Source organism: Diceros bicornis, chromosome 37 (assembly GCF_020826845.1).
Source record: "Diceros bicornis minor isolate mBicDic1 chromosome 37, mDicBic1.mat.cur, whole genome shotgun sequence".
Lineage (NCBI taxonomy): Eukaryota > Metazoa > Chordata > Mammalia > Perissodactyla > Rhinocerotidae > Diceros > Diceros bicornis.
Window position 1 is genome coordinate 6946873 of NC_080776.1, and position 144179 is coordinate 7091051.

General features: G+C 45.2%; 1 protein-coding gene across 1 annotated transcript; it reads right to left on the reverse strand.

Annotated features, from left to right (window-relative positions):
• Positions 1 to 5062: 5062 nt before the first annotated feature.
• Positions 5063 to 110534, reverse strand: MARCHF4 (membrane associated ring-CH-type finger 4). Its single transcript, XM_058533463.1, has 4 exons — positions 110016 to 110534; positions 29556 to 29711; positions 23880 to 24072; positions 5063 to 5430 (listed from the first exon to the last, which is right to left on the reverse strand). The coding sequence occupies exons 1-4, from the start codon at positions 110532 to 110534 to the stop codon at positions 5063 to 5065; spliced, it is 1236 nt and encodes a 411-aa protein (XP_058389446.1).
• Between the last annotated feature and the right edge of the window lie 33645 nt (positions 110535 to 144179).

The window sequence follows — 144179 nt, forward strand, 5'->3', positions numbered from 1 at the left end:
ACCAGACTGATGCGGTATAGATTCTTGTGCTGCCGTGTTTGACTCCATGACCTTGGGCAACGTGCTTACCTCTCCATGCTTTGGTTTCCTCACCTGAAAAATGGGAATAATAGCAGTTCCCAACCTTGTGGGGTTGTTTTTGGGAATTAAATGAGTTAATATACATAAAAAGTTGGAGATGAGTTTTCGCATCTGGAAAGTGCTCCATGTTTAGCTATTTTTATTATTTCCCCAAAGTGGTTGGGGAAAGGACAGTGTCATTAGGGGCAGAGCTTGAGTATCCACTTTCTTATTTAACAGATGCAGAGCAGACTATCCCCTCTCCATCAGAGAGGGCTCCTCGGGAATGTGGACGCCCTGGGGGTGCTCTGGGCCGTGCTGACCACTGTCCCAGCTACTGCGCCTCTCCTGTTCGCGGGGCCTTAGATGGATGGCAGAGCACCAGACTTCAGCCAGCACCAGAAGCACTGAGGCTGCTCTGTTTCCAGGACTTTTCCCTCTCAAACGTTAAAAGGGTACAGGCACAGGATGAGCCTGCTTCTCTTTTCTTCCCAAAATCCCCCTGACCATGGCTCTTCCTCTTCCTTAAACATCTACTGAGCCATTGGGTCAGAATTGAGTGTGATGGTGAGGTGTCTTGGTACATGGTATGGGTCACTCACTTAAAGAGGAGGGACTCACCTCAGCGACCAGTGGCCGGGGGTCAGGAGGACACTGAGGGCTGTAGTTCTTACCGGATTGGGGCTTGGGCATGAAGAAAGCCTTCACCCAGTACATTCCTGTTTCCGTGATGGCCTGGGTGAGAAGTAGATGGGATATGCCAGAGGGAGGAAGAGGCAGCATGAGGAAGGACCAATGGTCCCCTGTGGTGGGACAAGTGGGGACTTAGCTAACCAGCTGTCCTCCGACACAATGCAGGCTAGACCCTGGGCTCAAATCTGGGGTGAGGCCAGTCCTAGATCTTCACCACTTAGAGTCATCTTGGAGTGTCACCCCATTTTCCAGGGCACTCCAAACTCTTCCCAGTCCCAGTGCCATTCTGCCGTAAGGGTGGGTCCAGATGTGTGGGGAGAAGATTTAGGACCTTGCATCGTTGCTGTAGGGTCAGATCCTTATAGGTGAAGATCATCCTTGATTGCTTATTACTAATGAATAAATTGGATAATTTCAGAAAAGGTGATAAGGAATAATGCAAAATGTGTTTCCCCTTTCTCCCCGCCACCTCCACAATATAATGAATTCTGCTTACAAAGCACATTAGAAATTGGTTACTGTTGTATCCAAACCCACCTTCTGCTATATGTTTTGAATCTCATGGACAAAACCATGAAATAGCAATAAATTATCTTATAGAGGCTAAACAATTCCATGATTTTGGTGGTTCTGTGCTCTAAGATAGTGACAGATTTGATTCTCCTGATAGGTGGGGATAAGGCCTCACCTTCTAATTTTGGGATCCTTCTAAATTTTGTGGGCTGTGATTAGAGTCCTCAATGTGCCACTCTGCACCCCTCACTTGGAACTGGGGCCAAAATTCTCGTCCCCAAATAGGATAATTTTTTAATTTTTTTTCTAGAAGGAGAGGACCCTGTGATCCCTTATGGATTCTGGCCCTTTGTCCATAAAAATGTGGTTGAATTATGTCCATTGTCCTTTCAGAATTCTCTAGTGTCCGGGTATAGCCAACTTCCTATTATACAGGCTTCCATTCAGCCAGGTTATTACCTACACAACGTCAAAAATTCATTGTTAGGTACACTCAGGTTTTTTTGAAGAGGATAGAAATAGTTCATAGTTATTTAGTCCAAATTTCCCCAACCTTCAACATTTTTCTAGGGCGCTAGCATGATGACCACCCTGCATTGAGTGACCCAGATTTCCCTTAAATTGGTGCCAGTTGTCCTGCAGCAGTGGAGTGGATAGGTTAGGATCAAAGCCTATTGCCTGGGATGGAATCCTGGCTGGTGGTTATGTGCTAGTATTTAATCTCTTTGCCTCAGTGTCTACATCTGTAAAATGAAAATAATAATGGTAGCTACTTCATCAATTGTTGGGATACTAAGTGATACACGTAAAGTATTTAATTTGGTGCCTGGCACATAGTAAGAGCTTTAGGTGTTAGCTAGTGTCTTGTCTCGTGCGTGGGCCAAACTTGTGGATGACGTACAAGTGAATTCTCTGGCTTCCTTCTCATCGCTCAGCATTAGATAACGCCACAGGAAATCTGGACATTTGCCTGGTGGTACGAAGGCTGCTTTGCACATTTGGAAGAGGACAGTGGTCTCCGGTTGTTAGGGTGCGCTTCTACCCTGCTCCCCAGAGATACACATAAAATATAAAAACCCAATTCATTCCTTTTTGCACCCATAGGCTCCGTTCCCTAAGGCACAGGGAATTGACCATCCTGTTGGGTGGAGAAGTCAAAAGTTGACCTTTCTTTTCTACTCTATGATTAATCTTGAGAGCTGGAGGGTAAATTGAAGGAGAAGGAGGCATGTCTTCTGCATGCTGAAGGTATGCCCATCCTCTTCCAGGAGCATCTTATTCATTCAAAAATATTTGCTGAGCACCTGTGGTGTGCCAGGCACCACTGTAGGTCCTGGGTATACAGCAGTAAACAAGACAGATGAGGTCCTTGCTCTCTTGGAGCTTCCATCATCGAGATCCAACAAATCGCAGTGTTCTGTTAGAATTATTCATTAATCACCTCTTCTTCAGTACAGCCTATTCTGAATGATGACCCTGAATGACCACGAGATTCTGAAGTGCCCTGTGATTCACCAAAGACGACATGATAGCCATATAGTTTTGATGATATGCATATTTTGTTGCATTCTAATACTTTTTTGAAAAAATATAGTCCATGTATTGCATCTATATTTTCCATAAATATTTGATTAAACTGAGTGGCCCATTCGTAGACCACACGGAAAAACAGACACGTTTACTCCACATGAATCACTTGTACAGTTTTGTTGGTTTTCACCTGTTTTCCTTGCATGTGTCCTCCGGTCTCACCAATTATTATGTCTTTTCTGACCCACTGGATCGTGAGCTTCATCAGGGGAGGAACCTTGCTAAGCCTGTGAACATCCCACTGGTGACATTGCCTGACCGACTGCTGGCCTGAGGAAGGGGGCCCAGGTCCAGGTGAAGAGAATAAAGGTCGTGTCTGCTGCCTAGTGATATGCCCAAGCCCTCTCTCAAGGCCCTGCCCTGGGGACTGTTTTCTGATATTAAAGGAAAACCATCAAGGGAACAAGGTCCTAACATGCCCCTCTCCCGTGGTTCTCATCTTCTCTGAAATGACCTCATGGGGTGGAGCTCTGCAAATTTCCTCCTAGCACTAAAGTCTCTGCTTCTAGATTCCTGGGCAGAAACCTGGGGAGAGTTTGGGAGTTGTTCCTCTTTTTGCCTTGAAGGAATCCATCTGCTTGGAAGCCAAGAAGAGACCAGGAGTCCCAGCACTTCACCGCAGGTTCACGCACACGCACACGCACACACACACACATACACACACACCTGCCCTGCCCCATCTGTACCCTCAAAGGAGAAATGACTTCCTGCTGGGGAGGCGACTCTAGCGGTGAGCAGACACAAGGGAGAGGGAGAACAGGACAGAGGAAGGAAAAACGTATGGAAAAGGACACTCGTGGTAGGGAAAGAAATTTTATTTTCAAGCTTTTAAGAGAATAATACAAACAACAGAGAGTTTTAAAAAAACCCTAAAAACTAGTTTAAAAAAGTACTTGACAGTGTCCCTTTAATACCCACGGATGATGCGGCCTTTGTGCAATGACGAGAAACTCTGCAGGTGACCACCAAGTGGCCTTTCCTGGCAGGGTCCCCGGAACCAGCAGGTGGGCTCGAGGGACACTGCTCCCAGCCAGGGTCCCTGGGCTCATCTAGCTGCACGAGAGGAGCACTGAGGGATAGCCAAACTGCCCTCAGGGGGGGTCCCGAGTAGCCAGGAATACTGAGACTGATCTTCACTCCACTCCTTGGGGCACATCCCCCCAACTTCCTCCTGGGAGACCCTGGCGGGAGGTGGCGGTGGGGGGTCCTGGGTCTCGGCCTGCGCCAAGGCAGGAGGGAGCATGGCGCTGAGCTGTCCTGACCATGGGTAGGGTTGAGTAGTTGGGAAAGTCGCTCCTGTATTGACAGCTTTGGAGGCTGAAGCCACAGCAGCAGGACTGTGCTCGAGACACTCATGGAAACCTGCAGTTTTCTCTAGTTGTGTGTGTGTGTGTTTCCTGTAAACATCTTGGAGCCAAATCACCATAAAATAAAGTAATAAGGGCACAGAAAGACACCTACCTCCAAATCTCAGCCCTCTTTGAGCCCACCTGAAATTGGGAGTTTCAGTTTGGAAGGTTTGGAAGGGAGGAGAAATTCCCCCTCCCTCTGGCCACTCACACCAACACCTCCCTCCCACACCACCTGCCCCGGGTCCCTAAAGCATGGGAGTCAGGAATCCTGTCCATCCAGGTGAGCCCAGGGGCGCAAGAACTGTGTGTCATCCCGCCAGCCCACACCCGCCCTCTCCCTCCCCGCCACTGCCCGAGGCTCACGGCCCAGGGAGAAACAGAAGCAAACTCAAGTTTAGAACAGAGCAGGCAACAGGTGCTTTTCCTTGGGACTGTTTACTCCCTCCACAGGTGCACACGTGGGCACCACAAACAGATGCGCCGGCTTCGCCCTCCCAGGTGTTTAGGGCATGGGTACATCCGGGTGTTTTTGTCGTTGTGTTTGGTTAATTTGTATTACACTTCGTTGTTAAGTTTGTGTTGGTTTTCCTTGCTCTCGTTGGAGAATGGTATTGACTGGAAATGGTATTGATTGGAAATCACAGAACCACCCATGGCACCAGCCTCACTCACTCCAGCTCCGATCCCGTCCCCAGACCCCTCAAGGCCCACCACCCTCTGCCTGCCCTCTGCTCTGGCACCTGGGTGCCACCTTGCCTCCCCGCACCTGCTCCCCAGACCTCGCCCCGTTGGCCCCGGCCCAGCCTCCCCTCCCTGTCCTGTGTGGTCACGGCCTCCCCTCCAGGTCTCTCCTCTCACACTGTCGTGACCCTCATGACGAGCTCTCGGCTGCCGCCCTGGGGGCTCCGCTGTTCATGAGGTCTTAAGTGACTCAAGATGTGCAGGATGGTGTAAGCACAGTGGTGATCGGACAGAGGGCCTGAGGGGTGGCTGGCTGCCCGGGCAGGGCCTTCCTCAGGGGCAGGGGTGCCTGCGGCCTCCTCTTCTGAGGCAGGGGCATTGGCCTGGGTGGATGAGGAGGTCCGGGGGTTTGTCCTGCCTCCTGACTTTTGATCCTCCAGGTCTTTCGACTTGTCATAGTTCAGCACTTTCCACTGCTGGTTGACAGCCTGCCACCGTTTAAAGATGCGGTACACGGAGGGTCCCTCGTGGATGATGAGACCTGAGGCAGCAGGGAGAAGAGAAGAGCAAAGGCCAAGTAAGAGAAAGCCAGAAGAAACCAGTCTCCCTCTATCTATAAACGAATATAGGCGTTGGGTAAGCTGGATTTATATCAGGTTGATTTGATCTTTTCAAACCTACCTCTCAGCTCTGAGCTGCATGGTTACCATCCCTACATTCCTAGATTCAACCAGCCTTCAGGAGGGAGAAGGTGGAAGCCGCCACACCGAGTTCAAGACATAGTTGAGCACCTACATGCAATGCCTGTGCCTACCTCTACTCCATCCTGCCCACTTCTTGGCTTGACAAAATCCAAATTCGTCGTCCGTTGAGGCATAATATAAATATCTTCTTCTCACTCTGTCATGTATCCGTGGTACCTGGTACTTAGCAGATGTTGAATGAATTGTGTGCTTTCAAATGCACCGCAAAAGAAACCCTGTGGTCTTTCCATACCTGCTGAATGGTGTCTGAAATTCCACTGGTTAACTCTTTGCACGCATAGCCCAGTGCCGCTGAAATACACACACCCTGGGAGAGAGAACTTTGACGCAGTTATATTGGCCAGAGGCGGTGTAGAGTCAGAGATAAGCCACATCAGACAACCAAGCAAATACTATTAATTGCGTGCCTACACTAGGGATAGTGCAGTGAGCAGGAGAGGCAGAGTCCTGCCCTCAGAGAGCTTACATTCTAGTGCAGAGACACACAGGAGACATGTAAACAAGCCAAGAAGACTATTTCGGGAGCTGACAAATGCTAGATGGAAGATAAAATAGGATTAAATAGCCATTGGCTGCAGGTGTTGAGGGTCCTGTTTTAACGAGCGGGTGATGGAAAAGGCCTTTTAGTGGGAAGCGATATTTGAGTTGAGACTTAAATGATGAGGTGGGGTCCGTGCCAAGATCTAGAAAGAGAGGTAGGAACAGCAAGTGCAAAGGCCAGGAGGTGGGAACGGAATGCACGAGGGCCAGAAAGAAGTTCAGTGCTGCCAGAGTGCAGTGAATGAGCGGGGCAGTGCAGGGAGATAAGGTGGGCAGAGGCCCATCTGTGATAGGGCCTTGAGGGCCGTGATGAGGGGTTTATATTTTATCCTGAGTATAATGGGAAACCAATGAAGGGTTTAACAGAGGGAATGGTGTGATCTGATTTACCCTTCAGAAAGTTCATTCTGGCTCCTGTGAAACAATAAACTGAAGATTGACAAGAGTAGGAGCAGACGTGATGTGGTGATTCAAGTTGGAGAGGACGGTGGCCCCCACTAGGGTGATAGCAGAGGTGACAGTGAGAAATCGTTGGCATCAGGATGCAAGTTGGAGGTAGAGTCGACACACTTGCTCACAGGTGAGGTGTGAGTCAAGAGAAAAGTCTGGACTACTCTGAGGCTTTTGGCCTCGGCAGTTAGAAGAGTAGTGGTGCCGTTGACCGAGATGTGGAGGGCACGCCTCCACATCATGTGTAGGGGGTGTGGATTTGTGTGGTTGGGGCTGTAACAAGTGACACACATGTAGTGGCTTAAAACACCACAAATGTATTCTCTAAGATCAGTCTCCCTGGGCTAAAGTGAAGGTGTCAGCAGGGCTGGTTCTTTCTGCTGGCTTTGAGGGGGGGATCCATTTCCTTGCCTTTTTCAGCTTCTAGAAGTGATCTGCATTCCTTGCTTCTTCCTTGCATCACTCCACCCCTTTCTTCCAATGTCATATCTCCTACTATCATCAAATCTTCTGTCATCAAATCTCCCTCCGCCTCCCTCCCATAAGAACATTTGTGACGACATTGGGCCCACCTGAATAATCCGGGATAATCTCCCCATTTCAAGATCCTCAAATTAGTCACATCTGCAAAGTCCCTTTTGCCATATAAGGTAACATTAACAGTCTCCAAAGATTAGGACCTGGATGTCTTTGGGGCTGTTTTTCAGCCTACCACAGAGATTAATAGTTATATTTTGGTCATGGTAAACTGAAGATGTCTGATAGAAATCTCACTGGCAGGGCCAGGTAGGCAGTCAGACATAGGGGTCGTAAGTTTAGGAAGTGATCTGACCTGGAGATAGAAGTCATCAGTGTAGAGGTGGAATGTGAAGCCTTAGGAATGGCCCCACCAGGCTGGTGGCACAAGCGGTTAAGTGCGTGGGCTCTGCTGTGGCAGCCCGGGGTTCATCAGTTCGGATCCCGGGCATTCACCGACACATTGCTTGTTAAGCCATGCTGTGGTGGCATCCCATATAAAGTAGAGGAAGATGGGCATGGATGTTAGCCCAGGGTCAGTCTTCCTCAGCAAAAAAAGAGGAGGATTGGCATTGGATGTTAGCTCAGGGCTGGTCCTCCTCACAAAAAAAGAAAAAGAAAAAGAAAAGGAATGCCCCCAGATATCCTGGGGAGGGAGGGTAGACAGGTGAGAGAAGAGGGCCAATGAGAGGGCCATGGAGCTTCTGATGTATAAAGGTTTGGTGGCGTTTTGGTGGAGGCAGAACCGGCAAACGAGGCTCTGAAGGAGCAATAAATGGTATAGAAGCAAGACCAGCAAGTGTGGAGACCCAGAAGTCCAGAGAAGGGCATGTTTCAAGAAGGAGACCCTGTAAGGTTTTTTGTGGGTTTTTTTTGGTGAGGAAAATCGGCCCTGAGCTAACACTGTTGCCATTCTTCCTCTTTTCGCTCGAGGAAGATTGTCCCTGAGCTAACATCCGTTCCCATCTTTTTCTATTTTGTATGTGGGACGCTGCCACAGCATGGCTTGATGAGTGCTGTAGGTCTGCCGCTGGGATCCAAACCTGCAAACCTGGGCCACCAAAGCAGAGCACGCCAAACTTAACCACTGCGCCAGTGGGCCGGCCCTGCGTGTAACTTTTTAAAATGCTGTTGAGAGGTCAGCTCAATGAAATGAGGAGTGACCATTGGCTTGGTGGGCACAGGTGGAGTAGGATGGCAGAAGTGACAGTGGGAAAATGAGGTAGTTCTCATCCCAGAGCATCTTTTTCTTCCATGAAATCATCAGCTAAGGTGGAAGGGAGAGGCAGGTAGTGTTGAAGATTCGTGGAGAGAAGAGAAGGTGGGAAATAATTATCTTGGAAATTAGGAGAGGGAATTTACAAGGGAGATGTGGTAGCATTGTCTTTTGTGTTGAGTGCCCATTTGAGATTTGTGGCCATACATTTGAATTGAGTCTAGGCACTGGTTATGTGATTTTTCTCCACACCTTCAACTGCTTGCTAGGGACATCTGTGGAGTAAGAAGGAAGTTGGGTTTAATTAGTGTAGAATGTTTTTACAGGCAAGTTAGACAGGAGAGAGAGTGGGACACAAGAATTATGGATGTTTGAAAGGGAGCGGTTATCACGCTGACCAAAGGAGTCTAGGCTGGTGAGGAGGGAAGTGAGGGAACAAAAGGGACAAGGGAGAATGAAGAATGGAAAATGGAAAGCTATAGGGTCACTGCCAAGGGGTTTCTATGAAGTTGGAGAATTGCGAGGGTCAGTGAGCTATAAGGATGGGGGTGATGGTCAGAGAGTGGGATGGTTAAATCCACATTTTGGAAGTGGTGTGGTTCTGAGTGATGATGAAGTCTGAGGGTGACCACTTAAATGGGGCTGAGGTGGCCAGGGAGTTGGATAGATTATCTGCAGCAGCCATCCTCAATAGTATTAGACCAAATGCCCCATTTTTATAACAGATATATTTTAATATCCATTTTCCTATCCTGAAATGAAATTCATAGGACAATATAAGTCACTATGGCTTCTTTTTGAAAAAAAATTAATATAATGTCCTAACAAATAATGTAAAGAAAAACAAAGGGGAAATCATTTATAACAAGACAATATAAATGCTAGAGCATAACTACATTAGAAAACAAATAAAAAGTCTCATACATTTCCAAAATGCCCCCTAGGGGATGATACCATCTCTGCTGAGAACCACTGATCTATAGAGATGCTGAAGCCAGGAATGGTGAGAGGGAGTGTATAGTGAGAGGCAGGTGCATCAAGGAATGTGAGGAGTGAGTAGGCAGTCAGCAGCCAACAGCATCAAGAAGAGGAAAGGGTGGTAATATCTGATGACATGCGCTTCAAAGGGGCTGGAGCTTCCGAAGGATAAAGGAAGAGAGGCAGTTTGGAAGTGGTAATGGGGAGCAAGGAAGACACTGACCCCACTTCCAGGCCCCACAGAATACAGTGTAATGGGAGAAAAAGCAGACACCACTTGAGACAGCCATGCAAGAAACAATGTCCTCAGGAGACAGCTGTGTTGCAATTAAAGGAAGATGAAAAGAACACTCAGAGAAGAGGTTGCCAGTGATGGGCCGTGAGGTCCAGAGGGCATAGTGGAAGGGCTGGGAAGATGTGGCCAATTAAGGGATGAGAGAAACAGAAAGGGGATGATTGTCCATATGGTGAGGGTGGTCTGGGAGGCTGGCACCTGTGATGACTGGGAATTCACCCCGCAGCAATTGTAAATCTAGGGGTGGCTGGTCTGACCTTTCTGGGGAAGAGCTGACTCACAGGAGCAAACAGTGATGAGTCACTCCAGCCTCCTCGATGTCAAGCAAAGAGACTGGATGGGAACACTTCAAAGCCCCTCCAACCTCCAACACGCTGTGATTCTAGGAGACAAGACAGCCGCCCACTGACACCCTTTCCTCCAGTATTCCAACAGCTCCTGAAATTGCGCTTTGTGCAACAAATCTTCAAGGATTCATCAAAGGAGAGACAGTCTCCTTGCAGCCCAGTAGTCTCTAATCCTTTGGGTCACCTACCCCTTTGAGGATCTGATGAAAGCTGAGGACCATTTCCCTGGGAAAAAACCAAACATGTGGATTGTCCTTATAATTTTAGGGGGTCCATAAATCTCCTGAAGACTGCCTGTGTGCCTCTTGATCTGGCCTGCCTGATTCTGGACAAGGAGACTTCCTCTCTGCCTGCTCTCTCACCCTCTTCCCATGTGACAATGCTCATCCCTTCCTTCAACTTTTTGAACACGTGCCTGTGCACCCTTGGCACTGCACTGTTCACTTGTTCATTCATCCCACAAACCTTGTTTGGACATTGCTATGCTCTTTTCTCTAGATTGTAAGCCCCGCGACGAGGGGTCAGGTATGGTTGAGGTTTGGACAGCTAACGCAGTACCAGGAGCTAAATGAAGCCTTGATGATGATGGAGGAGATAGGGACCTTGGAGGGAGATAAGTGGGATCTTTTGAAGCCCCAAACTAACTCTTTCCAATAAGAGCCACTACACTTGATTCTTAATTAGCTTCTTGATCAGACAATTTTACCCTGATTGAAGAGAGTGGCTTAAATTTTTGGTCTGAATGCCATCTTCTAATTATCTGTCTAGTGTTCAGGAAGTAATTAAACCATTTTAACGGATAGGTGGCTGAAGGGGAGGAAGGTGCACCTGTTTTTGTAGATAATGCTTGTTTGGCAAAAGTTGGAAAAGCACAAACTACCTCATTCACATCCTCTCCCTTAGCACTCCCTCTGTTTCCTACTCTATAAATTACTTATTGATTCCTCGATGGCAGAGTAAAAAAACTGGGGGAAGATGGGTGGGGGTCATGTGGTAAGGACTGGTGAAGTGAGCAAAGTTGAAGAGATAGGAGAGAAAGAAGATGGGTGGAAATGGCAGTGGAGAGTTAGAGAGACTGAAATTAGAATAGGAGGAAAGAAGGCTCTCGGTGAAGGGAGGCAGAGAAGTAGCAGAAGAAAATGCAAAATTAGAATGCATGCTAATGTCAGAAACTCAGTAAGTTTTGATTGAGTCCTTTCCTGGAGTTTTCTATTTAATTAAACAGTAATCTAGTAACCACCTACAAGGTGCCCAACCCTGGCTGTATCTGTGGGAAATCCAGTTCCAGTAGAATTGCCGCCTTCATCTTTCTAACATCTCTTCATCTTTTGGGGTTCCTCTTCCTCACATGGCGGTAGGTTCCATCAGTGGTCAGAACCCTTCCTTTGTCATCATAACTCTCCCCCTGGCCTCCGCTGAAGTGGCCCTTTGCTCAGCCCACGAGGATGGGAGGGAAGGTGGCCATGGTGAGCAGGTGGTGCTGCCTGCCTGGCTCCTCCTGCCCCTAACTCACTACAGCGCTGTCGGGGCATTCTCCCTGATGTGGCATCCCAATCCTCCCTGCTGAATTTTGGCCATTGCTCTTGCTGTGTCCATAGCAGTGAGATAGAATTTAATTCCGTTTAGTATTTTCTGAGTGCCTACTATGTGCTTCTATGAGTGCCTGTGATGGAAAAAAAAAATGGTTCTCATTATGTATGGAGTTAAGAGGCCAAAGCTAACTGAGAAGTCTGCAGAGAAGCCTCTGGTCCCCTCAACGATGCTAGAATCCTCTCCCCACCCCCATCTCCTGTGGGTAGCCTGGTTTAAGTGGCAAAAAAGCTGCTGACATCTCTAGAACAGTGCTTCTCCGACTTTAGCATGCATCAGAATCCACCAGGGATCTTGTTAAAACACAGATTCCTGGGCCCCACCTCCAGAGAGTCTGACTCAGCAGGTGTGGGTTAAGGCCTAAGGATGTGTGCTTCTAAGAAGCTCTCAGGTACTGTTGATGTTACCTGTGTGTGGACGCCCTTGAGAAGCACTGCTTAGTACACAGTCCTTATACTGGCCCACTGCCTCACAGAAGGCTCTAAATTTTGATAAAATAAAGAGCTATAAGTAATTTAAAAAATTACACTCCACTTCCAGATGTGACAGAGATGAAAATGTAAGGCAACTGAAGAAGTGGATGCTTCCTCTCCTAGACCCAAAGATCTCTGGGCCCCACAATTTCGAGACAACTCACCAATGAACAGGTATTGAACATTCAGAGCACCTGCCACCTACCAGCCTTGTGGCATTAGGTAAGTTACTTCCTCTTTCTGAGCCTCAGTGTTCTCATTGTAAGCTGGGGCTGATACCCCCTTCCTTAGAGGGTTGCTATGGGATTAAATGGAGTGATGAGTCCCACGTGCCGATGCCTGGCATATGTTTAACTCTCAATGCCACCTGATATTTTTTGTCGTGGGGGAGATTACAGGCCAGAAAAAGCCCACTCACATCTCTTCCTCCTCCGTCATGGCCAACCCATGCCCCACCACAAGCACCTGTTCTTCCGTCTCCTAACTGTCCTTTCCAATCCTCAGTCTGCGTCATGGTTTGTAGATGAATAACGTGCTAGAATGGAAAGAGCTCTAGAGACCAGCTGATTCTACAGATGTGGGGTGAGCCCTCACAGCTGTGCCTCCTCACCCACCACCACGAGCCTTCAGCAGCACCAGTGGAAGGATACCCTCCTCCCGCTGTGGAATTACCCACTGTCAGCCAGCTGTGGGGCAAGACTCACCCCGGAGCCCCATCACTGCCAAACACTCATCTTCCAGATGCTGCCCCTCAAGGGCCCAGCCCTGTCAGAACCAGCACTAAAGAACTAATCAGGCATGTGTGGGGAAGATATCAATAGAACCAGCCAGTTTGGGTGGGTTCAGGAGGTGCTGCTGGGAGATGCCCCACTGGCAATGCTACCACCTGCCCAATATTCTCCAGGGGTACAGCTCCGTGCTTCTCATGAGTGTAGCCAGGCTGTACTTCTGGGGGGCTCCCTGAGGAGGAGGCAACATATGGATGCAGGAGCCTCATTTGGGCGGACTTACCTTGACTCACATGCTTTGAGTGGTAGTTTGGGTGACTCTCCCAGTAATAAAGACTCAAAGGACAGAGGAGGGTGAAAGCATTCATTGAGGGTGAGGCAAAGCCACCTTCCCCTTCTGTCTCTACCTCGTCAATGCCTTGTCAATGCCCGGGAGAGTGCCCCCTTGGAGGTGACTTCTGAAAGAGTTCCCTTCCTAGAGGCCCCTGCTGGGCCAGTTGACCTTGTTCAAGCTGTACCGAGTGTCTCTCAGCTCATCAGAGCCAGAACCTTCCAGTCACTCTGCTTACCCAGGGCATTGCAGAGAGCTGTGAGAGCTTTGCAGGGAAATCATTAAGAGTGCCGAGACTCTTTGAAATGAAGTGAGCTTAACTCAGTAGGACTGGGAAGGAAAGAGAAATATCCCTGGAGTCCCAAATATCCTTGCTCTGGCATAATGGAGAGGTCCATTCCTGGAAGTGTGTTTGTGAGGTTATGCCCTAAGATAGCAGATTTTTTTCTGTGCGGTTTCTTTATGAGGCTTAGAGCTCTCACTATCTGGACAGATACAGACAGAATTGCATTTCTCAGCCAGTCAGTGTGGTGATGATGAAAGTCATGGTGATGATGATGATATTGGCAATGATGGTGATGGTGATGATAGTCAATATTTATTGAATGCTCACTGTGTTCTGTCACTCTAAAAGGGCTTTGCAAATATGATCTACTTCTCATAGAAACCCTATGAGGTGGGTGATATTATCTCCACTTTACAGAACAGGAAACTGAGCTCAGAGAGGCTAAATGTCTTCCCCAAAGACACACAGCTTGCACATGAAGTGGGACATAAACCTAGGTTTTCACTATTATGAACCAGAATAGTGCCGTATGTCTGGGCCGCTTCCTCCTCCACGCTCCAGGTCATGTTCTCCCCCCAGAGAGCGAGCAGCTATAGAAGAGATAATTTTTAAAAATTATATGTGTGTATATGTATGCAATTTCTATTTGAATTCATAATAAGATGTATTTTCATATGTGTTACATAGCTATAGCAGAGTGGTTGAGGCTGTGGGCTTTGGAATCAGATGAAACTGGGTTCCGGTTCTATGACCTTGGGTGATTTACCTCTTGGCCTCGGTTTTTGTATCAGAAAAATGGGCTTTATAATAGCAACTACATTATAGAGTTGGAGGGAGTAAATAAGATAATGCACATAAAACACTTTTTACAATGCTTGGTACATGATGAATAATAAATATTAGTTATTGTTTTATCATTATTATTAACTATCATGTGACTTCATCTTAAAGGAGTTATTATAAAGTTACAAAAGTAGTTTATTTAAGCAAACATGCCAAATTTCTATATCCAAAATGAGTGTCGTTTTTTAAAATCCTTGGGATTTTAAAGATTACCCTTAGGAACTGGGGTATTTTCTCTTATCAGGCTATTTTAGCTCAGAGTTGCCACTGAGGAGTTACATTTTTCAGCCCTTTGCACCAGGTGGAGCCAGGTGACTGGTGCTGAACATGAGCACGAGTGAAGCCAAGGTGTAAGAAGTGGGTATTAAGTGGAAAAGTGTGTGTGTGTGTGTGTGTGTGTGTGTGTGTGTGTGCGCCTTATCCATGCCTTCTTGTATTTTCTATTGGCTGGAGATAAAAAATTCAAGAGCCTAGGGGACCATGGAGCCACAAGATGGAAGGGGCTTGGGTCCCTGAATCACTATGTGGAGGAGAACCTCCCACTGACAGGAACTTCTACTGGGTTAATTCACTGAAATTCGGGGGCTTATTTTTCTTTATATCTGCGGGAGTTACCCTAACTAAAACACCTTCAGTGCTAGGTAGGGGCCACAAGAGAAAAGCATGTGTGGCTTGATGCACGTCTCACATGGTCCCCAAAATGTATTAACTGGCTTGAGCATCCACCTTATTCACCAGATTGGAGCTATTTCTAGCCACAAACCCACCATCAATGGACAGACATGCCACTCCTGAAGCTGTCCCCAAGACTGTACCACAGGCACTGAACACAGTTCAGGTGTTTAGGAACACCTCCTAAGAGGTGTTCCTAAAATATTTTGAGCCCTGTCAGCACAACTGGAATAACTGAATTGCCTCCCAGGGGGTCTCCTTTGAGGGGGACAGGACTCACTTGGCGTGTCTGCTTCTAAATCAGTCATCTTCACCTTACAAGCATCCAGCAGCTCAGTTTTGGAGAGAGGTGGCTGTGCATAGGAAGCCCTGGGGGTGGGGGCGAGTTAAGGAAGGAGTGGGTGGGATATGAGTTAAGTTGGATAAGCCACATGAAGATAACAGAACATGGACCGAGCATGATCTCACCCATTCACGTGATTGGTGCTCATCAGTTGGTGGGCCTGGCCCCAACAGCCACAGCCACGGTGTCAACCTGTGAGAGTCATGACACCGTCTCACAATGGAAGTAACTTCAGAATCCTAGAATGTCAGACCTGAGGGGACCTTGGAGATTATAAGGTTCAGCCCTTTCATTTTATAGATAAGTTAGCTCGGTTGTACAAAGAGGAAATAACTTGCCCAAGGTCATAGAGGTGGTTAGAAGCTAATCTGGTCTTCAGATCTAGATCTTCTACGTCCTGGTCTCTTCTACTGCACCAGGCTGCCTCCTCCGTATTTTCAATTTCCTAATCAGGGAATTAAAAAGTTTGTCAGGTGGAGTCATTTCTATCCAGAGAGAGGGAAGAAAGGAAGGAATCTTTGTGACATATATGTGTTTTTTAGTTAATGTGAATTAAAATTAAGTTTGAAAAGTAATATTTTTTACAGTCCTCCTGCCCCCACCCCCTGCCCACTTGCTCTAAATCAGGATTTGAATCTCTACCCCAGAGGGCAGGTACCAGGTATTTCTAAATCATAGGAAAGAACCTCAAGGGGCAGCACACAGAGGAAGCTTTAACAAAAACCTTTCTATAATTTTGTTAATTACCATATCCCACTGTTTTAGAGATCTGGAGCAATCTCAGAAATGTTGCTCTCTTCTTCCCCTGACCCCACTCCACTCACAAGTGAAAAACAAACATAATGAGGTTGAGGTCCTCACTTCTGCAGAGTTGACTTTTTGGTGGCCGATCTCTTGGGTCTGCGGAGTGAAAAAAAAAATGTTTTTGGTGCCAAAGACCTTAATTAATTTGCTCTTGTTAAATCCTAATAACTTGACTCAGCGGAGCAGAGAATGTCCCATTTGTTTGCTGGGAGGCTCTGTCAGCTTCTCTGCTGGGGAAGACAGCATCATTAGAGATGACAGAAGACGAGGCAGGTGGAACAAGGACATTCGATGTACTCAGATCTTCTCACTGAGGGGACACGGATGAGGCAACCAAACCTTCAAGTAGAGGCACTGCTCTAAACAACAGAAGGCTCTCAACTTTGTGAGAACACAGGGTCAGGCTCTTAGGCTGTGATTGGATTCAGGGTCTAACAATTTCAGCAAACCTTTATTGAGTGCCTACTATGAGGGAATCTACCCTGATCAAGGTCCTCCTCCTCTGGTCACTGGTATTTCTGAGTGCCTGCCCTTCCCCATATGCCATCTTATTCAGTCCTCTCAACAACCCTCTGAAGAGAGTATCATTATCCCATTTCAGAGATGAGGAAAGGGAAACAGAGAGAGGTTGTGCAAGTCCCTCAGGATCCCAAGGTCAGTGAGAAACTGAGCAATATGCAGCCCCAGACCATTATGTAGCACCATCCTTGCCATTCCAGAAACCCACCGAGTTTTGTGGCTCAGTTCCTCCTGCTTTTTCTCATTCTGTCTCCATCCACCCCTCCAGAGTTTAATGTTCCCCAGGTCTCTGACCTTAGCCACCTACTCTCTCTGAACACTCCTAAGTTATCTCATCAAAACCCACAGTTAAATCACCTCTTATTGTTGACCTCCAATCTGTCTTCAAGTCTTATGATCCAACTGCCTACAGAAACCTTTCCTTACGACCTCCCCCACCAGTCACCAATCCCCATCAGAACTGGTCCGATGCCCTCAACACCTTCCTCTGTGTCACAGGAGGGGACCTCTTGTGTGCCATCAAGGCCCCTTCCCTCTTTTTACCCCAGCAAAGAGACTATTTCCTGGTCTTGCCCTCTCCTCACTGCAGCCCATAATATACTCTATGTGTCTTGATTCTCTTCTACTGCAAGCTCTTGGCTAGGAACTGGCTCTCGCCTCTCTGCCTGGATTCTAGGCTTAAGATGCTTTTTTGTTTCAGTGCCTTGGCTGAGGACATACCCTTTGGTTCCCCCGTTCCCTCCATTGCCCACCCCATTTTCATGCTCATCTATGGTGCCCAGTCTCCACTCAAGCCAGAGTCCTGGGGCCCCCATTTGCCTGGAAGGAGTTCAGACAGTCTTACCTAGTCTACCTCCTAAGTGCTTCCTAGGTCATCCCGTACACTTCTTCCCCACTACCACTGCTCTGCATCTCCTTACTTCTTACTGAGACTGTTAAAAGTGTTTTCCAAATGGCCTCTCCCCACCTCTAGTTTGTCTAGCTCTGATCCATCCTTCCCACAGTTGTCAGGGTTATCTCTTTATAACATACATCCAATCATATTTCTTTCCTGCATAAAATTTCATCAATGCCTCCCCATCACCAGTGGGGTAAAGTCTGAGCTGCTGAGCACATGAGTCATGACCCTGTGGGATTTGGCTCCTGCCAACCTCTCCATCCCTATGGCCCATCACCCACCTCCCCACCCTGGCTCTTTGTGCTGAGTCATACAAACCTGCCCAGTTTCCTAAGCACACCTGGTTTTCTTACATCTCTGTGCCTCTACAGGTGCTAGTCCCTCTGCCTGGAATGTTCTTCTCCACTCTTCTGGGCAAACTTTGACTTATATTTTGAAATCAGTTCAAGGACAGGGTTCCTTCCTTCAGAAAGCCTTCCTGGACTCCCCTAAGAGAGTTAATTGCTCTCTTCTCTATTCTACCTTCCTCTGGATCTTGTACAGTCTCCCACTGTGTTGTAATTTATTTGTAGACCGTGAACTCCTTGAAGGCAGGGACTATGTCTCATTCATCTGTCTGTCAAACTTCCCTAGTTTGGGGAACAAAACAAGACAGCCCATAAATGCTACTGGATGAATGTCTGTGACCATCCCGAGCCCCCTCTGATTCAGTCATTTCCTGTGCTCACTCAGCTCTAGGTCCCAGCTCTTATTATTGGGATCAATGATTAGGTTGTTTGCCTCCCCGATGGTATGTAAGATCCTTGAGAGCATGTGACTCTCTTGTTGGGAGTCCCCTCTCAATAAATATTTTTGAAGAAATGGGTGGATTCCCTAAGTTCACGCTAACCAGTAGATTTAGGTCCCCCACCCCAAATACCTTTCACCAGAGTGTCTCATGGGGGACAAACCACTCAAATTCCATCTCAACTTTTCAAGCTTCCCTCTCAGTTGGTGTCAGAACAGCACTGATCAAAAGGGAGGCACAACAATGGCCAACCTCCAAACCCCTGAATACAGGACAGGAGCAGCTGGGGCTCACTGAATTTCTTATTGCTACCAGCCATTACCCTATGGGTCAAGGTATGACTGGACCAATTTCCCCTCAACCTGCCTCCCCATCCAGGCTCTGCATCTGCAATTTCACAAAGCACTCAGAGATGAAATAGGCAGTAGAAAGTTCCCTGGAATTGGAGCCAGAGGTTCTTGGGCCAATCCTCAGCTCCGCCATGTGCTTAGATATGTGACCTGGAGCCCCGTCACATGTTTAAGCCTTTCCTCACCTGTTAAATGTGGGTCATAATACTTACCCTGCTTATCTTTTAGGGTTGTTGTGCCCTTTCTCGGTTTCCCTCTGTTCTTGCAGGGCTTTGGTGGTTTGTTCTGTCCACAGCAACATACATTTGGCTTTCATAGTGGCATGGATTGGTCTAGGAACTTAGGACCCTAAGCCAAGAGATGCTTAATTTGTAGGGGCGGCTTGTATCCCAGAATGTACAACTCTCTGATATGACCCAGTCCACAGCCATTGTCCACAACCTTGGACCCACGCTTCATCAAACAGAGAGCCAGATCTTCCTGGCAACCATTTCAGGCAAAATCCTTTGGTGAACCAAAGGCCATTCCCTGACAGACATTGCTCTGGCGTCTTCTCATTGACCATTGACTGACCTGCAGGCCAGCCAGGTGGACACAACCGTGGATGGAGCTGATTGTGGCTTCATGAGCAGCGAGCTGGCCATGTCCCAGACTCTGCATCCTCTTGGCTTCATGGCAGAGAATATCTGCTGAGCTGGTTTTGACATCCAGTGGAATTTCTCCTCTTGTGTCCCTCCCACTCTCATGAAATTTCCCTCAATGCACCACTCTGATAGGAAAGGTAAATCTATGTTTAAGGATTAACTAACTTATGTTTATTCAGATTCTTTACTATGTGAGGCCATTTAACAGTCTTAGGGAATAGAAAATTTTTCTTGGTGTCTGAAAAATAGAGAAAGACTCCTTTTAGCAGATGGTCTTATTTATTTCTTACTCACTATTTTGAGCTAACACAAGGCTAGCTGCATTTTCCCTTCTCCTGCTGATAAACTTTTTATCCAGGTACGAATTGCTCCATCCATCCAAGGAGCTTGAGTCTACGGATATGGATTCTTTCATTCAACATTTTTTTCCAACCAACATTTCTTGAGAACGCTCACCTCTCCCTTCACCACTTCCACCCACTTTCTGGTGAGGAACTTTCTCTTCCTCTGCCCACTCTTTCATAACATCTTCCACTATCTCGAGACTTCTGGAAGGGAAGCTTCCCCTTTCCCATGGGAATAAGCTAATTGATTGAGTTTTAAAACCGGTGACCAGCTCAAAAGTAAGATAGGTGCCACCCTGTGGCTCTCTTGGCTGTGTTTTCCATCTTTGTGCAGTAAGAAGACCATGTTATGCCTCCTTCGGGCTGGCCCCAGCCGGGCTGTTCCCTGTTGGAGCTTCTCTGCCTCCCATTGGTTCAGTGAATGAGGTCTGTGTGGCCAGATGTCTAGATTTACGAATAGAGGCAGGAGGTGATAGGAAGAGGGGTGACGATACGCTTTCTCCTCTCAGAACAAACTTGACCCTGAGCTGGCATTCTGGCTCATTTCCCCTGGAAATCTGATGAAGGTGGAGTGTCAGCTGTGTTGCATCATTGTGTGGGTTGGAGGTAACCCCTGACTGGTGAGTGCTTTACTGTAAATGCCTAGCGCAAGGCTGTGGCTTTGGGCTTCCCTGAGTACAGTGACTCTTGTAACTGAGCATGACTTTTGTGGGGACCCTGGAAACTATGCCAAAGTGGACCCTGCACCCACTGTTGTGAATCATATACTTCTTCCTGAGCTAACATTTTGGGGACTGAGAGACTAGCCCAGGACTAGGATATGGAGTGCGGTGAGGACTGACCTGTAAAGGTAAGACAGACCTGCCTTGTGGAGGCTGTGGTTCCTATCCTACATTCCTCTAAGCGCACTCTTGGGTAGTTCTGTGGGTCTCAATGCCTAGTTGAGCCTAAAAATAAAGATGCCTCTGGTAGACATTGCAGGCTCCACCTGATTCTTCCTTCCAGAGAGCCCCTAAAAAGCTGATACTTTACAACCACTTGTGCAGTGCTGTGTGTTTTCCCTCAACTGGCCAGAATGCTGCCGAGGAGGAGAAGTAATTGATACTTGAACTTTACCCTTAAAACGACTGTCATCACTACTGATCATCATCACCATCATCGCAACCACCACAAAAACATGTGCATTCCAACTACTGCCTGTCACCTCCTCCCACTCTCTTCTCTAGATCATATGTTACTCTCTTTTTGATGTTGTCTCCCCACATTTTCTCCCATGAACAACATCTCCTAGAAAAACGCTGAACTGAGAGTCCTACTCTGCTGCCTGAGCCAGCCTAAGACAAATCCTTGTCTCAGAGTCTCACCATTTGAAAAATGGGAAGAATAATCATTGCCCCTGGGAACATGCTCTGAAGCTGAATTAGCTCCAGTTATAATCAATAAAATGATGGAACAGTCTGTCTGTTCTATCTCTATCACTCTTCAAAGGTGAGATAGTCTAAATATAAATATATCTGACCACTTCAGGACGGCGCTAGAAACAGTTAGGGTCCCTATGCATTCCCCGCCCATCAATGGTGTTTCCAAGCTGTCATTGGCTTGTCAGAGCAGATGGATAGATCATGGAGATGATGGTGTGGCTGTGCATCTGGGAAATCATGTTTTCCAAAAACAGTGTGGAAACGTCAATAATTAGCCCACTCTGCTTCTTTCAGAAATTGAAGGACCGAGTGCCACATGTATATGAGAAGAGAAAGAACTAGAAAGATAGAAGGGGGCCAGGGGAAAGCAAGCAGAAAGAGAGGAGCCAAGAAAGATACAGAAGAGGAGATGGTGCCACAGAGCCATATTCAGGGGAAGGCACACTGAGCAGGAGAGACCAGAGCACCAGGCAGGCCAGAGTGGGGGTGCTGGGTGGCTCAGAGGCACAGGGAGCAGGCCTGTGTATGAGGGTTTCTCCTGTAGGTGGGCCCAGTGCACTCGAAGTCGCAGGTGGCATTTGCAGGTATCCCATGAGTGATGCCACGGGACTCCTGCTATCTGACGCAAGAGGGCTAATGGAAAGAGCACTGGACTGCCAGCTGGGAGACCTTGCTTCTAATCCCAGCTGAGCAACCATGGGCAGATCCCTTCCTTCCTCTGAGCCCCAGTTCTCTCAACTGCAAAACTGTACTGGTCAATTGCAAAGTCTCTTCAATGTCCGATTCTCTATCTTCAAATCCATGGATACATGAGTGGTAGGAGGTATTTATGCTTCTCTCTCTCACACACACACCCCCCCAGAGGAGGAGAAGTCTACTTCCCTGCCCCACCACCCCATTGATGTTGGGCTTGTTGGTGACTTGCATTGGCTCAAAATGGGCTGTGAGCAGGAGGGACAGCATGCCAATACTGAGCAGAAGCTTTGAGAAGCATTGCAAGTTTCCACCAGCTCTCTTGTGCTCCTGCACTCGGCTGGAAGAAAATGCCCAGTAGTCCCTGCTCCTTTAGCCTGCCTCCCAGCATGAGGCGACACTTAGAGCAGGCCTGAACCCAACGCATAGTCAGAAGGTAAGCCCAGCCAAGCCCAGCAGAGCCACAGCCATCTCACAGACCCATGAATGGGAAATAAATGCTTGTTGCTGTGAGGCACTGCAATTTTGGAGTTGTTTGTTACTGCAGCCAAAGTTGACTAATACACCACGTGACGGGAAAGCATGTCTCATAGCAGTGCACATTAGGGACCGATCGAAAGCCTGCTTGAAGGAGAATGAAGGACAGCTGGAGGGGCCCCTCCAGGAAGGCCCTACACTGCTTACCCCTCCATGCAGATCCGTATACCTCCATATGGAAACACACCTGGCTTTTGGCATCAATAACCCATGCCTCAGCAGGAGGAGGAAGGGAGTTTGGTGGGAGGCAGAATTAAATTAGAATGCCTCAAAGTCAAATTCCTCCCCATTCACAGTCCTTTCTCTCCCACCGTCCTCCAAATCTGGGCAGTCTATTTCTTTCACTGCCTAGGTGCCATAATTAAAAGGCTCTTGGACTTGGGGTTGATGTATTGGTGTAGCTAGCAGGGAGAGGCAGAAAGATGCTTAGACAAGTTTACAAGTTCCAGCATCACTGGTCTCTGGCTGCTGTAATCAGTATGGAAGTCTCGAGGCCTCTCTGATTCTAATATTAAAGGACCCCAAAGAAATTCACAGTAACATCCTCCCAGCCAAATTCTAGCTAGTAGATGTTTTCCTGCCAAACAGAGCAGTGTAGCATAGCTGATGTTATACACAGATATAATGCCCCAAGAAGACCACTCTGGGACTCTAAGGCCCTCAGTACTGTGGCCCAGGGGATAACCTGAGAGTTCCAGGTTAGGATGTATGACCAGTGCTTAAGCACGCTTCATTTCGCTCAGAGAAAACCAGGACCATTCCCCATCTCCTCGGCTACATGGATAAGGACCTCAGAGTTGACACCATAATCATCCATTGAGAAAAACAAAAAGATCCGGCTCTCCACCAACCACCCTAACATGATGGAAAAGGAGGGAACATAGATTTGGGAATGGTGTAAGGGAACAAGGAGGAACCAGAGTGGTGGGTTTCCAACTTTTTCTGAAACACCGAAGACTTTAAAACAAAACCTTACCTGGAACGGAAACATACGTAAATAGATGAAAGTTCAGAAGCTCTAGGTGAAGCAGGAGTGAAGATTCAGAGTCTGTCTGTGGAGCATGCCATTTTCCACCCCCCAAGATGGCTCCTGAAGCTGTGTGTGGAACCCCGGGGCTACATACTGTTTGAAAACCACTAGACTAGAGAAATGTTGGGCATTGGAACAGGCTTAAGGAAAGCTGAAAAAAGGGGGGCAGGTATCATCATGGCTGTTTCTGGGCATTTTGCTTTGAAGAGAATGGAATTAAATGTATAGGCATCCCTCATTATGCCTTGGCAGTCATGGGGTATACAACAAAGAAGAGACCTTCCATGTCTTGCTTGAAGCAAATCTATTGACCAACTGACGTTTCTCAAAACTTCTTAGAGGCAAGGCTCCTCATCCTTATCTTTGACTGGGCAAGACAGATTTGCTTGGGAAACATATGGATCTTCCTTCTTTGCCCTGCCTCCACACCTCTGCCCTCAAGCCTAAGCCACTGGCCCCTCCTGAGCTCACAGGTCTCAAGCCTGACGCCGTCTCAGCTTTGACCTTCCAGAAGGAGAAATTCTGCGGGATTTGTCTAACTCACCAGCATGTGGCTCCCCACTTCCCATAGACACAAGCGCCCAGACCCACCTATGCACACCACGTCCATGAATCCATACATCCCGTAGCAGATCTGGAAGAGGAGGTCTTGGCGCTGCCATTTTGCCGAGGGACTGAAGGTCGACCAGATGAGCCAAGAGATGCTGGCGATGAGGAAGAGGGAACCCAAGATGGCGGCTGCAATCTGAACCTTCTCAATGACTGTCAGAGAGATGGCCTGCCACTGGGGAGGAGAGAAGGGCAGGTTAGCAGTTACTTGGGTGCCCTCGCCCCATTTCCATCCCATTCCCATCCTTCTTCCTTCAGTTGCCTCAACCTCTCACCTCTGGTTTGGGTCTAAACCAGGGCTTTCCAACTTGTAATACAATGGATATTTTTTCAAATTTCTGAGTTTTACACTGTACTTTTGATGTGGAGGAAACCTATATCACACCAAATGATTAGAAGTCATTGTAAGGAGGGAGTTCTGGGCACATGTGGCTTGGAAAGAAGGACTACAGACAGAGAAATGGGAAGGAGAAAGTGAAAATACAGAACTAGAGTGGGTGCTATTCCAGGGCCCAGAATATTCTTTTCAGAGCAACGCTGTTTATTTTCACACTAAAGGCTTTTCCTTTGTTTGTTTTCCACAACGCCTGGCGTGTCATTTAATATACATGCTGGAGATCACCAACTCAACAGACGAGAGGACACAGGATGTGGGGGAGAGATAAGAAAAGGAGCATAATTTTCTGACTGTATATGAATGCTGAGATTTCTGGGTGTTTTTTTTTTTGTAACAGAAAAAGCACTTTACTAATAACAGTATTGATGGATGGGTTGAAGGCTGGGGTGTGGGCGGGTTTCAGCTCTGAAATTCTACTATTCTATGGCTGGTTTAGGTAACACAGGCTTAAAAGAGTCTGGAGTTGGATTTTGGTTTGGTATTTATTCATGCTGTCATTCAACAAATATGTACTGAGTATTGTCTGTGTGCCAGCCACTCTGCTGGGTGCTGGAGATAAAGCAGTAAGCAAAAACATACATGATTTCTGTCCTCACAGAGCTTACAATCTAGAGAACACAGACAACTAAATAATTATTTACAACTGCAATTCATCAGGAGGTACATGGCACTGTGGAAGCCTTTGATAGGAGGATTTGACTTCCCAGAAGAAGCGAAGCTTGAGTTGAGTAGGAGTTTACTAGGCAAAGAGAGGAGAAAAGAGTGCTCTGGGCAGAGGGAAGACCATGTGCAAAGGCCCTGTGGCAGAAGAAAGCATAGTGAGTATGAAAACCTGGAAGAAGACCAGAGCGGGTGAAGCAGAGAGCGCAAAAGGGAATATGGGGTGAGACAGCTGGAAAAATAAGAAGGGAAGACCATGTGGAATCCTGAAGAATATGCACAGATTTTTGACTTTGTCCTAAGAGCACACGTGATGCTATGGAACACTTTTAAGCAGAGAAGTGACAGGATCAGATGTGGGAAGGTGGAGGGGAGTACAATTTCCTGATTGTAGGGATTTGCATAACGCCCTGCAGAGAACACCCCCAGAAGACATTTCAGCCCGAACTCCAAGGAAATGCAGACAACCTTCCATCTGCCAACAGTGAGTCCTCACTATGTGTTAAATGGCCTGGATGGAAGCACAGAGTCTGGCTCCAGCCAAGACTGACCAGTGGTCCCTAAGGAACTGTAACCATTGGAAAACATTTCTCCTGCTGGTCTGGGTATAGGACGTTGGCCTTTACACTTAATTATACAGACAGCATCCCATTACAGGTAATTGGGCCTTTAAATTTTCCACTGCTTCCCCCAGCCTACAGTTACACATAACAAGGGAATTTTCCAGAAGATAGCCTGATCCTACAGACTCCTCTCATATACAACCAATGCTTTTTCCAGAGCCTGCCTCACTGCCTGAAGAGGGAGGCTGATGGAGTTGTTTGTTTCTACCGTTGAGTCACGGACAGTCCTCACCTTCTCCTGCTCCAGACTTCAAAAACCCCAAATACAGAGGCACAGAAAGGTGCCCGTAATCCCTAAAGATCCTTCCTACCAGCCCCCAAGGCACCTGTGGAACCTAAGCAAGGTTCAGGTTTTTCTGATGCATGTTGCAGAAGGAACAGGGTGGGGGTGCTACGGACAGGGCGCTCTCCTCCTGCCTGTCTCCCGTGAGCCTCCACAAGAGGTGCAGGGAGCAGGGAACAAGGGAGCTCGGACATCTCAAAGGGAGGCTGGGAGGGGAGAGGGGCTCCAGAGGCACCGGCTCTGCCACCACCAGACACCGGGAGCCTCGTTCCAAGCGGGATTCTGGTCGCAGCACCGTGAGCCTTCTCCATGCCCCGCCCTCCTGCTCTGTAGCACGGGTGAATGGAGAGACCAAGGCGGAAGGGCACGGAGCCTGGTGTTTCCTTCCTTATAACAGAAAAGGGCACTGGGCAAGGGCTCGGGTGACCCAGTTCTAGCTGGGGTCTGCTCCAGCTTGCGGAATGTGACCTGGGAGAAGTCAGTAAATCATAAGGACTCTCAATTTTCCCCTTCGTAAAAATGGAAGTAATTGGTTCTTCCCTCTTCCTAGAGTATTGCGAGAGTTAAATGAAATAACTCTTTAATGAGTGCTTTGAAGGGTGTGAGCCGCTGTCATTTCTGTTCTTCATTATGTTTCAGCAAAAATGCAGCTATGCATGCCGAGGTGGGGTCTTCCTAACGGACTCGGTGCACTCTGGACCTGTGTACTATAGGGTGGAGGCTAAGGGCCAGACTCAGGAGTCAGACCCCTGTATTCAACCCTGCTCCACGAGGGTCACCTGGGGCGAATTGCTGACCCCCCCCTCCTTGGTCCCTCCACTGTCTCATCTATAAATTGGGAATAATAATAGTACCCACTGCATTGGGTTGTTTTCGGTGTTAAATGAGATAATATATGTGAGTACTTAGAACAGTGACTGGCCCCCGGTGGGCCCTAACTGAACGGTCATTAATATAATCACAGTTCAGGGGTAGCAGAGAGGGTAAGCAGCAGCCACGGAGCCTTGAGACCACAAGGCCGCCTTTCTCAGTGGCTCTTCTGCTAGAAACAGAATCTTGCAGGTTATCACTGAGATAATGTGCTGTCGTGACCACTGCTTCTCACAACTTTGTATGGGGCATGACCAAGGGGAGAGAGACCTGAGAGTGGGAGAAACCTCCACTCTGAGCAGAGGTGGTCGGGCACCCCATCCATTGCTCCGCTCCCTGTGGTGCAGCCTGCCTGCTCCATCCTAGACCACGTAGGGTCCGGCGGGGCTGTGGGAGCAGAGGTTGTCCCACTGTGGCTGAGCAGGCAGCCGGCTCACACTTGGCTGGGCCCCAGGAGCCCAAGACACACAACTGGGACAATTTGGGCCACAACCACACAACACTGCTGCTAGACCAAACTACTTCCCTCTTCCAGTGCTATCTGGAAAAGTGGAATGGCATTTCCTGAGCCCACCCCATTGCATTTCCAGGAGCCACAGAACCAGAGGGAGTCCCCAGTGTCTAGAAACTCATAGCTCAAGACACGGTAGTAGCCTAAGAATAAGCTAGTAGATCAACATCGTCCAAGCTGCCATGTGCTTACCATACTTATGAGATTAGGATAACTTTTTCTTTTGTTTTACCCCCCAGGAAAAACTTATCCCTACATGGTTTTTTATTGTATGAGTCAAGGGCTGATGCCAGTTTATGAGCCAAGGGGATGCTTTGGGGTGGGCTTACAGGTCTGGGCTCTGACCCTTTTCCAGGGCTTGCATCCGCTGAGGAGGAAGGGGAGAGTTAATGCACCCCAGGGCGCGGAATCAGCCATCTCACGGCACTGCTATTTTAAGACACTTCAAGATTTGAAATGAATGGCTAAAGATGGAACCAGAGCAGGAGGAGGCACCTCTTATTCTGACCCCTTAGTATGCCATCAGGATACTGGGGTGTCTGGGGGTTTTAATGCCTCCTTCCAGAAATAATGCCCCCCTGCTGGTCCACATGCATGTGCTAGAACTCACACACCCACACTCATTCCTGCAGTGCCCCATGTAAAACTCCATAGTGTTTAGAATAAAACGCCCTAGACACTGCAGCTCTGGGTTTCCAGCTGCTCCTCCATGCAAAGACCCCACCCCACCATCACCACCAAAACACTGTTCCTCCTGGACTTGCAGAATCGACTCTCCCCACCTGCCGTCAGGAGGAGGGGAAAAACTGTGCCAGACCCCTGAAGTTCCATCCTCACTAGCATGCTGGCTAATTGATTATGTGGCGGCTTAATTGGCTGACCATGCGTATGTGAGGTATTTTCAGCAGAGCGCTCTGTGTATGCGTGTGCGCCTCGCAGGGGAAGCTGCTTGATTTGGAGGATTTACGAGGTGGTGCAGGGCCTGCCAGCTCCTCTGGGGAAGATGGATGTGGCAGGGCAGGGCAGGAGGGGTGGGGGGTGGACGAGGGGAGCCCCTGCAGGTCCAGCCCTGTGTGACTCTGTTTGGCAGACCCCACCCTCCTCGCTGGCCCCTCACAGTAGCCTCTTCATACTGTCTCCCTCTTTCCTTCTTCCTTATTAGCCCTTCTTCTGTTTTTCTCTGCCTCCCTCTCCTGTCTCTTCTCTACTTTTCTCTGGTCCCTTGTCACAAGAAATGTGGTCCGTGGACCAGCAGCATCAGCATTACCCGATAGCTTGTTAGAAATGCAGAATCTCAGGCCCTGCCCCAAACTCCTGAATTGTAGTCTGCATCTTAACCAGATTCCAGGCGCATTACGTACACATGAAGTTTGGGAAGTGCCGTTGAGTCTCCTCTCTCCTTATTTCTTCTTCTCTCGCCCTTAGCTTTGTCTCAGTCTTTCTCCTCACCCTCCCATCCTCTGCTATTTTTCCGGCCTGCTCGCTTCTGTCCTCTGGTCTTTCTTTCTTTTCTTTCCCTCCCTCCCTCCCCTCCCTCCTTTCTCTCTTTTCCTTTCCTTTTTGCTTTCAATTGTTCATCCATCCATCCAACTATTCATCCATCCATCCATCCATCCATCCATCCATCCATCCATCCATCCATCCAATCATTCATCCCTCCATCTATGTATCCATCCATCCATCCATCCATCCAACCATCCATCCCTCCATCTATGTATCCATCCATCCATCCATCTATCCATCCATCCATCCAACCATCCATCCCTCCATCTATGTATCCATCCATCCATCCATCCATCCATCCATCCATCCATCCATCCATCCAATCATTCATCCCTCCATCTATGTATCCATCCATCCATCCATCCATCCAACCATCCGTCCCTCCATCTATGTATCCATCCATCCATCCATCTATCCATCCATCCATCCAACCATCCATCCCTCCATCTATGTATCCATCCATCCATCCATCTAGCCATCCATCCATCCATCCATCCATCCATCCATCCATCAGCTCACTTATTCTCTTTCATCTGATTCTCCAAACTTCTTTTCTTCTACCTCTTTCTCTCTCTTTGCCCCATCCCTTTCTCCAATTCTTGCTGAAGCTTCAGAGAAAACACAAAAATTCTTTCATCCCCTCCTGCCCACATGCCATCCACAGTCTTGCCCACCTAGCCCATCTTGTTCCTTTTCTCCAAACTGCCCTGACTCTAAGGTGAAATCATCCTCCTGCAGAAAAGCAGGGAGTGTAGGCAGCCCCGGCACCCCTAGTGCCCCCAGCACCCCCAGCGCGCAGCCCCGGTTATACCTGCAGAGGATTCTTTGTGCTTATGGCAATGACGTGGTACTTGTAGTAGCACAGCTCACAGCTCCAGCAGCCCCGCTCGCTGATCCACTTGATGAGGCAAGGCTGGTGCGTGCACTTGACGGAGCCATCACAGCGGCACGGGCTCAGCAGCTCCCCCTGCAGGGAGAGAGGCAGAGGGTGGTGAGGCCCAGCCTCGGAGTCTGGCGGGTGAGTGGATGGCCGCAGGAGCACTGGTTTGGGCCACCCGGGTAGGCCAGACCACACCACTCAAACCAGGCCACAGGCTTCGTTGGGAGGCACCAGACCCCGCAGAGGAGACTTGGGCTCCAGCCCCCCCATCATGGGAGCCAGGCAACTCCAGTCAACTCAACTAAGAGGTCTAAGCGCCAGCTCCCACTCGGTGCTGGCCAAGTCCTAGGGTCTCCGTGAAAATGAGTGGGTAGATTTCTATGCAAGCCCTCTGCTGTCCAAAGGGGCCGGGGGGGTTCAGCCTCTACAGGATTCTCTTTAAAGGCTCTGCCAGGGGTCTCAGATTCAGATACCCTCAGGGCCAGGCAGGCCACAGAAGTGACAGAAGCCAGTTGGTGGGGACTGGGTGAATTGGAGGGCCCAGACCCCAGTTAAAGGGACAGCCACCATCAGCTCCAGCCAGCTATAGATGTGGGAATCTAGGTGGAGGTTTTTATGTAAAATTTCCTAATAGTTAAATGTTAACAGTGAGTGCAGGTTTTTAAAATATATCGTGAGGGTCATTTTGCCGAGTTTGGAGCTCCAGACTTGCTGTCCTGCAGGCCAGTACATAGAGACCCAGCTGCGCTCTGTGAAGCCTCCTGCCCTGGGTCCCTGAGTGACGAAAACATGGCAGGTGCACAGGCCTGATCCCGGGGCCCTAGGAGGATGGGCAGATGCCCTCACTGAAGACCAGGTCCCTCCAGGTGCATCCCTCGGGCCTGGGGCAGGCCAAAGCAGGGAGGCAAAGGACCTGGCCCAGCTCAATGGTGGCAGGATTTGAAGCCTCTGGTGAGTGGACCGCAGAGTTGGGCTCAGTCCCCAGAGCACCCTGTGACCATACATCAGATGACCATGACTGAAGCCTGCGTCTCTGCTTCCTGCCAGGCCTGGCACGGTGGCCCCCAAGTGCCTCCATGAGCCTCCCCCTCTCCTCTCCCTTTTTCTCTTTCCCCCTGGCTGTTCTCCTTCTCCCTGTTAGGTCCGAGTCCATCATTTCTGCTTGTTAAATTCCATCCACCCAACTCCTCCATTTACTTTCCCAGAGACTTTAGCAGGTGGGCCCACCCACCTCCCCCACCCTCTGCTCCCTTCTGACCTATCCCATGGCCCCCTCCTTCCTTACTCCCTGTGCCCTCTCTCCTCCAACTCACTTATTTTGGATCCAGCCCACATTGATGTGTTTAGGATACGGCCCCTTGAGCCATGTCCCTGCTAATTTGGGAATTTCGCCATTCAGGAAACCACATCTTGAATCCCAACTTTGAATAAGCAAGCACAGGCGTTCCTGACCTATAAGTTACAGGTCTCTATTTGCATATTTAATCATGCTCTTTGCTGTAGACAGTAGAACCAGCCATTGCCTTCCAAGATTCACGGAATCATCTTTCCCTTCAACTTCAACTCCTATCTCTCAGAGACCACCCCCTGGCCAGGATGAGATCTAGAATGACCTTTTGCACCTAGTCTCCCTGTCAAACTGCTTCTCTGTCTTCCCGATGGTTCCAGTGCCACCTCTTACAGGGAGGCGTCCCTGACTTCTCCAGGTTGAGCTCAGTGCTTTGATCTCTGAGTGTCTCGTGCTGAGCGCCCTGTGTGTACCCTGATAGAGCACTCAGCACATCCTTATGAGGATCTACGGTGTGCCTGTCCACCCTCCAGAGAAACTCTGGAAGGCAAGCATGAGGGGTTGTTCGTCTTTGCACCTCTTTCCCCCAGTGCCTAGACTACCCCTAGAAGGCCCTCAACAACGTTTGTGTTTGAGTAAATGAAAAAAATAAATCAAGTGTCTGCTCAGGTTTCCTGCCCTGCTCTGAGGAACAGGGATGAGGCTGCCCACTCCATGAGAACAGGAACCATGTCCATCTTGTTGTCCTTGGGACCTCAGTGCCCAGAACTCTGTGTGTAATGTGCAATGAATGAACCTGGTGGCAGAAATGCTCAGAGACATGCTCATCCCCATAAAATCCTCCCCAGTTCCCACTCTGCTCCTCCAATATTGACAGGCCCCTCTGCTGGGCTCCAGGCCCTTCTCATACCCCTTGCTATAGCACTTCCCCCACTTGTCTCTGGGTCACTACACTGTGACCCCTCACAGGGACACTGTCCTGTCCATCATTGCATCCATAGCACCTAATGCAGTGCCTGAAAAGGTTAGACGCTCCATCCAGCTTTGATGGTGGGCTGCATCCATTTCTGTTTGATGAACAAGAGGTTTTGCTTTTCCAGGACGTGGCCAGCCTCTGGCTCCAGGCGGGCAGCTTTGGCGGCTGGGAGAGGAGCAGAACAGGCGGGAGATGCTCACATTGCTGGGCGCTCACCACACCCATCCAGGCCTAAGGGCCCTCGGTACTGAGTAGCTGCAGTGCGGCTGTGAGAAATAGGAGGGGGCGGGAGGGAGAGGTGCTGGGGAGGGGGCAGAAGTCCTCATTATTCATGGCAGCATTTCCTAGGCCCATTAATTCTAACAGGATGAGCTGGGTTTGATTAATCGGGTTTTTAAGCAGCCATTTCAAATTGCCGATCAGGTAAGAGACATCACCTCCGGTCCCTGGTAACGGTGCCGAGCAACAGCGAAGGCTGTGCTCCTTGCTTCCCAAGCTGCAGCCATGAGACAGGGCAGGAAGAGCTGCTGGCCAGGGCACAGCTGATAACCAGACCTGTGCTCTCCATCGTGGCCCTGGGTGTGGGACCTCCAGGGCTCATTGGAACCCCCCGAGGCTCAACAACCTTATCTGGAGAAAAGGGAGCATGACCTGGCCTGATCACAGTACCTGACTCCAGGGCCAAGAGGTCACGGGTGTGCTGCTTCCCCTTCCCCTTCTCCTAGTCCCCCACACTTTCCCTTGGGACTGGACAGCCCAAAAGGCAAACTTGGGACTTGCTTTGGGCACCACAAATATTCGAAATCAAGGTCACCAAAACTGTTAGAAAAGTTTAACTTTGATAAAGTAAGTGATCCAGGATTTTAGGAAAAAAATAATAAACCTGCGAAGAAGCTGTTTTAACCCTGGCATTCACATAAGTTTCGTATTTTATGATTTAGTGTGTTTTTATGTACATTTGGGAGGAAGGCCATAATCGTTGCCATGTCTAAAGCTTCTAAGGGGCCTTGACAAGTACCCTTCACCATCTTGGACTGGTCAAACTGTGCTTCTTCAGGAAGAAGAGAAGTGGAAATAAGCCAGCAGCCAGACAGATTCAGCTTAGACTGAATGAAAATGTTCTTTCTTAAACTCTATTAAAAGCTAAAACGGTGGAACATGGAAATTGAGATGGTAAACATCTCTCAATACAACAGAGACCCTTATTGAAGAGAAAGGTTAAATGACCAACTCAAGGTCACTCAGCCAGCTGGTGGCATGGCCAGGATGTAAAGCCAGGTCTTTCTGACATCAGACTCAGCATCTCACCACCCCACTCTGTACATCGCCCCCCCCCCCGCCCCCCGCACGCTGGTCTCTGCTGTCCCTCCCACACCTGTGCCCTGGGTCTCTTCTCCATCCCTCCTCTCCAGATCCCACCCCGCTTCCTGGCCCAGCTCAGCCCCCTCCACCAAGTCTCCCACAACTGTCACCTACAGATCTGTCTTCTCTCCCCACATTGTCACTCACGATGTGGCACTTAATCATTCTCTAGTTGTTTCCTCAGGGATTTGGGGTGCTCCTGCGTACCCCATAGAACTGGGCACATTGTAGGTGCACAATAAAGGTGCATTTACTGACTGGATGGGCACAAGGATAGGAGAGAGGCTCCAGCCTTTGGGCTGGGAGGATTATTACCATCTTGTCTGCAGAGCTCAGCAAACTCCACAGATCAAAGGGGCTCATTAAATGCGAAGGGCACCAGACACTTCCTCGATGATCTGCTTGGAGCTTTGGGGCCCAGAGACCACCCTGGGAGTGACTAAGGCAAGAAAAATTGGATCTTCTCTAATCCTCTGGCCCCTGCGGGACACTGTGTGGGGAGGCATGAAGAGCATGGTTTTTGGAGACAGACTCCTTAGGTTTGAATGCCTCTTCACCCCTTACCTGCTGTGCAAGCCCGGGCAAGTCTCTTAACCTCTCCGAAGCTCTGTTTCTTCATCTTTCCATCACAGGCAACTTGTACCTCCTCAAAGCATGGCTATAAGGATGCAGTGAGACCATGCATGCAAAGTGCTGGACACATCTGAGTGACCTTGTGAAAATATTGTAATTCTAATTCGCATTTCCATAAGGACTTTACTTTCATAGTTTTTTTCCATACAGCTCTGTTTTATTCTCCCCCTATCAGATAGGTGAGGAAGGAAGCCATGCCGTAAGTAAGGGTCAGCTGAGCCCCAGAGAGAGGTTGAGATGAAAGAACAGTCTGAGAGAGTCTGCCCTTGTGAGGTGGATAAGGGTTCAGAACACAGATCTCCCAACTTCTGATCCAGGACCATCCTCTGCGTTACCCGGGAGTCACTGAGAGAATCACAGGGCCCTCCTTCCCTGGGGATGCTGAACAGAAGAATGCAGTCCTCTTGGATGGGTTCAGTGGGGTCATGCTAGAGGCAGGAGGCAGGACAAGGTGACCCACAGCCTTTGGTTGTGGCTGAGCTGGTGGGTGGGGAAGAGAGCAGGATGGATTCTCCTCGCTGCCAATGACACAGCAAGCTGCAGGGGCAAGACTCCAGTGGTTTCTCCATTCACAGATTTCTGTCTGTTTATTTCGGGCTTGCTTCATTTTTTTCTCCTCTCAATCTGAAAGGACTCGCTTCTGGAGTCCTTAGGTTACCTGGTTGCCATGGCAGTGGCAGGTAAGCCAAAGACTTTCCCATCCACCCACACAGGCGCCAGGCATCCGTGCCACCGAGCAGAGAGAAACAAACACAGTCTAGTGAAGCAGAGACAGCCCAGCCCCGCTGCAGTTTGCAGCTCTGGGAGATCAAAACAAGGAAACAGCAAAACACCAGCCTTGGGGTGCAGTTTAGGGACATCTTCCTTTATTGAGAACTAACATGGTGGTTAAGTGCCTGGGATCTAATCTCAGACAGACGGGAGATATCTAAGCTCTCACAATCTATGTGACTCTGGGCAAGTTGCTTAACATCTCTGGGCCTCATTCAATCATTCCTTTATTCATCAAATATTCATCTAGTATGTTCCAAGTTCTGTTCTGGGTGATGGGGATACAGCAGTGAATGGAACTAATCAAAATTCTCTAAGAGAGACAGACAATCAAAACGAGAGGTAAGTAAGCTATAAGTACCTCAGATGCTGTCATGTGCTATAGAGAAAAATAAAAAGGGAAAAGAGAAATGGAGTGCCAGGGAGAGGGCAGGTTGAAATTCTAAATAGGGTGGCGATGGAAGGCTTCACCAAATGGGGACATTTGGGAGAAGACCTGGGGAAGGTAAGGGAGCAAGCCATGCATATATCTGGGGCTGAGCATTCCAGGTAGAGGGAACATCAGGTGCAAAGGCCGTGAGGAAGGAGCATGCTTGGCATGTTCCAGGGACACCAAAGAGGCTGGTGTGTCTGGGGTAGAGTGAATGAGGGGAAGGGGAGTAGGAGACGAGGTCAGAGATCTAATGGGGATCAAGGATGGGGAGCAAGGCTTGTGGGCTATTTTAAGGACTTGACATTCACTGTGAATGAGATGGGAAACCATGAGAGTTTTGAGCAGAGGAGACTAATATAGTCTGGCCATGTTGGACTGGATCACTCTGGCTGCTGCATTGAAAATAGACTGGAGGGAAGTAAGGGCAGAGAAGGGAGATAGGAGGCTGTTGCAATAATCCAGGCAAGCGATGATGGTGTTTTGGACCAGTATAGTAGCAGTGGAAGTTCTGAGAAATGCTCAGTTTCTGGATATATTTTGAAGACACAGGTATTAAGATTTGCTGATGGAATGGATGTAGTGGATGAGAGGAGAAAAGTCAAGGATGATGCTGATTTTGACCTGATTTGACCCATGAGAAGGATGGAGAGTTACTTTCAACTGAGATGGGAAAGACTGAAGGAGGGGCAGGTTTCACAGGGTAGATCAGGAGCTCAGTTGTGGACGTGTCAACTTTGAGATGCTCATTAGACACACAAGTGGGGACATCAATACGTATTGATCTGGAGTTTAGGGGAGAAGTTCAGGCTAAGATGTAAATTTGAGAGTCATTGGCATACAGATGGTGTTTAAAGCCACAAGCCTGGATGAGATCACCAAGGAATGAGTGTAGGTGGTACCAGGGCTACTCCCTGGACGACTCCAAGATGTCGGAGCTTAGGAGATGGGAAGGAATCAACAGGAGGGAAAGTCAGTGAGATGAGAAGAGAACATGATGTTCCAAAAGCCAAAGAAGAAGACAAAGTGTTTCAAAAAAGAGGGAGGGATCAGCTTTGTCAAATGCAGCCAATGGGCCAAGATGGATGAGAACTGAGAATTAATCATGGATTTGGCAAGTTTTCCTTCAATTTCTTCTATTTTCTGTGGGAAATATGAAGCAAAGTCATGGGCTGAGAGTAAAAGTAGGGGAGGAGGTATTGGAGGTCTGAGATTTGGTATAAAATAGTCATCCGCGAGAGTTTGAGTGATTAGACTAGAGAAATAAAGTATGATGGTAGGCAGCACTAAGGGTCCTTTCTATTAGAATAAAATGGCTCATCTGTGAAACTGGGGGAGGAGGGTAGTAAGAGAACATATTTAGCACCATGCCTGGCACACAGTAAGGTCTCAGTAAATGCTGGCTAATATGTAAGGGGTTATGATGGGGGTTATAGCAGATCTGGTCTCTAAGACCACCTTCTCACCTACTTCAAACACTGACCAATTTCCTTCCTTCCTTCCTTCCTTTCTTGCTTTCTTCCTTCTTTCCATCCTTCCTTCCTTCTTTTTTTCCTTCCTTCCTTCCCTCCTTCTTTCGTTCCTTCCTTCCTTTCTTGCTTTCTTCTTTCTTTCCCTCCTTCGTTCTTTCCTTCCTTCCTTCTTTCTTTCCTTCTTTCCTTCCTCCCTTCCTCCTTCATATAACATTCTCTTATTAATAATCTTAATGTCATAAGCATTTCACAGTTCCAACAAAATACTTTCATAGACATTCTACCACCTACTACCTCAAAAAACAAATTATTTCTCCTGTTTTACATATGAAGCTGCCCAACTCAGAGAGGTTGTTGTTTGCTCAAGAGAAGGGCAGAGTAAGGCTCTGAAGCCAGTTCCATCCATCAGGCTGTTTGTACTCACGGCATCTCTGCCCACTCTAGTTTCACCTGCCTTTCATCTCTTCTCCCACCCCCAGCAGCCTTGTTCATCAGATTCTTACCTTTCCAGCCCTGATAAGAGAGAGAACCTTGCTAGCTCCTCTATTAACATAAAAACACAAGGGCGGAAACCCTCTTCCCCTATGGCCTTTTCCTCTGAACTCAATCCCAGGCAGTGTTCATTGGGTATTAATTGATGTGGTGGCGGGGGGAATGGGATGGGGTTTAATTTCCTCCTCACTTCCTCCTCACACCACCACCCTTGGTGGGGAGGACACATTTGTTAAGTCAAAATCAAGAGAGAGAGATTTTTGTAAGCATGATAATGCATTCAAGTTCTCTCTGAGATGCAATCTAGATTAACAAGGAAAGTTTCAATTGTCTTATAGATGCTTCACTGTGAAGACTCAGAGGACCTAAAGCCTTAAAGTCAGAATTTCTCCTCCATCATGGAGCTAGAACCTGTGTGGGGGGTGGGAGGAATGGTCATAGGAGTAAAAAAATTTCATTGGGATTGTAGGAGAGAATAAGGAGGGATGCCAAAGAAAGTACAGACCCTCCCCCCCAATGTCCATCCTAGGTAGTCTCTATTGAGGATGGATAGTTGACTTGATAGAGAAAGTAAAGAACTGTTCACCATTCTCTGAACTCCACATATTTGGGGGACCAACTAACAGTAGGGCTTATCAATAACACATCCTCCCAATTTTATGGGCACAACCAAACTGGCCCATGATATTGACCAACTATTTGAGTAGCTGTGATCTGGGTTGGTGGAGGAGGGTTGGGGAGGGAGGAGACAAAGAGGGAGCACAGATGGGGCCAGTGAATAGAAGGAAAACCTAGAAGATTCCAGTGTCTTCTTCCTGCAGCACACCAGGCAATGATTTTTTGATTGCACAGACCTGTGAGAGGTCGATGTATGCTGATATTAGGATCAATAAAAAATGAGCTAGCGTGAAGACCCGCATACTAGCAAAGGTTGTGGTAGAGAGATGAATAGGAGAGGGTGTGACTCCTGCTGCCCTTAAGGATGATAAAGCAAGTTTCCTCCTTATCTGTGGGAGGCAGGCTGATTGGCAAGATGACCTTCAAAGATCCCCATTGCTCTAGAATCCATTATTATACACAGGCAAGCCATTCTGAATGTTCTGCATGTTGTGTCAGGCAGTGTATGGGCAATTCTTTGTTTTCTGGCTGGAGCCCTTTCTGGCCAATCTTTAGGTCTGCCACCCACCCATAGCATTTAACACACTCCCTTCCCAGCCAGGCCGTGCCCAAACTTCTTGCTTCCCCCTCTTCACTGTGCCAAGTCCAAACCTTGGCTTCAGGAGAATAAGAGTGTGTCAACACCAGCAGAAGGAAATGAGAAATTGTGGCAAGATAATTTGATTTAAAAAGAAAGAACTCTATTACTAAGTAGAAAAAAAATTTAAGGCCTTAATGAGCTGTAGTTATCCACACTAAATCCAATTAACCACATAATTATTTCTAGGTCTACTCTCATACCAGCAGCTTACTTTCACACACGTACACACACACACACACACACACACACACACACATAATTTGCCTCCTTCTTCATGGAAAAATTTCCAGCCTTCCTATTCATCAGTTCAAAAAAAGGAATCCAAAAAGAGAGAAAAAATAAACACAGAGACCCAAACCAAGCCCTCCAAATCATGTTTTTTCATTTTCGTGATAATTATTTTATTCCTGCAGCTCTTTTTTCCCCTATAATTTAACTGGTATAAGACAGATGTACCTATTTCCTCTAACTGCCTCTAAATACACTCAACTGGTTCTAGAAAGAAGAACTTAACCTCACAATAATTGAATTTAAATAACATCCAATTCCATAAAGTCAAACATGATCTGCATAATAAACAAACCAAGCTACGCGAGGGCTGGTGGAAAGAAAGGTCATATTTTACGTGTATATTCATAACCATATCTGTATTTCTAATGACCTGAATGTGCAATATCCTGTCCGTGTGTCTTTCTGGGTGACTCATCATTGCCATCGCCATTGTTACCAAAGAGCTAAAATTAAAGGTTGATCTGCCCTCGGTCCCCTGCCTGACTCAATAGAAAAACAAAATTTCAATAAACCTTGACTGGCCAAAATTGGGCTATTTGCATATAGCAGTGGGCTGGGCCTGTTTCCAAAGTTCCAGGCCACCAGGCTGAAATTTCAGAGATTCCAGGCCACCGTGTCCTCTTTCTTTCCCACCAGTAAGGCCAAGCCAAGGGCACACGTCAACTGGCAAGTTAAGGGGCAAATACTCGATTGCCTCCTGTGGCCAGTCCTCCATGGGCCCTACACACTGGCAGAGGGACACCCAGCTTCAATCATGGTGAAATTCTACAAAAATTAACTTCCAGTCACTGTAATTAATATATCATTTAGTGCGTTTAGGGGACACAGCAGATGTTACAAGTGTAAACGAGCTATGATGATGTGTTATACTTCACGAATGTTCCGAATCACGGCCCTGGGCACTTAGAACCTTATGTATGGCTGACTCTTACAAAGCAAAAAAGCAACGTCTGCCCTGGATGTCAATCCCAGCCCTGCCACCTTCTGGCTGGGGACCTTGGGCTTAAGCTATCTCAGCCTTGATTCCTTGGTTCTCAGAACTTAGCATACATAAGAATCTCCTGGGAAACTTGTTAAGAATTCAGATTCCCAGGCTTTACTCTGGATATTCTGACCCACTCTTCCTTTCTTGAAGCAAGGTTGGCTGAGAATCATTTTGTGAAGCTGTGCACCGGGTACACTTCAGCAAACCTTTGTCTCCTATATCACTCCAAGACTTCTACGCATACAAAGATAAAAATAAATACCAAGAGCTAAAACTTACTGAGCACTTACGATGTGCCCAGCCCTGTATACAAACTCTGACTGCTGGGTTCAAATCCTGGTTCTTCAACGTACTAGGTGAGGGACGTTGTGCAATACTTACCCACTCCAAGCCCTAGTCCCGTCATCTGCATCTGTCCTGTTTTACAAATGCATCTGCTGCGGCGGCTGCCTCTCTTACTTGCTCACACTTGTTGAACACCTGCTAGGGGCCAGATGTTGTTCTAAGCACTTGATGTGCATGAGGCCTGTAGTGTGGTTACTGGGCCCAGTGGACCCAGACTGGCTGGTAGAATCCTTGCTCTGCCATTTATTACCTGTGTGACCTTGACAAGTTTGCTCAGTGGTAAAGAGGGACCAAAGATACTTCCTGCCTCCCCAATGTCTCGTGAGGATTAAATACGATAGTACACAATGAGGAGGACTTAGAACCCCACCTGACACACAGTGAGTACTCATTCTAGATCATTATGTATTGTCTCTTATGCGCCCACCCATCCTTACTGAATCTCTTCACTTCCTAACAAAAGGAGGCAGGCAGAGAATGCTGCTCTCTCGCTCTGCAGATAAGGGTCTCTGCAGGTTGTTGCCCTACCAAACACCTCACTCTAAGCTCATCGGTCTGAAGCCTGTGCACACTGAAGCTGCCTGGGATCCTGGTTAATGAGTATAGGTACTAACAGTGTGATGACGGTCAGGACTCCAGATGCTGCTCACTGCCCTGTTATTTCAGGGGGAGGGAAGAACAAAACAGATACCCCAGCTCTCCATCCACCTGGCTGCCCTGGTGTCTCTTAGGAACTATCCCTCTCTGAGGCTTCTTCCCTCGCATGCATGTGTTTCTACCCCCTATGAGGAGATAAATGAAAAGGTGTTAAGCTGTGAGTGTTTACAGCCATCACTCCTCCTTCCTCCAACCCCTATCAGGTAAGGCTGTGAACCTGTGTGTTCATGGGGCCAACTGAGGGCTTTGTGATGCCCTTGGAGGTACAGGAAAGGAGAGAATGTGAAGCCAGGGCAGAGAGGCTACAATGATCTGCATAATGAAGAGCTTAGCAAGGAAAGGGAAGTGAGAAAAAGAAAAAGGGGTTTTTGCCCTATGATTTCCTCTGCCTGCTTTATAAAGAGATTGCAGTAAACATTGAAATGTTTTTCAATTCTTTCTCTGTATGAGACTTGCATTTCTTCTTCATTATGAGCTTCATTCAGATTATACTCCATTTAGACTGAAAAACCTGAAGCCTAGAGAGGGCAGTGGCCTCTCCTAGGGTGGTGCAGTCAGGCAACACTAGAATAGGAATAAATTACAGACCCCTCCCCTTCTGGGTTCAGAGCTTCAAAGAGTCCGTCCCACCTCCCTCTGGGATGGATGCCTCTTGCTGGGTGATACCCATTCCAGAATCTGCTGAAAGTTCAGCCAGTTCCTTTCGCACCTCTCAAGGAAGCGTACTATTCCTGAAGTCTTGGCTCCAGTTCCCTGTCAGGAATAAGCATGCTAAGTAGAATTGGAATTACTATGGCGTGTGAATAGACTCCAGTCTGTTGACTCCAAGCTCCTGTGAAGCTGCTCCAAGTGGTTGCAGCTTCTGTCATCTTGGCAATTTTACTTTTTGCTTGAAAGAATTCTATATTCCTCACTTCTGGGGCTGGGAAGAGGGTGGTCTTCAAAGACCCTCCTCTCCATCCCCCCCACACTCTGGTCAGACTACCTGGCCCAAACCCTGACAAATGGGGAGCTCCTAGATAGAGACAATGCCGGGGAAGGGGACCCCAGAGTGTCCCGTGCTTACCAGTGCCTTCCAGTTTTCCCTTTCAGATCCATATATGAAAACCAATGCAGGACAATGCCAAAGCTCCTAGAACAGCCCAAGCCTCTCCACTCAAAAATTGGGAAGGTATGTATGGACCATCATTGTTTCCCTCCAGGAGACTGAGACTGTGGCCCACAGTCTTCATTTAGGAGCCATTCAGCAGTTGGTTTGAGCACTGGCTCTCAGCCCTGGCACTGAGAATTCAAGATGGCGCCTGCCCAGGAGACACTCACACACTAGGACGTGCTTCCTCAAACCTATCCAGATTCTCAGTTTTTGCCATGGTTTTTAGGCCTGCATTTCGCTTAATTAGTGGCTGGTATGTAAAATATCACTTTCTTTTATGTGCCTTTAACCTCTTCCAGATGACAACATGGTTAAGCAAGCCATCAAGACTTGCTGTTTTCAGAGATTTGGCAAGCCGAGTTCCTGTTCCCTCTCCCCTTATACTTCATGATTATTTAAAACTTCCTTCATCTTCCCTCAGCAGTCGTCCATTCACACTGAAAAGTCCTATTTTTAGATCCAATTCTCACGTCATGCATCATTTTAGCCACTTTTTTCTAGATCTTCACCAGTCTCTCAGGTTTTTAAGGTAAGTTTTTCCGCTACGTCCAAGACAGCCAAGGATCCACATGTCTGGAGGCTGGGGGAGAAAAGGCTAGATCTTAAAAATATGTAGAGATTTATTATAAATCAAAATTTTCCTCATAACTATAGCTGCCCCCCAGACACACACAATTCCCCCCAAATCAGGAACATAATATACAGTCTGTTTTTAACTTGTATTTTTCCATTCACACTATGTCAGGAAAAATTTCTCATGATGATCCATGATTATTTTCTTAGAAGACGGTCTTAGAATGGAATCACAAATTCAAAGGGCATGACATTTTTAAGGCTCTTGATGCATTCTGAAGGCCAAATTGGTCTTCAGAAAGGTGACACCAGTTTTCCTCCATATCCTTACAGTGTGTCAGTACCTGCTGCTGTGCTCCCATATTCAAAGTCTTGTCCTTTCTCCACATTCCCAGGGGTAACTGTCAGTAGTACCAAGGCTGTGGCCCTGAGAAGGAAGGCTCAGAAAATGCAGGCCGTCTGTTTCTTTTCACCTTTCTTTCCACTGGAGGGAAGGAGCAAGGGGTGGCTGTAGCATTGGGACCAAGTGAAGTCAGGAATTTGCAACATTGCACCCCAGGCAATCTTGGGGGAGAGCCTCAGCCATGAAAGAGAACCAGGGGGCACCTAGCCAGCTGGAGGATGCACAATCTTAGCCGGGTGCCATGGGGAGTTTTCCTTCTCCAGGGAACTGATGGATGATAGAGATGACTCAGAGTATTCTTGTCAAGAGTCTCAACATAGCCCAGTCTCTGAGATGGCAAACTACAAGGCTAAGGCACCTGGGGCTGAGGGTCCCACATTTAAGACCCTTCACCTGGATAATTGCCCACCACTGCCCTTTAAGATACCTAGATATGGGAACGCCACACTCCTTGCAGTAACACCCTTGTGTGACTGGGCAACTTTGTTGTTAAAAATATATCACAATTTAACCTTATTTTCCCTGATACAATTTCAGCCTTCTTCTATCTTTCATAACAAATAGACAATGCACACGCTTTAAAATCAAACAAGTTCTGGCTCTGCCATTACTAGCTTTATCAGTTAGTTCCAGCTGCTAAATTTGCTCCTGCATATGCACTCCAAAATTAGTGGCTTAAAAAACAATCGTTTATTATTTTTCATAAGTCTACAAGTTGGCTGAGTGGTTCTGCTCATCTGATTTGGCTGGTGTTGGCTGGGCTCTCTCATGCATCTCTGAGTTGGCTAGAGGCTGGCTGATCTAGGATGGGATAGCCCACCTCTGCTCACATGTCTCTTGTCATCCAGTAGGGTTATCAGGGCTTGTTCACAAGATGGAGGAAGAGTTCCTGCCAGCAAGAGACGGCATGCCCCAATGCACAAACATCTTTCAAGCCTCTGCTTGTATCAAGTTTGCTAATATCCCATTGGCCAAAGCAAGTCATATGGCCTACTCCAGAGTCAGTGGGAGCAGGCATTTCCAAAAGGAAGTGACTATAGGGAGGCAGAAAGATCTAGGCAATTAGTACAATCAATCTATCATATTAGCCCTGTGACCTTGGACAATTTCTTTAACCTCTCTGAGCCTTAGTTCCATCATCTGAAAATGCAAAGTTTTTTTTTTGTGTGTGAGGAAGATCAGCCCTGAGCTAACATCCATGCCAATCCTCCTCTTTTGTTTTGCTGAGGAAGACTGGCCCTGAGCTAACATCTATTGCCAATCCTCCTCCTCCTTTTTTTTTTTTTTCCTTTTTCTCCCCAAAGCCCCAGTAGATAGTTGTAAGTCATAGTTGCACACCTTCTAGTTGCTGTATGTGGGATGCCGCCTCAGCATGGCTGGACAAGCGCTGCACCGGTGCGCGCCCGGGATCCGAACCCGGGCGGCCAGTAGCAGAGCGCGTCCACTTAACCACTAAGCTATGGGGCTGGCCCCTGAAAATGCAAAGTTTTTATAGGATTCTTTGCTATAATATATATAAAATGTCTGGCACATTGTAAACATTCCATGTGTGTTAATTTCCTTCTCTTTTCCTTTTCCATCATTTGGACTTTCTTTTTTTTTTTAATATGTACTATTCCTATGCATTACTTTCTACATTCAAAGCTTCAACATAATAACACTAAACATTATGCCTGTAGCTTCTGTTGAATCCCCAACTCCTAGCCTGTGTAAAAGAGTAGGCCGTCAATTCATTCTCATGATCTGGAATTTGGATACTAAGGAAATCAATGGGTCTCCCTCCCTTTATTCCTGTGACTGTCCAATGGAGAGATCTCTTGGCTCTCTGATCCAGTTCCACTACCAAGAATGAAATAGAAAGGTTTAACTTGCACTAACTGATGACTTTGAATAGAGGCAATAGGATGGGGAACCTCCATTTCCTAATTTAAAGGTGGCCTTGTGGGTAGGATAAGTATCCTTGCCTCTCCTTAGCTAATCAGGCTCCAGAAGAGACATTAATTGCAGCCAGTCCATCCTGCTGGGGAGACCCAAGGCTGCCAGCTCCCTTGCTGGGAATAGAATAGAATTTTAATTGGCTGTGAAAGCATCATGGCAGGAGGTGCAGGAAAGAGTTGGTCCTCTCGCCTGAAGCAGGTTAGAGAAGCTTTAAGGGAAGGGCCCTGAGGAGGCACATGGCAGCAAAGACCCGCCACCTTCAGAGGCCACCCCAGCTGCAACACCACAGTTCCAGTCCCAGGACTGGACTCCAGCCGGGGTCAAGGACTCTCTCACACAGCGCACTTGGGGTGGTCAGCACAGGAATGCCGAGCCCGTGAACCTTCTCATCTCTGTGCTTCCCTTGACTTTCATGAGAAAAGCACTACATAGTTAGTGTCACTTGTATAGCCAAGAAAACCAGGATCCCGTACATCAGAGAGCTCTCCAAATATAAGCTCAACCCCCCAGAGTGTGTGCATGTGTCTGTTTGTCCATTCGTGTGGTTTGAAGCAATGGCACAGCATTCCTGTGCTGTTGTTCCTGAGCAATGTTACATTTTTTCACTCAAATAAATTAATGTGATGATGTTTGGGGAAAACATGTTCTTGTGACAATGTGTGTGCTCTTTCTGCCATGGCAGAAACACATATAATATGTGTTCCTGGCATGCACGTATAACATGGGATGACATGTGTAGGTCAATGGACTTGACTATGACAACGTAAGCTTGTTAGCATAAACATACAATGATGCATGCTGTGATTTTCAGAGACTGTTGGGAAAGTTATTTAACCTCCTTTGTACCTTAGTTTCCTCATCAATAAAATGAGGCAATAGTAGTACTTATCCAATAGGACTGTTGGAAAGAATAATGAGATGTAAAGAGCTTGGAATAATGCAGAAACTCAATAAATGTGTTTTCCTGATTACTGCCAGTGAGGGAGGGGTGGAGCTGGTCATTGACCCACTCATGCTCTGTCAAGCTTGTGGTATAACAAACTTCTTGGCAAAAAGCAAAGCAGAAAAACAAAGAATATACAGGCAGCATCAATGCTTTCAGAAAACTATTTTGTGATATTGAAAGCTTGATAAAAATTCAGAATTTCCAAGGAAATGCTACTTCATTAATACTTTAAAACTTAAAGCAATAAACCATCATTTATAACTACTAAACATTTTTTTATTGTGTATTTTGATTTTTATTGAGAGTTTATCACAAATTCAGTTAGGGAGAGGAGAGATACATTGAAGGAGATCGTTGAAAATGGAATTTCATAATTTATAAACATGTGAAGACAAACTTCTAATTTTTAACCAAAAAAAAAAAAAAACCCCACACAACTCAATTCCATTTACACTTTCACTGCCTCCTCCCTCTATTCATATGTCCTATCTCTTCACTGGGGAATAAGACATCTTTCTGGCTTAAGCTCAGAACATAAGAATAAAACTAGTCAGATAAAAGAATTGACCTATACACAGCATCGTTTTTGAAATGGTGAGAACTTCATCTCCTAAAAAAGCAGACCGAAGTCCTTGAACTTTGGGAAAGAGAGCCCAAGGAAGATGATGTTGATTGATGCCCTTAGAAGACAGAACAGACCTCTTACTATCGAAATCAGCCCTTTCCCCCTCCAAACCTGGTCCCCAGATCACACTTGGGTACCCAGGCTCTTGTGCCTAATCTCTCCCAACTTGGACCATTGATGTTTGGAAAATTAGCAGGACAGTCATTTAAAGAAGTAATTGGTTGCACGAATCAGCTCAGCCCTTCAAGGGGTAATTTTTCTCAGATTTCCTGCATCTGTAATAGATCATCAGAGTCATTGGAGATGCAGGGGGTTTTTTCTCCACTGTCCAAGGTACTGAAAAGCATGGCTGGGCCACTTGACTGGGATGAGGCTACAAGTGGCAAAGCCCAAAGTGGACGTGTCTCTGATGGTGTAAGGGATGGATAAGAAGCTCTGGGAGCAGGCTGGATGAAAGCCTGACTTTGAGTCCACTTGGGCTAGTCTGTTTCTCTTTCTGGGCCTCTGTTTTCTCATTGTTTAAGTGGGGGTGTTGGATTAATCTCTACCAGTATCTGACAGTTTTTGAATTTTTAAAATTCTGAACGTTGTACAAAGTATCTGTACGTGCAATACAACTCAACACGAGATTCCAGGAGTTGCTTAAAGGTGAACTAAACCAAAGGCATAGGAGCAGGAGCTCTTTGTGATTGAAGTAAGCACACTCCACGGGCTGATGAACAGGTCTCCTGGCAGTGGCACCACCAACCACTGGAAACCCCTGCCCATCTCAGAACCCTGAATCAGGGGACCAAAAGGGAGTAATTTAGGGTTGTGCATCTGCAACACAGCAGAAGGAGAAACATGTAGCCGTGGGAGTCTTCAGGTAACTGAAAAGATGTGCTCCCTGGAGTGGAAAAGGGGAGATTTCTATTGCTTACTCCAAATTATTTTCAAAGAGTATCTGATTCACTTCCTCATGCCCTCATGTCATGAAGCAGATTTCTCATCTTTAGTTTGGATTCCCAGCTATATAGGATCCTAGAATGAGCTCCCTTGATGTGGGATATAAGCGCTCTAGGTATTGAAAAGCAGTGTCTTCCAATCATAAACATAAATCAAGTTTCTGGTGTCTATCTTGGTTTCTTACAAGTTTTCTTGGCCTGAATTATATCTTCTCAGAATATGATCACCTGGAGGAAAAGGTCATTAAATCAAAGTTTTAGACTTCCCTCAGCCCAACTTTGCAGGGAAGTAGGGGGCAAAATTCCTCTTAAGGTTGGTTGCCCCTTTCCCCGACTCCTGCTTTTCCCTGCACCCTCATCTGACAAAGGAGATGAGTTACTCCTGACATGTATATGATGTAGGATCAATACCATTTATTTATGTTTTTAATCAGTTTTTGTTTTTGCACTTTAAATCCCCACCATCCAAGTCTGTCGTAGACCCTAGAACAGTATGGAAAACATTCATAGATTCCATGGAAGCCATTCCGCTCAGCATGCAAGCAACCCCTGTGTGCTATTCCTAATCTTTCACCACCCTCTCAGCGACAGGGAGCTCGCTACTTTACAAGAATACCCATTGTATTTTTTAATAATTCCAACCAGCAAATGCTTGCTGGAGGAGTGATATATATTAGATGGCAAGCTGCAAGAAGGCGGGGCTGTGTGCAAGCCATGGTGAAGAGGCATTACAAAAGATTGGAAGATGATCAGAACATATGGTGATGTGCATCTGTATTGGTCAGAATGGTATGCATGTGGAGCCAGAAAAGGAGGTAGGCAGACGTAAGTTCAATCTGTGCACTAAGGGTTTGTCTGAATGTTCATGTGGTCATGGTGCATGGCCTGAGTGCCCTTTCCCATCACCTCTGCTACAGTTTTCCCCATCACCTGTCCCACCTACCTCTTCTGGATTAAATCCCTATCCCTACTCACCATGAACATCACCTTTCTTGCCCTGACTCTAACCCTCAGACAGAAATACCAGAGGCAAGAAGAATGGAGGGGAGGCTGAGATGAGAAGGGGAACATGGGAAAAAAGAGCCAACCTGGGGTGCTTAGGAGCTGCTAAAAGACTCCCCAAGAAAAGTAGTGGAATGGATGGACAGGCCCCTCATTGCCCCAGCCAAGCTGGCAGATTTCCACATGTACTATTGAAAAGAGCTCCAATTCCATGAATCTCTACCACCTCTCAGCCCAGAGTTTTCATAGGCCCATTGGAAACTGAGTAACTTGTGCTGGAGGCTGTTTCCCACGTGGTCCAACCACGTGGAAAGATTCAAGGACTGGTCATCGCCAGCCGTCTCCCTGTATTCATCCTGTTCCCTTTCGCCTGAGCCCCCTTGACACAGCACAGACCCTAAAGAATAAAGAGGCAGAGAGACCAAATACATCTTATTCTAGCATCCCCTGTATCTAAACACTCTCCTTTCTTAGCCGGGCATCCCAACACATCTACATAACCACATCCCATCCTTCTTTCACCTAAACATTTTTCATAGTAGTCATCATCCTCATCATTATCATCCTGGTAGAGATTGTTTCAATTTCACTATTTGGACCCCTAAGGACATTTTGATTCTGTATTTACAGTACGAAGTTTTAATGGGAATTATATATGCTTGATAAACTCTCCTTGAGAATGTATTTTCCAAAGAGAATTCCATTAACCCAATTTAATTTTTGATCAATATTTTTTAATATAGAGCAATTAAACTGTTCCCAATTTTTTTCTGTTTCTCATTTAATGTTACTGAAACTTTGCATTGGGATAAATCATTTTATAAGTAAAATATGTGTGAACCATTTGATTAGTTGATCTGGTTTTGGTCCATATTAAAACTTGCTATTTATAGCTTCTGTCACTGAAAATTTTATCTTGTGGCCTTTATAATCCTTCCAAATTTAATTTTTTTTTAGATCAAAGTTTGCAGATCTAAATTTTTTCAAGAAGTTGTGAGTCTTCTGCCGGATTTTAATAAATTATGAATTTTACTGAGGGCGATTTTCCACCATCAGTTTTCTTGTATTGAGTGTTTCTAAACATCACTGGGGTGAAGATGTCCTGCCACATAAGAGCAAGGGGACTATTAGCCGCCTAGTACATGCAGGTATCAAATAAACGTGATCCCATTTAAGTCTACAACAGTGCTGAGAGGTAAGTACTATTATCCCCCATTTTAGAGGTAAGCGAATTGAGGCTAAGAGAAGTGAGGTCATTTGCTTGATGTCACACAGTGACTGTGTGATGGACCTGGGAACTGAAACTAAGCTATTGAGTGTTAAAAGCTTTTATTTTTTCTGCTGTACCACAATGTCTCTCTCTCTTCATTCATGATTACACTGTGTCCACTGGCTGTACACATCTCGTAACACCTTTCTCTTTGTTCTTTACTATTTCCTGTTGTCTCTCTCTCTCACACACACACACACACACATACACCCCTTGTGCTTCTGACAAAGCACACCAGACTGCCATCGGACTCCAGGCCTCATCTCCGGAGCAGCATGACTCACTTTCTCCTCCCTCTCAGGTAGGTGGGCCCCACAGCCGTGCCGGCGGACCACCTATTGGCATCCTTAGGTGGGCACACATCACAGGTCCACGCTGATGGGTGCCTCCAAGTTCCAGCTGGAAACCTGAATGAGGGGACCACGTGGGTGCATGTGTGTGTGTGTCTTTCTGTGTGTGTGTGAGCGAATGGGCCCCACCCAGGGCAGGGGAGCAGGCTGCTGCTGAGAGGCCGGGCCCCTCAGCCCAGCCATCCACGGTGACTCACAGGGCCGCGACCACCAGGCTGGGGAGCACATCAGCGTGCTGTTTTATTGAGTCAGGAAGCGCCTGTCTTTACAGTGGAGCACATCCAGACAGTTTCCTTTTTTACAACAAATTACAGGGGGATGGGAAGGAAAGGAAATGGAGGGCAAGCAGGAGGGAGAGGGGCTTCTATTTTTAAACTCTTACCAGGCATTAGTTCTGTGGAAGTTTTTGTGAGGAATGAATAAGGGAAGAGAAGATGGGAGGGATCAGGGGACAGCTGATGGGAAGGGCAAGGTCTAGGAGAGTGGTTTCAAACACATTTTCTTTTTTTAAGTGGCTGGAACCTTTTTTTTCAAATGTATCCTCTGAGGAAAGCCAACATTTAAAACAAATGAAAGGGAGCTGTGTTAACTGACGTGAAGGTGGGAGATTCCAGATCCCACCCACTGGCCTTTCCCCTGAGCACACAGTGGACCTGTGATAGGTTACTGAAAATGGATTTAAACCATGTGTCGAGCAGGGTGTAGGAAGAGGATCACATTTCCATGTATTCATTCATTCATTCATTCATTCATTCATGAAATGCTTGTTGATGCTTGTTATGTGCCAACTTCCATGCAAGGTGCTAGGGAATATTGTGGCAAATAAAACAAATGCTGGTCCCTGTTTATGGTCTAGTTGGGGAGACAAACGTTCATGAAATAATCACACAAACAAATGGAGAACTGCCGCTTTGACAAGCTCTGTGAAGAAGTGGACACGGTGACCACGTGTGGGCTGAGGGCTGAAGGACAGGCATTAACTAGATGGAGAGGGGGAAGGGTGTTCTGGAAAGAGGTGACAAAAATCTGGGATCCTGTGGCAGGAGAGAACATGGTAAGTGTTCCTGCTTTCGACTCCTGCCTAGCAACCCATCCCAAAATTCAGCAGCTTAGAGCAAACACCATTTTTATTAATCTCACAGTTTTGTGAGTCAGAAATGTGGACCGCGCCTGGCTGGGAACTTCTTCTGCTTGGCGGTATTCGGTTGGCAGATGGGCTGGACTGGGGGTCCGAGATGACTTCACTCACATGTCTGGGCCTTGGTGAGGATGACTGAAAGCTGGACTCAGCTGAGACTGTTGGCCTGCCCGTGGCCACTCCAGCGTGGTGGTGTCGGAGTAGTTGGGCTTCACACATGGCGGCTCAGGGCCCCCTGAGAGAATGTTCCAAGGCACAGGAAGTGGAGGCTGTGAATTTCGTAAGGCCTGGACCAGGAAACCAGCACAGCATCATTTCTACTGTGTTCTATTGGCCTAAGTGGTCGCCAAGCCCATCTAGATTCAAGAGGAGGGACCATGGACCCCATCTCTCAATAAACAAGCATCAAAGAATTTGTGACGACCTGTAATCCACTCAGCAAACATAAGGATTGAAAGTCAGCATGGCTAGAGTGCAGAGTGAAGGAGAGCCGTGAGAGAAGGGGCAGAGAGAGAAGAGCTGGCTTGCTGAGGAGAGTTTTTATTACCCAGGCAGGGCTGCAGTGTATATTTGTGTAGTTTGTGCCCAGCACAGCTCCAGAGGGCGCCATTCCCATTGTAGGCTATGTGAGTGGGGCCCTTGGAGTTATGCAGTTATGCACAACCTACATGGCCACACTGACCCCAGGAACCATCGAGACCATGCAAGGATTTTGCTGATTGACCCTTAGAGTTTTTCTGGCCTATAGAGATGACATACAGGCAGCCTGCAGCTTAAACAGTAGTTGGTTTAAAGTTTGGGTCTTTGCAACTTGGCAGTTGCTATAGACTGAATGTTTGTCCCCACCCCCACCCCCAAATTCATATGTTGAATCCTAACCCCCAATGTGACGGTGGGAGGTGTGCCTTTGGGAGGTGATTAGGTCATGAGGGTGGAGCCATCATGAATGGGATTAGTGTCCTTATAAAAGAGACCCTAGAGAGCTCCCTTGCCCCTTCCACCATGGGGGACACAGCAAGCAGACAGTCGTCTATGAACCAGGAAGCAGGTCACTAGACACTAAATCTGTCAGTGCCTTGATCTTGGACTTCCCGGCCTCTAGAACTGTGAGAAATAAATGTTTGTTGTGTATAAGCCACCCAGCCTATGATATTCTGTTATAGCAGCCCAAGTGGACTAATGAGCTTTACCTAGATATACTGTCGAAGGTCACATTTGCTCCCTTTTAAAAGCAGACATGCCCCTTCCTCCCAGGCTCACCTTAAGCGCTCCGGTCAAAGGGCTTGTCCTGTTTGAACCGCCCTGTCTGGCAACAGCAAAGGCATCCTGTTCTGCCTACTCTTCTGTGTCCCACAAGTGCCAAGGCCTTCCTGGTCTGTCCCAGTTTGTCTACTGGACAGGTCCTTTCACACCCACTCTTGATTCCATCCCGACCCTCTGGCCCTAAGCAGATCCTGCCTGCCAGCCTTCCCTTTCAGGCTCCGCAACACATTCGTGCTTCCCAACAGTTCTCGCTTGACTCCAGCCTGGCTCAGCTTCGACTTAGTGCACTGTTGACCAAGCCGCTGAGGTTTGCCCACACCCCATGCCAGCCCTTGATGGGGACTTAGCAGAACACGGTTACCAGTGGGTTCAGGGCGTTACATACAGCAGTAATTTGAACATTCTCATTGCTGTAGACTGTTGCATATATGAATATATCATAATGTATTTTCCACTCTACTACTGATGAAAATTTAGATTGTTTCTAGTTTGGGGTTACTGTGAACATTCTTGTATATGTCTCAATAAGAAGGAGGGCCAATTGAGGAAGAGAGACCAAAGGCAGGAAGGCCTCCCTCACTGGCCTGATGGAAGTCCTAGACCCCCCAGCAGCACCCTCTCAACCCAGTTGACCCTCTTCCTCCAGAAGTCCTTCTAGGGTCCCACATGTAGTCCCTCCCAGGTAGCTTCAGGCTTGATCAGAGTCAGAAGATTGCCTCCTGAATGTGGCTCCAACTCTTAATGGTTAATGGCAGTTCTGGACATTGCACTCTTGAGAGTTTTACACCAACCAAAAGATGGGGTCACAGGCCCTCAAAAGAGGCCCAAGTAGGATTTCCCCCTCTCCTCCCACTCCAGGAACTTACCTGGAATAAATATATCTAGCCCTAGTTACCAGGCTTTGCCTTGTTGTCAACTATTCCTAGTCTCGACTTCAAATTTTTCTCCAGACTCTAACGTTTGGGCACACCTGCTCTATTTGGGCAGCTCCTGTAGTGTTGGTCTAGCCCTGACTCTGACCAATGGAAGAGAATTCCACCTTTATTTCATAGACCAAATTTGGCCTCTTGTCCACACTATCCTGAGACCCCAGCTTTTTGTCCTATAATGAATGCCATGTGATCCTGGCAGGTCACCCAACCCCTCTGAACTTCTCAGTTCCCTTGTCTATAAATCAAAGTGAGGAATTAACCCTTGTCCAACTTTAGCATTGCTGTGAAGGGCCTGGCTCTTAGAACTGGACAACCTGGGTTCAAATCCTAGCTCTGTCAGTTAGTAGCATCTTAGCCCATTTGGGCTGCTATAACAGAATATCATAGACTAGGTGGCTTATAAACAACAAACATTTATTTCTCACAGTTATGGGAGGCTGAGAAACCCAAGACCAAGGCACCAGCAGATTCGGAGTTTGGTGAGAGCCTCCTCGCTGGTTTGCGGTTGGCCATCTTCTTGCTGTGTCCTCATGTGGTGGAAGGGACAAGGGAGCTCTCTGGGGTCTCTTTTATAATGGCACTAATCCCATTCATGAAGCTTCCACCCTCATGACCTAATCACCTCCCAAAGTCTCCACCTCCTAATACCATCACATTGGGGTTAGGATTTCAACATTCGAACTTTGGGGGAACACAAACATTCAGTCTATAGCACTAGCTGTGTGACACTCTTCTGCACAAGTCCTGAACCTCCCAGTTCCTCAGGGTCCTTACCTGCAAAGCAAATAGTACCTTCCTCATTGGGTCACGGCGAGGATTACATGAGTTAATATGCAGAAAGCACTTGAAACAGCATTTGGCATGTGGCCGGTCTCAAATAAGCATTAGCTAATATTATTAATACTTTGGCTCACACGATGTCGGAAGGATGAAAGGAGATGACTGTGGCAGTGAGCCATTGATGCCATGTGGCACAGACAGTATTTCTATAAATCCTGATAAAATGGGTGAGGCCATGACCCTCAGGAGAGGAGTGCGTGGCCTTTGGTGTCTGAAGGACCTGGGTTTGAATCCTGTTCTCCCATGGCTGGGTGATCTTGAACAAGTGACATAAGTGAGGGTCTTGTTAGCCTTGTGCGATTGATTGTGAGGATTAAAAGGGGAGTAGGTGGCCTGGCTGGCACACAGTAGGAACTGGGGTCATGTCAGTTTTCTGTCCTACCACGTGGCCCTGGTCTGGTGTAAGTGATACCTGAGCTTGTTGTCAGACAGAGTCCTGCCCCTTAAGAGTGAGGATTGGTGGTTTGCAGACAAGGCAGGGCTCCGGGAATGTTCAGCCTCCAGCTCAGGATGGGAAGCATGCAGGAGCAGGCGACATTTATGCAGGAGGCTCCCAGCAGGAGCTGCTCTGTCAGAGACATCACGGGTGCCTCATTATGTGATCTGTCTCTGAGTACAAGGCCTTTAGCGCTGTTTCCAGGGAAGGATGTTTATAAGCAATTAATAATGATTAATAATGAACTGAGTAAATCATCACTGGGGTCTACAGATATTACCACTCCTCTGCAGAAACAGGCCAGGAATGAGAAGGGGGAGATAAATGAGGGCATGACTCTGTGAGCAGATGTCCACGGGGAAACTGAGGCAACTCTGAGCAGGCCCTACCATCGTGGCACCTGGAGCCTGTCTTCTGTGTTCCAACCTGGCTCCTCAGAGCCCAGGGGCTCCACAGGGGTGACCCAAGGCCCCTGAGTATTCCATCTCCACCCAAACATCACTCGGTGTTGCTCTATTTTAATCTGCTTTATATATTGGGGTTCCATGAATTTCATTTGAAAATTAAGTTCTGCTGATAAAAACAAGTTTGAAAACTATTGCATTAATTAAACATAAGAATTAGCATTTTGTTAGATGCCAATTTCTTTTTAACCCCCACTTTGGGTTTTTCTGTTACGCAAGAGGGTAATTTAAAATATGCACACGCACAATAATAATGATGCTTTCTTATGTTTTCATATCATATTCCAGTTTGCATTGTGCTGTTGATCACATTTCTTATTTGATTCTTGCAACAGCCTAGTAAGCTACTCAGAGCAGGGCTTATTCCTCATTTGCCCATGAGAAGAACAGGGTTAGGAGTTCCAGAAGCTTCCCAGGGAGATGGAAACCTGTCTGAGAGCAGGTCTATCGGGCTATGGATGGTGATGTCAGTGATGTTGCTAATCACAGAGTAAACAACTTTCAGGTGCTTATTTTGGTCAGTTCCTGTGGTGAGAACTTTAGACATTCTCTCTCTTGGTTCTCACAATGGCCCTACGAGGTGTGTAATATTATTAGTTTAGTGAAGTTCTGCATCATTGAGTAACTTGCTAAAGGTCACACAGCTAAGAACTCATGCATTGAACTTGAATCTAATCAGGAGGAAATGATCAAACAAATCCAAATGGAGGGACAGTCTACAAAACACGTGGCCTGGACTCTTCCTCCTTCAAAAGTACCAATGTCCTGAACGAAAGACAAAGGTGGGGGAGCTGGATAGAAAAAAAACAGCTTAAAGGACATTAGAGGGACAATCGGGGATATTTGAATATAGATGGTATATTAGCTTTTAGCATTGTATGAATTCTAATTTCTTGGGTGTGATCATTGTACTGTGCTTATATAGGAGAATATGCTTGTTCTTCGGAGGTTCATAAAGAAGTTTTTAGGGGTAAAGTATCACGAAGTCTGCAACTTACTCTCAAATGGTTTAGGGAAAAATTTTGATAGCTAGCTAGTTGGCTAGATAGATGTATATATATATATATATATGCATGAATACATACATACACACACCCATATGTATGTACCTATCTATCTATCTATACGTATGTATATGTGTAGTTAGATACCATATACATATGGTATATACCATATACATAAGCCATATATACGCCATATACGTATATATGTATATATGTATATACATAACACCTTAGCTATCTAGATAGAGAGATATTTATATCTATCTAGCTATCTACTGAGAGAGAGCACACAATGTGTCAAAACGATGAATCCAGGTAAAGAGTATATGGGTGTTCATTGTACTATTCTTCCAACTTTTCTATATATTTGAATGTTTCTAAAGTTAAAATTTGGGAAAATATTTTTTTAAAGAAAAAAAGACAGGCACATGGAGCTCCTGCCCTGGACTCCAGGACTTGGTCCCTAGAGCAGCCATGGAAACCAGTTTCCTGAGGGCTGATCTTGGGTCCACATAACGTAAGTAAGCAGACTGGACGAGAGAGCCCTACAGTGTGCTGGTCCTGCCTAAGGTGTGGCTTGTGAGCCAGGCTTCCTGAACCCTATGTTCAACTCTCCCCCTAAGCACTTCTTCCCAGCATTTGTCCCTGACAGTCCTCAGAAAGGGATTTTGCAGGTTGACAGAGGAGTCCAGACTATGACGTTTGCCTACTTCCCAGACAGTTATATATCATACACAGCTCATTAACCCGAGCCAAAAAAGGAAAGCGACTCAGCATAGCCAGCTGCTAATCCCCAGGGTGCTGATCCTGGTTTGGTTCAGGTTATACAACCTACTTAGCCACTCCTGGCCCCCTGTTCCCAAGGGGGGCCTTCTCCTACTCCTTTTGGAGAGTTTACAAATAGAATATTCAAACCTATCCTGTTTGCCCCTTGTGAATGGCAGAGGCCAAGTATTTGGAGAGGGAAGAAAATAGTTATCATGGCTAAAATGAAGTCTCAATACTATCTGTCGATTTCCGTTCCTTGCCTTTTGATCCACCCTCACCGCCATTCTCCATAAGCATAGAAAACAAAGCATTGATTCTAATGGCCACATATCTTTGCAAAGCATCTGGTTCTGAAGATCCCACGTCACTTTACAGATGGTTTCTGGAAAACCTAATTAATCCTCATACTGTGTCTGTGAAGGAAGAGGTTTTGATCTAAATCTACCTTGAAGATTGAACAGAACAAGATGGGTGGAAATTATAGCCAAAGGAATTCAAGCTAGAAGGGAGGTAGATTTACCGGATGGTATGGACGTGAAATAGATTTCCATGGCATCTGATACATCTCTTTGTCCAAAACATTTTAAAAATCGGAGTGAACTCCCTGTAGTGGACGTAGGAGATTTTCCTTTACATATCCTGCTCAACCAGAAGGTCCACATAGGCTAACTTGCCTCCACCACCCCCGGGTTCCAAGTGTTTATATATAACTAGCCTAACCAATGGGTGGACAACTACTCTGGGACATAGTGATTGGTTTAGGAATAGGTCACATGACCCAAACCATCTGAAGAGGTCTTCCTAAGGATTTTACTTAAGTTTTGGAGGAAGACACTGTCTTAGTCTGAGTTCATGGGCTGTAGGTACAACATAAACTCAAGGCTTTCAGAGACCCTCTTGCTTCCACACAAAAAAGGCTGTGTCATGAGGCAGCCAAACTCAGCTACACGGATCAAGGAATGGAATTTGAAATCTGATTCCCCTGCCACTTAAATTATTTGAATCAGCCCATGAATTCCATGGAAATTGGAAAAAAAATTACTGGTATTAAATTTTAAAGATTAATTGAAATTGAAATTGCTAGAGATAAATATTCTTGGCTCCAGCCACGCTGCACCCAGTTCCATTCACTTTGGCTTCCTTGCTTTTTGGCTAATACACTTTCTATTTTGCTTGATACACTTTCAGTTGGCTTTCTGTCACTTGCAACCAAGAGTGCAGATATAGCTCCATTTCCCTGCTCTCCAAGCCCCGTCCCATCCCATCCACAAACACACACCACTTATCTCAAATGGCTTTGGTGCCTTCCTGCTTGGAACTGAGGTACTAGCAGGAAGAGGGGAGAATGACTAAGTGACATCTCCAGGACTCTCCTTCCCATTTTATGATGGGCAAAGCGGAGATTCATTGTGCGTAGATGAGACTCTGGAGGGCACCTAACTGGTACAACCATTCAAGTGATGCCAGACCCCTCTCAACTTTGCCTCTTGGTGGTCATCTAGCCATGACTCCATCAATGAGTGTCCCTACTCGCTGAGGCTGCCCTTTCATTTGGGGGAAGTTCCAATCGTTAAATAGTTCTTTCTTATAGAGAACATAAATCCAATTGTCTGTTATTTCCAGTTATTGGTCTTGCTTTCTGGAGTGATGTAGAATAACTTGCTCTCTTTGCTTCACAATAACCTTCAGGTACTTATGGCCAGCCAATCTGGCTTCCTAATCCTGCCTAAGTATTCTAGCCATTTTTCATGTCACATGGTTTTAAGCCCCTTCATCAGGTCACCCTTTTATTAACCCACTTCTGGAGGTATATACTTTTAAGGGCTTCATCCTGCACATACAGGTGTTAGGCTGACAAGAGACACATATAGGTGGGCTCTTACTTCCCTTTTCCAGATTCCATACTTCAATGAATGTAGCCCAAGACAACACTAACATCACCAAGGAATGGAAGAGGAGAAGAGAGGGAAAGAATTTTTAAAATAAAAAAGTAATATAATGGCTTACAAAGAATATGGAAAATCTTAAGAAGGAAACAAAATATTTCCTTTAATCCTACCACCTAGAGATAAGCACTGTTAGCACTTTATTATCTCTCTTCTAATCTTTTGCCTATAAAAATATAAATATAATTTAAAAATAAAATTTGAAATCAAACTCCAGACACTCACTAGAATCCCATGTCATTAATTAATCCACAGAAACATGATTGGTAATGATTCCATAATAGTCCATACTATGGCTGAACCCCTAATTTTTTCACATTCTTATTGTCAAACACTTAGGTTTTCTCACATTTCTACTTTAATAAACAACCACGGGGTGAGCATTGTTAGTAGAGATTTCTAAGGTTAGAAACCAGTAGAGTATGGACATTTTTAAGGTTCTTGCTTCTTTCTGGCAAATTCTATTCCAGAAACATCGTATCTATTTATTCTCCCATCCATAGTGTATGAAGCACTGTCTCACCATATTCTGTTCAGCATGACAAGTTATAATTTGTTATATTGCAAAGAATTTATCAGGAGCAAATGGTATCTAATTGTGCTTTTAAGTTGTATCCTTCGATTATTTGTAAAGTTGAAAATTTTTTAGGTTTAATAGAACAATTTTTAAATGGAGTAAAATTAGTTTCTCTTTTGTGACTTCTTCCATAGTTTTTAGAGGTAAATGGTATCTAATTACTCCTTTAAGTTGCATTCCTTTCATTATTAGTAAAGTTGAACATTTTTACGTTCATTATAACAGTTTTTAAATAGGGTAAAATCAACTCTTTTGTGACTTCTTCCACTATATATGCCTAGAAGTATTACTTTCATAAATTGGAAAAAATTTTCTGATACCAAACTTTAAAGACTAAAATTTATGGCCTTCCTACGCCTAATTGTAACGCTGTCAGAGCCACTCCACAGGTCAGTTTTGAAGGATCAGATGGCATGTGGCATGCGGTGGCACTTGAAAACTTTAAAAGCACATGTAAGCGAGCGTCGCCGTCTTCCTGTTTCTGACCGTCTCTGACTAACTCTCCATCTCTCTCGTCTTTATTCCCAACTGTTAGATGTGATCCCTAGCTATGGAAAGGGTGTAGAGAAAGCCGGTTTCTCAGGGTTGTGGAGGGAGCATAGATTTCTCAGGACTTCTGCAGGCTGACGTGAATATTGTATGAAACACATGAAAGATATCTGATTCCCCTGCCATTTAGATGATTTGAATCAGCTGGCAAATGCCATTAATTAAAGATCCACTCTATGGTGAGCCCTGAAATGAGCATTATGGGAAGCTCTTAGGGCCAAGGCAATGATGGAGAAAAGGAAGTCATTGTGGAGAGAGGAGACGATGACACTGGAGAACCGTGATAATGAGAGCCATCAATTCTGTCCCCCTCTCACATCCCAGGTTTTACTTCTTGGTTCCAAGTGAAATGGAGATCATGAGAGAACTAGTCTGTGTTATAGCTGTGTATGGTAATCACAAGATACCATCTGGAAACACTTAAATTCGATCTCCAGTTCACACCTTATACCAAAATAAATTCTAGATGAATTTAATATACAACAACTTTTAACAAATATCTTTTTTTTTTTTTGTGAGGAGATCAGCCCTGAGCTAACATCCGCCAATCCTCCTCCTTTTTTGCTGAGGAAGACGGCCCTGGGCTAACATCGGTGCCTATCTTCCTCCACTTTACATGGGACGCCGCCACAGCATGGCTTACCAAGCAGTGCGTCGGTGCGCGCCCGGGATCCGAACCAGCGAACCCCGGGCCGCCGCAGCGGAGCGCGCGCACTTAACCGCTTGCGCCACCGGGCCGGCCCCTTAACAAATATCTTTTGTGTATCTACTATGTGCCAGGCACTAGGTTAGGTGCTGGGAAAACAAGACAGATATGACTTCTGCCCTCCATCGAATTTACAGTCTAGTTGCAAATATTGAATAAGTAGACAAATAAAATATGTAACTGCAATTCTTCGTAAAACTTATGAAGGGGTCCTGGCCCAGTGACATAGCAGTTAAGTTGGTGTGCTCCACTTCCATGGCCCAGGGTTCGCAGGTTCGGATCCCGGGCGTGCACAGATGCACTGCTTGTCAAGCCACACTGTGCAGTGTCCCATATAAAGTAGAGGAAGATGGGCAAGGATGTTAGCCCAGGGCCAATCTTCCTCAGCAAAAACAGGAGGATTGGCACCGGATGTTAGCTCAGGGCTAATCTTCCTCACACACACAAAAAAAACTTACGAAGGAAAACAATAGGGTTTAAGAGAAAGAAAAAGAGAGGGTGGGAGAAACTTCTTTGGGTTAAATAACCAAGAAAGGCTTCTCTGAGGAGATATTTCATCTGAGACTTGAGGAATGGGAAGGTGCCACCCATTTGCAGAGTGGAAGGTATCATTCCAGGCAGAGCGGACAGTGGTCAAAAGACCATGAAAGGAGGCCTGCCTGGTTTCGTAGTGGTTAAGTTCATGAACTCCATGTCAGTGGCCCAGGTTCAAGGGTTCAGATCCCAGGCATGGACTTACACCACTCGTCAAGCCATGCTGTGGTGGTGAACCACACACAAAATATAGGAAGATTCGCGCAGGCGTTAGCTTAGGGCCAGCTTTCCTCACACACACACAAAAAAGACCATGAGAGTTGAGAGAGCTAGAATGCACAAGAACAAAATACAGATAAATATTTTCATAACCATGGAACAGAGAAGGGCTTTCTAAATGTGATTGCAAAAAAGCTGGAGCCACAGAAGTCAATTTTATTAAAATTTTAACCTCTTTATGGCAGAAACCACATAAAATTAAAGACAAATGGTAAATGAGGCAAATTCATTATAAGTTGTATGACAATAAGTTATTATCTTTACTGTATAGAAAGTATTTAAAACCAAATAAAAGAAAAATTAACACTCCCAAAGAGGAAGAAAAAAGTCAAGGGAATTCACAAAATAACAAACACAAATAGCCGATATAAATAAGAAAAACTCTTAAACTCCTCTAATAAATAGAGGAGTGCACATAAAAACAACTGTAAGATGCCATTTTTCACTCATGAAATTGGCAAAGATTGAAAAGATGGTAATCCCTAGAAGCGAGGAGAATAAAGAGAAGCAGATAGTCTATAACCTGTTGGTGGGAATATACATATTGATATAACTTTTCTAGAAGACAGACAGCAAAAGTCTTAAAAATATGCACACTCTTCAACTCCACAATCCCGCTTCTAGGAATTTAACATAAAGAAACACTCTCAGTTCTGTAAAAAGATTTAACTATGAGACTGTTCACTATAATATATTCTATCATGATTAAAAATCAGAGGCAACCTCAAGAAGTTCATTCATATAATGGAACACTACAGTGAAATCATTAAGAATGATTTTGTGAAATTTGTATTTTATTGACATGGAAATGTGTTCAAGATGTTAAGTGAAAAATGCACGTTACAAAACAGTGCTGGGGCTGGCCTGGTGGTGTAGTGGTTAAGTGAGTGTGCTCCACTTCGGCGGCCCAGGATTCCAGGTTTGGATCCCGAGCACGGACCAATGCACCGCTTGTCAAGCCATGCTGTGGCAGGCATCCCACATATAAAGTAGAGGAAGATGGGCACGGATGTTAGCCGAGGGCCAATCATCCTCAGCAAAAAAAGGAGGATCGGCAACGGATGTTAGCTCAGGACTAATCTTCACACACACACACGAAAAGCAAAACAAAACAACAAAAAACATAGTACTTACGACGATAGGATTGCATTTTGTTTTAAAATATCATATATGTGCATAGAAATGTCTTTAAAATGTTGATAATGGTTATCTCTGAATGATGGGATTACACATAATTTTTACTTTCTTCTTTATACCTTTATAGGTTGAATGATCTTTTTAGAATGAGAGTGCATTACTTTTTACAATAAGAAAAAAATGAAGCTGTTTTCATATTGAGGTGTGTGAAAGGTGAGTCATCGTGGTCCCCGTGGGCCAGAAGGGACTGGAAGATGACCCTGTCTATCTCGCTTCCTCGCAGGCCTGCCTGTTGATCACCATCACCTGAGCCCTCGGGGACAGGGCTAATCCTCCAGGGGAGGCAATATCCTCCTTCAATCCCTTTCTATCCCCGGTTTAGACACTGTCACCACATCCACATAAGCCCCCTGCTCAATGTTTTCTCTTTTCCTGGGAAACAAAGCCCTTTTCGTGCTCTGATTCATCGCCCGGTTGGAGGCTAAGTCACCAGAGCCTCAGACGCAGGTGTCCAGAGTGACACAGGCGACACAACACCTCCGGAATAAGGGCAGCCCTTCCGCCTTCGAGGCTGAGAAATGTCAGGCATGATTAGAAAGGTCACTTGTCCTGACAGCTCTCTGTGCTTCCCGGGGAGCAGCCTTCCTGCTGGGAACGTTCTTAATTGTGCTTCCTGTTGTAGGATCCCTGCCTGCTCGTTCCCTTATAATGAAGGAGGCCCCATCCTCCCCCAAGTCTTTCTCGAACATGAAAAAAAAATGCCAAGGGTTGCAAAACAGAGCAGCTCTCTGATTCAAGAAAAGGGATGAAAGGTGAATTTCTAGGAAAGGGTGTTGTGTGGTGGAAGAAGGAAGTTGCATCCTCGGAGAAAAGAAATATGCAGCCTTGGGGAGTATGTGTGGAGTCAGGGGGCAGGGAGGTCGGAGGAACAGAGTAGAAAAGAATGGACACACCCCAAAGTCCTATCAGGTGAGCAAGGTACTAAGAGCAGTGCGTGAATCCACGAAGCACAGACTCTGAAGACTGAGGCAGAAGTTCTCAAACAGCTTTGTGGTCCTGGCCCCACCCCCAGAAATTCTGATTCTGCAGGTCAGGGGTGCCGCCCGGAAATCTGCTTTGTGAGAAAACACACGGGGTGATTCGGAAGCAGGCAGTCTGTGCCCCTGCTTTGGGAATCCCAGCCTAAAGGATGAGGACAGACATGTTTGAGGGGCTAGTTGCTGGGCACATCAGAGGAATCCAACGGGGTAGTGAGTGAAGGATGTGGGGTGGGAGGGGAAGATTGCCTGTAAGGAAGGGGAAGGGATGTTGCTATATAACCCTCTGGCTTCTTGAGGCCCAGCTAGGCCAGTAGTGGCTTCTGACCCTGTTGAGTACCCCTGAGGTGAGTGTCCTCAGATCTCTAATCTCTAGTTTGTGTCTTTATGGAGGAGTTGCACTCTAGTCCAGTGTTGGCTGGACAATTGCCCTCTAGCGGGGCTTCCAATATGTGCCAAGGATCCTGTTCAAATGCAGATTCCGACTCAGTAGGTCTGGGGTGGGGCCTGAGATTCTGCTTTCCAGCAAGCTCCTGGGGGAGCTGCTGGTCCACTCTGGGTAGCAAGGCCCAGGAGGACAGTGGCTCTCCACCAGGGCTGCCTGGTGCAACCACCTTTGCTAAGCAGTGATGTCTGAGTCCCACCTCCAGAGATTCAGATGGGATTGGTCTCAGGTATCAGGCTAGTCAAAGCTTCCCACCAAGGCCGGCATCTGAGGCTCAGGGCACCCCAGGGAGGGTCACGGAGCCAGGCAGAGGATCGGAGAGGGCAGCTGGGCAGTATTCCCTCTTCTTCAATAAGCACTAATTAATTAGGTAGATGAATATGGAAATTCTGGATGTACGTCGGAGGGTCCAGACACAGCCTCAGACCCTTGGGCTTAAATATGTCTTCAGCTATATTTTACATCTGAATAATAATTATAATTATTATAACAATTGCTGTAAATAGCATTTTATAGCTTGCAAAGATCTTTCCCATACATTATATTACTTGAGCCTCATAACACCTCTGCGAGGTAAGACAGATGTTGCACACATTCTATAGAAGAGAAAACTGAGGATTAGCTATAATCCTGAGCATTGGGTAGCAGGCTCCACCTCAGACCTGCTGAGTCAGAATGTGCTCTTTAACAAGATCTGCAGGGGATTCATGCGTACTTTAACATCTGAGAAACACCGCACACCTCGTGCCTCCCATCTCCAGCAGGCACCTGAAGAGTTAAAGCAGAGTTCTTTTGTCACCTGAGGATCTTTTTAAAAATGCAGTCTTGGCTCTTGTTCATATTACCTAACTATTCTTAGAGAGTCTTGGAATGATGTCTGAATTAGGAGATGGTTTGAGATCATTTGGTTCAGTCTTTCTCAAAACGTGGACTGTGGAAAACCACTTCCATTAAAATCATCTGCAGTACCTGTAAAACAGACAGATTCTTGGACCCAGGGGTGGGAGGTGAGGGGATGGAGTCAGGAACCTGCATTTTGATGGCTGGCTCCAGACTGGATCCCCAGATGGCTCTTAAATTTAGGCTGAGAACCACTACCTTAGATCTGTGGGGGAAGGGATCTGTGGGGGAAGGTATCACCAGTATTAAATTTTTTTTAGGCAGGGGACAACATTTTTATTCCCTGTGTGGTTGGATCTAAATCATCCACGTTAATATGATGCCTTGTTGGTTGCTGGGGGATGTTTCCTTTTATTTCCTGGTTTCTCTCTTCTGGCTGCTTCCCTCCCTACTGGACTTGCCCCCAGAGTGTGGGCAGGGTAGAGGGGACCATGCTGCCTTTGTCTGTGGCTCTGGTGACAGATACAGGGGTTTGGGCAAGTGGAAGACATGACACCATCAGCCAAAATGAAGTTTTAGAGATTACCTGTGGGTTTTGGTATCTCTGCTTCTGCCCTGTTGTGTGGTAGTGTTATTTTCTCCTCTTCGTAGGAGTTCCTACTGTAATGGGGATATTCTGTGTGTATTTAGCTTTCATCATGTCTTGTCAAGGAAGTGCAGCAGGGAGGTTGGCTCTAAATCATCAACTCTAATTCCTGTGGTCACTAAAGCTCCTCTCCCCTTATGAGGAGCCAGTCTCGCCTCTGATGTATATCAGCTTCCTGTTCCTTTAAAGCAAACTCTTTTTACCCTCTCCATAGGCGGGTAAAGGAGAGAAAAATACAACCAGGTCATGTGGTGATGGTGTGGAGGATACAAATGGAAGAGTGAACAATGGACACGTTGACTCTCCAGAGAATTCCGCAATCCCAGGGCAGTTAGTGGTAATGGAAGACAAAGGGAAAATCTCAGCCATTACCCTAGCTTTCTTACACTGAGTAGATAAAGGAAGCATGTGTTAAAATTGCCAGAAAAAAACTACAAATCATTGATGAAAGAAATTAAAGAAGGCACAAGTAAATGGAAAGACATACTGAGTTCATAGATTGGAAGACTTAATATTGTTAAAATGTCCATATTACTGAAAGCAATCTACAGCTTCAATGCAGTCTCTATCAAAATCCCAATGGCATTTTTTACAGAAGTAGAAAAGACAATCCAAAAATTCATATGGAACCACAAAAGACCCTGAAGATCCAAAGCAATCTTGAGAAAGAAGAACAAAGCTGGAGGCACCTCACTTCCTGATTTTAAAATACACTGCAAAGCAAGGTAATTAAAACAGTATGGCACTGGCATAAAAACAGACATGTAGACCAATGGAACAGAATGGAGATCCCAGAAATAAACTCACACATATATGGTCATCTACAACAAGGGAGCCAAGAATACGCAAAGGGAAACGAATAGTCTCTTCAACAAATAGTGATGGGAAAACCGGACATCCACATACAAAAGAATGAAGTTGGACCCTTATCTTATACCATACACAAAAATCAACTCAAAATGGATTAGGGATCTAAATGTAAGACTTGAAACTGTAAAACTTCTAGAAGAAAACATAGGGGGAAGCTTCATGCTATTGCACATGGCAATGATTTCTTGGATATGACACCAAAAGCACAGGCAACAAAAGGAAAATTAGACAACTGGGACTACATCAAACTAAAAAGCTTCTGCACAGAAAAGGAAATAATCAAGAGTGAAAAGGCAGTCTACAGAACGGAAGAAAATATTTGCAAACTATATGTCTGAGAAGGGGTTAATATCCAAAATATATACAAAATACTCTACAGCTCAATAGCAAAAATAAATAAATAACCTGCTTGAAAAATGGGCAAAGGACTTGAACAGACATTTTTTCCAAAGAAGACATACAAATGGCCAACTGGCTTTTAAAAAGATGTTCAACATCATTAACCATCAGAGAAATGCAAATCAAAACCACAATGAGATATCACTTCACACATTAGAATGGCTATTATCAAAAAGACAAAAGATAACAAGTGTTGGCATGGATGTGGAAAAATTGGCATCTTTGTACATTGGTGGGAATGTGAAATGGGGCAGCTCCTATGGAAAACAGTATGGAAGTTCCTCAAGAACTTAGAAATAGAAATAGCATACGATTTAGCAATTCTACTTCTGGGTATGTATCCAAAAGAATTGAAATCAAGATCTCAAAGAGATATTTACACTCACATGTTTATACCAACATTATTCACAATAGCCAGGAAATGGAAATAAGCTAAATATCCATCAATGGATGAAAGCACAAAGAAAATGTAGTATATACATACAATGTAATATTATTCAGCCTCAAAAAAGAAGGAAATCCTGCCATATGTGACAACCTGGATGAACCTGGAGGACACTATGCTAAGTGAAATAATCCAGTCACAGATGGACAAATACTGCATGATTCCACTTACATGAGGTATCTAAAATAGTCAAACTCATAGACGCAGAAAGTAGAATGGTGGTAGTCAGGGGCTGGGGGGAAGGGGAAATGGGGGTTGCTGTTTAATGGGTATAAAGCTTCAGTTGTGCAAGACTAATAAATTCTAGAGATCTGCTGTACAATGTAGCACCTATAGTTAACAATACTCTATTGTGCACTTAAAAATTTAGGAGCATAGATCTCACGTCAAATGTTCTTACTACAATAAAAAAAAAAATAAGATTACCAGGAAAAAGAAGGGTTTTTGTCAAGCAAATGCAACCAGCCCTTCCCAGTTGACTTTAGATGCAAACTGCAGAAATGATAGAGTGTTGCTCATTGGAGCATCTTCCCTTCTTGCAGGAGGAAGCTCACTGTGAATCACCCGAAGAAAGCAGTGTGGTCTCCATGTTTTAATCTCCAGGCTCTGCAAGTTAGGGCTTACATTTGAGGTTTCTCACCTGCGCACAGCTCATCTCTAAAAGAATGTTATACCAAGGGAGGCAGGCAGTTCCTCACTACCTCCAATGAGCAAAATGTACGGGGAAGGGAGCTGAAGCGGAAGTGCCATTGCAGGGTCAGATGAGCGTCCTTCCAGCCAGCCGCTGCTCTAGGCACTGGGATACAGCAGTGAACAGACGGGACAACACCCTTGCTTTTAGCTGATTCAGTCCAATGGGAGGAGACAGACCACAAACAAACACTTTAAAATATATATATATTGGATTGTAATTAGTATTTGGGTGGTGAACATGATGTAATTTATGCAGAAATAGAAGTATAATCATGTACACCTGAAATTTATACAATATTGTAAACCAATGTGACCACAATAAAAGAAGATAAAAACTAAAAATTAAAAAATATATATACATATATACATCAGGGATCACTCACAGGTGCTGTGAAGATAATGAAAGCTGGACAAAGGGGTAGAGAGCGATAGAAGCCCCCAGAGGATGGTCAAAGAAGTCTTCTCTGAGGAGATGGAATTTGAGCAGCTACGGGAAGGAAGTGAGGGAGTGAGCCGTGTGACCATGGTGGGGAACACTGCCCCAGAGGGGGAAGGGCAAGTTCACGGGCCCTGGGGTAGGAGCAGTCCGGTATGAGCAAGGAACTGCACGAAGGCCACCGTGAAGAAAGGCAGGAAATGAAATCAGAGAGGCAGCCAGAGACTCCATCACTCAGGGTCTTGTTGATCATGGGTGGGATTTTGGATTAGCTAATGGGAAACAGTTACAGCTTAAGAGATTTTTCTCCCCAAAACTTTGATGATGTGACTAAGGAAAATCATCAAAACTACTTCTTTAGAGATTGTTAAAAACAGAGGTGTTAGAAAAGGAACACACAAAAAATTTAAAAAGTCTATGTTAGGGAGATGAGATTATGGAATTTATTTATTTATTTATTTATTTATTTATTTGAGGAAGATCAGCCCTGCGCTAACATCCATGCTAATCCTCCTCTTTTTGCTGAGGAAGACCGGCCCTAAGCTAACATCTATTGCCAATCCTCCTCCTTTTTTTTCCCCTTTTTCTCCCCAAAGCCCCAGTAGATAGCTGTATGTCATAGTTGCACATCCTTCTACTTGCTGTATGTGGGACGCGGCCTCAGCATGGCAGGACAAGTGGTGCGTTGGTGCGCGCCCAGGATCCGAACCCGGGCCACCAGTAGTGGAGCACACGCACTTAACCGCTAAGCCACGGGGCCGGCCCCTGGAATTTATTTTCTTTCTTTCAAAAAATAAATTCATGATTGCTGCAATGCTTCTAGAATATAAAATATGTTTTCCTGAAAACAAATCCACCACGTTAGGGTCGGGGTGGTGCTTCTGTATCCCCAGTACTTGGAGTTGAACCCAGTGCATACCAGACACTCATAGATACTCGTGGACTCAGTGAGCGGAACCTCTTGAGATGGGTTACGCGTTCTGCCTAGAACAGGAGAATAAGAAACTCAGCAGGCCCTACCTGAATCAGGTCAATATAATCCCAGCTTCTGTACATTATCTTTGGCATTTTGCTCTTTTCAACCATGCCTGTAGAGAGTTTGATGGCTAGAGAAACATTATGGTTTTGAGCCAAGAGGCTACAGACCTTCTATTGGCCTTTTGGGGAACACAACAAACTTGCTGCCTGGCTGTCCCCTGAAATGCTCCACCAATCTGGAAGCCCCTGTGAGTGTATAAGCTGCCGACACTTGGTTAAGTTCTTCTTCATCTCCCCATTGTGCTTGGTGGTATCAAAGCGAGGGTGAAAAATCTACTTAGAACCTAGGACCATGGTATGACACAGAGGTAGATTCAGAGAACACAAAGGACTCAACGTTAAATAAATCTGTAAATTATATCAGCTGTTAAGGTATTCTTCCTTTCATATTCTCTGGGGAATAAATAAGAAAGGCAGATGTCACATATTAACTCTTTTTGGCACAGTTCCTATGGGTGCTTAATTCTTAATGCACCTCTCTGATGAACATCCGGCTTAGTTAGTAATAAAAATGTCTACTGATTGAGCACCTACTATGGGTCAGGGTTTCTGATAAACATATCACACAACTTAGCTCATTTAATCCTATAAGGAAGATATTATTAGCCCCATTTTACAGATTGAAGTAACTGAGGCCAAGAGACGTGAAGCCGTTTGCTCAAAATCACACAGCCAGCAAGTGAGCAACCCAGGTTTAAGACCTATGTCTACCTGATTTCAAAGCCCGTGTTTTTAACTACCACACTATAAAGCCTCTCAGGGCAGGTAAGGATGTATAGTGTAGCCTCTTTTCCTTTAAATAAGATTTTGAAAAATTTCTCTTAAGTTAGGTAAGAGTAGAGAGAAATGATAATGTTGGAATGCCAGAGCCATAATACACAATTCAAAAAGAGAAGGTTGGGGTGAGATAAGAGGTCATTTAGTCTAGGAAATAAGCTTCCTACTGTTTGTAGGACAGCCTTAACTCCTTGGTCAAAACTCTAAGGCTTCCCACAATCTGGACTAACTACCTCCCATTCATTCATTCCTTCAAACAAATATTTAAGTAAATATCTTCCATGTGTCAGGCACAGGGATACAATGGTAAATACAAATAGAATGGTCCTCACTCTCGTGAAGCTTATGGTTTTGTGGGATATATATATATATATTCAGTAATACCCAAAATAAATATTAAATTGCAATGGTGGTAAGTCCAATACAAGAGAGCTATGTGGTGCTACAAGAGCATGTAAGAGGGGATTGGTCTATCCTTGAAGAAGTGATACTTGAACCATGATACAAATGCCGGCTAGGAATTAAGTAGGCAAAAAGAGGAGGTAAGTGCTAATAGAATTATCCAGCCACTCTTGTCCTCTCTCCCTCTCAGCTTTCCAGAGTGGAAACCTGAATCCTGTGAAATGGAGATGGGGCAGTACAAGAAATGGATCCTTCAGGTCTTATTCGTCCACTCAAATGTAGCCCTTGGAACACTGAAAGTTTTATTCATTGAGGAGAAAGACGAGACAAGGCGACTGGTGATACAAAACCAGGATAGGGACATTGGTATTTTATCCTCTGGTATATCAGTCTTCTGGACTCCCTAGTGACACTGCTAATCAGGCAGGACTACCACTGTCCCATACACTGCATTGATGGAGCTAAAGAAAGATGCCCATTCCTCCAGGAAGACCCAAACTTGGGCCTAGGCACCTGGCTTGAGGAGTAAAGTGTGGGCTAGATTTCTACCCCCAGTGATGAGCTCCCCCAACCCAAACCAAGTGCTCTTATTCCGTGAACCACTGCCACATCCATACTTGGTAGACTGTTTACAGACCTCTATTATACAAGTATCTGTAACTGAGATAGCTGTGAAAGGAGGACTAGACTGATCAAAGTGTTGTGCACAATGATGCATACCTAGGGCTGTGTGTGTGTGTGTCCTGGTGAATAAGTGTAAATTACCAAAGCTGGCAAAAGAAGTCCAAGGGGAGTAACAGGAATGAGAACCAGCAAAGCCAGCTTCTCCTGGAATGTGTCTCCCAGGACCAACTTACCAGGAGACAAGGAGAAAGCAAGAGGTGGACATCAAGCCATTAGGCGAGAAGAAAACTAAAACCAGATGACTGGTAACTGGTGATGAGGTACCTGGAATAATCAGAGAAGTTGAAGGCTGGCTTGGGGTCCCTGGAATCTGGCCCTGTTCTGCTTTAGAGCAACGGTTTTTAACTTGAGGTTCATGAATGAGCTTCAGGGGATCTCTGAACCTCGTGAAATTGTAGTATTACTTTACACATGTGTACATGAGCACTTTTTCTGTGGGGAGGGCTCCTAGCATTTAGATTTGAGCATCAGATGCTCAAATTAAGAACCACTGGTCTCAAGATATGCAGATGACCTGTCTGGGTGGGTCAGAGCGTATTCTGTAAAGATGGAAACATCTTGTCATGAGATGTCCTTTCAGAAAACAAAGCTATTTACTATTAAGGCCAAGGAAGTTGTGATTTTCCTTGGGAAGGAGCTACTGATGCTTCCAAGGGACAGCTACCCTGTCCCTCTCGTATGGAATTTGACCACCCTGCCAGTAAGAACCCAATGGCTACTCTCTGAGTGGCTTGGGTGTTCTGAATGAGTGTATCTAAAATTGAATAACCAAAGTGTGGTCATCAATAGATATTTAAATTGGTACTCCAGTAAGTTACATTCACATCACTTCTGCCTCCTCAAGCTTATAATAATTGATTCTCTCCTTCTTTGTAATCACCATATAATGAGAACAGAGAATAGAGTGGAGGAGAGTCTGAGCACTGGAGTTCTTCAATCTGGAGTTCAAGACTTGACTCTTCCAGTAACAAGCTGGAGAAACTGGTAGGTTATTTCATCACCCTGAACTTCAGTTTCAATACCTGGCAAAATGGGGATAATGGTAGTACCTACCTTAGAAGGTATTGTGAGGGTACAATAAGCCGATTAATCCATGTAAGGGACTTAGTACAGTGTAAGCGCCTGATACAGGTTAGAATTATCACTTACCCTTTTAAATTTCGCTTTTACGTTGTGCTTTTTAAAACTGACATACAATTTAAATACAGTGACGTTCACAGATTTTAAGTGGTAAGTTCGATAAGTTTTGACAAATCCGTGCATCTTTTTGATAAACAAAAGCTTCATGCTCTCTCTGTTGTCTATATTGTGAAATTTTTTGTTTCCCAAATGTTGAATTATATTGCAATATGTAATTTTTCTATGAAAAATCTCCACCTTCTCTCCCTCCAACATGCAGATTCTAAAATAGCTCCTCCCCACCCCCAGCCCAATTTAAAACCTGGAAAGAACTTGGTGGTGTCATTTTGGCCTTCCTCTACATCCAAGAGAGGCTGTGCATAAATCTGTTTTATTTTTGAGTCTCCAGGGAAAGTATTTCTACAATCTCCCTCAGTCACCTGTTTCAGCATTTAGCAACACTTAACACTAGAAATCTCTGTCCTTATGTGTCTCTAAATTTTAAACGAGTAATAACAACTAATATTGACATAATGCTTTAGCAAGGACCACAGACGGAGAAGAGGCGGGCAGAGATGTATGAACTTGGTGAAGTGAGTGCATATGTGTGTGTGTTGAGGATGGGAGGGTGTGACACAACTGAGATTGTGTCCCGGCAGAGTGAGCACCGCTCAACTCCAGCCCATTGGTCATGTGTGTGAAGCCAAGTTTACAGTTGCCAGATCTCTGGATTTTTTTCCAGAGGGAAAGGCAGAAATCTGTATCTTTATGTAAAATGTGATTTTTTAATGTTGGCTTGGTTAAAAAAAGGAAGCATTGTGTAGGCCAAAAACAATGTCTGCTGCATGCATACAGCCCATGGAGTGGCTTACAATCTCTGCTATAGAATTTATACAGGGCTTTCACATTTACTATCTTATTTAACCTTGAATATACCTGGAAGACAGGTAAGGCAAGCAGGTATGCAATTGGCTTTAAGAGATGAGAAACTGAGGTTCAGAAATATTAACTGAGTTGTTCAAGCTACACAGGTGGCAGAACCCAGGACTTATGGTTTCACTGTTTCTCCTGCTATGTCCCAGCTTTGCCTTCCAGGGGCTGTTGGAGCCTTGTTCACATCTCAGTGAATGGGGTGCCACCCACAGTTTATCAGTTGTTTATTGAAAATGCAGGAAGAAATGAGGAGCAACTCAAAGAATAAATATGTGGATAAATAAAACTGAATATTGACTGCACAAACCAAGAACAATGATATTTTATAAGGTTTAAAATATTTGTAGAATTTAAATCTATGACAAAAATAACGAAAACAGCCAGATGTGGTTCAATGGACTGGATGTTTGTGGCCCACCCCCCCCACAAATTCATATGTTGAAATCCTAATCCCCCAACGTGACTTATTAGGAGGTAGGATCTTTGGGAGGTAATTAGGTCATGAGGGTGGAGCCCTCATGAATGGAATTAGTGCCGTCATGAAAGGGACCCCAGAGAGTAATGTACGCAATGAGAAGACAACGGTCTGCAACCTGGAAGAGAGTGCTCATCAGAATCCCACCATGCTGGCACCCTGATCTCAGAGTCTCAGCCCCCAAAACTGTGAGAAAGAAATTTCTGTTGCTTATAAGCCGCCCAGCCTGTGGTATTTTGTTACAGCAGCCTGAACTTACCAAGATAGTGATTAAGAGATTTAAATGTTCTAAGGTCTTAGCGTTGTCTCAAAACTGGGAAAAGTGCCAATATTAGGCTATAATAAGCAAAGATGACCACTAGAAGAATTAAAGAATGTATAACTAAAAAGCTAATTGAAGGAAAAAATACTGGATTAATACAAATGAAGGCAAGAAGGGAGAGGGGAAAAAATGTAAATCAGGTAGGATAAACAGAAAACAATGGAAAGATGGTAGATATAAACCCAACTGCATAAGTAATTATATTAAATATAAATAACGTAAATACTTCAATTAAAATGTAAACATTGTCCAACTAGATAAAAAAATCAAAACCCAATTATATGTTCCTTAAATATAAGGACATAAAAGATTGAAAGTAAAGGATGAAAAAAGATAGACCTTGTAAACTCTCACCAAAAGAAAACTGTGTTGCTAAACTGATGTCAAGTAGACTTTACAGCATGAAGCACTAGAGAAAAACAAGGGCATTTTATAATGATAATATGGTCAATTCATCTGGAATTTATGACAATTCTTAATTTATATGTAACTTACATATAACTCAAAATATATAAAGGAAAAATGGGCAGAACTAAAAGGAGAAATAAGCAAAGCCAAAATCACTCAGGAAAACTTGAACACATCTCCCTTAATAACTGATAGAATAAGCAGACCAAAAGAAATCAGTAAGGATATGAAAGATCTTTAAAAAAAAAAAATTGACCAACCAATTTGACCTCAGATATAGATAAAACTGCTCATACTGAAGACAAAGTACATATTCTTTTCAAGTGCACAAGGAACATTTCCCAAATTTGAACATATATTATGCTAAAAAGCAAGTCATAAGAAAATTCTAAGAACTGAAATCACTCAGAATTTTCTCTGAGCATATCAAATTAAACTAGAAATCCTTAACAAAAAATGACTAGAATATCACCAAATGTTTGGAGATTAAGTAATAAACTTCTAAATAATCCATAAGTCAAAGAAGAAATCACAGTGGAAATTTCCATTCTTAATAAAAATACGACATATCAAAAACGTGTGATGCAACTAAAGCTTTATTTAGAGTCATATACATTCGTATTAGAAAAAAGAAAGGCTAAAAAATCAGTAATCTAGGCATTCATCTGAATAATTTAGAAATAGGACAGCAAATTAAACCCAAAGTAAGTAGAAGAAAGGGAATCATAAAAATAAGATCAGAAATTAATAAAGTACGGCTGGCCCCATGGCTTAGCGGTTAAGTGCGTGCACTCCGCTGCTGGCGGCCTGGGTTTGGATCCTGGACGCACACTGACACACCGCTTCTCTGGCCATGCTGAGGCCGCGTCCCACATACAGCAACTAGAAGGATGTGCAGCTATGACATACAACTATCTACTGGGGCTTTGGGGGAAAAATAAATAAATAAATACATAAAATTATATAAAAAAAAGAAATTAATGAAGTAGAAAATAAATGCACATTAGCGAAAACCAACAAAGCCAAAAATTAGGTCTATGAAAAGAATAATAAAATGGATAGATCTCTAGCAAGACTCATCAAAATAAAAAGTGGAAAAGCACAAATTACCTATATCAGGAATTAAGTTCACCACAGAGCTTTAAGACATTAAAAAGTTAATAACAGAATATTATAAATCTCTATGCCAAAAATTTTAGAAAATTTCTGGAAAAGTACAACTTACAAAACCAACATAAAAGAGATAGAAAATCTAATATCTCTCTACCAAATAAATTAAATTTGTAACTTAAAATCTTCACACACAAAAAAACTCTATGCCCAAATGGCTTCCCTGGTGAATTTCCCAAATATTGAAGAAATAAATAATATCAATACTACACAAACGAAAGAAAAGAGAAAGAGAGAATACCACATTCTATGAAACCAGTATAACTTTGATGCCATAATCTGATATGGTAAAAAGAAGGAAATTTCTGGCCCATCTCCTCCATGAACATGACACAAAAATCCTAAACAAAATATCAGCAAATTGAATCCAGTGATAGATAAATAGGACAATACACCAGGACCAAGTGGGTTTATTCAGAAATGCAGGGACTCTTTAACTCTAAACGAAAACCAATCAATGTAGTTCACCTCATAAACATGATAAATATGTCTATTTCTTTATTTATATGGGAGAAAAATCATATGACCATCTCAACAGATGAGGAAAAATAGAGTTAATAAAACTTAACTCACATTCATGATTAAAGTTCTTAGTGAACTAGGGCTAGAAGAGAATTTCTAAATCTTTTATAGACTATCTACAAAACTTCTAAAGAAAAAATATTACTTAATGGAGAAATATTGAAAGGTTTCACCCTGAAATCAGAAATGAGACAAAGATGCTTACTATCCCCATCTATATTCAAACTATCCTAGATGTCTTAGCCACCTTATAAATCAAGAAAAAATATAAATTTGTTTAAGAATTGGAAAGAAAGAAATGAAATTGCTATTATTTGCAGTTACTTGTATACATAGGAAAAAAAATCTATAAATTATGATAATTAAAAATGAATTCAGCAAAATTTCTTAATTTTAGAACTAAAATAAAAATCAATTTATATATCAGTAGCAAACAGAAAATAAAAAATTTGAAATGATATTATTTATAATAGTGTCAAGAATTTCAGATACTTAAAAATAAATCTTATGAAAGATAAGCAAGATCTTTATACTGAAAACTACAAACTTCGCTGAGAGAAATTTAATAAAATATAAAGGCGTTCATCTCTCTACGTGCATCAATGGATTCAATGCAATATCAATCAAATCCCATCTTTTCTGTGGAAATTGACATGTTGATTCTAAAATTTAGGTGGAAATGCAAAGAGCCAAGAATAACCAATACAGCCTTGAAGAACAAAGCTGTTTGCACTACCAGATATCAAGACTGATGACAGAGCCACAGTAGTTAATCAGTGTGGTATTGAACTAATTCAAAGAGAGTAGTGGAACAGGGTAGAGCATCCAGAAACAGGCCCACATATATTTATCCGTGATTACTTGATTTATGACAAATGTGAAACTGCAGGGCAGTGGAAGGAAGGCCAGTCTTCTCAATAAGTGGTGCTGTTTCGATTGCATATCCACATGAAAAAAAAAGAAAGTGAATCTCCAGCCCCCCTCATCCCATACACAAAAATCAAGTCTAGGAGGATTATAGTCCTAAATGTGAAAGCAAAATCCATAAAGCTTCTAGAAGAAAACAAAGAAGAATAATTAACCATAGAGGGAAAGAATGGTAAATTTAAGAACTTGTGTTCATCCAAAGACTTAATTTAGAGAGTAAAAAGGCAAGCCCCAGAATAGGAGAAGATATTTGTAAAACACATGTATGACAAAGGCCTTAAATCCAGAATAAATAAAGAACTCTTACAAATCAAAAAGAAAGAGACAGATAGCTCAGTAGAAAAATGGGCAAAAGGCTTGAACAGGTACTTCACAAAAGAAGATGGTCAAAGGGCCAATAAATTTATGAAAAAGTGCTCAGCTTCAGTGGTCATCCAAAAAAATTAATTTCAAGCCACAATGAGATACTGTGTAACCTCACTGGATTGGCTAAAATTAAGATAACGTCAAAGACCAAGTGTTGGAGACTCTGTGGAGCATCATCCTTGCTGGTGGAGTGTAAACTGATACAACAAATAGGGAGGCTTGCTCGGCAGGATCTCCTGAAGTGGAACATCCATACCCCTTGTCTCAGCGATTGCCAAGAACATGAATCCTAAAATCAGCCCCTCAGTTTCTTCCACTTTACTCATACCTCTCTGCCCTAAAATAATTGCTTTTGACTCCATTTTCTCTAAAATCCTCCAGCTCTCTCTGACCTGTTCTCCCACAGGCCATGATGGGAGCTTCCGCTCTCCTATATTTAGCTTGTGCAGCCCTCTGGGAAACACCTGTCCCCAGGACACACCTCCTGCCTATGGCAAAGAGAGTCCTCCACACCTTCTGGAACAGACCACAGCCTGGAATCACTCTCACCTAGGATTTGGGGGAAAACGTTTTTGTAACACGGTGCCAAAGCCACCACTGGATCCCCTGTCTCACTCCCCTAAACCTAGCCTAAAACAAACCTAACTCAAGTGATTTTCTTCTTTAACCACAGTGGCTGATGTTGGCATGGAAGGCAGAATACGGCCCCCCGAAGATCTCCATATCCTAAACCAGGAAGTGGTGAATATGTTATTTGGTGTTAGTGCTGTTGAGTCAACTCTGACTCCTAACAACCCCGTGCACAGCAGAGCAGAACCCTGCCTGGTCTTTTTGCGCCATCCTCTCACCTTCTGGCGCTCTATCAGACAATGCCCCGCTGCTATTCATAGGGCTTTCATGGCCATTTTTTTCGGAGCTGGGTGACCAGGTCTTTCTTCCTAGTCTGTCTTAGTCTGGAAGCTCCACTGAAATCTGTCCACCATGGGTGACCCTGCTGATATTTGAAATACTAGTGGCATAACTTTCAGCATCACTGCAACACGCAGTCACCATAGTATGACAACCGACAGACGGGTAGTGTGGTTCCCTGACCAGAAAACGAACCCACAGCCACAGTGGTGAGAGTATGGAATCTTAACCACTGGACACCAGGGCTGGCTGAATATATTATATTACATGACCAAAAGGAATTAAGGTTCCTAATCAGCTGACCTTAAATTAGGTTATCCTAGATCACCCAGGTGGGCCCGATCTAATCACACAAGCCATTAAAAGTGGAAGAAGACAGAAGAGTGAGTCAAAGAGGTTCAACATGAGAAGGACTGACTGATGTTGCTGGCTTCGAAGATGGAGGAAGGGGCCTAGAGCCAAGGAATGTGATGGCCTCTAGAAGCTGAGAAGGCCCTCAGTTTACAGCCAGAAGAAAAGGACCTGGGTCCTATAATCCCAAGGAATTGACTTCTGCCAATGTCTTGAATGAGCAGAAAGGAACTCTCCCCAGTGCCTCCAGAAAGGAGCACAGTGGGCCAACATCTTGATTTTAGTCCGGTAAGACCTATATCAGACTTGGAGCCTACAGAACTGTAAGAAAATAAATTTGTGCTATTTATAGCTCCTAAGTTTGTAGCAATTTGTTACAGCAGCAAGAGCAAATGAACATAGTTGGCAAGGAAACAGAACTCTCACAAGGAAGCAGGCTGTTTTATTAGAAAAGAATTTGCTAAAATATAGATTTTCCAAATAGTCAGTTAGTTCAAGAAGTCAGCAAATTTACCAAATTCTCCTTGAAAATAACCTGTGGATTCTGTACTGTGAGGATTTGCATGGGAATAGAAACTTCAGAACTGCTCCCACTGTTTAAACGGCTATGTGCTATTTCTAGCAATGATGCATGATTTAAAGATTTTATTTATTTATTTTTCCCCCAAAGCCCCAGTAGATAGTTGTATGTCATAGTTGCACATCCTTCTAGTTGCTATATGTGGGACACGGCCTCAGCATGGCTGGAGGAGCGGTGCGTCTGTGCGCACCCGGGATCCGAACCCAGGCCACGGGCAGCGGAGCGCACGCACTTAACCGCTAAGCCACGGGGCCGGCCCAATGATGCATGATTTATATGTTGGAAAAAATAAATAGTAATATCAAATAGGTAGCAATTTGCAGAAAATTTATATAGTTTACAATTCAGGACAAAATTGGCCAAAGCATAAAAAAGAAGATATCCATGACAGAACAGAATCACAAAATCTGCTATTCATTCAACATAAAGATGAAATATCTGCCAAAGGAGCCAAACATTCATTGGCCCCAAATCTATAAACACCGGAAGATGAGCTAAGCAAAGAAAAAGGCAGAAGCAATCACATAAATTAATTCCAGAAATTCACAATGAAAGCTGATATGACATTGGAGGAGCTGATGAAAGAATGCCCCAAATCACTAAAGATTGGATAAGCAGAAAATGATATCCAAAAATGTCCAAAACAATGCTATCACAGGAGAATTGCTGAAATTTAAAAAATTAACTGCTAGAAATGCATTAAGGTTGATATGCAATTTGGGATATTAGCAAATGAATACTAAGAATGCATATAAGTGAAAAAATTAAGAGATATTCACCAGCATACTCAAGAAATCGGAGGAAATAGTCCCATCTAATATGAAATCTTCACATTTTGGTTTCTAACAAGGAGTAATTGGGATATGATGACTTGGTAGAAGTTTGTAGGAGAATTGGCATGAAAGAGCAGACTGCAGAAAGGAGTACGGGAATCAGAAGAAATTACTATAATGAACAGTATGATGGATGCCTGAAATGCAACGGACATTAACCATGAATGTACAATTACGGAGGAAGGGTAAAAAAGTAAATTGGTTACTAATCCTAAAAATGTTATAGACAATTTTAAGCCAAGAGGGAAACGAAGAAGTGACGGTAGTAGCCCTATCACATATTAAAGTTTGTTTACTAATCACTAGAAGTAAATCAAGGGACTATTGAGAAATTAGCTGAAGGCTCATAAAAATGTTAAAAGTGTGGCAACAGAAAATGATATAAAAAAAGAATTCAAAAGAAATCAGTAAAAATGAGAAGACTCCCACTTAAAATGCCAAGATTCTGGTTTCTAATGAGGAAATATACTATTTTTATGATTAAAGATACTCTCACCCACAAAACCCCACCATTTCAACAAATTGAGCAGTTCTTAAACTGCTGATATAAGGGTAAAATGCAACCCGGTCACTCTAAATGATGCTGATCTCCAAAAGCCACGTGAAAACCTTCCCGTGCAGTACAAATTGGTTTACAACAATGTTAATCGGTACATTTATTAAATTATTTATTCTGTTAATTGGTCATTTAATGAATTGACTTTGGCTTGCTCTATCTGTGTCTGTCTAGCTATCTATTTATCCACCTACCTACCTACCTACCTACCTACCTATCTATCTAACTATCCATCTATCTATTTTCCTAACTGGCCATTTTGTGAATTGGTCATTTGATGAATTGATTTTTGGCAAAATGGCCTTAGGTCAACTCAGCGTTGGTAAGTTTACCCAGAACCATTTCCTCTATAGCAAATAGGGAATGCCAAAAAAAAAAAAAATAATAACCTTTCTAGAAAGCAATTTGGCAAGCCTTGTTAAAAGCTGTAAAAATGTGCATGTTCTTTGACCAGTAATTCCACATCTAGGAAATTATCTTAAAGAAACAGTGACAATGTGCAAAAAGATTGGGTTACACGAATTTCATAATAGAATTTTCTAGTATAGTAAGGTATTAAAGACAAGCTAAAAATTTCAATAAGAAGGTGTTGGTTAAACAAATCAAGTGAATGTGTACAGTGGGCTGTTATGAAGCTTTATAATTGGTGCTGTAAAAGAGTATTTAATGTCTTGGAAAATTGTTCAAGAATTATTAAGTTTAAAAAAATAGATTGAAAAACAGATTGACATTACTCTAGTAAGAAAAAAATCGCCACATGTGTATGACTGAGTGGATAAACTCCAAAATATTTACTGTGGTTATTTTGGGGGTTGGTATTATGGATAATTTTTATTTTCTTCTTTTTGCTTACCTGAATTTTCTAAATTTTCACCACTGAATGTGTTATTTTTTATAAAGAGAAAAAAGGTCAAGCTTTTAATTACTCAGTAGCTCAGAAGCCAGATGTGACAATCTTCACTATGTGTAGGACCTTGAATAAGCCCCTACCTCTTTCTCCACATCTTCATACTTCTCGTCTTCCTGGAACTTGACACTTTTGTCTCCTGGTCTCTCCTTTCTCTCCACTAAAATTCTGTTAGTGACTCATTACTTCTAGGAATCCATTTCCCGTGAACTCCGGCATTGTTTGGAGACTGTTTTGAACAGTTATCTGCAGTATGTCGACTGACAGGCCTTTCGTCCAATGATTATGGAGTGACAGCCACTCCAGGAGCACGGGATGCAAGAGGAAGAAGCCGCTCCTAGAAGTGGCTAGGAAGAAGCCAGAGTTCATACTCTGGTGAAAGAGCCAGATATTTGATCCAAAACGGCATTGCACTGTGATAAATACTCTACTAAAATATGAGCAAGGTGGTGTAAGAGCACAGAGGTCGGTGGTTACTCCCAGAAGAGGTGACATATGAGTTGGATCCTGAAAGGAGGAACAGCCTGAACTCGAAGTTATTAATAGTTACTACAACCAGGCACTGTGCCTTATCTCATATAATACTCACAACAATCACACCAGGTCAACTATCAAGCATCCTCTCCCTTTCCCCACTTTTTCTTAAGCAGTTTAGAACACTCAAGTTTAAGAGGGTAAGTGACGTGCCCCAGGTCCCTGTGCGGGTCACTCCTTGCCTTGCCTTGTTCTGCTCTATGTTGCAGGACATTGACCCCTGGAAACCACCCTTGCCAGGCTCCATTGCCAACTGGTTCAGCCAAGGAGGTTGGAGGGTGGGAGTTAGGGAGAAGCCGGGGTAGTTGCTCATTCCCTTCCAGCTTCAGGTAGCAACTTCAGAAGTAGCTGTGTAGCCTCCTTCGTTCCAGCCACCCCACCCCCACCCCTGACAACTCCTCCTCAGTGGTCCCAGATCCCATGAGAAAGCTTAGATTCCCAGGCTCTAGTAACCCGCCTCCTCCCTCTGTTCCTCCAGCTTAGGGATGGTACCACCTTTCTACATTGCTCTCCTCTTGGCCTCAACATCTCCAGCTTGGACTTACAGCTCCACCAACACCTCCTTAACTAGTTCCCCCACGAACTACCAGCACGGGCTCTGTTTTCCTGAACAGACCCTCATCCATATAGTCACACAGCTAATCATCGGCTGAGCTAGGACACTGATGGCTCTTGGACTCCAAAGTCTTCAAAGATGATAGTCCACATCCACTGAGCACTTACCACGTGTCAAGGTCTTTAAATGGGTCATCTATTTAACCCTCACAACAACCCTATGAAGTGGGTGCTATTATTATCTCCTATTTACTAGAGAAGAAGTTGAGGTCCAGAATATAAAGTAAGTTTCCCAAAGACACAGCAAGCAAGTGATGGAAGGAAGAGTTGGACCCAAGCAGTTTGAGTCTAAAGCCTGTGTCCCCAACCACTCTTCTGTCCCCAGGTTGGACAGCAGGGAGTAGGGAGGTGGGAGAGAGTCTTGAAAGAGGCGAAGGTTAAGCACAGAGAAAGAACACAAGGGTCCCCTTTCACATCTTGTCCCCCATCCCTTGCACTCGATGTGCCAGGGACGCCAGACTGTGTTCAGTTCCCTCTACCTACCATGCTGTCCTTTCTTTTCGGATGGAAAGTCTAGTGCTCAAAATAACCTTTAATCTTTTTCTCTCAGTGTTGATATACGGCCTGAATAACATTTCATACTGTTTGTTAAAAGATGTCTACTGTCAGGGGTGGCCTGGTGGCATAGTGGTTAAGTTTGCACTCTCCACTTTAGTGGCCTGGGGTTCACGGACCCAGATCCCAGGCGCAGACCTACACACTGCTTATCAAGCCATGCTGTGGCAGCATCCCACATACAAAATAGAGGAAGATTGGCACAGATGTCAGCTCAGGGACAATCTTCCTCAAGCAAAAAGAGGAAGATTGGCAACAGATGTTAGCTCAGGGCCAATCTTCCTCACCAAAAAAAAGAAAGAGAGAAAGAACACAAGGGTGGCCTTGGACCAGCCTTTGACCTTCAGTGTTGCAGTTCCTGAGCTATAGTTTGAGACCATAGACCTGGTCACCAAGACCCCCTACCCCTGTGCCAGCCCCATCCTACTGGCATCTGTGAGAGAAGAAAGTGCTTGGCTTCTCACAGAAGATGACAAGAAATCCCAGGTGCAGTGTTAAACGACCCTGCCCTTCTTAGCACCTTCCTCAGTACCTCATCTCGGCCCTCCCACTTTCTATGGTCCTCCATCCTCAACTGGGAAAAGCCCATGATCCCTTTCAGAAAACCCGCCCATCCTTCTGGCTCCAGCTCCCCTGGCATTTGCACATCGCAGGGAATTCAGGCTGCTCTGACTCTAATTAGCAGGTGCTAAGCAGTTTCCACGTTTCTTAGTAAATATGTCAAAACACAAAATCCATTCATTCTTTCATCCCCTCCTTCTTTAAGACACGCTTTTCTCTCTTAGCTGCTCAGCTGAGAAGTGATTTTCTTCGGCAAGAGCGAAAGTGGCATTAACACAGGGAGTCTGGCAGTTTTACAATCCTTTTCAAATCCTCATCTGCCCTCCCGGTCTTTCATCCATCTGCTCATTCCCTGGTTCATTTGCCCACTATGGGACAGGGGCCGACTCTCAGCTTTGGGTTTTACTGGGGTCTCTCAAGCAGGAGGGACACCAAAGAGATCCTCCGGGAGACCCCGTTATCACCAGGACTCTGCCGGGGCGATAGGGTACTGGGGAGCCCTGGGGGAGTTGTGCACTTAATCTCCACCGCCTCTCTGGGCTCCTGCTGGGGCGACTGGAAAACAACCCTTCAATCCAGCAGCAGGGGCTCCTCGCCCGCTGGGCTCCGCCCCCAGCTCCCTCCTCGTCACTCCGAATCCCTGCCAGGGTGGAGCAGCTGAATTCCAGCCGGAGCTGCCTCTCTGCTTCCCGCATCTCTCCAGCAGCCTTCCCTCAGACTCCTCGCCCCAAACAAAGGAAACAGGAAGTCGAGAGGGTGGGGTCGCTGTTCAAGACCTATCCCCACCCTGGAGCATTTCCACACAGCCTGCTACCGGCTTGTTTGTACAGCCTGGGCTCTGGGTACCATGCCTAGTTTTCATGGCCAAAATGAGGAACCTCTGGGTAGACTGGGGGGACACTTTCCTATCTGCGTTTTTTTTTTTTTTTTTTTAAATCTGAAGTGAGACGTGCATGTGAAACCCAAAAGGATTTTGAAGGGCTGGCCGTTCCGTTTTGACCAGGAGTTTGCACATGATACCCTCCACAGGTCTTCCTCAGGCAGCCTTTGCCCGACAGTACCTTTGGGGGGAGAAGAGGAGGAGGCGGAGGGGGGCTTCCAGCCCTGAGTCTCAACGTGAACGTAATGAACCCCACGGGGATCCAGTCAAAGCCAGTGATTTCAACTAATCCCCCCACTTTGTAAGTAGCAGGCATGGCTGCTGCCTGCACCAGTCTTAGCCATGCCCATGGCAGTCCCTCTGTCCATCATCAGCACAGCCTCAGCACCTTCCCTGCTCCCAGGACCTCATGGCCAAAAAGGGAAAGGAAATGATCCTTGGCCTTGAGGAGGAGCTCGCGGCTGTAAGAGAGAGAGAGAGATAATCCAAATAATTTCAACAGAGGAAATGGGGGTGGGGATGTGCATGAAAGAGTGTGCGCGGGGCTGGCAGGGACATGCAAGCTCCACTAGCCCAGTCTACTCAGTGATATGAAAACCAAGGCCCAGAGAGGTGAGGCGACTTGCCCAAGGTCACCCAGCCAGGAGCAGCACAGGACTCACATTGAGGCCTCCTGGTTTCTCAGACTGGACGTCTGCATGTTTCTGTCCAGGCTGTGGACAGCTAGCTCCACAGCTGTCAGTCAGTTGCCTCTTCCTCCCCCTCATTCTCCTCTGGATCATTCAGATTCTTAAAGAACGAATGACAATTCCTTCTGCTATCAAATCCCTAAGTTTTGCCCTCCCCGAATGCCAGGGCCCCAAGTGCCTGGAGCCCAGGAAAGCAGTTGCTAGACCATTCTGAGGAGGCAGAAGTGCCAGCAGAATCATTTTCATTAATTTATACCATTTCGCAGCTCCTCTAATCTGCCTGCTCCCTGCTGGTCCTCCTATCTCCTCACTGAGATTGCTGTTCTGTTTGTTTCTATTGTCTGGGAAATAAAATGGTTTTGATTAAACCCATGATCTCCCGTGCATGACTACATCTTGGCTGCCCACAAGGCAGAAGGCACCATCTGTATTCCTCGGCCACTGGTGTCTGGAAGAAGCCTGGTTGCTGCTGAGGGGCTTGGACCCAGGGACACCACCAGACCCAACCCCACCCCACCCCAGCGACTGGATGTGGATCGAGGGGGTGGAGAGCTGAGTTAAAGGGCAGATCCAGGGTGGGCCAGTTGCCTGTTAGCTTCAAAGGAAGGGGAGGGTGAGGCAGAGGAGAGGAGAGGGAACCAACATTTTTGAGAAGATAAGGCAGAGTCAGTCAGCCAGCCAGTCAATAAACAACACCTACTGTGTGCCAGGCCCCGTTCTCAGTGCTGGAGACTCAGAGATGAACATGGAGGCACCATCTCCAGTACTTCTGGAAGTGATGTTGTTCAGAATATTGAACAACTCGACTTGCACAGACATCAACCACTCAGCTGCCTTGTGGCACCAAGAAGGGTCCCAGAGGCCTCCTTCTGGGCTGACCATTAACTCTTTAGTTGCTGGATCCTGGCGAGGTCAGGGAGGGGGAGTCCCAAGGGAAGACCTGGGGCAGCCAGGATGGTGGAGCCCCGGGCAGCAGCTGCTCACCCACCGGCACAGAAGAATTGCAATATTACAGCAGTGTGGACTATCAACTGTATACACAGAACGTCAAATCAGGGGGTTGGGGAGGGACAGTAGCAAACCGCCCATAGTCAGGGGCACCACCACTTAACACCAGCTCGTAGTTGTCTCATGGAAGGAAAGGGCCCAAAGGTTTCAGATCTTCCCATTTTTCAAGAGGAGCCAGTACTGGAGTGTATGTGTGTGTGTGTGTGTGTGTGTGTGTGTGTGTGTATGAACTCTTTTGATTCCAAATAAATAAATCTACCCAGCCCAGAAAAAGAAAATGTATCTTTGCCCACACTGCCCCCAAGAGCCCCCAGGTTAAGCCCTCTGGCCTCAAGATACCAGGAACTGTGCTGGACTTTATGGGTTATAACCATAGTAAATCCTCACAACCACCTATAAAGTTCATGCTATTCCCTCTGGTTGACAGATGAGAACAACCAAGGATCAGTTTCCAAGGGCACCTGTCTGGTGCAAGAGAGGGCAATCAGTTGAACACAGGGCTGCCTGTCTCCAAGATGAGAAAGGACTCCCTCAGGTGGTCCAAGTGGTTGGGGCTGTGGGCAGACCAAAATGTTCTGGGGCTCCAAATGGCACCTGTCCTATTGGTGGATGGGCTGGGGCTGAGGGCAGACCTGCAGAGGAACCAGCAAGGGAGCTGGAGGTGGCTGTGATGGGCTAGGATGGCGATGGGAGAGGTGGGGAAGGGATATGATCTATTTTTTGAAGTGGGAATGGGGTAGGTGTGTTAGAGAGATTCAAGACTTTATTCCAGCCAGAGGAATGAGTGAATTTGGGTCATGATGGGTGAGTCAGGGACCCTTCAAAGAGAGTCAGGGGATGGGCTGAGGTCTTATTTATCACACACAACTGCAAAAAGGTCTACATGCCACCTTACTCTCTGCACTGGGTCCCAGGGAGCTGGTTACCACGTGCAGCAGTACACTCTGCCCTTGAAGACACCTACTGTGCCTGGACTTGAACCCAATCTGCTTCTACAATCTCCAGTGGGGCCACCAGCCAGTGCACAAGAAGGGGCTCTTGTTCCCCTTCTGCAAGACTGTACTGCAAGGACAATGAGGTGGAGTTGAGGGGAAGGACCAGCCAGGAAAAGGAACTGCCCAGGAAAAGAGCCTGGAGACAGGAAAGTGCATGTCTTGCAGAGGACTGGTGAGTTGTCCCACCATCCAGAAGGTGAGGGCTTAAATGGAAGGCTGTGGCTAAGTTGAAAGACCCTTAGGGCACTGGGACCAGAGCTGAGATATTTTATTCAATAGGCAATAGCGAGCTGTAGAAGGTTTGGTAGCAGGGTGTCTGATGACTTATGAGGCTGGAAGCTAACACCTGAGTTTCTAATTTGTGCCAGCCTCTTTATATATCCTTTATCCAGCTTTATATATATTCTTTTCATATGTTTCTACTAATCCTGAGAACAGCCCTGTGAGAAAAGTATTGAATACTTCCGCTTTGCAGGTAGTGATATTGAAGCTCAGAAATGTCAAACCACGTTCTTGAGGTCACGTAGCTTATAAATGAAAATTCAGGATTGTAACTGACTAGGGGGTGGGGAGAATAGTTAGAAGCCTGTTGTAATATTCTGAGTATGAATAATAATATCTGTAACTGCCATGGAAGCAAGGAGAAACGCGAGGGAGGATGAATGCTAGAATCCTCAACCTGGGATCCAGTGACTGATGGAGCAAGAGGAAGAAGTCACAGAGGATTGGGGAGGGGATGGGAACCCTGGTGAAACCATTAGCAATATAGGGAGTCTGAGAGGAGGGCTCAGTTTTCAGAAGACAGTCTTACTGTGATTTTAGAAATATTGCAGAGGTGCGGGAAACGTCATTTTTACTTCCTAGCTTGGCAGGACAGAAACGCAAACTAGAACAGAAGCTTCTCAACTTTTTTTTTTTTACTAATCTGCAGCAAAATACACATTTAACAAAACTTACTTTTTCTGCATGCAATGTACTTGGATTTTTTCCTATCCTATTCTAGTCTATTTCATGGTAGGGTAGGGGATGAAGAAAGAGAATGCTGGTTGCAACTTAATCATGCAATTAATTTCATGACCCGCAAATGGGGAATGGCCCGAAGTTTGGACAAGACCTCACCAGAAGCAGAGTGGAATGGATGCTGAGCAGCCAGCCCTCATATTCACCACACCTGAACATTAACAAAGACAAAACCAAGAGAGGAAAGTGTGTAGATAAGGTGGGGAGAATCCAGAGTGTCTAACATGCAGAGGAATCAAGGGGGGAGGGGTTCTAAAAGGTCACTTGTTTTTAGAATTAGGTCATCAGAGACCATCCAAGGAACATTTTCAGGAACATTTTCATCAGTGGTGGAAAGCCAGACTGCACAACGGGAGTGGGCATGTGGAGACGAAAGAGAGCACTACACCTTCAAAGGGTATTGAAGACCTGAACGTGCATGCAGAGGAGAGGGAGCCAGCAAAGAAAAGGATGTGATTGAAAGTGTCTGAGAACTATGTGTGTGGGTGCAGAGGGTGGCAATGGATGAAGTGAACTCTCCTCGGAGATGGAAGATGCTAGAGTGAGCCGGGATGAAGAACACCAGTGTAGTAACTTTGGGAAGGAGGCAGATAGGAGGGAAGGGGAGAGACTAGGTAAAGACAGACACCCGCAGGAGTGAAGAGGGAGCGATGACAGGCAGAAGAAGGGAGATGATGGAATGTGAATAGCGGATCCCAATTTTCTCAGTAAAGTAGGAGGCAAGGTTGTCTTCTGAGAATGAGGCTGGCACTTGATGAGAAGGGGAAATGTTTGGAACAGCTGCTGGAAACATCAACAAGCAAGGAAATAAGAGACATTCTGAAGAGTTGGAGTACCGGTCTGGAGGACTCCGTCTGTGAACCTTGTGGTTTGCTGGATTCAGAACCTCTGCTCTCTCCTATCAGATACTTTCAGAGCAGGGGATCCCTCCTTTCCCCAAGGTCGCACACTGGGCTTCATCACCCTGAGGGTCCAAGGAATGTTGATTCCCTGCTAAACGACTAAAGAACACAAACCATTGTGCCCTGTTTTGTTTTGTTTTTTTTTAAAGAATCTTGCCTCTAGGCTTTCCAAAATAAGCTCCTTCTTTTAGATTTCTGATTCCACTTCCAATAAATCTCTTGACAGCACAGCCTAGCCCATCTGGCCCAATCAATCAGCTCTTATCATCAGGCAGTATTTTTCTCTCCTTCCCCTCCCTGGGATTTGCAACCCTGTCTGCACGTTGGAATTGCCTGGGGAGAGTTAAAAGTACCGATGCCTGGTCCCATCCCTAGAGTCTGACCTAACTGGTCTGGGTTTGTGGGTGGGCACCTGTACAATCCCTCCAAATAATTCTAATATGCCAACTAAGGATGAGAACCACTGAGCTCTTTGATACTCAAGGTGTTGTCTGTGGACCAGAAGTATCATCATTGACCTGGGTGCCTGTAGAAATGCAGAATCTCAGGCTCTACTTGACATACAGAATCAGACACTGCGGCTCAACAAGGACTCCAGCGATTTGTATGCTCATGAAAGTCTGAGAGACCCCATGCTAGAGAGCTAACTTTTTAAGCCCTCCCTCTTGGCCTAAGATCAAATAGGAAGGTCTCAGAAATCACACTTCCTTGACTCTAAGCAGCCTGGCAAACAGCTGCTGGCTGCTTTCTCCTATTGTGTGAAAACTGGCACATATCAGCCAATCAATCAACATGTGCTTCTGGACACACAGCAAGAAGACACTGAGCATTCGGAAGTGTTGTCCCTGAGTTTGGCAGTCTACAGTGTAGTTAGATGGAGCATTCTTGTACGCTGAGCAACTGTCCAGGATTGTGTGGGACTGTCTCAGTTTTAGCACTGCATGTCCCACATCTTGGGAAATTCGTCAGTCTCGGGAAAATTAGAATGATTGGTCATCCCATGTTAAGTAACATTTAGAATTGATTTTACCCTACACCCCACCTCCACAGACACACACACACACACACACACACACCATTAAAAGTAAGGTCTTCTGCTTCTTTGGTACCCATCACCCTCTTATGAACACACATAGCCAGAAGCTACAGTGTTTTCGTGCATATAGTTAATGCTTGGAAATGTTGGTTCATTCATTCAGTAAAAAATCCATTGAGTGTCCTCAGCATGCCAGCATCTGTGCAAGGTGCTGGGAGGCAACAGTACCAGAGTAGACACGACAGCTCCCTCATGGGGATTATAGAGTAGAAGAGAATATGAGAGTGATGACAATGCAGTGGGGTGAGTGTAGGAATCTGCAGAAGCTTATAGGAGATGCGCCCAACCCCTACGCGGGAGCCAGGGACTTCTGAAGGATGGGAGGATTGAATCAGGTGAAGCACACACGGTTTATATGAGGGGGCAGAGAGCTTCCTAAGCAGGGGGAAAGGGGACCCATAGGCTAAAAGAGAACACGACTCCTTTGAACCTGAAATGAGGTCAATAACTCTAGGGAAGATAGAGTTGGAAGGTGGGAGGTGACGGCCGGCAATAATCAAGTCTGGAGAGGTGGGCAGAGGCTGGCCCATGAATGGCCTTGGAAAGCGAGTCAGGGAGCTGGCCATGGTCCTGAAAGAAGCAGCTCCACAGAAGAATTTTAAGCCAATTTTAAGAACTCAATTTGGGTGAAGAATCACTTTACAATTCTGTAGAGAACAGAATGGAGAAAATAAGAATGAAGGCAGGGAGTGAAAACAGAGGTTTAGCAATCCAGGAGAGAAACAAGAGGAGCTCGGACTGAGATGGTGGCAGTTTAGATTCAGAGAAATGGATGGATTGGGAAGATATTTAGGAAACAAAAGCAATGGAAGAATATATTGATTGAAAAATGCCCATGATGGAGAAAGGGCAAAGGGAAAGAAAGAGAGGAATTGAGGATTATACTCAGGTTTCTTCTTTTTTTAACTTTTTATTTTCAACTACTTCTACACTTACAAAAAAGTTGCAAAAATAGTGCTTTCTGTATATCCTTCAGTGAGTCTCTCCCAGTGTTAACATCATACATATTCATCGGACAACTATCAGAACCAGGAAATTATGGCACAATGCCATAAGCAAAAGAAAAACCCCATTCAAACTTCACTAGTTTTCCACTAACATTTTTTTGGGTTCCAGGATCCCACATTGCATTCAGTTGGTATTTATCCATGGTCTCCTGCAGTCTCCTCACTCCTTCTTGTCTTTCAGGATCTTGACACTCAGAAGACTATCGATCAGTTGTTTCTTGGATGTCCCTCAATTCCGGCCTGTCTGTAGTCTTCAGATTTCTGCCTCTGACATTGAGAAAGCAAGCTCCTTGAGGGCAGGGGTGTTGTCTGAACTGCTCCCTGACAGATTCCCCAAGCTGAGAGCTGCATGGACTCACTGCGGGTGTTCAATGTGTTGAAGGAATGACTGGGAGGTGATGTGCCAGCCAATGAGATTGTTAAAAACATGAGCTTCATAGATCTCCCCTCCCCCTCTGTGTTAGTCTGCTCAGGCTGCCACAGCCAAATACCATAGTTTGATGGCTTAAACAACAGAAATTTATTTCTCACAGTTCTGGAAGCTAGGAGTCCAAGATCAGGGTACCAGCATGGTCGGGTTCTGGTGAGAGCTCTCTTCCTGGCTTGCAGACAGGCACCTTCTCACTTTGTCTTCACATGGCAGAGAGAGAGTCGGCAAGCTCTCTGGTGTCTCTTCTTATAAGGACGGTAATCTCATCTTGAGGGCCCCACCCTCGTGACCTCATCTAAACCTAATTACCTCTCCAAAGTCCCATCTCTAAATACCATGATGTTGAAGGTTAGGGCTTCAACATCTGAATTTTGGGGGGAAACACTTCAGTCCATAGCACCTACCTTAGCAGAAAGGGGAAAATGTTGGTTAGAAAAAAAAAATGCTTTTCTTGAGTATGAAAGTACTCAGATACCTAACTGATTTGTATTTCATTCATTACATTACCTTTTTGAGCCCCTACAAGTGCTAGGCATGGCGGGTGATAGAAAGGTGAACCAGACTCATGGAACAAGCTTCCTTGAGCTCGCCTTCTACCGGGCAGAAGGAAATGGAGATACATGGTGATAACCAGGCAGGCAGCCTGTGGGAAGTAAGTGCTATGGGAGCACAGACAGGATGAGATGTGGTGTAGGATGGAGGAGGTGACATGAGAGGCAGGGCTTGGAGGAAGTTAGGGTTTGGTCTGGTAAAGAAAGAGGGGAAGGATGCCCCAGGTGGAAGAAAGTCTTTGAATGGAAATCAAAATGCAGACCATGTGGTATATTTGGGAAATGACAGGCAGTGGCGATTTGCCAGAGCATCTGATGGGAAGTAGGGGCGATAAGGCTGAAGGCTGGATAGAGAGCTTAGGTCCAAATCCCAGTATCCTTGTCACCATACTGAGAGCATTTATCTTTTTTACATGACAATAAAAAGCAGGAGAATGAACTGCTCAGAACTCCTTGTGATGTAGAGTCAGGGGGTGGTCTCTTTACTGAAAGGAATAGCTGTAGGGGAGACAACAAACTAGACATGCTCAGAGGACTCTGGTCCTCACCCTTCTGTCTCCTGACACTCCTTATGCATACTCGTTTCACATGTCACACTGCCATGCTATGCCTTTGCAAGTGCCGGGGTGCCCCCTCCCCCATAGGTCTCTGGTGAACTCTTGCCCATTCTTCAGGCACAGGCTGGGGTCTTGTCTATGAAGCTATCCACCTCTGACTCACTCAAGCAGAGTTGACCCCTCCCTCTTTTCTGCCCATGCTGTACCGAGAACATTTCTCCATCATGATTTTTATGACAATTTGCTCACATACTTGTCTCTCTTGTTAGATTGAAAGGTCATTGAGACAAGGAACCATATTTATTTATCTGTGTTCCTAAGGCTAGCACCATGCTTGGCACATCATAGGTGCTTGAAAAACAGCTGTTGAATTTAATTATGTTTAATTAAATAATAGAAAGTATATTGGACTTGAAGCCAGGAGCTCAGAATCCAAACCCCAGCCCTACAAACCAACCAAGTTATCTGACTTTTCTGAGTCTGCCTCCTCATCTGTAAGAGGAGTAAGGGATGATAATCTCTATGTCATAGTTTTGTCCTGAAAGACGCCATTAGATTTCTGGTGCATAACAGCTGTACTTCTGTCCATCACACTTACGTCACCCATAATTACTAGTCCAGCATCTGTAGAGTTTATAGAACAGCAACACACAAAGAACAGATGTTGCTCCTACCTCTGGACATTCCGCTGTATGCCGGACATCACCAAGTGCAAGGAAGAGGGCATCTCAGGTATGTTTGAAGCAGGAATGCAGTGGAGAAGGGACTAGAAAGTTGATCAAGGAATTGTGAACATTTTCCAGGAGAGGATGAAGACCTGTCAGTAGAGGGAATGCAAGAGCTACCAACAGAACCGTGCTGAGAAGCTAGAGCCAAGGCCCACCAGGACCATTAACATGAGCTAGGGGCCCCTAATTCTGCTAGACTTCGCCTCTAGACTACACACTCCACGAGAGTTGAGGACCTGTCTGTTTGTGCATGGCTGTGTTACCTTTACCTAGCCCAGCATCTGTGCACAGCAGTGACACAGACACATCGCTTACTCTCTTTGGGATTTGATTCCCTTATCTCAGAAATGAAGGGAGGCCCCTTTCTCAAAGTGTACTGTTCTATAAGCAACAAAACCTGTAAACATTTACTACATGAGGGCAGGTAGTAATAATGCTGATGGCATGATAATTTTAAAAGGAGATTTAAAAAGGAATTAAAAAGGCAAATATAATACCCCGGTTCTGTGTTCACTGGATCCCCACAGCTGTGAGCAAGCACAGAGATAACAGGGAAAACTGGAAAAGCTGAAGGTCTGGAAAAACTGTGGGGCCTGTGCCATATCAATGACATTTTCTTGTGACTCTGTGGCCAGAAATTGGACTCTAGGTTAGACCTGAGATAAAAGTGTGCCTGGGTCTTGAATCAGACACTATTTACCAACCACATGGAATGTGGACCTCAAGTCCGTTGGACCTCAGTATGTTTAGGGTTCTTGGGCCTCTGCACTCTCCTTTGTCAACTTGCTGCACTCCCCAGCAACCTAAGATGGTTGTTACCATGGTGCTCACCCACAATTGCTCACACTTGAGGAGGGGGACCTCTGTGTCCCCCTCCTCAAGTGGGCTAAGTAAGGCAGCTCCTGGTGGGAGCCAGGCTGGCTGGGCAGGGGTCTGCACAGGTGAAGCCTCAAGTTGACTGAGACCCACAGGGGCTGTAGCTGATGCCCCAGGGAGGCAGACACAACTCCATTAACCAGAGTATGCAGAGAAAGGAGGATGAGTGAATGCTTGTGTACTGAAACAAACTGGGCTTTTCCATTCCTCCTGGGGTGACAAACCTTTCCTCCCTCCATGCTTTTGGAAAAGCTCCTCCCACTACCTGGAATGTCCTTCCACTCTCTTATCTTGGCCAACTTCAGGTCTGCCATAGATATCTCCCCTTGTGAGAAGCCCTCCCTTGATCCTCAAGCCTGCACTCCATTGCCTTCTGCACAATTCTCAGTCTGTCCCATCCTGTATTGTTATTGCCCCGCCTGCAATTACAAGATGCAAAGCTTCTAGAGGGTGGGAGCTGTGTTCTAGTTCACTAATAAATCTAGAATCTCAGCACAATTCTGGTACAAAGCAGCTGCTCAATAAATCTTTGCCAAATAAATGAACTTTCTCCACTCTTGTGGGAGAGAGATGGAAAATAAAATCCCCTACCAACTTCTACAAGACATCCTCCGGTCTGTGAAGCTAGAATTTCATTTCCTTTGCTTCTATGACCACAAAGCCTAACTTTAATTTTTTTTTTAATTTTTTTTTTTTTGTGAGGAAGATCAGCCCTGAGCTAACATCCATGCTAATCCTCCTCTTTTTGCTGATGAAGACCGGCCCTGAGCTAACATCTATTGCCAATCCTCCTCCTCTTTTCCCCCAAAGCCCCAGTAGATAGTCGTATGCCATAGTTGCACATCCTTCTAGTTGCTGCATGTGGGACGCAGCTTCAGCATGGCCGGAGAAGCGATGCGTCGGTGCGCGCCGGGGACCTGAACCCCGGCGGCCAGTAGCGGAGTGTGCGCACTTAACCGCTAAGCCACCGGGCCGGCCCCACACAAAGCCTAACTTTAAACAACGATTTATTCAATGTAAAAGAAATTTGGGGCATTTTCCAAGCGCACTGCAGAGTGGACTTGTATTTTATAAAGATTTTCAACAGTAGAAGTTGCAATATAAATTATAGGGTTATCCCCAAATTCACCAGAAAATTAAATTAACCATAAGCTTACCCCATTCCTACCCATTCTTCCTCCTTAATCTCTTCCATTCTCTGAACATTCTGGTAAATTAACATTTTATTACTATATATGAATGTGTTAGGAAGTGAATGAATGAATATTTCTGTGGCTGGAAAAGGAGACGAGGAAGGAGGCATGTCTTCCCCCGTAAGACATTCACTGGTATTTCCAAGTCTGACAAGAGGAGACTCCAGCTCAGCAAGTTGCCTTCCATCTTGAGAAGATCACTTCACCTCTCTGGATCTTGGATTCTCACTTCTAAAAATTAGGAAAATAATGTCTGCTCTTCCCTCCCTATTACAGGAATATGAGCTAGTGCCTCTGCATGTGTTGGTAGATAAGGAAGCTCCTGGACCCACAAGGATCCTTCCAGGCCCTCCTGAATCTTCCAGAAAAAAACTCAATTCAACCAACCAAGAGAGTTTTTGTGGAGTTACTATTACAACCAGACCACGAGGCTCCTATAACAGACAGGCAACTAGGACCACACCCAGAGAGGCCGGCGTTGAGAGGAGTAATTGCTAGAGAGAAGTAAAGGCACCCCTCCCTGCTCTGCACCCTGCCCCCACTCTAATCCACCCAGCTCTCTGAAGAAAGCTATACTGGGTCCTAAAGCATAGCAGGGCATTTTGAAAAGCAATGAGAGGGAGAGATGATTAGGCTGAGTGGAAAGGAATATGTTTGTGTTGAGGAGAGTAAGCGTAGATCTCATATTGCCATACTTTGCCACATACTTCCACTTGGAGACTTCCTCCTTCTCATCTACTTGGCCACTCAAAGATTAGCTTCTCTCGTGATCCTTCTCCAGCTCTCCCAGGCATTACAAGTCATCCCTCTTGTGTGGTCTTTCAGCACAACGGATGTAGCCCTGGTCCAAAGCACTCATCATGTTGTCTTGTGGATGCTTCTTAGCACACCAGTCTCCTGCAGTGGACTCTGAGATCCCCATCTTATCTCCGCATTCCCAGGGCCTGGCACCCAGTTGTGTTCACTCATTGCCTGCTGAGTGAATGGTCACCTTGAGACTTTTGTTGCCATCAGACCAGGCAGACCAGAAAGGAAATGGGTGACAGGACATTTCATCTTTACATCCTGACCTCTGGGGATGCAAGATCCCTTAAAACGTCATCAAATTTATTCCCCTCATTGGGCAAGAATGATGAAGTACCCGGTGGGATGCACTCAGGTCCTATCTGTCTTTGACTCTGGTCCTTAGCATAATTGTGCCTAAAGCTATTTTGTCCACCCTTTACTAGCTCCATCTCCTCTTTTATAAAACCCGTTTAATAATTGTCTTTTTAGAACATGTTTATTAACTAAACAATATGCCATACCTTTTTACTATGGAAAATTTCAAACACATATAAAATTAGAGAGAATAGTAGAATGAACCACGTATCCATCACCCAATTTATCAGCATTTATCAACACACGACCAGTCTTGTTTCATCTATAGTCAATGGATTATTTTGAATCAAATTTCAGCCATCATGTCAAATAAACACTTTTTTACTTGAATTGCTTTCATAGGAAGGATGAAAATTAATTTAAAGCATGAGGAACCTCTCTCTGTGTTTTTTTGGGAGGAGGGAGAGAATCTTTGAAATCATATCATATAGTCCTCCAAAGTTCTGAACTAATTTTCTTTCTTTGCAAGCAAACACTTAACGGATGTCAGAAGCAAGAAACAAGGCAGCGAGTATTTCATAAAATGTCAGCACTGACTTTGCAAAGACCAGACCCTCTGGGCGCTCTCTGGAACAAAGATGCCCGAAAGGTAGCAGCAGCCGAATGGATCAACCCCCTCAAGTGCCTTTTTCTTCTGTATTACATAGTTGTATTCCACTTGCAGACGCACGTCCACTCCCTCGCTCCCTTAGGCTTCTCGCTCACTCCCATCCACAGACATGCACACAACAGAAGTAGACCCCTCCTCTCCCACGCACACCTGCTCTCATTCACCTGCAGCTGTCTAGTTTGGGTAGTTGTTTTCTAAACACGTTGGAGAACGTGCTTAGTGCCCCAGCACTAGAAAGCTTTTCTTTCTAAAGTGGCACATTGCTCCACGGAGGCTTAAATCTGCGGCTCCTGGAGGGATCGCCACAGGATGAATCAAAATATACAACCCACACTCACTCAATGTGCCAAAGCACTCCTTTTGAGGTGTTAGGTTAGGAAGCGTTAAAGAATACTGAATAATGGCCAACTCTATTTATGCTGCTGATTATTAACTCTGTTCATATGCTTAAGATCCCATGTTGGGAAAACTTTCCTGCCCACTCAATGCTTTTCACTGCTCAGGTGTCACCTTGTCAATCTCAAAGCACTTAGCACACAATACTTATACCTGGGGAAATGTGTAAGTCACGTTTATCATCCTCTTTAGACCAAGGGGGAAAGAGAGACCAGAAAGATAGCTAATCTTTTTCAAGAGCCCCCTTCATGCGCTGTGGTCGGTGTTGTCTGCTTAAATTTTCCAACAATTCTATGAAATACTTCTTTTTATTTGCTTCATGGTACAGATAGAAGACACTGAAGGTCAAAGGATTTCATTGATTTTCCCAAAGCCACACAGTTAGGCAGTGCCACAGCCTGGATTCTAATCTAGGTTTTTCTAATCACCAAATCCATGCTCCTTTTCCTGTACAGTCACGCAACACATAATGACGTTTTGGTCAACGATGGACCGCGTATACGATGGTGGTCCCATAAGATTAGTACCATATAGCCTAGGTGTGTCATAGGTTACACCATCTGGGTTTGTGTAAGTTCACTCTATGATGTTCCCACAAAGACAGAATCACCTAACAATGCATTTCTCAGAGCCTATCTCCATTGTTAATTGACACACGTCTATACTAGTAACTCCCAATTTTTCCAAGTATTAGAAACCAATCTCATTTAAATTATTTTTATTTTTTAACTTTTCATTTGAAATAATTTCAGGCAAAAAATTGTAAAAGCAACATACATCCTTCACCTAACTTCCCCAAAGGTTACCATCTTATAGAACCATAGTACAAGGACCCAAACCAGGAACTTAACATTGATACGATACTATTAACTAATTTACACACCTTACTCAAAGGTGTGTAAATTATCCCACTAATGTCCTTTATCTGGTCCAGAAGCCAATCCAGATCATACATTATATTTTGTTGTCATAGCTCCTTACACTCCTCCAATCGGAGACATTTCCCCTATCATTCTTCATCTTTCAAGACCTTGACACTTTTGAAAAGTACTGGCCAGTTGTTTTGTAGAATGTCTCTCAATGTGGATCCTCTTTAATGTTTAAAATTTCACAAACCCTCAGGTAACTATAGTTGTACTCTGAGTATCTGTTGACTGAGAATATACTTATTGACAAGATGCCACACTAAAGTGTCAAAAGGATCCTTTTATCTTGTTCATCACAATCGCCTCCATATATATTTGAAAAATAGTGTGTATATCTGTGAGATAATTTTTATTTAGCCTACTGGCAATGCTTGGGTATATTTAGTTTCGTCTACTCCTATGATGTCTTAGCAGCTCCTCCTGAGGTCAGCAGCCCACAGTCATACACCCACCAAGATAGAGATTCTCAAAGAAAGTTTGAAGAAGACAATAGAGAACTGGTAGGTCAGATTCCATCAAGATCTAATGTTTACTGTATCTTTGCTAATTTATTGTATATTTGTATCCCACTCTTTGCCAAGAGTTTTGCATACATTCTATCATTTGAGCCTCATAATAGTATGTCTGAGACATTATTACCATTTCCATTCTACAGTGGAGGAAATTAAGATTTCAAGTTTGTAAGTGATTTGCCCAATGTCACGCGTCTACCGCATCGCATCAGTTCTGCTTGGCTCTGAAAGCCCCATGTTCTTATCCACCATGCTAATTTTCTCCAAAAGCATCTCAGATTCTTTGCTTTCATTGTTCCTACATCTGGAACCATCTTCATTTCCTATTTTCCAAATTCTTTCACTGATTCAGTCTTTAAGATCCAGTTCTAAGGTCATTCCTTTTGGGAGTCTTCTTCCATTGGTGGAAGGAGGAATAGGATTCATACCAACCCCAGGTACTGCTCCTCCACCTGATATGGCATAAAAGAGGGCAGCAGTCCTAGAAGGGACTTGGATATTCCTGAGCACAATCTCCCCCTTTTATAAACGAGGAAATAACAACAACAACTACTAGTATTTATTGAGTGCTTACTGTGGGTCAGGCAATGATCTAAACGCTTGGCACGTGTTATCTCACTTAACTCCCATGACAACCGTAAAAGGGAGGTACTAGTACTATTGAGGGAGACACTTCTAGAGCTCACCTGTATCTGGATTTCCTCTCTTTCCAGATACCCAGGAGGAAGACACTCCCACACCTCCTGCTCTTGGGAAGAGCCACGTTTTTAGATCCAGCCAATGAGTTGCAGTCAAAAGTGATGTGTCATTTCTGAGCTGAAGCACTTCATTGTTGGTACTCAGTGAGCTGTGAGGGAGCGAGCCGTGCACCATCTGTTGCCCTGTTCTGGGACGCTGGGGTTCCCCCAGGAGGACCCTGATTTGACTTCGCTCAAGAATACCCTCTGAACATAATTCAGGAGTGGGAATTGATGGCTCTATTAGCCAGGGGAATTAACTTAGCTGGGCAACAGACAAACCCCCAAATCTCAGTGTCTTAACACAATCAAAGTTTGCACCTCCCTCCTGTCACACTCCCATGTGGGTTAGACTTTTCCATCTTGTGGCCATCCCATCTGAAACTTGTAGCTCTCAGGTCACTGAGGCAGGACAAGAGATAAGAGGCATCTCTTCTGCCTCTGCCCTGAATGACACATGTCACTTCCTTCCCAGTCACATGGGCTTGTCCCTTCCAACTACCTCTCCCCTCCTCCTCCAGTGCCCACACCCCTATTCCTTGTATGTCTGAGAACCTCAGCTATGGTGGAGGTGTTTCTTCTCCCCATTTGGCTGCCTCCTCAAACTGCTGCTTAATACACAGTACTCCTGATGTAACAACCTACTTTGGAATTGTCAAAGCCAGCAGTTGAAAATGCAGATTCCAGGCACTGCCTGGGACCATGGCCTGGGACTCTGCATTTTCCCCTTCCTGAGGCACTTCTTGGTGCCCACAAATGTTTCAGAACTATTGTAAAGTGTGTGGCCCAGGTCAGGGTTACCCAAACTTCAGTCACTTACACTTTTCAGCATATTCATGTACCATCTATACTATTATTTTCTTCATACTTAATATGTTTCTCTAAATGTCTTACATTTTCACTCTAATAAATTTATTTCTAAAGGAGACTTTTTGTTACTACCATAAATAAAGAACTGGTATCCTTTACCAAAGAAAGAATAGACAAGCTTATGGTACACTCATACAATGGAATATTACTCAGTACTAAAAAGAAAGGAGTTATCAAGGCACGAAAAGACATGGAGGAACTGTAAACGCATATCACTGAGTGAAAGAGGCCAATCTGAAAAGGCTACACACTAGATGATTCCACCTACATGACATCCTGAGACAGGCCAGGCTATATAGCCAGGAGTTTGGGGATGGGAGCAGAGGAATGAATGGGTGGAGCACAGGAGACTTTTAGGACAGTGAAACTATTCTTTATGATACTGTAATGATGGATACAGTCATTATACATGTGTCAAAAACCTTAGAATGTACAACGCCAAGAGTGAACCCCAATGTAAACTATGGACTTTGTGTGATGGTGTGTCAATGTAGGTTCATCGATTGTAACAAATGCACCACTCTAGTGAAGGATGTTGATGGTGGGGGAGGCTGGGGTGGTGATGGGGAGGAATGAGTATATGGGAATTCTGTGGTTTCAGCTCAGTTTTTCTTTGAACCTAAACTTGCTTTAAAAAATAAAGTTTATTAATTAAAAAAAAACGGACATACACAAAGGCAAACAAAAGATTAACAAACTCTAGCTAGATAACTATATGTCCAAAGGCTCTGAGCCTGCAGTCTTCTCTCTTTGTTTTCAAAGCAGATTGATAAGCATTAGAAAGGTATTAAAGACATATTATCACTCCAAAGAGATTTTCTCTTGGATATAGTCATAAGGCATGAGAGCAAGCTGAGAAGAGAGCAATGTTATTTAACATCGTGTCTGTCTGGGGTATCCACCCCATCCCAGGCTTTCAGAAACACTAGTGTAGAGATGACTCTGAATGCAAACATCTTGCTGTCACATTTTGGGCAAGTGTTTCCTCTGCCACCTCCTCTGCTTGCATGGCCTGCTCCCGGCCTCTAGGGACTGAGTCCAGGAAAGTGTCTCTCTACACAGTTCCTGCCAAGCAGAGAATGCTGCTTAATAAAGATCTGTCAGGGACACAGTGGTGATGGAGACAGATAAAGACAACTCTGTTGGGAGTGAGGAACCCAGGCAGGAGAGGATGGAGGTTCAGCTGAGTCAGGCAGTACAGATGCAGAACGTGAGCTGAACAGAGACCCTGGATCTCAGTGTACATCCCTGATGGCAGGCACAAAAATGCCTGGGGGTTACTGTGGTCAAAGCCCAGCCTTACTTAGAGTGCTTGATATTTTTAATGCTCAAGTAAAATGGGATAGTAAATACTGCCCCCGTTTAATGACCAGCTTCTATATGCCTAGAACTTAAACACACCATTTCGACTCCTTATGACAACTGTTCAAGTATTTTATCCCCATTTTATAAACAATGAAATGTAGGTCCAGAGAGGTTAAATAAGCTGCCCAAGACCACCCAGCTGGGAAGGGCCCAAATTGGGATTTAAATCCATGTCTTTCTGACTTCAAAGCCCATGTTCTTCCCATCATTCTGCAATAGAATGAGAAAAGGTCTGCTCCTGGCCAAGGGAACTCAAGCCAGGATAATCATCACTATGATTACTAGGACGAGAGTCATCACTATCCATTATTATAGAGTCAGAAAAGGAGGTGGAATGGGGTGGAAGGGGTCTCAAGGGATCGTCCATATCTCTTCTTGCTTGGCATTTTAGTTTATACATGTACATACACACACGTGCACACATGTACACACACACACGCAAACATACCTTCCACCACGTGTACCCTAGGGACCAAAGCGAGCAGTTAGTCTGGAATGACATATGCCAGGAGAGAGGGGAAAGAATCAACAAATATTGAGCCCTCGCTGTATGCAGAGCCCTATGCTAGCCACTAGGGTGGCTTCAAGAGGCTTCTTTTGGAGAAACTGATGTTGATTCTCTTCAACCACATCCAAAGTAACCTTTCCATAAAGAAGGAAATTAATTTGATCTGTCCTCCTCAACACCTCTGATCATGGGCCCTGGAGAAATCCTCATGAGACCAATGAGTTGGGTCCAAGACTGGGGCCCGTGCGTCCCCCCTGTGGGCTTGGATCACAGAGCTGGACAGAGCCCCCCTTTTTTCTGACAGTTTGCATCTACTGGAAACTCAAATTGTAACTTATTCAATTTTGCTTATTTTGTCATCACTCAGTCAGTCCCATGTGCACCCCATTTTTACTTTTATCATACACAGAGGGAGGTATCAAGTGTGTACTATACGTAATATGCATACATAGACTCTATCTTACATATGATACATTTCGAGAGGGGGATGGTGTGCAGCTCGGTCCACACAGTATTCGCTCACCAGCTCCTTTACATCCAGGCTCGCTTCCAATTTGGCTTCCTTCCCAGCAAACATGAAGCAGCTCATTCCCACACTCCTTCGAGTATCCGCTCCCCCTCAAACCTATCCCCCTCCCCCAACTCACAGGCCACAGCTGGGCTTCTCCAACATACCAGCTGGAAAAGAGAGCAGAAAGTGAAAGAGAGATTGACTCCCAATATCTCTCCTTTCTTCTCCCAGGCTCTTTTGAAATCCATATTTCACTCCAGCCCTATCAGCTTTATTAAGTAACTCTCTGTATGGGGGGCTCAGCTAGAAGCCACACCCAATAAATTAGCCATCCTACCACAAGCAGATGCAGACTGGTAAGTGAAGAAGGATTACTCTGAAGTGAAAACTCTGCGGAGGATCCACAGACAATGGAGGGGAGAATCACTCCACACCTGTCAAGATGCCAGGTGTCTCCTCGCCTGCAATCCCTAATTCTGTCTGTGAAAGTGAGGCAGAAACACTCCACATTTTGTTCATGTGTATGCATGTGCATGTGTGTGCATGGAAATAATAGATAGCTAAGTCTGGGAAATAGCCAGGGACCCGAAGATGGGGTTTGAACATCCTTTCATCATCTCCCAATAAAGAATTAGAGTACTGGTGAGAACTCTGAACAAGAAAAGGGTCCTTGGAGCTTCCAGTCAAAATAGGACCAAGACTGGCTGAAGTGGGAATTGAAAAACTAAAGTGGAAAAACTCAGATGGGAAAATGAAAATAGCTCACTCATGATTCAGGGAGTGGGTAACTGGGCTTCCCCTTTTCTGGGATGGTTCTGCATCCTTTGGTCCAGGATGGCATCTGTTGCCTATCGTTGATGAAATGCTGGCTCTCCTACTGTATTATGTGCATGGTGTAAATCCATGATTACAGCGATCACGTGATTGCCAACAACTTGGGATTTCTATGAACACAGGACAGAGACTCCTCTTTGTGATCTTTGCTGAAGACACATTTCTACATGCCATGAATTGTGTACACTGGGACTAGATATCCTGGAATGAGATGACCTCTTGAATTGGAAAGGGATGCAGGCTCATCTCTTTCAGCTTAGATAAAAATCTCTCTGGACTCCCAAACAATCTCATTGGAATGAACCCCAACACTCAAGCTCAGATGGGATCTTGAGGGTCACTAGTCCCAGTCACATATTTGAGCCACTTTCTAAGGCAGCCTACACTATCTTGGGACAGCTTTGATAGAAAGTTCTTTCTAATATCAAAACCCAAGTTGGCTTCCCTGGAGATTTCATCTCTGGCCAAGACACTGCCCTTTGTGATCCCACAGAATAGGTCTGCCTTTCTTCTCCACAGCACACTTTCAGCATTTCATGCCAGTGAGTGTTTTCCTCCCTTGTAGTCTTTTTTACCCAGTTCTCCTACCTGTGGGGCTGCCCATTGGATGAGCTCTAGAGGCTCATTCATTCAACAAACACTTATAGAATGTGAAGCAGGTGCCAGGCACTGAATTGGGAGCTGATGACTCAATGATGAGCAAACACACAAGTCACTGCTCCCAGGGATCTCACAGTCCCTTTACATAGCCTCCTTTAGACACAGGCAAGAGGGTCACTTGCTATAGAGGATCCCACACTGGCCCTTCTTCAGCTGCACCCTTCCCAAAGGGTGAGGAGTCTGCAGTGGCAAAGAGCCACGCTCCTCTTCTAGAACATGCTCCGATTAACTGGGAGCCTGGAATTCCTGCCTATTCAGCCATGAGCCTGCTCCTAGAACCTTCACCATTCTCTTCTTCGGGCCCAAAGGGAGAGGGACAAGGGGCAGCTATTTGGGGGTGGTATAAAGAAATCTTGGATAAGCCAGCTGGAATGTCCACACATGTGTGTCCAAGGCTCATGATGATGTAGGATGGAGCCAGCAGCAGAAAGAGAATCAGAGTGGCCTGTAGACCAAGGGCCAAATATCCCCATCTGGCTAGCGCAGAATTCAGAGGAATCTAACAGTTCTAAATTCAAACCTGTCTTCCAGATTGTTTTGAAGGTATATTTGCCAGGATAAGAGGATAAAATGCCTTTTGTTTAACAGTTTGTGACCTGGATTTATTACTTTTAAATATTTTGGCCTATGGTATGTGAACCTCCATCTATACTCCTGCCTTAGGGTCCAGAAATGTTAGGGATGGCTCTATTCTCTGTGGAGACAGATATTAATCAAATAACCACACAAAGAAATATATAACTGAACCATGGTGCTAGGAAAAATAATGCACCATTTGGGTCTCTCCTAAAATGCTGTACTTGATCTCCATTTCCAGGGTTCTCATTGCATCTTGGGGTCTCCAGATTCCCCTGAGCCCTGCAAAGCCCTTCTCTTGCTCCCCAAGAACCCAAAACACTGACTAAAATACTCCACACTACTCTCGCCCCTTCTGAATGTGGAGCTCCAGGGAAGCGAAACCAGGAAGAATAAGGGAGGCAGACCAAGCCTGTTAATCTCTTCCAGACTCATTTCCTGCCTTCCATTGGGTCCAAAACAGATGCCCCCACAACTGCTGTCACCGTGGATTTCATCTTTGTACCCACCTCCAGGTGCTCCACAGCTGACCCAGCCTAGGAGACATTATCACCTCTTTGTAGAGGTATCTGCGTGTCTCACATCTCTTATGCTTCCAACTGTGTAAACTCAACCTAAGGCCATTTCTTCTCATTTGGTCTTCAGCAGAAACAGACAAACCTTCTCTGACTAATTGGAGAAAAGGTAGCAAATTCCTCTACTTGTCTCACTGAATAGGCATTCCACACACTAGCCACTTTTAAGCATGCATCTCTTTCTTGTACCCGATATTACTGTAATTCACCTGAGACTCACTGTGTGTTCTTGATCTCTGTCAGCCTCTGTGATGTCTGGGTTAGATTGTAGAACTCCCAGAGGGCAGGGCCATGTCTGCCCTGTGTCTCCAGACCCTGCTCAGCAGAGCAGCAGGCATAAGTAGGCACATAATGAAGACTTTTGATGATGGAAACAAAGGAGCAGCACTCTGTGCCTAGAGCATTTGTGAGAGCACGAGAAGCAATCTACTACCACAGCCAGACGACAACCACAGCAGTCTTCTTGCCAGCTCAGGAGCCAGGCACATTTTTCCTTTTAAATGAGGCAGGGGGAGCACTCTCTTGCCTCTGAGATAAAAACAAAACACCATGAGAGCATTGCTCTAACCATGTTGACAGATCCGATTCTCAGAATGACCTTATGAATTGGGGGCTGTCATTATTATCCTGGTTTTACAAATGAAGAACCTGGGGTACAGAGAGTCTGTGCAACTTGTTCAGGCCTCAAACTGGGGCCATCTGGCTTCGGAGACCTCAGCTTGCCTGCCAGGGTACACTGTTCCTCGAAGAGAACTGGTGCAGCTTCAACCAGAAATGGAGTGAAGGGTTGGTGGCTGGGCTCTTGTGTCATGCTCTCATGGATCTTTGACCCCTATCCAACCTGAATGAAAGGCTGAGAGGAGGTGAATGGCTACTCAGCCAGCTTTCCAGCATGGAGCCAAGTTGGCTCTCAAAGCATTTGTTCACACTCCATCCCCCTCCCACCTCCTGTCCTCTCTTCTGTTTCTCAAATGTGCTAAGCTTGTTCACATTTAGGGCTTTGAATCTGCTGTTTCCTCCACCTGGAATGCTTTTCCCCTAGACCCATGCATCGCTGACTCCTCATCATTTAGGTGTCAGCTCAGATGACACATTCCTAGGAAGGCTGTTCCTGATCACTCTATCTAATATAGCTGCATCCTCTCCAAGTCCTCCATTCTTTCCTATTTTACTTTCATTTTCCTCTTTACTTTCATCATGGCACTCAACACCATCTGAAATCACCCTGTTTATCCACTAGTTTACTTGTCTATTTTTGTGTCTCCACTAGGACAGCTTCAGGAGAACAGAGATCTCATCTGTTTTGTTCACTCCTGGACACTCAATGCCTGGAACAGCATCTGGCATATTGTAGGTGCCCAGTAAACATTTGTTAAATAAATGCACACATGAATGAATGCATGCAACGTCCTTTATAGATATGTGCAAAGGTGGGACTGGCTGAGTCCTTCAGATGCCCCTCACCACATACATTACAGGCCCTTGGCAGGAAGAGACCAGTCTTTATCTTTGGCAGTCTTTTAGCCTATGGAGCAGCAGCAAATGACTGGGGAGCTGTTTAGCTCTTTTGTTTGGGCAGAGAAAAGACCAAGACTTTCAGCTACTGAGACTGCAGACTGTCTGCACTCCCTTCAGGGCCACATGTGGACAACTGCTAGACAGCCCCTCCCTCTCTCTCTCTCTCTCTCTCTCTCTTCCTTCTCTAGAGAGTTTTCCCCATCTCCTCCCCTTTGTCTCCCTTCCTCATTGAAATGCTGTGAAGAAAAATGAGCAAGAGTGGAAAAATGTGTCCCTCACATCAAACACACATTAGTCTTATTACTACTATAACTTGATCTCATTAAAATCTCCTGGCTCCTGCACAGATAAAGGAGACCCCCAAAATACAATAATCATATGCAGGAAGTGCTTGATTGGATCCAGTCTTAATGCCGACATGATCCCCTATTCCTCCCACATAATAATAGAGCCCATTCCTTTACTGGTGTTAGCTTTTTTATTCAATGCTTTATTTATGACACATAGTAAAAATAACGAACAAGAAAAGAAATCTCCTGACCTCCGACCAGACCCTGTATCACGTGAGGGTATTTCACAATATTCCTAATCATCCCTTTCTTTTTATTTTGTTTTCAAGAAAATACTGCTTTTATATGATCTAAATACATGCCATTATATATTAATTCCTTTCAAGGCATTTTCTACTCATTATCTTCTGGATCTTCCCAACACACTTACAAGGAAAGGAGGGGACAGAAAAAGGTGTCTGTAAATCACAGAAGTTGGAAAAGGGGCCCAGAGGCATAGAGTGATTTGAAGAAGTTCTCACAGCTGGTGAAATATCATCCAGAACAGGCTCCAAGTCCTGCTGCTTTCTAGGGACGAGGGTGCTCTTGCCAGAAGCCACACTCCCAACAGCCTCTGTGACATGCAGACCTGAGCCAGCCCATATGGGAGAAGAAGAAATGGCTTAAGAAATTAGGAAGCTCAATAATTCTTTCTTTTGTAAAAGTTGAGGCTCCCAACTGGGGCAAGATGCTAACCAGCAGAACACCACAGTGAGGCATCACTCTTGGTCTCAGCCAAGCCACTTAACCTTGTGTCTCTGCTGGAGACCTGGCACTGGAAATGGAGAGAACGGTTAAGAGAAGAGCACTGAGCAGGCGCCCTGAACTTTCTCACCTAACAGGAGTCCTCAACTCTGGGTAGAACTTCATTTGAGACTTCAGGCAATCCTAGTCACAAGAAAGAGGAACCCAGGCTTCAGCCTCTCAGAGACATTTATTCACGTTGAGATCTACATCATCTCCCCTCCTAATGCCCAAGATGTGTCCCCAGTCATCGTGTGTCCCTGAAGTGCTTTGCCCATTCAGAGCAAAGAAAAAATGAATGAAAATATCAGCTGAGCTTGGCTCGCACAGACCAAGCCCTCAGCAAGAGGCGGAGCCACTCAGAGCCCCAGTATGGCACCCTACTGCACTGCCACTTGTTCAAGGAGCACCCAGAAGTCTTCTCTCCACTTCTGGGAAGCCACTGAAGAAGTGGCTGAGTGACTGCCTAACCTTGCCCAGGGTGCAGTTGAATGTTCCTTCTCCAGCATCACTAACTAGATCAGATTTTCAGGTGAGCCTTTTCTATCTGGGATTCTTTGGAGAGTGTTGCCAGGATTCATGACTCTAGGAGAATGTACACATGCTACTCAGCATTGCAGACACTAGATTTGAAGTGGAGCTGGAAGGGGTGGGGTGAGCATATCTGTGAAAATCTTAATGAATGGGGTAGGGAAAACCCTCAGACTTGGGAAGACGCTGGTTCATGAGGTACTTGGCATTCCTATGCTGGATGGGGAGAGTTTAAGGGACATTCTAAGTTCATGTGCTTCAGGCCTGAGAAGGGGAGTAGGTATGACAAGATTCCCAACTCCTGTCTCCATATTCCTTAAACTCACTCTCACCCCGCTCATGTACTCGCTTCCAACCTAGGAAAAACTTGAATCTGTCAAGAAGTGTCTTAGCAAACTGTATAGTCTTCTTGAACCTAGAATCTCTCTCCATTTCCTCCTCAGTGACTAAAACACACTGCTGAGGATGTCAACATAATACAGGAGGAGGTAGTCTCAAAGTGAAAGAGCAGGCACAGGCCTGTTGGTTTCAGTCATGAGAACAGGGGAAGAGGACAAGATCTCCACACTCTTTCAAAGACGGAAGAAGTTTGAATCTGGGACTGAAGATGGGCTGGGGAAAATGTCACTAACAACAAATCGGAAAAAAGATATCTTGGCAACAAGCATGAATGCACCACCAAGTTCTTTCATTTCATCACTTCTAACTTCTGTATCTTCTATTCTGAGGAGGATTGTGGAATTTTTGGATGGAATTGAAGGCACTAGCATTGGAAGGAAAATGCAAAAAGTTGAGTACAGCTGAGCCACCAAGCAGGCTCCACCAGGAACCAGACACCACCGCAGCAAACTTAACCACAAGAAACATCATTGAGGAGCCCTTAAAACTTATAGTCCTCACACTAGAGACAGCATGATGGTTCCCCAGGGCAAGCAAGTGAGCAGCAATCTGCAAGACCTGGGGAGATACCACAAGGAAGTAGGAGAAGGGAAAAATGGTCTCACCTGTTCTGGCCCCTGGAAACAGATGCGGCAGAGCGGGGTCCTCATGCCACTGTCCAGGCTGCTGCCCAGTGAGTAGCGATCCTCAGCCTTCCCGTTACAGAAGTCATCTGAGGAGGCACTGCTGAGCAGCGAGGCAGGTGGCTCTGTGGCTGGGCCACCCCAGTCATCTTCCACAGAAGGTGGCAAAGGTGGTGGAGGTGGCAGAGGAGGGGTCTCCCTGCCCAGCCCTTCTTGAGGGCCCCTCCAGCCTGCCCACCCCCCGGCACCCAGAGCCGGAAGGGTGTTATTGTTGGCCGCCAAACCGGGGGGCTGGGGGTCCCCGTGCATGGGCAGGGGCGCTGGAGGGGGGCGCCGCAGTAGGAAAACCTTCAGGTCATTGAAGAGCATGCGGCAGCGGCACTTGAGGAGACCCTGGTGGCGCAACATCTGGGGAGCCGGGGTGCACAATCCACAGGGGTACCAGGCACAGCAGCAGCAGCACCACCACCACCAGAGCAGCCCACTCAGGGGCATCAGCATGTGCCCAGTGGAAGCAGAGAGCCCAGGAGAGGCAGCTGGAGTCTTTGCAGAAGAAGATAGGATGGTTTTGGGGAGTCCACAGTGTATCTGTGTTATGGGGGGAGTCTGCTTTCTCACTGGCTCTTCTTACACCCCCTCCAAGTAGCAAATAAATTGCCCCCAGGACTGAGAACTGTGAGTCACTGATTCTGAATCTTACCTGGAAAGTCCAACAACAATAAAATAAAGTTTTTCTTGACCCCTCCCCCCACTCCTACCCCAACCTTAGGTTTTGCTCAGAGTGTCTCCTTTCTGCCTTTGACCTGGGGGCACCAGTAGGGGCAGGGAGAGAGAAAAAATGTTAAGGATGGGCTGTTAGGGTCTTGAGATCAAGGTCTAATTGTTAGAAACTTCCCCAGGAGAGGATTATTGGGTTCTTCTCAAATTCCTAGGCAGTGGAAAATCTCTTTCTTTTACATAAAAGAGTGGGGAAGATTATATTTCAAATTTTTAGTGGGCTGAGCCAAGCTTAGGGCAAACTAGCTCAGTGAACAATTGAGGACAGCATGTTCAAGAGAGAAAAGATAGTTTCGCTCAGGTAGCAGGTTGGGGGGTGGTAAGTGGGGGAAGACAGGAGGTTGGGAGAAGTTTTAATTCTCCTGGGCAGAAAACTGGGGCAATTAACCCCTAGAAGCACCAGAGTTGCTTTGAAGAGAGCAGTTGGGTGGGAGTAAGGTATTCAGGTGAAATTGGGCAAGAGGCTTGTGCTTGGCCTCTGTGGCCAAAGGGCTGCACAGAAGAGGGAAAAGCCAATTAGGAGAATAAAGGTGGGAAAATACGGGACTGGGGAGGGGGAAAGAAAGGGGAAAAAAAGAAAAGATGGTTTAACCCTTGCAGAGCCTCCTCCTTCCTGAGCATTAAGATCCTGGCTAGAGGAAGGGTGTGTGCATGGGGGGCGGGAGGCAGTGGAGCAGAGAAGAGGAGTAGAGAAGAGGGGCGTGAGGGGGGGACAGGAGGAACGAATAGTTACATGATCTCAGCCCCCAGCCCACCCATGCGGCAGTCTGTAAATCGGCCGCCCCTTCCTCTTGGCTCCATCAAAGGTCCCTTTGGGCGAGGGGCAAGGGCCAGGAGAAGGGCAGGTCTGGGGTGAGTGGCCTCGCCTTCTCCTCCTGTTCCTCCTCTGGGCTGTTGTCGCCCTCCTCCTCTTGCTCCGGATCTGCCCACGGCCGAGGATGCTGCTGTGGCGGCGGCGGCGGCGACTGCTCGTCGTCGTCCGGGTGTCTCCGGGGCGGGGGCTGCTCCGGCTCGTCCTCCGGCTGCTGCTCGCCGTCCGGCGCGGCCGCGACTCCCGGCTTCATGATCCTCCTCCTCCTCCTCCTCCTTCCCGGGGGGCCAGCCCTGAGCCCCCGCGCCCGGGCAGCGCTGCCATGCAACCAGAGGCGAGGCAGGCGTAGGGGTGGGGGCGGCTGGGGAGTGAGGAAGGGCGGTAATAAAAAATGAAATAATACTAGTAGAATAATAACTCAGTTCTCAAATAATCAGGAAAGAGTGCTTCTGGAGGGGTGGGGGCCGAGGAGGGCCGCTGCCGGGTCTTCACGGCAGCTCTGCCCCCGCTACCCCCACCAAGGGCAGCCTCTGCCGGCTCTCTGCGCCCCCACCCCCCACCCCTCCCTCCTCTCCGCCGCCTCTGGCTGGCTGGGCTCGCTGTTGCTACCTCTCCTCGCAGAAGCAACGAGGTAAGGCTTGTTGGCTGTGCCAGCTGAAGGTGGGGAGGGGGGAAAGAAGCAGTGTGGTCGAGGTGGGAGGCAGCCAACACTTGGCTCCGGCTTGGTCCTCGCGACTCCCCAAAACCGTGTATAAATATATCTCTTATCAAAGGCGAAAGGAAGCAAATCAGATTCCAGGCTGCTGCCAGGTGCTGTCTCGTCTTCCGCGGTTGCTCAGCACCCGCCGCCTCGACTGCTGCCCCCCTGGCTCAGTTCCCAAAGGGGTGGTGCTGGAAGGGAGGTAGGGGGCGGTGAGCTGACCGTCCGAGGACTGGAAACAGGATCTTGGAGCGGAGAAGGCTCTCAGCTGTCGCCGCCGTCGCTGCTGCATTCAGCACCCCGGGCGAGTGGACAGCTCCCACCCAGACCCCGCGCGTCACGCGAGTGAGGGCCTGACGCACACGCCGCGGAGGGACGGAGGAGAAAAAGGGGTCGCGAGGAAAACGGGCGAGAGGGAGAGGGAGCGAGAGGAGGAGAGAACTGTGCGAGGGAAGGGGATAGGAGGGACTAGGGGAAAGGCAAGGAAGGAGTAGAGGGAGGGATTTAGGAAGGAAGGGAGGAGAGAGCAAAGTGGAGGAAGAGGGAGAAAGGCATGCGGGGTGGAGGGGGGCCTGCAGGTACTAACTCGTGCATTTCCCCCCAGCTAGAAAGTATCAGTGTGGATAGTACGGCTGTAGAATTTCTTCCCACTGTACGTTATCAGCTCCCCCCTCAGTGCACAAGCACAGAGGCTTCTACATCTCAACCAGAGTCCATTTCCCTGCTCGTATAAATATTTTAAGCAGATATCAGTCTGTAAGCTTTGGAAGAGATAAAGTTTTGTGACAAATTCTCTCACTGACACTGGGACTTGCTGGAGACTAAGTCCCTCACGACTAGGAACTCATGAGAATGAAATACTTCTAACAGGGAGGCAGATGCTGGCACCATTTTTGCCAATTTCTTCTAGAATTTAAGCTCTGAAGGGCAGAGATTTGAGGGGGGTCCGTTTAGATCCCATGTGCATAGGTCAGCGATGGCATATCTAGGTGCTCAATGCATATTTGTTGAATGGATTATGCCTACCCTCACTGTCACCAGGGTCATCGTTAGTCCAAGTGTAGACCTCTTTCAACTGTGAATCATAAGAATCTACAGCAATATTACAGCTTCATCTTAAGCAATATCTCCAGCCTTTCACTGAGCCACTGACAAGAGGTAATTTGAAATGGATTTTAATTTCCTCTCTTATTTCTGCTTCTGACTCATGTCATGCTACCCTATCCTTCTCAAGGAGTTGTTAGTGAGCAGGAAAATATCCCCAAATGTGAAGGGCAAGAAAAAGAAGAAAACTTGAAGTGGTCCATACAAATACTCAGTATTTGCAGCATTGTTTTCTTACCTTTCCTCATAATCTCCTCTGTGTGTGTGTGTGTGTGTGTCTCTCTCTCTTTCACACACACACACACACACACACACACACACACACACACACGCACCTCCAGGGTCATAGACTTGGACAAGCTATCCCAATGAGTCATATACACAGCTGTGGTAAAGTCTTTAGAAATGTTGGAGCCATAGACAGAGTAGCATGCAAAATATCTGCACCAAAATATCATTGGCATGAAGTACAGCCCTATGAATCATAAGAAAACTACCCCTTTGCTGCTATCTCCTTGAATGATTCATTCCTACAAGCGCTAAGGAGCAAGGACCTAAGTCCAGGTCTTGGTTAACACAGTGTGGCTCTTGTTTGACCTGGCCCAAGGTGAGTGGCTGCTGAGAACTGGCCCAAGGTGAGTGATTTGAAGATGACACTGATGCTGTTAATAACTACAAAATAATACGTATATTATTGATATCACCATGACCACTTTGCTGCAAAAGAGAATTTCTTTGTTTAAAAAAAATCCATCTGCTATCAAAGAAAATTCTCCGTGCTCCACATCACCCTGTGTCTACCTCTAACATTGTGCAAATCACAATCTATAATAATGATCTCATTGTACATTCATCTCCCTTTACAAGACTCAGAGCTCCTTGAAGGCAGGGACCAGTATTTACATTTGTATCATCAGCACACAACACAGCACCTAAAGTCTTGTGGGTGATCAAGAAAATGAACACTGAATGAATGAGTGGCCTTTTGGTTTCAGTGAAGCTACCATATTTCTCCCTTCAACCTAGACACAAACATGTGAGTGCTCTTAGACGTGACTGAATATCCACTTTACCTAAAATTGAGTTTCAGTGTTTTGTGCTCATAAAATGCTAGTTCAAATTGTGTCATGTAAGTAAATTGGGGCAGAAGATGGAAAAACCTTATGAAGCCTATATACAGTCATAGAAAGGAGCAACATCCATAAGAAGACTGTCTTTCCCAACACTTCCACCAAAAGCACAAAGATTTCTGGAAACAGAAAGCTGCTAAAGATGGGAAGTAACAATAGGATGGTCTCCAGAAAGACTGAAAGTCTTGAGAGTCCTGTTTTTAATATAATGTAAATCCTAAAAAGCACCTCCCTGAGTTAGATTCTCCTTACACTAATGACAAAACAGTGGTTGTGAGCCCCAAGAGTAAAAGCCACAATAAAGAATGTTAAATCAATGGGTCTCCATTTAAACATTAAAAAAATATTTACCAAATGCCGATCACAGGCAAGGGATTGTGTTGGATGATGTGGAGAATGCAAAAATGAATTGGTTGGAATTGCATCCTCAAGGGTCTAGTACTATAAATATGTACATAATCATAATATAAAGTACAAAATAATAAATGCTACAAAGGTACAAAAAGTTTGGAGAATGTTTAGAATAGGGATGTAATGCTTACAGTTTGCCAGCAATTAGGAGACGTGGGGGAGGTAGAGATGCCAGAGCCACAGAAAAACTTTTTCAAAAGGTGACATTGGAACTGAGTTAAAATATGTATGTAGAATTCAGAGGCAGGAAGCCTATTTCTGGCAGTGGGAACATTGGATACTTCAGTTCTTCCATTTGATTGGAGTGGAAGGTGCTTGAAGGTAAGTAGCTGGAAGTCAAGTCAGAAAGGTAGGCTGCAGCCAGATCACAGAAGGCCTGGAATGCCACTCTGGGGGAAGATTTATTCATTGGCCAGGTACTTGTTTTAATGGTTTTAAAGATTTGGAGCTGAAGGTGAAGGGCAGAAATAAACTCTATCTCTGAGCAGGTTAATTAACTAGATGGGATTTCATTGCTAACAGGTGAGAAGCAATCAATATTTTTCATTTCACGCCAGAAAGTTCTCAGCTCCTTAATAGATTTATTCTTTTAAACAAGGTTGTTTTCAGAGATGTTTCATTACATACAGAGATGCTGGGGTCATAGGAATTGGAAGAGTAGAGGAATGAGAGGCTCTAAGACGTAGTCTTCAGAAAGAAATATTAGGAGATGGGGAGTTTCAGAAAAGACTTATTATGGAGGCTATTACACTCGTTTCTCCAACCAGGGGAGCCCTACAGGGATCCTGTGCTAGCTGCTCTTGTTTCTTCTTTACCTAGACTGAGAGTACTCAGGCTAGAAGGCATTTTACAGAGGCTGACAAAAAGAAGTCCAGAAAGATTGGTGGCTCTGCGCCTAGGATCCCCCAGCAAAGTAAGTGTCAGACAAGATATAGAACTTACACATCTTCTATTGCTCAGTACAGTTTGCTTTCCACTATACCACAGTTAACTCTCTTCCAACATGTAGTTCAAGAATAATTGCAGAATTACTGTTTTCATGCAAATTATTAACAGCTACCACGTACTGAGCCACACACCTTTTTCATATGCACTTAGAAACACCTGGGCACTTATTTATTTATTTATTTATTTATTTTGTGAGGAAGATCAACCCTGAGCTAACATCCATGCTAATCCTCCTCTTTTTGCTGAGGAAGGCCGGCTCTGAGCTAACGTCTATTGCCAATCCTCCTCCTCTTTTTTCCCCAAAGCCCCAGTAGATAGTTGTATGTCATAGTTGCACATCCTTCTAGTTGCTGTATGTGGGATGTGGCCTCAGCATGGCCGGAGAAGCGGCGCGTTGGTGCGCGCCCGGGATCCGAACCCAGGCCGCCAGTAGTGGAGCGCGCGCACTTAACTGCTAAGCCACGGGGCTGGCCCCTGGGCACTTGTTAATAGGAATTCTTAGGTGCCACCCCAAGTTTACTAAATAAGAATTTCAGGGGAGCCACCTGGAAATCTGAATTTTAACAAGCGCCTTGCCCAAGTGATTTTTGGTCCTCAAAACTCGTTAGGTGGTAGGTATTTTCTGCATTTTTTGGATGAGAAAACTGAGGCTTGGAAAAACTATGTCTAAGGTTATACAAGTGTAAGATTACACAATTGGTGAATGCCACATCTCAGATTCTGACAGAGGCCTCTCTGAACCTAAAGCCTATGCTTTTCTTACCATGTGACACCACCTTTTTAATTAAATTTCCAGGTACTGAGTAGAATCCCCTCACAGTTATTTTCTGCCTGCCATTCTGTATCCTATGTCAAAAAATAATTCAAAACTCAGGCTGAGGTGTGGTAGGAAGCTTCTAAAAGGGCTCCCAATGATCCCTGTCTCCTAGTATTCATGCCCTTGTGTAATCCCCTCCTTTTGAGTGTGGGCTGGACCCAGTGACTTGTTTCTAATAAGTAGATTACAGCAAAAGTGATGGGATGTCACTTACAAAAGACTGTGACTTCCATCTTGCTCTCCCTCTCTCTCTGGCTCTTCTCACTCGCTCACTCTGATGGAAATCAGTTGCCATGTTGTGAACTGCACTACAGAGAGGCCCAGGTGGTGAGGAACTGACGTCGGCTTCAGCCAACAATCAGTAAGGAACCAAGGCCAACAGCTCACGAGGAATTGAATCTTGCCAACAACCCGGAGAGTGAACTTGGAAAGAATCTTTCCCCAGATGAGCCTTGTGATGACTATAGCCTGGCTGACATCCTGATTGCAGCCTCGGAAAGAGCCCGAGCCAGAGGACCCTGCTAAGCTGTGCCTGAATTTCTGACCTATAGAAGCTGTGCGATAAATGTAGTTATTTTAAGCCCTCTGTACACTATCACAGCCCCCACCCCCAACATACATACACAGAGACATCCACTTCTCAACCAGACTCCATTTCCCTGCGTGTAAGCATTTGAGTAGATATCTGTCTGCACACCTTGGAGGAAATAAAGTTTTGGGAATCTCTCATTGAGCCTGGTGACTTAGTGGAGACTAAGTCCTTCATGACTAAGAACTTGTGAGAAGAAAATGCTTTAGACAGGGAGGGTGATGAGAGTACCATTTCCTTCCATTTCCTCTTCTAGAATTTAAGCTCCATGGAGGAGGGATTTTTTTTTTTGGTCCGTTTGGATCCCATGTGCCTAGGTCAGTGATGGCGTATAGTAGTGCTCAATACATATTTGCTGAATGGATTATGCCCACCCTCACCGTCACTGTAGTCATCCTTAGCCCAAGCCGTACACCTCTTTCAATTGTAGATCGTGAGAATCTAGGGCAACATTACAACTCCCTCTTAGCCAGTATCCCAGGCTCCTCCTTATCTAAACCTTGCACTGAGCCACTAACAAGGAGTCATTTGAAATGGATTTTAGTTTCCTCTCCTATTTCTGCTCCTGACTCTTGTCATTCTACCCCATCCTTCTTAAGAAGTTTCTAATGAGCAGAAAAGTGTCCCCAAATGTGAGAAGCACCTTAGGTTTTGGGGTAATTTGTTACAAAGCAATTGATAACTTGTACATCCGGGCACTGAGAACATCAGTCACTGTGCCCAAGCTTTCTGTACCCCAAGGTACTCTACTCTGACCCCAGACAGAGAGTTTGATCATTCACAAGACAAGTGTAAATGTGAGAGCTCACCAGGAAAAAGTATTTTGGAATGCTTAATTGGTGGGCTGAACTTAAGACCAAGGAGAGCCGCTCTCAAGCCTAAGTGTGCCTTAAAGCTCACCCTTGGGTGCTAGTCAAAAGTTCACATTCCTGGGTGGCCTCTCACCTCCAGAGATTCTGACTTAGTATGTCTAGTGTGCGATTTGGGATATGTGTTTTTGACTAGTTCCTCGGGCGATTCTGAAACAGGTGGCACTTGAGCTCCATGGTGGAGAACACTGGCTTAGAAGACATAGCTCAAAGCCAGGACCTCACCCTCCAGTTTCAGCCACCACATGAGCAGGGCTGGCCACTCCCCTGCTATGAGTTGATATTCTTCTCCAGACATGAGTGAGTAAAGATCAAGTTCCAAATCAATAACAAAAAGAGGCAACCTAGTGATATGGAAAAGGTGCTGAGAAGAGATTTGTGCATTCATCGCTGGAGTCTGGACCATACCTGGTGATAGGGAGCAAGACAGATGAAGCCTTTGCTCTCTCAAAGTTCACATCCTAGTGTGGAGAACAGATAAACAGGCAAATAAAATGAGTTAATATCATATGGTGATAAGTGCTGTAAAGAAACTAAACGGTAATATGATAGGGCATAACCCACCAGCACATGTGTGGACTGAAGGGAAATAGATGGTGAGGGCAGGGAAGGCTTCCTGAATTTAGATCAAAGAGGTGAAAAGGAACTAACAATGCAAAGATCTGAGGTAGAATGTTCCAGTCAGAGAAGTCAGCAAGCACAGAGCTCTAAATGAAAATAATCTAGCGTGTTAGACAAACAGAGAGAAGGCCAGTATGACTGGAGGCTCAGGAAAGAGGGGAGGGGTGATGGAAGATGAAATTGGAGAGAAGGACAAGAATCATATCATGTAGAGTCCTGTATCAATGGTGAAAGAGATTGCATTTAATTCTAAGTGAGGTAGGAAGCCACTGAAGGGTTAAGTAATGGATTTCTAGTTTTTAAAATGTCACTCTGGTTACTGATCAGGGAGTTGACTGGGAGTCTACTATTTCTTGGACACTTATAATATGCTGGACGCTGTGCCAAGCACTTCATATGCTTTATCTTGTTTAATCTGCACAATAAATTTATGGGTTAGATACTACTGTGTTTCCCATTTTATAGAAGAGGGAACTCAGGCTCAGAGGGTTAAGTAAGTTGCTCAGGACCCAACAGCTGGCATGTGGCGATGGTGGTTAATACCAGTGGTCACCAATATTTCGGATTCTCTTCCCCTTCCTGGATACATGGAAAACTATATTTCCCATCTCTCTTGGTAATCGGGGAGGGTCTTGTGACTAGTGTTGCCAATGGGTTGTGACTTCAAGTGACAAGGTTGGGTTGACACATTTCAGAGCTGGCATGTGGTCTTCAGTGCCCGATTCCTGGGCCACCACAGTCATGGGAGCATGTGTTGAGACGGGGGTGCCATAAGGTTAAAGCAGCCTGGACTGCTGAGCTGCTACATGAAGGCCGCTGCCCTGCAGAGTCACTCAGACCTGCACTGACTTGGTGGGAAGGCAAAACGAACTTTTATTGCGTGAAGAAACAGAAAATGTGGTGCTGTTTGTTACCGCAGCAAACCTAGCCATTCCAAGAATGGAAACAGAGTCTGGGGTTAAATAAACAGCTTGGCCACTAGTCAGCTGTAGGAGTTCAGAGATTGGTTAAAACCTGGGCCTCAGTTTCCCAGTCTGTAAAATGTTTGCTTGGGATCAGAAGAGCAAGGTGGTTCATTCTAGCTTCACCATTCCACGAAACACACTGCACTAGCCTGAATTCGAACCAAGCTCTTACATGTTGAGTGGAAACGAAGTCTCTGGTTTCCCTCTCACCGCATGCCATGGTCACTTGATACCAGCTCAGCGCTTCCTCTTCCTCTCTAAGCTCCTGACTGGTGCCTGAAACCACCTGCGTGGCCTCCTCTTTCTGCCACATCCTCAGCCCGGGGCCATCTGTCGGGATTTTCAGTTTGGCGGTGCTCCTGGAGGGGAATGACTGGCTAGCCTGCTCCGTGTCAGCCACAGCCCGGCTGCCCGCCTCCTGTGCCTTCTCCGAGCTTTTTTTCTGGGAAGGCAAATGGTTGTATTAAATATTCAAAAATCCCACAATGAGGCAGTGGGTGTGACAGACAGAATCTGCTTCTCAACTGCGCTGAGTGGGCAGTTGCTTGCTCAGAGTCAGGTTGGGACAAAGGGAGAGGCGGTCTCAGCCGACGGTTCCCCCGGCTCCTCTGGACATGCCTCTGATGTGTCCACCCCACATCTGGTTCCAGACGTGAGGGCTTTTGTCCTTCATGGGGCACAAAGCCCTCTACCAACCAACTCGTCTTTAGTAACATATCATCTTGTTCCAGGGACCTGTGGTTATGCATGGAATTATAAGCATCTGAGATGTACACATACATGCGTAGTCCTAAATAGAAATGTAATCTGTATTTATACCACAAACTGCCTCAGTCCACATGTGTGCAACGATACCCATGCCCTGCAAACTTTAGCCGGGTACACATGACCCATTTTAACAGAGAGCCCACTTAATGCAACGTGGCTTTAAAAAGAGCCTGTTTTAAATGGCTACCCCATGTGCACATGTAGATCGTTAGCCAGACAGATAGAAATATTGATTTTTAGATACACACAAGCAATAATAAAACCTTGAATTTATATACCCTCTTTCTCCCAGGGAATTCACAGGATATGTCAAGCCTCCTCTATGCGGATAACACAAAAGTTTATCTGTGCGTGCGATGTGAAATGGAATTAGTATAAACACAGAGAAAGCCTCGTACACCCTCACACCTCATACACCCTGAGCATCTAAATTCACACACCCTCCAAAGCAGGGGAGAGTTGGGTTCTATAAATTATAACAAGAAGATGAGGGGGGCTGGCCTGTGGCGTAGTGGTTAAGTTCGGTGCTTTCTGCTTTGGTGCCCTGGGTTCGTGGGTTCAGATCCTGAGTGCAGACCTACACCACTCATCAGCCATGCTATGCGACCCACATACAAAAAATGGAGGAAGATTGGCACAGATGATAGCTCAGGACTAATCTTCCTCAGCAAAAAAAAAAAAAGGAAGATGTATGTCATACCATCCATGTGCATGCTATACCACTGTGTTCTAAATAATATTATGTGGAGATTAAAAAAAAAGTTATACCTGCACTGTTTGAAATATTTATCATTTCTACCTTTTCAGATTAGATGTAGTTATTGACATAGAGAGCTGGCACATGGATATTTAATTGTGTCTAAATCCATTAAGCTCTCCACTTAATATTTGTGCACTTTGCTGTGTATAAGTAAATACCTCAATACAAAAAAGTAAGAAAACACACAGTTGCCTCTTGGAATCCAGGATGCATTCTCATAAATGGGGACCAGGGCAATGAAGATGCTTAGACATAGGCGTGTCTCAGAACTCTGTTAGGGGCACTGTCCTGATTCTGATAGTTCATGGCTGTGGGACCTTGACCACTTTACTTAACCTCTCTGTGCCTGTTTCCTGATCTGCAAACAAAATAGAACCAATCTCATACAGTGATATCAAGATTGAATGAGAAAATTAATGTGAATCACTTCGCATGGTGTCTGGCACGTAGTTAACTCTCAGTAACAGTTGGCTCTTACCATTGTGATCGCGGTGACCCCAACTAGCCATGCTGACACTGCCAGAGGCCATCAATGCACAGCATCATTTGTGTGCCACAAACTCTACTGCACCCCCACTAGCATCTGCAAAAGCAAAAAGGATTAAATATAATCAGAGACCTAATTAATGATTTTTGATGTGCTGGGCGTCCAACCCCATCCACAATATCCAAATGAATACATTTTGGTCTTTCAAATTCCCAGCTAGGCAGCATTGTGTTTTCTAACTCTCTCAGCAAACAGCACAGCCTCTTCCACCACTAGCTCCCCCACCTTAATGTGCTGGCGTACCTCTGCTCCCCTTTCCTGATCTCGAGACTCTACCCTCTGGTCCTGGTCCTGCCTCCCAGCAGTTCATCTTTATATACACCCTTGTAGTTATGTACCAGAAAAACTAGCATGACCACCCTTATCTTCCATTTCACCTATGTGGGAATGTGTGTGTGCGTGTGTGTGTGTGTGTGTGTGTGTGTGTGTGTGTGTGTGTGTGTGTGCAGCATGAACAAAACATGGGCTTTGTAGTCAGAAAGGTCTGGATTTGGATCCTAGGCATGCCCCTTAGTATAAGTCACCCGACCTCTCTGAGCCTTAGTTTCCTTATCTAGAAAATGGGACAGTTGATCCCTACGTTAGAGGGTCGTGCTAAGAGTGCAATGAGAATGCACACACCAAGTAAGTGCCCAGTACAGTGGCCAACATTAACACCACTGAAGAGAAGCGTGGATTAGTGCTAAGTCAGAAGGAGCTTGCTGCAAATTCCTTGCTTAGGAGAATGTTTGCAGTTCTGTTGGGCAGGATAACTCCTTATTAGCTGAAATAAAATCCCGTGCCTCCTTGAGAGTTATCTTCTCTGAGAATTTTCATTGAGAGTTGGTCCTAGCGAGAACTGGTGAGATTTGTGCAATTCACACATACGTGTGAAATTCAAGAACGTTATCTCTTACTGAAAAAACCATAATGATTGTAATAAACAGGAAAGCCTCTGTTGTAATAAACAAGTAATTATAGCTGACGGTAAATGTGTAAACATGATGCTAATTAGCAAATCCTCTCCTAGCTGTTCCCAGTTTGGAGACCCACGTGCACACGCTTGCAAACATGGGTAAGACTGGGCACTCTATGTTCTGATCCGTAGGTATATGAAGACGTGCGCAAGGGGTGCCACCTTCTTTGTCAATCTTTGTTTTTTCAATAAAAAGTATTATCTTCTTCAGTCAAGAAAATGAGGTCATTTTATCATCTTGGTTTCAAATGTAATCCCTTTAAATTCAGGTTTCCTAGTAACCTTGGGGGACTGTGATTTATTACACAACGTGCCTTTGGATATGGGGACACTGGCTCATTACCTGAGTTCTATGCAAACTTAGACACAGAAACATGGCTTCTTGGTCCTTGGGACTTGGGAGTGATGGGTGATAGAAGGCTGAACGGAGAAGGAGGTTAAGATTAATAAACAGCCTTAAACCAACAAATAACCTTTATTGAACCAAGAAAAATATAAGCCACCCAGGGAGACAGTGACCCAAATGGAGGTTCGGGTCTCAGACAGAAGAGCCATAGCTTGGAACTTCTCTTCCAAAGCAGAGAGCATCACCACTTATGCTTCCCTAGAGATGGGCTGCAAAATTATTTTCAATGAGGAGCAACCATAATTAACTCCCCGGCCATGAGGAAAAATCCTGGAGGCTCTAACCGTAGGATTTTTGTAAGGAATTCTCTTTTTTATTTTGTTTTCTTTATTTATTTTTGACTGATATGGTGAGCAAAGGAAAGATAGGCATGATTTTCTACTGATCTCTTTCCTAACTCTTTTATTCCTCTACTAAGAGTCCTCACGTATATCACTTTCCTTTCTTAGGTCCCCTTTCTCTCATCTTTCCAAGGCCAGAAATTTACCCAAGAGGTCTTCTTGGATGATGAGGCAGAGAGAAACAGTATTTCCCAGTGGTTAAGGATACTGACTTTTGGTTTAGAAAGACTTGGTTTTGATTACCAGCTCCTCCACTGTTTCAGTCAGGATAGGTTAGGTTATGCTGCAGTAACAAATAGCACCACATTTTCTGTTTCTTAACACAATAAAAGTTCATTTTGCCTTCCCACCAAGTCAGTGCAGGTCTGAGTGACTCTGCAGGGCAGCGGCCTTCATGTAGCAGCTCAGCAGTCCAGGCTGCTTTAACCTTATGGCACCCCCTTCTCAACACATGCTCCCATGACTGTGGTGGCCCAGGAATCGGGCACTAAAGACCACATGCCAGTCTGAAATGTGTCAACCTAACCTTGTCACTTGAAGTCACAACCCATTGGCAACACTAGTCACAAGACCCTCCCCGATTACCAAGAGAGATGGGAAATATAGTTTTCCATGTATCCAGGAAGGGGAAGAGAATCCGAAATATTGGTGACCACTGGTATTAACCACCATCGCCACATGCCAGCTGTTGCGTCCTGAGCAACTTACTTAACCCTCTGAGCCTGAGTTTCCTCTTCTATAAAATGGGAAACACAGTAGTATCTAACCTATAAATTTATTGTGCAGATTAAACAAGATAAAGCATATAAAGTACTTGGCACAGCGTCTGGCATATTACAAGTGTTCAAGAAATAATAGGCACCATTATCAAATATAGCATGGTTAGTGCACTTTCTACTTGCTTAGACAATAAGGAAAAGATGCTGGCAGGAAGAGGAAGAAGTGAGGGATACTATCTCTTGAATCCATCATTTTAACTATTAGGCTTTCCTAGAAGACTAGGTCCTAAAGAACAGATGTGAGTGGCTATTCTTTAGGCTTATGGAACATTGGGTGTGATCGAGGCACGAGATACTCTGGTATGACAGTCTGGCATGAGTGGACCCTGTACCTGCCACCTGCCTGTTGTATCGTCAGGATCCTTGGGGAGATCGGACAACACACTCAGAGACTTTCTAGTGAAGGGACTACATACAGATGTGTAGGTACGATTGAAGGAACCAATGGGGAGTGTTGAGTCACCCAAAAAGGTAACACCCGGGAGTTAATGCCACCTTTAGGTCCGAAGGAGCAAAGTGGTGAGGTAGTGTTATGAGACCTAAACAAAAGCCACACCGTGGAAGGGGAACCACCCAACAGAAGCACTAGTCATAATGGGATGTAGACACTGCCAGAACTATGACAAAACAGGGAGGAATCAGGAAGAATAAATATCCGACTCTCTCTCTCCTCCCTTCCTTTCATCTCCTGATGACGCCAACCTTTGACCAAAGACAACCGGAAGTCAGAAGACAAGGGGGCCTGGGGATGCAGTCCATAGAGCTCAGCTCCAGGGCAGAGAAGTCGTCTGGGGTTGGGGACACACAGCACATCTGCACCTCACCTCTCCCTCTCTCTGCAACCTTCTCAGCTGCCACCTCCTCCCCTCTCTCTCCCTCCTCTGCTCCTCCTGCCTTCACTTGGCCAGGTTGACAGAGCATCTCCTTAGGTGAGAAGTGCTGCCAGGATGGAGGTAATTAAAGCCACAGGACTTCTACCCATCATGCGGAATGAGCAATTCACAGGCGCCAGCCCAGAGTGTTCCTAGACAGTCTCATTGACCTCCCACTGCTGCTGCTGCTATTTTGAGTCCAAGTACAGACACAGTTCTTGCCTCTGTAGTCTCTTGGTGAGAGGAGTAGGGTGGTGGGCATCTGTTGTTTTTGCTGCCCGGCATCTACTCACCTCATCTTGATTACCATTCCACATTCTTTCTGGGGTATCATCTTTTCCCCCCTCCCACTCTCAGCTCATGTCTTCAGGTAGCATTTATTCATTCCTGGTTCAGACGTAGAACATGTGACCTTGGCTAAAACCGATTATTGCCTTTCCTTCTCCTGTACACAGTAATTTTTTCAGGGATGGACATGTGATGCAGTCAGACCAATAAAATGTAGTGATATTTTGCTAGAAATGCTGGGACAAAGACTGTCGTTTTCCAGATAGAACATTGCAGAAGACATTATGATTGACTCTCCACCAGCCATGCCACCCAGGTGATTGTCTAAGCAAGGGTTTCTCAACCTCAGCACTATTGGCATTTTGGACCAGATAGTTCTTGGTTGTGAGGGGCTGTCCTGTGCACTCTAGGATGTTTAGCAGATCCCTGTTCTCTACTCACTGGATGCCAGTAGCACCCCCCACTACACCTGTGAACCAAAAACGTCTTTGGATATTGTCAAACAGCCCCTGTGGGACAACATCTTCCCTGGTTGAAAACCACTGGTCTAAACTAACCAAGGTAATTTTATCTGACTTGTCAGCGGTTGGTTGAGGAATGGGCAAGTGGGGCAATTCTGTCCTATAAGACATGAGAGGAAGTCTTCTAGGAGATTCTGGGGAATATTTCCTTTTCCTGAATGAAGAGTTGGAAGAAGAGGTAGTTTTGCTTCTTTTCCTGCACATTGCAATGTCTAGATATGACACTTGGAATTTCAACAGCCGTATATGACCATAAGGGGAGCCATTCTAAGAGAAAAATTGATGCTGAAAATGAAGGAGTAGAAAAACCTCAGCTTCTTGATGACGTGGTTGAGGCACTTAATTAACCAGTCTGGATCTCACTAAATCTTTGGATTTCTTCTTGTGTGAAGTGAAAATTTTCCTTGTTGATTAAGCTAGCTTGAGTCAGATTTTCTGTTGTTTCCAGCTCAAATTATCCCCACTGACAGACTTCAGTATGGATGTATATGCACCCCTGGGAGTTTCTGGATGTTCTCTTCTGATCGCAAGGGGAGATCCTAGTTAAGACTTGAGGAAATACGGAGGATGCAGAGCTGAAAGGAGACAGAAGAAATGTATTTTAGTGACAATGGTTCAGACATGTGAGACATACATTTTCTTTGCTTTACTTTAGTCCATTAGAGTTGGGTTTTCTGTCCCTTGCAATAAAAAGTGCCCTAACTGACATGAATGGAATAGGATAGAGCCTGCAGCATCAGAAAGTCGCCTCAGAGCAGACAAGAGATATCAGTACTTTGGGTGCCAGTCCACCCAAATTAATCTGAACCACTTGGTGCTGTCTATACCAGCAAATAAAGTAGAATGAGGCACTACCCAACCTCCCTCAGCCCACCTTTCTCAAACATAACAAAATACTTCTGCCTAAAATATTAATAAAATTAAGGAAAGTATGGGCCTCAAATATGAACGCTTGTCACGATTTCGAATTCCACTGACTCATTGTAGATTTTGCCTGGATGCTCCATACAGATATTTGATCATATTGGATGATATTATATCCATAAAAGCAAAGAGTTAAAAGGAAACTTAGATACATCCTATCCGACTTTCTCTTTTTACAGAGGAGGAAACTGAGGCCCAGAGAGAGGAGATGATTATCAAGGTCACATGGTTCCTGAGTGGCAGAGTCAGAACAAGAAGCCATGCCTCTTGACTATTTGACCCCGACTCATCCTCCCTCACCTCACCTACCTGATCTTGGGTCCCATTTTTGAAATGGTCCATGCAGAGGTTGGGACCTTGGCCTGGCTTTCTTGAGGTGCTAGCCATCACTCTCACAGCATCAAAATCATGTTAGTCACAACCATGAGAACACAAGCTTTAAAATCTTCTTCCTGGAGCAAGTGTGTCAGCGGTCCTGGGAAGCTCTGGGATGAGCAGGACCCTCACCCTCAGCTGGGACAGATGGCCAGTCTAGTGAGGCTGGTCCAGCCGCCTGCTCTCCTTCAGGCTGAGTCGGAGCCAGCTGGATGCTGGAGGGAGGCATAACTGGAGACAGCAGAGTGGGAGAATGGGCCCTCCCAGCAGCAGGAGGCATAGAATCTTTTGTGCCACCAAAAATTCAATCCAAATTAAAACTGACAGGCAGGTGGAGTGGGCGGGCCTCTGTGATTTGATGGGTTCTCTGAGGTTCTGGCTGCCTAAAAATATCTCCTCTACCCACCTGCCTAGGACACCCTCCCTTCTTATCTGGCCTGCAGTTCCTACCCTTAGAGTCACGAAGGTTTTAGATGACAAAGGATGGAGTGTGTTTCCCAGCAGGTCAGGTTTCGTGGGAGTAGAAGGGAGGCCCTTGTGTCTGCTCCTTTTAGCACAAAGAGCTAATACTGCCTGGAGCTCAGAGAAGACAAGAGTGGCCTACTTGACCATTTTGCCTCCTGCTGAGACACCAGTCACTCTATTCATTCATGCTCCTATGACCAGGGCCTTGAAGAATCTAGGCAGCAGGTTTTAACGAAAATAAAGCAAAGAGACCTATGAGCAAAGCTTCACATTCTGCCTCTCCTTTGCACTCCCACTTAGGTTTTTCTCCCCTGTGGGAATCTGGGTCCAAGTTGAAGAACTTTTCCACATGCTCGCTGCAGCCAGACATCAGAGCGCTTCAAACTCTGCAGGGCTCTCCAATTATTGCTGTCGTTTTACTCTAAATTCTTTCCCACTTCCTCTTGCCACCACTTCCGCTTGGCCAATCCCAGAGGAAATTAAAAATCCTGGCATGCTCTTGAGAAGTAGAGGGATGAAACAGCGGGGGCAGGGAAGGGGCAGTGGGAGAGACTCATCACCCTGTTGATTGATTTCGTCCACCCCATGCCCACAGGTGTGAGCCTCCACTCCACTCTGTCAGAGGCTGGGACGAGGGAGAGAGATAGGCAACGAGGGTCAGAGGGAACAGTTGCTGACAGAAAGGTCCTGGCAGGCAGCAGAGTGATTAATGACCTTGGGCTTGGGGACCAGACAACGGCCAGAGGAGAGGAGGGTAGTATTCATGGGGTTGGGAGTTGTGCTAAGAATTTATAGGCTCTGGCAGGAAGCAGAAGCTCTCTAAATACTTAAGAAGATGCTTGGTGTGGGTCTTGTTGGTTGGAATCAGGGTGGGTACTTTGGTTTGTGTCAGACAGTTCTTTCATTCTTTGGGTGTCCATGGATAAGGCTGGAGAATCCGATTGAAGGAATGAATTAGTGTGAGACCATTCTGTGTTTGTCTTATCTGGGCCAGACACACCCTGGTGGGGGGAGGGGGGAGGGCTCGTCCTTGAAACAAATGGATACTCCCATTGTCAATCATCCTGGCATGAATTTAACTGGATGCTAGCTATAAGAATACAAGAAGGAGAGACTTATACTGGGAAGACAAAAAGTATTTGTTCTTCCAGAGCAGGCTATCTATTCAGCTGGTGGCCCAAGGCTAAGAACAGCCCTGGGATGTTTCTGGTGTGAGAGCATGTTGGGGCAGGAGGAGGGCTGCCCATTGTCAAAGGAAGCAAGCCAGGAACGAAGTGAATAAACAGAGCCAAGTGATAAGCATGATCCGGGGCAAGAGTTTTTGATGATTCTCAGTTTTCATAATTTCTTCCATTAATCCCAGACTTTGAAAAAAATCTCCTTAAGAGTTACAGCCTGGTCTCAGTGATGCTGCAGTGGCTGAGGGAAACGGCTGATACCTCCTTGGGACTCAGCAGCAGAGCAGTGAGCAGCGTCCCCTCCCTGGAGACTAGAGAAGCGGAATCAGGGGCAGTCGCAGGGCAGCTGTACCCAGTAGGAATGTCATGAAGGTCAATGGCTGAGGCAGTGGCTTGCGGATAAAGCAGGGTGAAATAACCTCATGGACTTGTTCCTGGACGTCAGTAAGGCAGCCATCTGGAAAGCTCTCTGAAATGGTTTGAAGGCCTCAGAGGGCTGAGGTCTCAACTCAGGCCACGATAATTTGAGGTGCTTCCTTTTATACCATTGAAGGGGAGGAAGACTATCCTCTACCCACTCTGGGTCCTTTCTGGCCGGGCTACAAATTAAATTGACATGAGACTGAATAGCAGGAGAAAATCAAACAGAGCTTTATAACACGAATACATGGGAGAGACCAGGGAAACTAAGTTTCTTGACAAAATGGTGGAGGTTCTCTTCTTAAATAGATTTAGGTAAAGACAAAGGAGGATGTTGGCGGTGGGGGAGTCCGTTAGGGAAGATTACTGGAAAAGCACAGTAAGGTTATTACACAGCCTCACCTTCCGCATTGATAAGTTTCTAGAGATGAGGTCATCCCCCTTCTTCCCAGTACAAAAAGGGACATACCTTTACAAATGGAGACTTCCCTTGCAAATGTAAATGTTTGGTAAACAGAACTTTGATAAGACTAGGCTTAGCAAGGACCCTCTGAGTCTATCAATCAGTTAGTAGAGGGAGAGGTCAAAGTGTCTTTCAGAAAATAATTAAGGTAAAGAGACATAGTTTGAGGTGGCCAATTCTGATCTCCCACAACATCAAACATGTCTTGAGGGGCCAGGCATTGTGTTGGTCTCTAGCGATACACGGTGAATTAGACATGATCCCTCCCCCCAGGACCTTCCTGCCTAGGGACTTTCCCCTGTCCCTCCAGGTGTCTGGACCAAAGGACACTGGGTAGGGAAAGGCAATCTGTCCTGGGCTCAAAGAGATCTCTCGTTTTCCTCTGCATTGTCCATGTTGCCACGCCCATGGCTCAGTTTTAGGAACCATAGGCTTGTAAGATCTGGGAGAGAGATTGGAGAGTATGTGGCTCAACTCTCTGATTTTACAGACTTGGAGACATCTCTGTGGTAGGATCTGGTGGGGAAAAGGATCCAGTAGGATCCAGTGTCCAGATCCATCCCTTGGCAAAGGGGCACTTTCTGCAAGTTGATATCAGAACATCCTCCTCGCTCAGAGGCAGAGGAATGGAAGTGAGTCTTGTGGCCAGATGTGCAGGCTCAGACGCAGGGATTCAAACCCTAGTTCTAGGTCTGTGACCAGGGGCGTGTTTTTGAACCTCTCAAAGCCTCCATTTCCTTGTCGACCAAATGGGGACAATAATGGCGGCTACTACAGGGAGTTTGTTGAGGATTAAATCAGGAAAATCTGTGTCAAGGGCTTAGTGCGGTGTATGGCACATTAAAAATGTGGATGGATTTCAATTATTTAAAAAAAGCTTTTTCTCATAATATGCTAGAGTTGGAATTGATTTGCCTTTTTTTCTGCCTCAAAGTACATGTCAGCTGTAAACCTTGCTACTTTTAGTATCATCAGTCATTACCAATTGATGAGAATATCCTCGTGGAAATTCTTGACTCTTCCATTTCCTGCAACTCTAATGCTTTTTCCTGTACCTCACGGTTTCTGTTATGACACTCTAGATAAGAGGTAATGTTCCGGTTAGCTACTGTTGCATAACAAACTACCCTACAATTTAGAGCTTAAAACAACAACTGTGTATGTTGTATCTCATGAGTTTATGGGTCAAAAACTCGGGCAGGGCTTGGCTGGGTGATTCTTCTGCTCCATTTAGTGCTGACAGAGGTTACTTGCTGATGCTTGGTTTGTCTTGGTGCAAATAACTAGAATTCTGGGCTCAGCTGGGATGGTCAAGGGCTTACACATAACCTCTCCAGCATGGTGGCTTTTAAGGTAGTCAGATTTCCTACATGGAGACTTGGAATTCTATGAGCCTGTGTGACAAGAGTATAACCTAGCTTCAGAAATCCCAGAATATCAATTCTACCACGTCCTATTGGTCAATCCAGTCACTAAATCCAGACTCAAGAGGAGGAGAATTAGACTCCACCTCTCAGAGGTAAGAGTAGCAAAGAATTTGCAGCCATATTTAATCTACCAGAGGTAATGAGAGCATACAGACCAACATATTCTTAAATGATCTTATTGAGGTCACATTGGTTTATAACATTGTGTAAATTTCATGTGTAGATTACTATATTTCAGCTTCTGTGTAGACTGCATCGTGTTCACCACCAAAAGTCTAGGTTCCATCCGTCACCATACATAAGTGCCCCTTTACCCCCTTCACTCTCCCCCTACCCCTTTCCCCTCTGGTAACTACCAATCTGTTCTCTTCATCTGTGTGTGTCTGTGTGTTTGTTTGTTTATCTTCCACATATGAGTGAAATCCTACAATGATTGTCTTTATCTGTCTGGCTTATTTCGCTTAAAATAGTATCCTCAAGGTCCACCCATGTTGTTGCAAATGGGACGATTTTGTCTTTTTTATGGCTGAGTAGTATTCCATTGTATATATACACCACATCTTCTTTATCCATTCATTCATTGATGTGCACTTGAGTTGCTTCCAAGTCTTGGCTATTGTGAATAATGCTGCAATGAATATACGGGTGCATATATCTTTTTGAATTCGTGTGCTCATGTTCTTTAGATAAATACCCACAAGTGGAATAGCTGGATCATATGCTATTTCTATTTTTAATTTTTTGAGATGTCTCCATACTGTTTTCCATAGTGGCTGCACCAGTGTGCATTCCTATCAGCTGTGTATGAGAGTTCTCTTTTCTACATATCCTCTCCAACATTTGTTATTTCTTGTCTGCCTAATAATAGCCATTCTGATGGGTGTGAGGTCATATTCCATTGTAGTTTTCATTTGCATTTCCCTAATAATTAGTGATGTTGAACATCTTTTCACGTGCCTGTTGGCCATCTGTATATCTTCTTCAGAAAAATGTCTGTTCAGATCCTCTGCCCATTTTTTGCAGATCAACATTTTTAATGTGAAAATAGAAACCATTAGGGGAAAAAATAAAAACAAATATACATGATTGTTGAGCCCCTTTATCGATGGAGAAACTCTCCTAGCATAAGGGATTGAAAGAAACCACAGAGGCAAATTTTAATAGAGTTCAAAGTTTTGTATTTCAAAAGCGTTATAAGCAAGATAAAACTCAAGCCATAAAAAAATAGCTACAACATATCGTAGGTTAACATTTCTAAGTAGATAATTAATACAAATAAATAAGAAAAAAATAAATCCATTAGAAAATTAGGCAAACTAAGTGAATAGACAAATCCCTCAAACAAGAAATGCACATGACTAATAAATATGTGGAAAAAATTCAATCTCAGTCCAAAAATAGAGATTAAAACCACTATAAGATATATCGTAATCTCTTTGACTTTGGCTGACCAAAAATACTCTGCTGGATACTAGCAAAGATGATGGAGAGACAGACATTCTCAGCAAACTTCCTGGAAGTCAACTTGATAATATATATCAAAAGCTTTTAAAATGTCATTATTCTTTGAACCACTAATTCTGCTTCCAGGAATTTATCCTAAGGAAATAATTGACAGTGTGCACAAAGATTTAGAGACGAAGATACTCATTGCACTATTGTACAAAATAACGAAAAAAATTGGAAGAAATCTAACAAAAAGGGATTGCTTAAAACAAAACAAACTCGTAGAAGCAGACAGTAGATTGGCAGTTACCAGAGGAGAAGGGAGATCAGGAGAGGGCGAAATGGGTAAAGGAGGCCAATTATACAGTCACGGATGGAAACCACACTTTTGATGGTGACCGTGCTGTAGCATATGCAGATGTTGAATTATAATGTTGTACACCTGAAACCTATATAATGTTATAAAACAACGTTACCTCAACTAAAAAAAAAGGATTACTTAAATAAATTATGACATATTCCCATAGTGTAATACTATGCAGTCATTAAAAACAAGGTAAAATATGCTATTGACATGAGAAGATTTTCACAATATATTGGTAAGGGAAAAATATGCAGTATGATTCCATTTTTGTAAGAAAATATATATATTTACGTAGAAAACAACGTTGCTGTCAGACAAATGCCATTGCTTCCACTACAGCCACTTGAAGGTGCAAAGTCTACTGACTATTTCAATATGACTGTCATGAGTTGAATTGTGTCCTCCTAAAAGATATTGAAGTCCTAACCCCCAGGACCTGTGTGTGTGACCTTATTTGGAAATATTGTCTTTGCAGATGATCAAGTTACGATGAAGTTATTAAGGTGGGCCCTAATCCAATATGACTGTATCCCTATAAAAAGGGAGAATTTGGGGGCCAGCCCGGTGGCACAAGAGGTTAAGTGCACGTGCTCTGCTGTGGCGGCCCGGGGTTCACCGGTTCGGATCCTGGGTGCACATTGACGCACCGCTTGGCAAGCCATGCTGTGGCGGCGTCCCATATAAAGTGGAGGAGGATGGGCACAGATGTTAGCCCAGGGCCAGTCTTCCTCAGCAAGAAAAAAAAAAGAGGAGCATTGGCAGATGTTAGCACAGGGCTGATCTTCCTCACACACACACAAAATAATAATAAAATAAAATAAAAAAGGGGGGAATTTGGACACGAACACATGCACACAGGCCATGTGAAGATGAAGACAGAGATTGCGGTGATGCAGCAGAAGCCAAGAAATGCCAAAGATTCCAGCAAACCACCAGAAGCTAGGGGAAGGGCATGGAATAAATCCTCCTTTACAGCCCTCAGAAGGAATCAACCCTACTGACACCTTGATCTTGGACTTCTAGCCTCAAGAACTGTGAGACAATGAATTTCTGTTCGTTAAGCCCCCCGGTCTATGGTACTTTGTTATGACAGTCCTAGCAAACTAATACAGATTTGTGATGCTGTCTACCAGACAAGGCTGCCTGGCCAAGCTGGTACAATCAGAGTCTTCTTAGAACTTGAAATCGGGATGATGAAAGACTGAGCCAGTGAGACTGAAAAATCACAGAGGCTCCAGAGCAGACACGAGCACCACGTGTGAACCAACGAATGAGCAGAGGAAAGTGGTCTTCAGAGAGAGAAGGTTGGAGCAGGTGGAGAGAGGAAGCAGAGATACCATGGGAGGGAGGTCCGAAGACCCCATGGAGCCTGAGAGAGCAGCTTCCGTGTCTCTTGGAGTTTAGTTCCCCTGAGGCCCAGAGATGTTTTGTGCCTTGTGGGTTTCCCTGGAGTCCTCTGCAGCCTTTGATAAATATCCCTGTATTTGGATCAGCCAGAGTTGATTTCCATTCCTTACAACTCAAAGGTCATTGATGAGAGCAATCAGAAAGGATATACAGCAAATGTTAGTACTGGATATTTCCAGATGGTTGTTCTTATTTCATTCCTAAGGCTGATTATAGTTTCTAATTTTTCTACAAGAAACCCATATAATGTGTTTCATTTTTAAAGATGACTGGATTAATTCATTTATTCAATCACTTAACAAACAGTTATTGAGAGCCTCCTGTGTGCGAGGCACTGCTCTAGACCCTAAGGATGCAATGAACAAACCCACAAAATCCTTGCCCTTGTGGAGCTAAAGATAAAGAAGATGGAGAAATAAAATATGTAGTATGCCTACCTAAAGCAATCTACAAATTCAATGCAATCTCAATCAGAATCCCAATGACACTCTTCACGGAAATAGAACAAAGAATACTAAAATTCATATGGGGCAACAAAAGACCCTGAATAGCTAAAGCAATCCTGAGAAAAAAGAACAAAGCTGGAGGCATCACAATCCCTGACTTCAAAATATACTACAAAGCTATGATAATCAAAACAGCATGGTATTGGTACAAAAACAGGCACACAGATCAATGGAACAGAATTGAAAGCCCAGAAATAAAACCACACATCTATGGACAGCTAATCTTTGACAAAGGAGCTAAGAACTTAAAATGGAGAAAGGAAAGTCTCTTCAATAAATGGTGCTGGGAAAACTAGACAGCCACATGCAGAAGAATGAAAGTAGACCGTTATCTTACACTATACACAAAAATTAACTCAAAATGGATCAAAGATTTGAAGGTAAGACCTGAAACTATAAAACTCCTGGGAGAAAATATAGGCAGTACACTCTTTGACATTGGTCCTAGAGGGATCTTTTTGAATTCCATGTCTACTCGGACAACGGAAACAGAAGAAAAAATAAAAAAGTGGGACTTCATCAGACTAAAGAGCTTCTCCAAGACAATGGAAACCAAGATCAAAATGAAAAGACAACCCACCAACTGGGAGAAAATATTTGCAAACCATATATCCGACAACGGGTTAATCTCCCTAATATATAAAGAACTCACACAACTGAACAACAAAAAAGCAAACAACCTGATCAAAAAATAGGCAGAGGATATGAACAGACATTTTTCCAAGATATACAGATGGCCAACAGGCACGTGAAAAGATGTTCAACATCACTAATCATCAGGAAAATACAAATCAAAACTACACTAAGATATCACCTTACATCCATTAGAATGGCTATAATCACCAAAACCAAAAATAACAAACGTTGGCGAAGTTGTGGAGAAACGGGAACCCTAATTCACTGCTGGTGGAAATGCGAACTAGTGCAGCCTCTATGGAAAACAGTATGGAGAGTCCTCAAAACATTAAAAATAGAAATACCTAATGATCCAGCTATCCCACTTCTGGATATTTATCCAAGGAACCTGAAATCAACAACCCAAAGAGGCTTATGCACCCCTATGTTCATTGCAGCATTATTCACTACAGCCAAGAAGTGGAAGCAACCCAAGTATCCCTCGACTGATGTTGGATAAAGAAGACGTGGTACATATATACAATGGAATACTACTCAGCCATAAAAAAAGACAAAATCGTCCCATTTGCAACAACATGGATGGACCTGGACTACATTATCTTAAGCGAAATAAGCCAGACAGAGAAAGACAAACACCACACGATTTCACACACATGTGGAAGATAAACTAAGACACAGACAGAGAGAACAATTTGGTGTTTACCAGGGGGAAGGGGGTTGGCAGGTGGGCACAAGGGTTGAAGGGGAGCATTTATATGGTTGCTGACAAATAATAATGTACAACTGGAATCTCACAATGTTATAAACTATGATGACATCAATAAAAAATATATAGTATGTTAAATGGTGATAATGTTTATGGAAACAATAAAGCAAGAGAGGGAGACAGAATTGCCAGGAGAGGGGAAGAGTTTTAATTTTAAATACAGTCATCAGGGAAGGTTTCACTAAGGTAAGTTTTGAACCAAGACTTGAGGGAGGTGAAGGAGCACATTGTTGAGTGTCTGGGAGAAGAGTGATTCAGGCAGAGAAACCCCCAAAATGCAAAGTATCTGAGACAGGAGTCAGCTTGGAGTCCTCAGCCGCTCATCACAAGGACCTCTCCATGAGGCTGCTTAAGTGTCCTTGTGACATGGAGAACAGCCTCCCTCCCCAGTGAGTGACCCAAGACAGAACAAAGTGAAAGGTTCAATGTCTTTTATGACCTGGCCCTAGAAGTCATATTCCACACAAAATATTTTGCAATGTTTTATTAGTTACACAGGTCAGCCCTATTCAATATTGGAGGGGACTAAAGACGAATGAATACCAAGCAGCAAACATCACTGGGGCCCTTTTAGAGGCTGGCTATCACAGTTATTCTATTTAAATGGTAATTTCCAATGTATACAAAGATAGACAATTTGCCAAGGTCAAGTGCATCCCCTTTGTAGGGTTTAACTAAATATAACCAAATTGAGGAACCTAATAATTCTCCAATTCTGACTTCCAAGGGACCGAATCTATGGTGGTCGATCCTTCATCTGTGAATCCCCTCCCAATATGTTATTTGTCTCCAGAATAAAATAATGTTACCAAGATTCTTTAGTTGTAAATAACAGACATCAACTTTAGCCAACTCGAGTACACAGAAATGGAATTTGGGGGAAGGATTCTGCGGTGTCTCGCAGAAACCATGGAAGGACTGAATTGCCAGACCCCAAGAAGGGCAGGAGACAGAGTGGTTCTGGAGACCTCTGCACTTGTGGTGGAGGACTCTTCTCCAGGAGTAGCTTTTAATGTGACTCAGCTCTCACATCGCAGGCTCCCCATCTCTCAGTTCAAAATGCCAAGTGGTCACCAGAGGGGAAGGGGGTCGGGGGAGGGTGAAAGGAGTAAAGGGGCACATGTGTAGGGTGACGGATAAAAAGGAGACTATTGGTGGCGAACACAATGCAGTCTATACAGAAACTGAAATATAATAATGTACACCTGAATTTTACACAGTTATAAGCCAATATGACCTCAATCAAACAATTTTTTTAATATGCCAAGTTCCAGAAAGAGCATCTGATGGGCTTGAATTGGGTCAGGTGTACACCGCCTGACCAATCACCAAGGGGGACGGGAGTATGTGATACAAACTCTGCAATGGGGGGCTCACTTGGAGTGTTGTATGGAGGAAGTTCCCAGAGAAGAGTGAGTCTTGTGAGCTGAGCAGCTACCCCGGGAAATATGTTCTATAAAGCTCATAGACATATTGTATTCAGATGGCCACTACTGAGATTTTATCCTGAGACTGATTTACTTTTTGTCTTATTGTATGCACATTTGTCTGGATTTTTACACAAAATTATTTCATTATCATACCAAGCAAAATGAACAAAATTCTTTCGTATCATCTAATCTCCAGCTCAAAAGTTCTTGATTGTCTCAAGGTGTTTTTTTACATCCAAAATTTCTTGACTGTCATTTAATTTTTGTTACATTTAATTTAATTTGAGTCACATTTTGCATTTCATTTAATTTGATTCACATTTTAATTTTTAGTCTAGCACAGGATCACCCCCCTAGGGGGCATTTTGGAAAAGTGTGGAGTGTTTTGGGCTGCCCCATTGACGGATAGATATCCCACTCCTGGCAAGTAGAGGCTGGGACCCAGGCAGCTTGATCTTTTGCAGTCTATGAGACAATCCTGCTCATGCCTTACCCTGTGCTCCATACAACTTTCAAATGTCCCACTAGATATTTATAGAGCTGGAAACTTATTTATAATCTTCTGAGCTTTAGAATGTGACTTTGTATTATATATAAACAGAAGGACTTTTTAAAATGGCTTTTAATATACACCAAGCATACACTTGGTCGTCTGGTAGTTAAGATTCGGTGCTCTCACCTCAAGGCCCCGATTCGTTTCCCGGTCAGGGAACCACACCACTTGTCTGTCAGTTGTAATATTGTGGCGGCTGCATGTTGCTGTGATGCTGAAAGCTATGCCACTGGTATTTCAAATACCAACAGGGTCACTCATGGTGACAGGTTTCAGCAGAGCTTCCAGACTAAGACAGACTAAGAAGAAGGACCTGGCCACCCACTTCCGAAAAAATTGGCCACGAAAACTGTATGAATGGCAGCAGAGCATTGTCTGATATAGTGCTGGAAGGTGAAAGGACGGTGCAAAAAGACCGCACAGGGTTCAGGTCTGCTGTCCCCAGGGGCGCTGGGAGTCAGAATCCACTCCACGTGTACACTAAGAATGGAACTACTATGTAGATTATGGGAAGATTATACTTTATTTGATTCGGTGCTTCACCAGGATGTGTTCATCATTTTGGAAAATCTCATCACTGGCAGCAGTGCTGCTCGTGGTACCCGAGTCTGCAACAGCCCTGTATCAGTCTCCATTCATAGCTGTCACATGCGGTGATTTTACTCTTAGGAACTGGTGTCTATTTAATTATGTCTTCCAGTGTGGTCCTCTCTGAGCTGCTACCTGTTGAAATACACTCCTAAGTTCCATTCCCCAGCCTCTTTCACTCTAAGCCTCTCTCAGCCCCTCTTCTCCTCACACCCAAACTGACATGGAAGTCTCCAGCTGCATTTCCCTTAGGATAATGCCTGACATCCGGATGTGGAGGGGTGGGGATCAGAGATGGGCATGGATTTCCTGAGCTCCTCTGACATCTGGGAGGAGAGGACGAGGGGATGCCCCTGTGGGTCACAACAGAAAGAGAACCAGCTGGGGCTTACTGGGAAGAAATATTTTGTCGCCTCACTCCTGCCACCACTGCCACCGCCATTGCTGCCAGCATCATCACCACCCACCTGCATAGCAAAGCTCCTAATGTACCACTTCAACCTCAACCTACATTTCCCGAGAGCCTCCACTATGCCAGCCATCGTGCCAGGCGTCTCACAAGCATCAAGGTAGGCATTATTTTTCCCATTTTACAGGTGAGGAAACTGAGTCTCAGTGTCTACAGTATGCAAAAGATCCCGAGAAATCTTCCTAGAACCCTCACCCTGCTTCCAGGAAGGGCTGGACAGTCCTTTCCAAGTTCAGGCAGAGACAGGTCTCCTCTCTTTCCACTCTCTGTCCATTTTTATGCCCGTGTAGGCTTGGAGGAGAAGGGGGGCTGGAGGGGTTCTGGCCAGATGGCAGGGTAATAAACCACTCTGATTTAATAATTTGTTGCTCTCCTCTTAATTAAAAGGCTTTTCCCTAAATGAGTTGCTGATCACACAAGCAGCACACACTGGTTGGATGACCACTGGGGGCCAGGGGAAATCTAGACTGAAAGGAGAAGGGGCTAGATAAAGAGGCGCCAGATGGGCAGAAGAAGCCCACTGGACACATGCCGGCGGGCCAGCTTCAGGGGCTCTCTCCCTCTTTCGGTCTGAAACGAGTTCAATCCAGTGTCAGAGCCTTGGGGACCTAGTTCTTCCTGAGGTCTGTGTTTGTCTGGCAGTTGACTTAACCAGAGGGCTTTTGAATTTCTGGGATCAAGATATAAGCTCCATTTTATCTAACACGGGGCTTGACACTCAGTTTCCCCAAAGCCCTACCTGGCCTTGGGGATTGGTTAGATGACCCACGGACCATTTTGCATATGTAACATGACTTATATACTTGACACGCCGGGGTGGTGGTGGGAGGGGGTTGGGGGTGCCCATTTTTCCAACGTACTTTCAAGATCTGCAGTTGCAACCAAATGAGACTATTTAATAATCTCCCTACTTCTTCTCTACAATTACAGTTTCTACGTCCCTGTGACTAAAATCTGCTTTACAGCAATTACTATACAGAGGCAAATTTTCAAAGCCTCAAATGTAATTAGAACATGTTATTGATAAAGTGTTAGCTAAAGATTTAGACTTTGAGTTCATTCGTGGGGTGATTGGTTTTGTTAATATTGATACTTTTTTCCCCGTTAATTGCAGTGGAGAGTTAGATTGAGTTGCCAAATTCAATCAAAGCCCATATAACACTCCCCACCAAGGGACTCCTGGCTCTCCCTCATTCCTTCAGACTTGTTGAAAGGGGCTCAAAGATCGTGCCGTTCAGGAAGACGTTCTCTCACTCTATAACTCTCTCTTTTAAACATTATTTCATTTACTTAACAAAATTTTCCTTGGAATTTCTGATTGTGTCAGATTGGATCATCCTTGTAACTACCATTTTCCTATTATTTCTGGATGTCAAATTCCTACTTATCTTGCAAAGGCCAGTTCAAATACCACTTCATCCACTCGGCCTTCCCTGTTCTGTGCTCCCTGTGCACCCAACGTCACGCTGCCAATGAGCTCCTCACCCATTCCCACGGCAATTTATTCTTTTTGGATTACTTTTTTTTTTTTGGTGAGGAAGATTGGCCCTGATGTAACATCTGTGCCCATCTTCCTCTATTCTGTATGTGGGATGCCACCACAACATGGCTTGATGAGCAGTGTGTAAGTCCGTGCCCGGGATCCGAACCCGCGAAACCCAGGCTGCCGAAGCAGAGTGTGTGAACTTAACCACTACGCCACCAGGCAACCCCTGGGTTACATTTTTGACCCACGTCTTCCCTCTTCCCCTGGACTTTAAGCTCCTTTAGACAAAGTGTTTGTGTTTAGTGTTTTCCACCCATGGACAACAGCATCTTGCACACAAATAATCAGGGCTGAGTTGCAGAGACTTATTTTGCGTCATCCACCTGCTACTATGTTATCAGCACCACACTGTTTTCAGTATTGTAGCTTTGTAGCGAATTATTTAAAATATTATTAATAATAGAATAATAACTTACACGTATTGATCACTTACTATGTTCCAGGCAATAAGCTGAGTGCTTTCTTTACATTATCTCATTTAATCCTAACAGGAAGTCTCTGGGATATGTATAATTATTTCCATTTTATGGACAAGGAAACCAAAATAAGAAGAAATTACCTTACTTCGAGATGAATGCCGAGAGCAACGTGCAGAACACTGTGTACAACGTGTTACCATTTATACAAAAAGGAAGGAGGGATAAATATGTTTTTACTTAAATGTACATAAAATATATCCAGAAATGTATGCAAGAAACTGATGATATTTGTTGCCTGTCGGGAAGAGAATGGGGTGGCTAGGAGACAGGGATGGAGGCAGGGGCAGATTCAAGTTTTGGGGGCACTGAAGTTCACATATTTTCGGGGTAGGGGAGCTTTTAAAAAATTATACAAAATGATGAATAAATAATTAGGTACAGGACCTTAGAGGGGGCCTACGTAAATCAGGGTCCCTGAAGCCAAAGTGTATACGGCTTCATGTTAAATCTGCCTCCAGCCAGAATAAAACATTTCACCGTATGCACTCTTGCATGTGGATGGAGTTTGAATCATGTGAACGTATTGCCTCCTCCAAAAATATATAGTTTTTTAAATTAATATTTTAACATGCCATCTCTGCAACTGACAGCATGAACCAGGCCTTTTAAATTTTTCAAAAAGCAAATAATTGTTTTCATTTGTTTACAAGCAGGGAAGACTATGCCTATAGCAAGCTGGAAGGGACACTGAGAAGGAACTCTGGAGTTGTCTGTTTAATGAAGCCGGATAGCGGAAGGCAGGGAGTTACCGCCATCATTTAGAAGCAGAGGCTTGTGCCGGAAGTTTAAGAGGCTTCATTGTGTAATGCTTACTGGACCACACATCACTTGCTGTACCAGTAAGGTTAAGAAGAGAGTCCCTGCTCTTTCAGAAGCTTACAAGAGAAAAGTAAAATAAAAACTCAAATAATATTGAACTGATTGCTAAGGGGGAGCTGATTTCCTGGAAACGAGTGCTGGAGGACCGAGGCGGTGAGTGGACTGGATGCTAATGCTCTTTCCCAAATGGATCTGATGGCCGGTGGTTTTCTATTATTGCATCCAAGAGTAGGAGGTCCCTTACTATAAACTACCTAGAGAGTATTAATGCTCTTAACCGCTCAATTAGGATAATTTACCCTCTTGATGAATGGGACTGTTCCTTCTCTCCGATTTAGTCTGAGCGTTCCTCCATCCAACGCAGAGGTAAGTCGTTTTCTTCGCAGTAGATAGCCAACTTTGGGTCCTCAGCATCCTAATGTCTGAACCTGCAGCTGGCAGCGCGGCTCCGCCGAAGGGATCATCGCCAGCCCCTTAGGTCGACAGGAACAGAAAATCGCTAGCAGCTCCTCCGTATATCTTTCTCCTGTGGACAGAACAAATCTGAACTTGTGGAGAATTTGGAGCAGACCCTCAGGGAATCTTCTGACAGTAAGAATGGGGAAGGACCGGAGTAAGAAAAGGAAGGAGTGCCCCTTTCCCCAGATCCGTAGGGACCCCACACTCAGGGTTGTTATTTAGATGCTGTCTTAGTTACGGTGGATACAGGATGTAGCCCTCAAGGCCTCCTAAATTTTCCCCTACTCTCGAAATTCCTTAACAACTGAAGGACCTTTTGTTTGTGTGATGTTTCATTTGGGTCGGAGCGGATCCCCTGTCTTTTTCTCTTGGAGGCGGCAGGCAATTGATGACCTTATAAGTAAAAATCAAACAAATGAGAGTGGGGAAAGCCTATGGGAGAAAAATATAAAGTGTTTCACTTGTACGCTTTGGGAACTGAAACTAGGAGCAACTCAATACATACAACAAACTACTAAAAAGAAACTTTATTTCCATGATGTGGGCAGGCTGGATACGGGGTTAGAGGGGCAGAGAACAAAAGAGAAGGTAAAAAGGTAACATAAGGATAAAAATGTAGCACAAAATGAAAATGCAAGACACAAGAAGAGACAAAGCAGAAACACAGGGAACCAAGGAGCCAAGAGGGGTCCAGACGGAAGGAGGGGAAACAGTGACACAGCCGGCTTTCATGGACTATTATTCGCCCCCTGGTGGCCTTAAGAGATATTGCACTACGCCAATGACTTAATCCAACGCTAAATTTTCACCTCTGTAGACGCAAATGGGGTGTCACCACTTGGGCAATTTCCCACGGGATGGATAAAACTACATCAAGAGTAAAATATGGGGCAAAGTCTTGTGGCTCTCCCCTTGTTGTAGGAGCTGTGGATCCGACTGGATGAGGAGTAGGAAGAAGGACGTGTGAGATGGAGTTTGGGCTCCGATGTTATCTAGATCCTTGCACAAGTTACTTAGCTCTTCTTTGCCTCCATTCTCCTTTAATAATCATGAAAGAACACAATTTTTTTAACTCGTATTTCTGTAAAGAAGCTTCCTAGTATACAGGAAAAGAACAGCAGTCCATAAGAAAGTTCAGTTCACCACCCAACTTTCTAAGCCAACTTCACATCCATTGCCACCAGTGGGAGGTGAGCCATGGGGCTCTGAGCATGTGTGTGTGTTGGACTCAGATTCCGGCTCCTTGAGAAGGAGACATGGGCTGGAGTCCCTCCAAGGAGCTTTCCAAAGTGACAATCTGGCCAGACCACCATCATCTCTTCTCCCGACTCCTGTCATGGCTTCCTAAATGGCCTTCCTGTTGGCATCTTTCCCTCCTCCAGGGCATCCTCCACTCAGCAGCAAGAGCAATCTTCTTAAGACGTGCGTCAGATCACACTATTCCAGT

What these genes read in the sequence shown, in the direction of transcription:
- MARCHF4 (XM_058533463.1), bottom strand. Translation starts at nt 110,534, where the DNA reads ATGCTGATGCCCCTGAGTGGGCTGCTCTGGTGGTGGTGGTGCTGCTGC. An exon ending in GTTTCCAGGGGCCAGAACAG is followed by an intron (nt 29,712 to 110,015) that starts GTGAGACCATTT and finishes CTCTCCCTGCAG; the next exon opens with GGGGAGCTGCTGAGCCCGTG. An exon ending in GCACAAAGAATCCTCTGCAG is followed by an intron (nt 24,073 to 29,555) that starts GTATAACCGGGG and finishes TCTCCTCCCCAG; the next exon opens with TGGCAGGCCATCTCTCTGAC.